At 39.3% G+C, this 144,179-nt stretch overlaps 3 protein-coding genes and 1 long non-coding RNA gene across 19 annotated transcripts in view; 2 read left to right on the top strand and 2 right to left on the bottom strand.

Moving 5' to 3' along the window:
* Positions 1-55,619, top strand: part of CACNB2 (calcium voltage-gated channel auxiliary subunit beta 2) — a gene marked incomplete at its 5' end in the record, with an annotated part of 387,111 nt that extends 331,492 nt beyond the window's left edge. For 7 of the 15 annotated variants that reach the window (XM_080640718.1, XM_080640725.1, XM_080640729.1 and 4 more), the window contains 11 exons: positions 15,126-15,248; positions 17,048-17,184; positions 21,172-21,248; positions 26,287-26,420; positions 29,967-30,047; positions 30,524-30,582; positions 39,667-39,776; positions 49,668-49,819; positions 52,695-52,790; positions 53,875-54,060; positions 54,989-55,619. In XM_080640718.1, the coding sequence (XP_080496844.1) occupies positions 15,126-15,248; positions 17,048-17,184; positions 21,172-21,248; positions 26,287-26,420; positions 29,967-30,047; positions 30,524-30,582; positions 39,667-39,776; positions 49,668-49,819; positions 52,695-52,790; positions 53,875-54,060; positions 54,989-55,483 (1,650 nt within the window). In that variant the 3' untranslated portion in view covers positions 55,484-55,619. Of the gene's footprint in view, positions 1-15,125; positions 15,249-17,047; positions 17,185-21,171; positions 21,264-26,286; positions 26,421-26,564; positions 26,585-27,043; positions 27,106-29,966; positions 30,048-30,523; positions 30,583-39,666; positions 39,777-49,667; positions 49,820-52,694; positions 52,791-53,874; positions 54,061-54,988 lie in introns of those variants that run through there. The other 8 variants (XM_080640726.1, XM_080640730.1, XM_080640732.1 and 5 more) reach the window with 4 other exon arrangements.
* A 4,851-nt stretch (positions 55,620-60,470) lies between these two features.
* Positions 60,471-109,619, bottom strand: NSUN6 (NOP2/Sun RNA methyltransferase 6). Its single transcript, XM_080640832.1, has 11 exons — positions 109,155-109,619; positions 107,101-107,256; positions 103,102-103,181; positions 95,119-95,228; positions 93,821-93,974; positions 92,926-93,007; positions 88,034-88,153; positions 84,038-84,182; positions 71,982-72,130; positions 63,357-63,482; positions 60,471-61,365 (listed from the first exon to the last, which is right to left on the bottom strand). The coding sequence occupies exons 1-11, from the start codon at positions 109,227-109,229 to the stop codon at positions 61,138-61,140; spliced, it is 1,425 nt and encodes a 474-aa protein (XP_080496958.1). The 5' UTR covers positions 109,230-109,619; the 3' UTR covers positions 60,471-61,137.
* Positions 109,620-114,507: 4,888 nt separating this feature from the next.
* On the bottom strand, positions 114,508-117,567 carry LOC308233765. The gene is made up of 3 exons (XR_013959001.1): positions 117,438-117,567; positions 116,616-116,713; positions 114,508-116,103 (listed from the first exon to the last, which is right to left on the bottom strand). It is a non-coding gene; the product is annotated as an uncharacterized lncRNA (long non-coding RNA).
* A 39-nt stretch (positions 117,568-117,606) lies between these two features.
* Positions 117,607-143,977, top strand: ARL5B (ARF like GTPase 5B). 2 transcript variants are annotated; one of them, XM_080640696.1, is made up of 7 exons: positions 117,631-118,020; positions 118,417-118,600; positions 130,284-130,344; positions 132,326-132,473; positions 134,946-135,029; positions 139,074-139,225; positions 140,221-141,667. In XM_080640696.1, the coding sequence occupies exons 2-7, from the start codon at positions 118,450-118,452 to the stop codon at positions 140,267-140,269; spliced, it is 645 nt and encodes a 214-aa protein (XP_080496822.1). In that variant the 5' UTR covers positions 117,631-118,020; positions 118,417-118,449; the 3' UTR covers positions 140,270-141,667. The 2 variants fall into 2 exon arrangements, with proteins under 2 accessions (XP_080496823.1, XP_080496822.1); XM_080640697.1 differs by lacking the exon at positions 118,417-118,600 and having other exon boundaries at positions 117,607-118,020; positions 140,221-143,977.
* Positions 143,978-144,179: the final 202 nt, after the last annotated feature.

Here is a 144,179-nt window from a genome sequence, read left to right as displayed (position 1 = left end):
AAGTGCTGGGTGTTTCAGGGCCGCACTTCGAGGATGAAGACCCTTTAAAGAATGTGTGCTGGTCCCTGTTGTGATGCTTTTTCTTTGTTTTTGTTTGTGTTGTTTTTTTTTTAATTTTTGCACTTTAACAAAATAGAAGCAGTATATTTTAGAGAAAAACCCCTGAGTAGTGGGAAAGCTAAGTGGGTGAAGTATAGCAGAGAAACAAAGGAAATGTAAGGTTGTTTATTCAGGAGTTGGAAGCAGCAACTACACACACAATAAAATGCAGCCAACCAATAGCAGACGAGAGTGAACACACCTTTCAGCTGCCTTTACTAAAGTTTGTGTCTGGAGTGGGCACAAGTTTCCCTGCTAGAGTTGCTATGGGCGAAAGGAAGGACATCCGGTATCCTGTCTCATCCTGGCCTTTGCATTGTACAGTGCTGGACTTCACACAAAATAGAGGCTAAGTAAATGTTGAAGAAGGGAGTGGGTTTTTATTGTTTTGACATTTTCCTAATTTTCTCTGTAAAGTATACAGGAATTTTAGGTAGAGAAATTATCTTTGGTTATGAAGGCTTTGATATCACAATGACGTAGATTAAAGTTGTGTTTTTTACTAGAAATAGAAACCAACATACTGATTTGGTTAAGGCAACTATGTAGTCTGCTCATAACAAAATACCATAGATTGCAGGCTTACACAACAGAAATTGGCATCTCATAGTTCTAGAGGCTGGGAAGTCTCCAGTAAAGGTCTGGCAGGGTCGGTTTCCAGTGGGGCCTCTGCCCTTGGCTTGCTGATGGCCCCTGCTCACTTGTGTCCTCACATGCCCTTCTGTGTGTGCACCGAGATCTCTGGTGGCTCCTTCTTCTTCTTATAAGGACACCAGTCCCATTGGATTAGGGCTGTGCCCACATGATCTCCTTTTAAAAAAAATCTTTATTGTTGAGAGTATTACAGATGTCCCTCTTCTCCCCCCCCCCCCCCCCCCCCCCGCCTTGTCCCCTTCATCCGGTTCCCTCCCTGCCCCAGGCCTTCACCACCCTATTGTCTGTGTCCATAGGTAATGCATATATGCATAGAAGTTCTTCGGTTAATCTCTTCCTGGCCCCCCTACTCCTTCCCTCTGAGATTCGTCTGTCTGTTCCATGCTTCCATGCCTCTGATTCTGTTTTATTCATCAGTTTATTTTGTTCATTAGATTCCTTGTTCTTCTGTTTTGATTTTTAGATTCAATTGTTGATAGATATGTATTTATTGCCATTTTTTTAATTTAAATCCTTTATTATTTAATGTATTACGTAAGTCTCCTTTTTCCCCCATTGACCTCTCCCTGGCCACCCCCAACTCCCAGCACATGCCCTCACCCCCCCTCCCCTCATCTGTGTCCATTGGTTATACTCATATGCATGCATACAAGTCCTTTAGTTGATCTCTTACCCCCTCACCCCCACTCCTCCTCCCCTTCTCCCTCTCCTTCTCCCTCTCCCTAGAAGATCCTTTAACATTTCATGTAATACTAGTTTGGTGGTGAACTCTTTTATCTTTTTCTTGTCTGTGAAGCTCTTTATCTGACCTCACATGACCTCATTCAATCAAACATTCAGTCCATAACAACTAAAGGGGGAAAAAAAAGTGTTTTCGTTTTTTTGCAGTAAGCCTAAAGTAAAAATTACTTGCTCCTGAATTATACCATTAGGTTCTAAATAACTTGAAAAATACTGTTATCATGCTTGGTAAGACTAATTAATAGTAAAATAAAAGATAAACATTTTTCTTCTTAAGATGCTGGCTTAACTGAAAATTACTTCTCATTTCCTCTAAGTCAGGGAGACATATGTTTCACAACCCAGAGTAAATAAAATTGAGTACCCTCTCCCAGAATCAGATTCTTTCCCTGGAGCACTTTCGATGCCTTTTGAAAAGGGTGCCCGAGGGAAAGACAGCGCCACTGGGCAAAGGAAGCCAGTGCACTGTTGTTGGAGGGCAGTGTTCTGCTGAGACTAAGTGACAAAGTGGGCAGCTCTCTGATGAGCAGAAGGAAATGTTAAGCTACATTTATCTCTAGATAAATAGATAAGTCCGTATGTCATCATTATTCCATATAGTTTTGCTCCATATACAACTTCAACTTATTTATGTTGTGATGGTTATTCATTTCAGTGGCTTTTAGGGTGATAAGATTTCAAATTTTGTTTTAAACATTTATTCCTTTGCTTAATTATTGATTAATATAGCTATTTTAAATTTAATAAATATATACTTACACTTACATACATGCATATTAATCATATAAAATAAAATCCTGATCAGACCAACCTTGCCTTCATATTAAGTCAGCCATTTAATTTGAGTGGGCCCTGGAGCAATGGTAACAGAACCTTCCATTAAATAGATGTTGAGTAAGCACCTGATAATTGATTCTTCTAACAGAAAGGATTCAATCCCTTGGGTCCTCTAACAATTGTTTATGTATAACCAGCACTATGGTAAAAGCTTGAAGTCTGGAATAAAAAATAAATAGGAATATAATCATTCATCTGAAAAGGGTTGTGACCGCCTTAAAAGATCAATTTGGGGAAGTAGGTGAAAATGCTCGCAAACATAGAGAATAGAGAGAGACTATATGTACCACATACTATAATATACACTTCTGTGAAATTGCTCCAGAAGTTTCAGAGCAAGATGAGAAAAGGTAACTTTCAAGCCATAATATTTTGATGTGAGATTATGCTTTTAACTCTATTACCTGTGTAATGGTGCTCATTATATTCTAACTTGGCTAGCTTACTATAAATCCATGACCTTGAATCTCAGGTGGGTCTTTAATACTTCCAGGCAATCTTTCCATTCTTCCCTAGTCCATTTAATCTTCTATACTTTTTAAAATTATTTTAAATTTTATTAGAGTGACATTAGTCTACAGGAACATATAGGTTTCATGTGTGGATTACTAATTTACAAAATCTGTATATAGGACCATGTTCCCACCACCCAAAGTCAAATCTCCTGTCACCTCATATTAGGATCCCTTTCTTCCCCCAGCCCCCTCCTTCTGGAAACCACCACACTGCTGTTTGTGTACATAAGTTTCAGTTTTATATTCCACATATGAGTTAAATCATATAGTTCTTAGCTTTTTCTGTTTGACTTATTTCACTTCGCATAATGTTCTCAAGGTCCATCCATGTTGTTGTAAATGACACTATTGCATCCTTTTTATGGCCGTGTAGTACTCCACTGAGTATATATACACCCTCTTTGTCCAGTCCTCTATCGATGTATATATACTTTGGCTGTTTCCAACTTTTGGCCACCGTGAATAATGCTGCAATGAACATAAGGGTGCATATATCTTTGCAAATACATGATTTTGAGTTTTTCGGGTATATACCCAGGAGTGGGATTGTTGGGTCATATGGTAGCTCTATTTTTAATTTTTTGAGAAATCACCAGACTGCTTTCCATAGTGGTTGTACCAGTCTACATTCCCACCAGCAGTGAATGAGGGCTCCCTTTTTTCCACAACCTCTCCAACACTTGTTGTTGCTTGTCTTGTTGGTAATGGCCACTCTAACTAGTGTAAGGTGGCATCTCATTGTAGTTTTAATTTGCATTTCCCTGATTGCCAGTGAGGTTGAACATCTTTTCATATATTTATTGGCTGTTTGTATGTCTTCTTGGGAGAGGTGTATTTTCAGGTCCTCTGCCCACTTTTTGATTGGATTGTTGGTTTGGTGTTGAGTTTTATGAGTTTTTTTATATATTTTGGAGATTAAACGTCAGTGCTACTGTTTGTAAATAACATCTCCCATCTGGTTGGCTGCCTGTTTGTTTTGTTGTCCGTTTCTTTTGCTGTGCAGAAGCTCTTCAGTTTGATATAGTCCATTCATTTATTTTTGCCTTTACCTCCCTTGTCTTTGGGGTCAAGTCTATAAAATGTTCTCTACCACCCAGGTCCATACGTTTGGTACCTATATTTATTTCTATGTGATTTTTAGTTTGGGGTGTTATGTCTAAGTCTTTGATCCATTTTGAATTAATTTTTATACATAGGGACAAACTGCAATCCGGTTTCATTCGTTTGCATGTGGCTTTCCAGTTTTCCCAGCACCATTTATTAAAGAGATTATCTTTACTCCAGTGTGCATTTCTGGATCCTTTGTCGAAAATTATCTGTCCATATATGTGTGGTTTTATAGCTGGGCTCTCTATTCTGTTCCATTGATCTGTGTATCTGTTTCTCTGCCAATACCATGCTGGTTTGATTATTGTAGCTCTGTAGTATATTTTGAAGTCAGGTAGCGTGACACTTCCAGCCTTTTTTTTCAGGATTGCTTTGGCTATTCTGGGTCTTTTGTGTTTCCATACAAATCTGATGATTTCTTGTTCTATTTCTTTAAAAAATGACATTGGGATTTTGATGGGGATTGCATTAAATCTGTGTATTGCTTTCGGGGAAATGGTCATTTTAACTATGTTCATTCTTCTAATCCATGAACACGGGATATTTTTCCATTTCATTGTGTCTTTTCAATCTCTTTTAATAATGTTTTGTAATTGTCAGTATATATGTCTTTCAAATTCTTTGTTTATTCCCAGGTATTTTATCCTTTTGGTTGCAATTGCAAAAGGAATTGTTTTCTCCATTTCTTTTTCTGAAGTTTTGTTGTTGGTATACAGGAAGGCAATGGATTTTTGTACATTGATTTTGTATCCTGTAACTTGACTGTATTTGTTTATTGTTTCCTGTTGTTTTTTGGTACAGTCTTTAGGGTTTTCTATATACAGCATCATGTCATCTGCAAAAAGTGACAGTTTGACTTCTTCCTTCCCTATTTGGATGCCTTTTATTTCTTTCTCTTGCCTTATTGTTCTGGCTAGTGCTTCCAGTACTATGTTGAATAAGAGTGGTGAGAGTGGACATCCTTGTCTTGTTCCTGATCTTAGGGGAAAAGCTTTCAGTTTTCCACCATGGAGTATGATATTGGCTCAGGGTTTATCATATATGGCCTTTATTACATTGAGGCACTTTCCTTCTATTCCTATTTTATTGAGTGTTTTCATTATAAATGGATGTTGTATCTTCTCAAATGCTTTTTCTGCATCTATTGACAAGATCATATGATTTTTATTCTTATTTTTTGTTAATGTGGTTATTGTGTTGATTGATTTGCGAATGTTGAACCATCCTTGTGCCCGTGGAATGAATCCCACTTGATTGTGATGTATTATTTTTTGGATGTACTGTTGTATTCAATTAGCTAGTATTTGAGTTAGGATTTTTGTGTCTGTACTCTCTTCCATACTTTTAAATGACGGTGTTGCATCCTCTCCTCCCTTCTCACATCTCTAGTACCTCTCCCCTGCCTTTACTCATACCTTTCTATTCCACTGAGAAACTGAAACAGTCAGAAGGTGGCATTCCACCCACCTCAGCAGCCATCATCTGCACTTGTCCATTGCTGCTGCCTCCCTGTCTATTTCCAGAAATGGAGCCCTGTCTCTGTCCAAGGGCATGTCCTCTGCTTCAGCACGGGTCCCATTGATTAGAAGGGACATTGCTCCAGCAATTTTGTCCTCTTGTTCATGTATCATCACCTTTTTTTCTCTATACTGATCATTCCATCAGCATAGTCACAGTTGTTATTTCCCCTACTTTATTTATCCTCTTTTCTTGCTACCCATAATCCCATTTTTTCTCCCGATCATAGAAAAAGAATTTTAAGAAATGTCTGACACTCATTGTGTCCAATTCTCCTTCTTATTTGGCACCATTGATCACTTCCTGCCCTTTGGTACAGTTTCTTCCAGAAAACTACAATCTGAGCAGTCACTCTCCTCCACTGTTAATCCCTCTGAGCCTCTTTGGTAGTTGGAGTGCCCTCTCCCCCACTTCCCCCCAGCCCCTGTGTGTTCATTCCCTTGGCAATTTCATCCAGACTCGTGGCTTTCAATGCCATCAGTATGCTCAAGACTTACCACCTTATGTCTTTAGCTCAGATCTTCTCCCACACTTTCAGACCTTTAGCATTCTTCTAAACCCTACTTGGACATTTCATTAAAGTCTAAAATTTTACAGGTTAAGATGGGACTCCTGATTTTTGCCTCCTAGCCACCTGTAGCCTTCCCAATATGTCTTGATGGGTACTCTGTCCTTTTCATTGCCCAGGCCCAAACCATTTGGCATCATTGTTGACTCTCTTTACACCTACATCAAACTTACCAGCAAATCCTGTTGGCTCAACTTTGAAAATGTGTACCCAGAATTGTACCACTTTTAACTAGCCCATTGCTGCCGCTCTGATTTAACCACCATCGTCTCTCCACCTGATCATTATAATTTCCAACTGATTTCTCTGTTTCCACCCAAAAAGTGCTCAAAGTCTCTTTTCAATTCAAAAGCCACTATAGTCCTTTTAACATTGCAGACATATCAGTCCTCTACAGGAAACCCTTCCCTGACTTCTCATCTCACAGAATAAAAGCCAAAAGTCTTGACTATGACCTGCAAAGCCACATATCACCTGAGAGTCCTGATGTAATTTTTTGTTCTTTTCCCTGGTTCACTTCACTCTGCCTTATCCTCTTTACAGTTTTCTGATATGTCTGGCCCACTCCCCGTGTGGGGCCTCTGCACTGGCTCCTCCCTCTGCTGGAGTTCAGATATCTGCATTCCTTTACTTCCTTCATGTTTTTGTTTAAATGTCACCTCCTCCACGCAGGCTGCCTGGACTCCCACAGAAAACTGCACCTGCCCTATCACCTTACTCCCTAGCTTTCCAAACCTTGTTTTGATTTTTCTTTTTCCAGAGCTTTTATCACCTTGTAATATACTATATACTTTTTCTGTTTATTGTGTTTATTACTTAATTATGGTCTATCTCTGCCTTCTAGAATATAAGCCCCTTGAAGGTAAGGGATCTTATTTACTGACTAGAGCCCGGTGCACAAAATTCACGCACCCAGGGTGGGGGTCCCTCAGCCCGGCCTGTGCCCTCTCGCAGTCCAGGACCTCTTGGGGGATATCAGCCCACCAGCTTAGGGGATCGGGCCTAAGCCAGCAGTCAGACATCCCTCTCACATTCTGGGGCTCTTGCAGTCCAGTACCTCTTGCTCCTCACCACCTGCCTGCAGCGGAGGCAGGAGAGGCTCCCGCCACCGCCGCTGCGCTCACCAGCCATGAGCCTGGCTTCTGGCTGAGTAGCGCTCCCCCTGTGGAGCACACTAACCACCAGCGGGCAGCTCCTGCATTGAGTGTCTGCCCCCTGGTGGTCAGTGCGTGTCGTAGCAATCGGTCGTTCCGCCGTTTGGTAGATTTGCATATTAGGGTTTTATTATATAGGATGTATACCAACTGTCCAGAAGTGGCTGACACATAAATGATGAATGGACAGGTGGATGGAGAAGGATGGACAAGTGGATCATTGAAAATTCAAAAGAAGCTTGCCTTAACCACCCTAATTCATGTTGTCTGCCCATTCTACTCCCATGGTTACTCTCTACTCATATAACTTGCTTTTACTTTATTCATTAATTGAAATTATTGGTTATCTTATGATTATCTCCTCTACTAGAATATAAGTTAAGCTATGTGAGGACAGGAACTTGAGATAATAAACATGTACTTAATAAATATTCATTAAGTGAGTCATTTTTGGAGAAAAAATTTTAATTTTTCAAATGAGTGAACTACATGTATAAATTTTATCCTGTGATGAATCTGTGATTGTTTGCTTATTCTGTCTGATTCAATGTTCAGTTATCAGGATACATAATGGGTTGTTACATTTTTTTATCACTATGGTGTTTGATATGTTTTGCTACTAAAGAATTCTCAGACTACCCTTGTTACTTTATAATAAATTAAGCAAAGATTTTTAAAAGTTCAGTGATTGGCAAGACTCAGCATGAGCCTTCACACCATACTGTAGAATCTTTTGCATTTATATAAGGAACTAGAGGCCTGTTGCATGAAGATTTGTGCAATAGGCCTTCCTTCCCATGGCTGCCGGCACCAGTTTTCCTCCAGCACCCGGGACCCAGGCCTTCACTCTGGCCACCGCCTTCCATCTTTACTCTGGCCAGAGCCTTCAGTGTTCACTCTGGCCGGAGCCTTCAGTCTTCTCTGCTCCGGCCGGAGCACCGCTCCTGTAGCTCCCTCCGCCCCCCACCCTCCTCCTCATTGCAGGTGTCCTGCCCGCCCGGCCACTCTGCACCTGTGTATGCAAATTAACCCACCATATTTTGTTGGGTTAATTTGCATACTCCTGATTCGCTTGTGGGTGTCGTGGAGGTACGGTCAATTTGCATATTTCTCTTTTATTAGTGTAGAAGATAATTAAAGTTGAAGATTTTCATTTTTATATTGGAAGGATTTTTGGTTATCACTGAAGATGGCAAAATGGTTTGAGAAGTGCTAATCAGAGGATAACTAGAAACTAAAATATTAGTATGTCATAAAGCAGATAATACTTATTTCTGAAAGTACATCACCATCTCCTGGGTTCCTGGGTATTTCTTATGTAAGACTTAATGGATATATTCTCACTGGAGTCATGTAAAATTACAGAAGAGTATAACAGATTTCACAGGAAATGATTCTGTACCACAAGAAATTTGATCAAAACTGATTAGATTTTTAAGCTCTCTTTTCTGTAGTCTCTTGTAATAGGAATCTGATTCATACTTTTCTTTGAACTTCTTTTTAAAGTATTGCAAATTAGCAATAGTTAAAATTTAAGACAAATCAATTGTATATATTAAAACAAAATATGTGTTTTCCTTTTATAGTATTAGCTCTTGATGGCTTTAAAATGAAAATAGAAAAACAGACTTGTCTATTTAGCATATTAAAATATGTCTTTATATTAAGAAATGCAAAAATCAATACATGACAATTCAAGTAACTAATCATTATCAGAAGTTTATTTTCTTCTTTGAATGAATTTCATTTTGCTCTTTTATCAGTGGGTATTCTATCACTAGCACATTTTAATAAACTGAAGGTGAACATTTAGTTAAATCTGTTAAAATTTACTTTGCTATTAACTCATTAACTCATTGTTTAAGAAGAAAACTAGAAATACTGCCATGAATTTTTGATAATTTGTTTTCTTCCTACTTCATGACTAAAGAGTTTTTGTATTGTCTTATTTTGTTTTATGAGATCATACAGTGTTTTTCTTTCTCTGTTTGACTTATCTTACTTAGTATAATGACCTCAAAGTCCATTCATGTTGTATAAGTGGTAGGATTTCCATATATATATATATATATATATATATATATATATATATGAATATATGAGTAATATTCCATTGTGACTACAAATTCTTTAACCATTCATCCTTTGATGGACACTTTTAGGTTGTTTCCATGTCTTAGCTACTAGAAGTAATGCTGCTATGAATCTGGGGGCCCAAGATATCTTCTCAACATAGTGTTTTCATTTCCTTTGGGTATATTCCCAGAAGTGAAATTCCTGGATCCAAAGAGATTTTTAAGATAATTATCTTCTTACAATAATTGTTTTCTGATATCCTTTGATCTACGAATTCTAGAAGGTGGTAAGAAAATAAAAATTGCTCCTGCTATAAACCTCAGATGTTTCTCTGACAGGAGCCTGGTGGCCTCCACAGGGCTGGCCCCTGTGGCACTAATGGAGTTGCCTTTGGTTGTGAGGAAAAGCAGGTCCAGTGGTCTCAGAACTATCTATGAATATCCTCTAGACCCGCCCACTTAGCTCCCATATGTGTCTGTTAGTCCCAGGCACCAGTCTCTAAGCAGAGTAGACCATATGGCAGTATGATTAAGGGCATTAAGGGGGGAGCTTAGAAGGCATGAATCGCAATAAAGATGTCTAGGAGGAGGAAAGTTTGGGAGGGTTGAGTGGTTGTTGCTGGAGGTGCTGGAGGAGGTGGTGAACCCCGGAGGTCTGGCTCCTCAGCAGCATCCTGCCGTATGATAACTAAATGTAATCACCTATCAAAAGAAGTCTACCCAAAGAGCTGTTATCTGAGTAAAACTTCCCAAGCAACCAGTCGAGGCCAGAGAGCCTTATTGGTGCTGCAGAGAGCTGATGCAGCAGCAGCTGCTATAGACAGGGACACAGAAAAAGAATCTTCCTCAAAGAGATAAACTTGCAAAGTTAGAATGCTCCCAAAGTAACTTTAAGGCTAGTTAAAATCCTTAAAGTTAGTCCACAAATCATTTTCTTTTTTTAAAAATTTCTTATTTTATTGATTTGAGAGAGAGAGGAAGGGAGAGAGAGAGAGGAAGGATAGGCAGATAGAAACATCGATGAGAGAGAAACATCAATCGGCTGCCTCCTGCATGCTCCCTACTGGGGATCGAGCCTGCAACCCAGGCATGTGCCTGACTGGGAATCAAACTGATGAATTCTCAGTTCATGGGTCGATGCTCAACCACTGAGCCACACCAGCTGGCATGAATCATTTTCAATGAAGAACTTTGCATGACTTCCTCAGGTTCTTGGAACTACAGTGATTGTGGCTTTTAGCTCTCCCTATGGGGTGTCCTTTGTGGCACTTTGGAGCCATGAAACCATGTATATTTAAATATCTCAATTCTCTTTGCATGAATAAAGCATTGTATGTTGTGGAAAAGGGATGTGAAGAAACAAAAGTCATACACAAATAAACAGAAATCATGTTTTGGCATTGTTATTGATGTGTTGGGCCAGAGATTGATTTAAGTGCAAAGTTGTAGAAATGTATGAGCTTATAATGAATGCCCTTAGTTCTAACATATAAAACTCTGCTCATTTGTGTTTTATATTAAAAAGGGTGTTGCTAATTAGGCTGCAGGGGAGACTACATGTTTCTGTACCAACCAATTTGTGAGCCCTTTGTAAAATATAACTTTCAAGTATTGAAAACTTCACACAAACATCTAAGGGTTCTCTAAAATTGCCATCAATGCCGCCCTCCCACCCCCCGTGGAATGAAAGGCAGTCTAGAACTGCAGGAAGAACTCAGGCTTAGGAGTACGATAGTTGGGTTTGAATACTACCTCCATTACTTAAGGCCCAGGAGAACTATTTTGTGCCTCAGCTTCCTCATCTGGGAAACAGAGCTGTTGCTGGATTAACTTAAATGCAACAATCTAATCGCTTCTCGGCCTTTTGGCTAAGATCAAGTGTAGTAAATGCAATAATCTATGCAGGATACACAGCACTTTGCTGGGCACCTTGAAGACTGGTAGCTTTTATCATTATAAGTCGTGCCATGTACAAAATGAAGAAGGACCTGGAAGAGGAGAACACGACTTTCTTTACCTCTGTATCGCTTACTCCTTCCCTTCTTCAGAAATATTAACCCAAAACAGGCTGAAGGTACTGGTGAAATGACACAGCCTTTGTGCTTTTAAAGCACTTTTGTATAATGTCTGGATAATGAGATGCTACCTTTATCGAATTGGTACTTACTGATTTATTCTGAGAATCTATTCAGATTTAGTCCACAAACTGAACGTGTGGCAAACGTTAATTCTGTGTGGCAACAGGAAGCTACCAAGCACGAGTGGTTTACTAATCACCCTTATGCTCTGTAGCATATGCCCATAGGAGGTGCCAAAAAAGACAAGGAATCAATCAGTTCCTTTTACCCTGACACCAGAAAGTGAGAAGCAGAGACAGGTGGAATAGCCAGAAGTCTAGGTGGAAGGAGACAGCAAAAGCAGATGAGACACGCTATGGCCCTGGCCTGATATTTAAAGGGGTGGGAAGAAAGTAGAATTAGGACCCTAAGGTCTCCCAATCAATCACCTTCATATCCCAGTGATTCTGTAGCATAGCATCCTAATTTGGATTTAAGTACCATTCCACAATTCAGTCATAATAGGACCCCGCCTAGGGCTGTGGGCCATCTTTATACTTATGCTTTCTGACTTTCTTCCCCTCCAGCATGACCAAGCCTTTCAGACAAACCTGGGAGGCCCTGGAGTTAGAGGGAAGGCACAGGAAAGCTTGAAGGGAGACCTATGACCCTGGCAGAACCCACTTCTCAGCTCACCGTTACTTTAGGTGCTGGGGCCTGGACCAGCCTTGCTTCCCTCAAGGTGCAGAACACTCCTTGTGTCCCAGCGTGTCTCAGAGCTGTCTGTCCACACAGCCCATTCTTCCTGGTGTTCCTATGAGGCCTCTGTAGGGCCACCATTTCTGAGTTCCTGTTTGTTCTTTCTTCTCAGGACTTTGCTTTGCCTTAAGGAGCAAAAACTAGAGAGTCAATGGCCACTGGCCTCAAGACATAAAAGCCCCAAGGATCAGTTAGCATCACCAATTGTTATGATGGATGTGAGAGAAGCGGGGAGAGGGATCCATGCCCAGGGCCCTGATTACAGAGGTGATGCTGGAAACCATAACAATAGGGAGGTGTCCAGGCTGAGAGCAGAGTGTCTGAGTGGGGAACAGGGACAGGCTGATGAGAGGAAAAGCCCTGGGAGGCCGTGGCCCATGCTGCGAGTAGGCCCAAAATGCAGATGTCATCGTGAAGCAGGGTACGTTTGATGAAAAATGATTACATGGGACTTCAAGTTGCTTAAAAACAAACAAACACAAAACACCATATCTGAGGGTGATCAAAGAAAATTAGAATTAAAGAGACAGGATACTGTGAGTGAAATGGTTATGGGTAAACTTTACCATATTCTCAGTCCTAGAGAATGGGAAAGAATCCACAATGTAGAGAGAGATCTGGAATATATTTATATTATAGTTAGCATGCATCATATGCCAGATATTAAACTGTGGTAACTAGCTTGGTCTGTGGAGGGTTACAGCGGAAGATCACAGAAGAAGTCATTTGTGCTGGGCCTCTATAGATGAGGGAGCATGAAGGGAACATGTATTTCTGTATAGCATTTATTTTTGGTGTATAGCAAGTGCCCATTTATTGAGCTCTCTTTCTGTACCAACCACTAACCTAGCCTCGTGACCTGCATTTCCTGTAATCTCTTAACAGCCCTGCCAAGTTGGTGTAATTACTCTCATTTTAGGTATGAGACAACATGCTTAGTGAAAGTAAGGAATTTGCCCAGGCTACTCACCTAGTCAGTGGCAGAATAGCATTTAAATCCAGTTCCATGCAGAATCCTGTTCTTGAACCCATGTGAATGGAATTGATGTGGAAAATATCTTCCTTGTTATACACACACGGCTTGAGGTGGATAGAGCTGAAGTGAGTTCAGCGAATAAAAAATGACATTGGCATTCAGCCCCTTTGGTTAGCATCCTGGGGTCTTTCTTTCAAGCTGATAAGCTCTGTTATCTTGGCTACAACTTGTTCCCCCTCCACATTGACTGTTGTCCATTTTAATTTTAGAAATATCGTTTCTGAAGTAAAAATATTGAGAGAGGGCTCCGCTGTCCCCCTTTCCTACCTGTAAGTTCTGTAAAGATGATTCCTGTATAAAGTGCCACATCTAATGGTAGCATCGTTGGTTATAGGAGGTGAGCCAAGGAAGGAGGCATGTTCTGAACTGATGTCTTAATCTGAGAAAATAAAATTACTGACTTTCACTACCCTCTTATTTTTCTTTTTTTCAGTGTCCCCTCTTCGACTCCAATGTTTAAAAAGTTGATCATTTTATAAAAGACATGAGATTTTCCATGGGCTTCTCTGTAGAGTTGTACATTTAATTTTATGTCTTCCAGTGATGAAAAAAAATATGCCACACTTAAACTCTGTATCCCACAAGGAATAAGACCCTGAGAGAAACAAAAGATTGCACTAGCATAAACAAAGGTCTTGTGTCTATATTTTTATGATCAAAGGTCTTCTGAATAATGGAAGGATCTACTCATGAAAATCCTCATTCTAGCAGTAAAACTGAGTCTGATTATGACTCCAGATTATTGAAAAGGGCACCATCAGATACTGCTGGTTGAAGATCAAAATAGTGCAGCCCATTTGGACTTAGTTTGGAATAGAATTTTTAAAAGTCTTGATAAATCAAGGCTTATTTATGCTACCTCTGGGAGTGTCTCCCAAGGAAAGAATTCTAAATAGAAAGAGGATTTTTGTGCAACAATTTTTAAAAGTATAATACTTAGAATAGCGGGAAAAGTTAAGTATATTAATATTGTAGCTATGGGAATAAAATCTATGTATTTAAAAAAAATTCAAGGAGAAATGGAAACACCATCATCCTGCTATCAAGGATTATGTTTCAGTGGTAGGATATGGGCAACATTTTCCCCCAAAGCCCGTATTTCCATAAGAGGAACAGCATCTCTTATATCATTACATTTCATAAAGGATACCAAGAATTGGATTTCAAACATTTAAAAACCATTTCATGTCTGCTGTTCCCATTTCCAGAAGTGGGTCCTCCTTTCCTGTCTGCATTCTGTGGATGACTCTGAGTAAAGTCACAGCTCTTAGCTCAGTCCTCAACCCAGATAGCAGTCAGGTAGAATGGATTGTGGGAAATCTGGAAACGAAGAAGGGTTCTGTATTCCAATTATCCCTTTTCCTCCCCTACAATCCAGATAAAGGGTTGAGTAGGGAGAAACTGCTTAGAAGAAAGCCATTTGCCATCATGTGAAAGAAACACAATGCCAGTTAGAAAAACACCTCTTTTCCAGGTTTCTGAACTTTCCTAATTACCCGCCCCCCGCCGCCCCCGCCTGGTGGATAAGCAAATATTGCCTAGATCTCTATCTCAAACACTTACCTGGAAATCAGCAAATATAGTTTGTGCTTCTTTTTGTTGTTTGTTTGTTTGTTTTTTGTCAAAACATTGTACCTTTTGGATTTATGTAGTAATTATTAATTAAAGAAGATGTTTGGGGTGGGGGGAGCAGTTACTAAGTCTTTTTCACTGAAACCAAAGAACTGGGCATTTTATTCTCTGAGTTATACTGACAAGTGTGATAAACACATATTTCAGCAGTTCATCTTCACCCTCATTAACTGAAGAGAACTATTGCCTTTTTCTAGTTTGGAAACACATGGTGTGTAGCTGAGTACTGAATACTCATAAAATATTTAGTGATAAAAAATGAAAGTGGAAAAAAAACCCAATTACAACAGTTACTCAGTGTATGTTTGTATTTTGGGGGGAAATGGAGGGAACACTTGTTTCTTATTTTTTTCCTTCCTGTTTTCCCCTCTAGACAAAGCCTGTTGCATTTGCAGTTCGGACAAATGTCAGCTACAGTGCAGCCCATGAAGATGATGTTCCGGTGCCTGGCATGGCCATCTCATTTGAAGCAAAAGATTTTCTGCATGTTAAGGAAGTAAGGGAAATAATTTGAATTTCTGTCCATATGATTTTTTACCTTGAAACATCATTTTGCACTTCTTACTGCTGTGAAATAGTATTCCACAGAGGGGCAGTTGTATAACAGACACGTGAAATCAGTGCTGCTCAGCCTTTCTGACAGGAATATAACCTTTATAAAGAAGGAAGCAGTAGCGGGCCTCTTGCAATAACTTCGAGGCTCCCCTGGGCTCTGTGACCCAGAAATTGGGAGCTCCTGGAGATGATCCCTTTTTATGCTTAACCTGTACTTTTTATTTTAATTTGAAACATTGACTATGTGCTGTTTTCTTCTCATATCTCAAGTTTAACCATCTGGGGAGGGTTTGATAATAATATCTGGAATTCATGACCTCTCCTCTCTGCTGACAATGTCTAAACTCAGACCATGGCACCCTTTCCCTCCTTCAAGGGTTGATTTCTGCAGTGGGAGGGAGAATGGCAGGAGATGAAGTCAAGAAGGGGAGAAACAGCAAGAAACGCCCTTTCCTCCATCCCAGAAGTCACCCCCTTGCATTTAACAATGATTCAGATTCACCCTTAATTAAGGTTTATTTTGAGTTGACATTGATCAAATGCCTGCTGTGCAGAACACTATTGAGAAGCCAGAAATCCCCCTACATGATGTTCTCAGGGTGTGAGCATGCGGTTTCCTTAGACCTGCAGAATTTACCATTGGAGTCTGGGGAGCGTATGTCCTAGGAAGCATTTGTAAATTTAACTGTTCACTGCACCAAAGGTTATAAGCAAAGGAGGTGATGACTGCCGATTTAAAGAGCCTAGAGCAGTGGTCGGCAAACTCATTAGGCAACAGAGCCAAATATCAACAGTACAATGACTGAAATTTCTTTTGAGAGCCAAATTTTTTAAACTTAAACTTCTTCTAATGCCACTTCTTCAAAACAGACTCGCCCAGGCTATGGTATTTTGTGGAAGAGCCACACTCAAGGGCCAAAGAGCCGCATGTGGCTTGCGAGCCGCAGTTTGCCGACCACGGGCCTAGAGAATTCCGAGCCTCCCATCTCATTAATGTTTAAAGAGAGAAGTGAAATATTGGCTAGGAGGGAAGGATAGAAAGGTTTCAGAAGTGATGGTGTGCCTCGAATCTGACTTTATGACAGGATGTAAGATTAATTTAGGGTCTTCTCCTGATGGCTGATGCTTGGAGAGGAATCTCTTTCCACATGAGAGGAAAAGGAACCAGAATGGATATTCTCCTTTCAAACGTTCAGGCACAGACTTGAAAAATACTGCTCAATTGAAAGAAGTCACACCAAATCATACAGGTGTAGGATAAATATTCCATCCACAACAGAGAATGTTCATCATCAGTAGTAAAGAAATCATCTGTGAACACTGTACCACACTAACTATAAACATGTTTTCACAAAGGTAAATTTTGCTCTGATGCAAAATATTTCAGGTAGATTTCAGTATTTCTCTCCCAGTGTTAGTATTTCTAACTCATCCGATTCTGTAAGAGGCAGACCTCTGTTAACACTCTTCAATTCTTAATGGCCTCTTGTTAGGAAGGGTGGTGAATCTTTGAGCAAGGTGAGTTTAACCTACTTACAGCGACAGCAGCAGCTGTAGTAGAATTCAGACTAATCTTAATTCTTAGACAAAGTTTTCATGTTAACTAAAAATACTTCATTTTATGCGCTTAACCTATGAACCTAAGGGTTTTCTGAAGTGTGATAGTTGAAGCATAGTTAATTGTAATTGCCATAATAAAACTGTGTGCACTGATCTTAACAAATCTGATTTTGTGTTTAGAAATTTAACAATGACTGGTGGATAGGGCGATTGGTTAAAGAAGGCTGTGAAATCGGATTCATTCCAAGTCCAGTGAAACTAGAGAATATGAGGCTACAGCATGAACAGAGAGCCAAGCAAGGGAAATTCTACTCCAGGTATGAGAAGAACATCAAGTGTTTGTGTTTAGATGATACCATCATTCACATGCTGTTGTTTGCTGTATTCCACAATCTTTATTACATGTTATCACATGGACTAGTGATAGACTTTATTGATAGTATCACAAGTCCTGCATTTTAAAAAGTTCATCCCAGTGATGGCCGGTGGTTCAGTGGTTAGAGCATCTGCCCATGCACCCAATGGTCGCAGGTTTGATTCCCAGTGAAGGGCATGTACCTGGGTTGCAGGTTCACCCTGATCAGGCCACGTGCAGGAGGCAGCCAACTGATGTATCTATCTTACATCTATGTTTCTCTCTCTCTCTCTCCCTCTCCCCCCCCCCCCTCTCTCTCTCTGTCTCTGTCTCTCTCTTCTTCTCCCCGCTCCCTTCCACTCTCTCTAAAAATCATTGGGGAAAATATCCTCAGGTGAGGATTAACCAAAAGTAAAAAAATAAAAAGTTCAACCAGCATCTCATTTTCATCTGATTTGGGAGAGAATCAAATAATGTATTATAATTAATGAAAAGAACTAAGGTCATAGAATATTAAATTCAGGCTTCAGTGCAGAGGAAATTATCAAGTCCTAATCTTTAACTGAAAATATTCTAACTCTGAGCAAACTTGGTGGCTAATTCATGGCATGGCAAGATGTTTTAGAGATGACATTCCCAGACATCATTGGCAGAGAGCAGCCCTGGTGCCTATTAGCTTTCATTTTCACTTGAGAAAATCAATTTCCAGTTCTCCCTGCTAAGCACTTAAAGGGAAACTCTATATGAAACCAGTTAAAATTGCCTTTGCAGGTAGCAATAAAATGAGTTATGTGATAGGCTAGGGCTGAATAACCCTTCCTAGCATTCTGGCAGTCGTTTGCCTCTCACTAAGAGGATCACTAGAAGGGTTACTCAGACAGAGTGACTTTGAAATTGAACCCCATGTGGCCAAGTCCAAGAACATGGCGTACTTCTCCCCGTGTGAAAGGATGTGACATGGGCAAGTCCTTTCTTTAACGTGAATAGCTGGCTCCTATTTTCTCTAGCTTATATTTTATTTGTTTATAGAATGATGCAAATCCTTTGTCAATGATAACGTTCTAGTGTGAGCAAGAATTCTTTTCAAGCATCTATAAACAAGTAAAACAGAAGATGCTTTTTGGTGTGAACCATCCATCCTCTTGAATAGTGTTTCATGACTGTCAGGCTCTTTCAGTTCTGATGGATCTGGCCCTTTGTTGAGACTTCTTCCCTGTATTTGACTTTTATTAATCCCCGGGTTACTGGGGGCCCTCAGATTATGGGATGCATTTAGTCATAAAAAAGTAGAGGCATGGAGGTAGACAAAGCAGGGGCGTTTTACTGTGGGATGGTGAAGACCTGACACCACTCATTCCATTCCCAGTGTTCTGCTGGCTTTAGTGTGTCTCTTTCTATTCTCCATATTGATAATGGTATCTTAATACTAGTTACAAAGAACTTATAATGTGGCAAGACTTCATTTTCCTGGGGCACAGGCATTGCTGTTATCAATTCATAGCACTATACGTATATAGTTAGTTGAGGTTTGAAGTTATCTCAGCTGGGGGACATTTTGTTTGTGTTTTAGTTTTTTCAAGATAATTCAGCATTTTCCAGAGTTCTCCTGTCAATTCACTTGAGAAGAGGGTTTCATGGTCAAATGGGCTTAGGGTGGTGAAAAGTTATTTGAGGGTATTTCAGAGCCTTTAGAGTTAGTATGCACTGTCAGTGGGGATGGCAGGGTGGGGATATTTTTCATGTATATACTTAAATTATCTTACGAAAATTTATCTTGGTTCATGTTTTAGGAATAGTGTTTTGTGGAATGCTTCACGGAAAGTTTGGGATGGGCTTTTGCCGATACAGACTCGTGTACCTTTCTTTGGCTCTTTCACATACAAACTGAGAAAGAAAAACTATTTCTAAAGAGTAGAGAGAAGTTTTTGCAAAAATGGTGAAGGAAGCATGGTTTCCTCTGCGTCCCACGTGGGCCTCCCTGGTCTAGTGTTAGTAGTGATCAGCTCGGCATCATAAGAACCTAAGGGAACCGGATGTATGTTAGAGTCCCCACTTCACCGATGAGGAAACTGGCCAAGAGAAGTTGGGGGACCTGCCCAAGGTCACAGAATGGAAGGTGGTGGAATCAGGATGGGAACTGGTCCGTTGACTGTAGCCTGATCTCAGGTGACCACGCTGCTGCTCTGAGTCAGGCAGCGAGGACCCGATATGGCAGGCACAGACAAGTCATCGTTCCTGTTGCCAGCTGTTAGTATTCACTACAGTAGATAATCGTTTGCTATTGCATTTTTTTCTTAAAAGGCCTATACAGTCTCATATAATTTTTGCTTTGATTTTCTTGATTTCATTTTGTCCTGTTTCTTCCCCTAAGCTTTTTCCTAAATATGTGAAAATATTTTTACTCCTTTCATAGGTTTTTATTTTTGTCTTCTAATATTTTAAATAGAGTTTTGTTTTGAGGATATAATCAGAATTCAGCAGTATTTTAAAACTCCAATATATAAGTTATAAAATCTGGTTGAAATCAAAGGCAGTAGAATTGTGGCACAGCTCAAGAAAGTGCCATTTTTATAGAATTAAAAGTTAAGGACAAATTTGCATTCTGGACATTTTGACTATTTGCAATGTTTGTCACAATTTTACACAATTCAAACAGTACTTCGGCTTTTATTAAAATTCAAAGATAATGTAAAACAAATCCATGCTTAAACTGAAATTAGACTCAGTACTTTAAATAAAGAAAATTCTGGAAGAAACTGTTTTGGTCCTGATAATGGGTATTGTGTAACTACCAGAGATTGTTTCTATAAATACCACTTTTTATTCATCTTACCTACTGTCTGGTATCCTTGAGAAATGTACTGAAGTATCTTTTAATAATCTTAAAAATATGTAGAGGGCTTATGCTAGTTGCTTAACATTTTTGATGTTTGTTTTATGTATTAAAATATCAGTATAGTAACAATAAAATTCAGCCTGCTGCTGGTGTTTTAGTGGAACTTGCATTTTTGTACTATTGTTTACATGAGTAAATATTGCACTTTGATGCATAGACACTGTGGCAAATTACTTCAACCAGACCCTGGTTTGGCTCTGATGATAAACTTTTGACAATAAGACTATCCTGAAATTCCATGTCACTCTTTGAAGATATTTTTTCCATCTCCATTTGTGAGGGGTCATTTAGTGATATGTTATTTGATGTGCTTGATATGCTGGTAAGAAACATAAATGCTGTTGTTCTCATGTTAACGCCAAACCTTCTAAGTCACAGATTCATGTCTTACATAAAACTTTAGAATGTGATCGTTCTGAAGAGTATGCACTTCAGATCATCCCTAAATTAGCCAGCCTCCACATTAGCCATGCTTGAGAAATGCCCTGGACATGATCTGACCTGAGGGTTCAGTGATATGTGTGACACTGTTTGTTGTGTTCCTTCGTGTGCCTTTTAAAGGTTAGCACGTTTTTGTAGTGCTGTGTTTCCCTTTTGTAGGTCGCTCGTGAAAACTTGAGTCCTTTCAATCTTAGTATAGCAAAAATAATCAAGTTAAGGCAAAGGATAAAGGAACCAAATAAAAAGGAACAATAAGTTGACATTGCTTCGGAGAGTCTCTAAGATAGGAAAAACAAAAAAAAGCAAAAGGAAATCTCTGCTATCTACCTGTGATGCTGGCAGAGAATAGGAGGGTTACAGAAATTAATGGAGTTCTCTCCCATCCTCCCAGGGCCTTTTACAATTAAGCCTTGAATTTGGAACAGAGACTATTACACGGCTGTTGTAGCAGTCAGGAATCTCCGCTGGGAAATTACTACCTGCCTCGTTGTAGAGAAGACAAATTTAAAGCTCCATAAAAACACAATGAGTCATCATGTTTATTGAGCAATACAAATGTTTTAATGTCTGAAATAAGTGTCAGATTTAATATAAATTTTTGCTTTACTCCAGTAAATTAGGAGGAAATTCATCATCCAGTTTGGGTGACATAGTACCTAGTTCCAGAAAATCTACACCTCCATCATCTGGTAAGTAGGTGCTGAGTGCTGAACAATTGCACACTGCATTTCATGCTGTCCTCAGTCTTACTTAGTTGTGTGAATATACATACACTGAATCCCTGTGGGAATCCTATAAATGTTAAAAGGAATCAGAGATAAGAATGCGCATATACAGTTAGGAAGAATCTGGAGAATTTTATTTTCTGGCTCTGGGAAATAAAAAGGGAAATGTGTCAATGTGTTCACTGTCAGTTGCTTAAATGATCAAAGTGATTAACGTATTTAACTTTTATTCCTAGCCTCCACCATGGTGCCCATTGTCACACCCATTGACAGCCACAGTGCAGCCACAGTGTGTATGCAGTGTAGGCCTGAATGTTAAGAGAAGCATTGAAACTTTGGAAAGGTTAGGAAAGGAATATAAAATGAGGAAGTGATAACCCTGACATACTCAAAATGCTCCGTGGAAGATGTATAGAAGTATCAAAAAAGGATAAAAATTCTTGTAGGAAGAGTGGCTTCTGTGTGTTGTTGTGTTTTTTATTCTATAAAGTGGTGGATTCATGCTTAGGGTTGCTGGATAAAATAAAGGACACACAGTTAACGTTGAATTTCAGGTAAACAATAAATAATTTTTTAGTATAAGTAAATATTACATGAGATTTACTTATACTAAAAAATTATTTGTTACCTGAAATTCAAACTTAATTGAATTTTTATTTGCTAAATGTGGCAGCTCTACCATTCTGTGGAGAACTTGGGATTCCGCAGAAATAGGAGACTAATTGGTCAAATTGCATGAAAGCCCAGGATCAGAGTCTTAGTTTGCTAAGAGAGGCAATTGAGAGTCGCCGTAAGAGTATAAGGCTTGGCTGGCTGATCATTTGAGCAAAATGATTCCATATCTGATTTCTAGGAAGCCAAGAGGAGGTCAAACACAGAGAACTGCACATCATGAAGTTCAGGAACTCGTTGCATTGTTACTGCTGTGTCTTAACAGGACTCCCCTATGAGTAATCATCATACCCATTTCAGATGGTGGTGGCTTTTAGAGACCAATCAAAGGCTTCTTAGTAAAAACTGTAAGACCTTTTACATGAGCAAGACCTGAACACAGTAAGAAATAAGTCATTGCAGGATTCATATTGATTTCAAAAACCATGTACTTACAATTTAGAGCAATCCTAAGTTGCTCAGAATTGAGTAAAATAGTATGTTTGGAAGGAAAATTGAAGCTTTTTAAAGGTATTATGTGGGGCTTATGTCTTTCCTTCCCATTGGGGAGTAGATTTTCCTGAAGGCACAGGAGAAAGGAAGCCTATCTGACCTTCTCAAACGTGTGAGGTTGTAGGGATTACAGTGTAAACTTTGTGTGCTTCCTGTGTACTTTTAAGGCTGTAAGATCTCACAGGTAGAAACGCGGCCCCTGGGTTAGGGAAATGCTCCATCACTTTGTGATAAAGCAGCATCCTCCCCCTCGGCCCCCGCAGTGCTAGCCCCCTTCCCTAGACCGGGGAGGCTCTTCTCTTCCCGCTAACATGCTGTGGCTTCTCATCCTCGTGGCCAGATGAGAGCAGGTGCATTTTGAAGCATAAGTTTGTAGTCTTTGTAAAATTACATGTCATTTTTGTCAGTACTAAAAATAAAGTTCAGTGAAGAAGTGATTTAAAAATTCACCCAAGTTTTCTACAAATACAGGACTTTGGAATAACTTTTCTGAATACCAGGAGTATAAAATACTTCATTAACCAACTACAAAATTTACTGTAGGCATGTCAGAAACCTGCTATAATTTTTGTATCAATAACCCAACTTGTCTAGAATAAAACTTCTGAAAATTCTACATAGAAGGTCCCCCATCCACCTCGAGGGAAAGCTGCCTAAGCAATCAAATGTGGGTTGGCCTGCAGTGGTGATATTATCTCGGTTTCCCAGAGGCCCGATCTACAATTCTCCTCACCCATGACTGGACCAAAGAATATAAGCATCTGCCTAAACTAAATGTGTTTGGAGGTTCTGAAGGCTTTGGGAAAGGAAATATTTCCACTTCACATCTGGGAAGTGGCACAGTGCATACCCTCAACTGCATGGATGTATACATCCGTGTTACTCCCATATGCCACTCAAGTTGACCCAAGTGTGCAAGATTCAACTAAATCCTAAATCTCAAAAAAAGTCCCAAGGCTCTCTCTCTAAAAAACAAAAACAAAATAAAAGCATGCTAGTGAGGAAGAATAAAAGAAACTAATTTCAAATTTATGGAAGCAGTTTTTCACAAGTAAATACCAATATTCGATAAGGTATGCAAATATAAGTATGAAATTTAAAAGGGGTAACGTTTCTCAGTATAAGGAGAACCATCAAGTCGAATAAAGTTTATAGAACTCTGAAAAGAATTAAACATGCTTCTTAAGTCTTAGTACACTTCTTTAATGTGTTTTAAAAGTGGCCATCTGTTTTAGAATTCTCTGTGTTTCAGAATGAGTCCAGATGCCTTTCAATTTAAGTGAGCTAGAAGTCAGAACTAGTAAACTGAAACGTTTTCAACTTGGGGTTTCGAGTCCTTGTGACCAAATACCGGTAAATTTAAAACTTGGCTCAGGCTGTGTGTGTGGGTAGCCAGCAACTGGGCAATGTCACAGCTAAACATATTTCCACTCCTCCTTAAAAAAAAAAAATTCATCTGCTGATCACAGCAGGTAGAATTAATAGATAAATAATAAAATCCAGTTCCTGGATTTTGCTGTCCCAGGGCCCTGTCATCTCTGACATGCAAGCAGATCTCAGTTTCAGGAGGGTACTCTCAGGGGGTACTGGCCCGTTAAGGTGAACTTTATAACCCCAACAGAAGGTGAGAAAGGTAAAAGTATATAGGAATTTACCACCAGAAGGGAAACTTATCTGATGATGGTTAAGACATGGTATAGGAATAGTGAAAAAGTGGCCTAGATCCTCTCCATCATATCCAGGGAGACAACAATGACATGCTTACTAAGATGGGATTCAAGGCAAAACATAGGATCAGCATCGACCAAACCCCTGGGCCTGTTCTATGTTTCCATTGCACACTACGTGCTGAACCATTTCGTTCATTAATATGTATGCGTGACAAAGAGAAAGATGTGTTTATTGGTAATTCTAACTAAATTCCTGGAATTAACTCAGTCCATTATGACTTTCACTGGAGAATCACACCTCACACCTCGGCTTTCTGCCAGCAATAGCTGGTATTTGCAATACCGAACAGTCAATGCCAGGTTTTACACGTCATCACAGGCTTTTGACACAAATGAAAAGGAACAGATAAGAGCTCCTGGTTTTCAAAAGGCTGAGTAATCTAATATCCACAATAATTTCAACATTGAAAAATAACGTGACACCTGTCAGATGCTCCCCGTCCTTTGAAAGGTTAGAGTGGCTGTCGCGAGCACTAATTCAGCTTGTGTGTCACAGGGAAGGGTAGTTAGTGGCTTTGCAGCACCGAGCCGTCTGTTATTTCAAGGGGGTAATTTGCTCCTTAAATCTGAATGCACTGTGGTTTCTGTTAGAGGTAACGTGTCATGGGGTGCTCTGATGCTTTCCAGGGTGAGTAGATTTTCTACTTGACCCCATCTAAACCACAGATCAATTTTCTAGCTCAACCTCGTGATATCTCCTGGTCCTGACACTGGGGACGCGCCCCCCCACCCCCACCCCAGGGAGCAGGGGGAAAGGGAAGCGCCCCCCACCCCCCGCAGGCTGTGCGAAGGGCCTCACCTGAAGCAGCACCAGTGTGCAGGGCAGGAAGGGACCCCTGAGGCAGAGCTAAGCTCTGGGTCCTGGGTCTGCTGAGTGTTTGCCAAGAACAAGTTCCTTAAACTCTTTAAGAGTTTATCTTTTAAAACTTAAAAATAAGAGGACTGCCCTGACCGGTTTGGCTCAGTGGATAGAGCGTCGGCCTGCGGACTCAAGGGTCCCAGGTTCTATTCCAGTCAAGGGCATGTACCTTGGTTGCGGGCACATACCCAGTAGGGGGTGTGCAGGAGGCAGCTGATCCATGTTTCTCTCCTGTCGATGTTTCTAAATCTCTACCCTCTCCCTTCCTTTCTGTAAAAAATCAATAAAATATATTTTTAAAAAAATAAGAGGACTGAAGATGATCTTTAAAATCCTTTCCAGCCAATAAAATTCTCTAGAGATTGCACAGGGAAGCATTTTATAAACGTCAAGATGACATGATGGGCCTTTTTTATTATTATTTAGCACTGATTTTGAAGTGATATCTTTTCAGGGTGGAAGGTTTTTAAAAGTGAAGGCATATTCTCTTGGGTCTGTGTGCCCTTCCACCCTGTGCCTTGCATCGAACCCCGTAGCTTTACAGAAACCACTGGAAGCCTCCTTGTGCCCCTTTGGAGATCGCTGGACCCAGCGTTTCCCAAGCAGCTGTCAGTCATGCCCGCCCTTCAATCAGGGGCACGTATCGTCTTGAAATCATTTTAATCCTGCCCTTTCTGGAACCTTCCCTGAGCCATTTCCCTTGTGTATGACTTCTTTGTGTGGTCTGAATTTAGTATTTTTCTATTCTGTCTTTCCTTTAAATAGCTGTTGCAATTTGAGTGAACCTTTTCACATCACCTGGTTTTCACACAAAACCAAGCAAAAGGAGGAATCTGAAGCACATTGTGATAAAGGTTCCCGGTGGAGTTGCTTATTGCTTACACGCTGGTTGAAGATACTGTAAGAAGTGAAGGGTTCTGTGCCATACTTACATACATTGCTATGGAAAATATCAATATTATGTTTGAAACTACAAAGTAAAAATGTCTTTCTGAAAACATTTTTTGAACTCTAGGGTAAAGCTGATAAAGCAAATAGATATGATGAGGGCCACTTTCAGTTTTGTTAGAGTTAAATACATTGTATTCTTAATGTGCTTTGCCTTTAAATTTTACTTTGTTTACTGTGCTGAGCACTCATTATAGATCTTTTACTAAGGTTAATTTTATTTGCTCTCATATTATTTTTTATAACCTCTTTTTCCTCTCCTGTCTACCTGATGATTTTTGAATTGTTTGTCTGTATATAGCTATAGACATAGATGCTACTGGCTTAGATGCAGAAGAAAATGATATTCCAGCAAACCACCGCTCCCCTAAACCCAGTGCAAACAGTGTAACGTCACCCCACTCCAAAGAGAAAAGAATGCCCTTCTTTAAGAAGGTAACATTAACTTCCAAGCTCCCATCTGTCCGCCTGCTCAACTGCACTGCGTCACATTCTAGTCCTGTTGACTGTCTGCGTCCTTTGATAAGCCAATAACATGCATGCTCTGTTATTCTTTGTTTCTTTTCCATGCTGCTGTAGCTAAGCAGAAGCAGAAATCGGTAAGTCTACATTGACATAAGCTGTGTTTATCCTGCCACTGGCATCATTAGCATTCAATCCCGCAGTCGTATGAAATACAATTATTTCTGTCCGGAGAAAAGAGCCTACCAAACAGCTAATTGAGTCCGTGCATTGCAAACCGACTAAATTCAGTGAGTGCCCTGTGAAAGCACCATTACAGCACTTATCCTTTTTGATGGAATAATATCTACCACCAAAGGGACTTGTTTACACATTTAAGGATGTCCAACACTGACAACACTATTGGATGCACCTCTCTTGTGCATGCTTATTCTGTCTGTCTTTGTCTCTTTCTTTTTTCTCAATTTAACTTATAATCAAGCATTTTAAAACCAATATTAGATTCTGATTTATGATATCCAGATACATAGCTTGTACTAAAAAAAAAAATGATTCAAGTCTTAATTTAGTCAGTATTTAAACTTCTAATCCATTAGGTGCAAAATCTGCAGATGAACAAGACCAGTGGAAAACTGCAGGCTTGTTTTGGCGGTTTACTGTGAGTTTTTCCTATTGTCATATATAAATATTCTCCCGATGTTCGTGCCTCCTCCATCGGTCTGATTTCAGCATCTCACCTGTTGGACAGTGGGGCAGTGGCCATGCTCAGAACCTTTGCCACTGGCCAGCCAAGATACTACACGGTGATGCTCCTCATCCCCTGACCGAAAACTAGGAAGCCCTGAGCTCTTTACTCCAGACAAAGTCTGGTTCCTTTCAGCACATTTTGTAGCTTCAAAGTGCTATTTTTTAAGGAGGTCTCCCCAGCCATTTCCATTCCTTCCCTTCTTTTGTACACCACTTTCCGCAGCCTACTCTGCTGTCTATAGTCATACTTCCTAATGTCACCATGTCCTACACAACCACCGTACATCATGACACACAGATGTTGAGGAAGACCTACTCTGCTCTGCACTCTCCACGTCCTGAACGCTTTTCCTCTGCACACAAGTATTTTGTTCTGTGGCGGAACTCTAAACTCATCAATGAGGTGTCAGATACTGAACTGTGAAGTTGTTGTTTTTTAAATAAATTATGGTCATGTTAAGACCTAAGCACTCCAGGCTAAAATTAAAACACCTGTATTTTTTTTGTGTTAACACAGAAGCCCCAGCCCATCTCTTGTGGTCCTATCTTCTTGTCATAGCAAAGGTGACAGACAGTGCAAAATCCTAGAGATTCAACGTTGCTGAGCTGCTCTGGGCTTTAACGAACAGTGACATGAACTAAAACCATGGTAGTCCAGATAAGATTTTTGAGCTTTCCTTACTCTGAAATTCCAAAACTTTAAAAATGCTTATCACAATTTTTCCACTGAAGAATTTGAACAACATAAGGTGAGCAGCAGGAAAGGGTAGGTAAAAATGATGATGTCATGATCACCAAGTACCAATATTCCATCAAATAAGGTAATTTCTGTAGCTACCTTATTGATTGAGAAGCTGATTGATTGCCAGCATTGGGTAACCCTTTGCTAGCTGGCAGTCACAGATTGAAGGAAACAAAGACCTATCAAATAATGGGCCGCTTAATACTTAATGACTTGAAATAAAATTTCTTAGTAGCTGTTACTACAATGTATGCAATTTTTATTCCTAATTACACTGGTGGAAAAGGAATTCTCATTCTTCATAGTTATAAAGACTTGGCTTCTAAACATTTTCAGAATGATCCCAGGTGATATAACTGTAATAATTTAACAAATATGCTTATGATGCCTTCGGCACTGGTATTCATTCTTCTTATGTTATTGATTATGTGGTCAACTTAGAGTGCAGAGTTCAAAAACAGGAAACAGCCTGAGAGTCAATGATGAGAGTGTTCTCCGTGTTTTAGGCTGCTTTTAGAGTGGTGCTTGTGTGGCATTTGTGCTGTCACTGTATTATGTTTGTCTTGTTTTATTTCTGTTTAAAAATGTATTCTACCTTTATTATGGCTTTTAAAATTAATCTTGAATACTAGGCAAAATTTTAAGCAGTAAAATTTAACAGCACAATCACAGTAATATTTCCTCCCCTTTTGAGTATATTTACCTATGGCATTAGCGAAATCTCAGCTGAAAGTTTTAGAATTTGAAATGGTTTTTAATTTCCCTCTTAAGTTAAATTTGATCAAATTCAGAAAGTTTGCAATGAGCAATTTTAAGCAGCAATAAGATGTTCTGGAGCAACAGGCTGATGGCAAAAATTATATTCACATTTGCACATCACTTTATCAAATTCTTAAAATAGTTAAAAGAATATTTTTCTGTTGGTCTGTGTGACTAAAAGAAATTCTTAAAATATTTTTTTCAGATGCTCTTTAATGCAGAAAGATTCATGTCACAGTGATTTGTTTACTTCAGTTCTACAGCCATATCTCTCTTTTGCATTAAAAGATGTCATTTTTGGAATCAGTGTGTGACATTTTTACTATCAAAATAGCTATTTTTGATATAATCAAACAAATTAGTGGTTACCTAATGTTTTGAAAAATTTTGATTTTGATTATTTTAAGCAGTTAAGCTGAAAAGGTTTGAAAGTTTTAGAAATTGCTACGAAATTTAGCTCCTCCCCCTGAGGGAAGCCATGGATTAGTTATGTAATAGAAACACTACTCGGTGCTCCTGAGAAGCATGTTAGAGATGCAAGTGAATGATGAACTTTTTGAGGCCTTGGAAGCAGGCTCGGTTATCACACATTGTCCACCTTTCCTCCGAGACACATAAACCTTTTTTTTAGAAACCAAAAATCCAGCAATATCAGCCACTAAGCTGTGGATAGGAATCCAAATTACTGTTTACTGAAACAAGCATACCTGCTAAGTTAAACGCTTACAGTAAAATGGGATTTTTCAAGTATTTGGTAATGAGTTACAGTGTTTTGAAGTTAGGTTTTATCCAGGTAAGACAAACACCTAAGACCCAAAGGTAATGAAACCTTTCTTTTCTCTGTACTTAACCATGTTAGGTCTGCAAATGTGGCTCTTCAGAAAACTCCAGTGCATCTGAAAAGCAATCTTAACTTCCAGTCAAGCCTAAAGCACCTATTCTGCATGAGGCATGTTTCTATCTGTTCTACCAACTAGTTCTCATTCAAAAGCAGCACCTTCTGCTTTAGGAACTCATCTGTTAGTAGCATTTCTTAAGGAGAGAGAAAAAATGTAGACAATTCAATAACCGGAAAACTTTAGGAAAATAAACCCACCAGTCTTTGATGGGGTTTATTTAGAAAAGAGGCGAATTAGTAAAATAATTTAAAAAATGAAATGTCTGGAAAGCCACTGCCTCGTATTACAGAGTTTGGAAAGAACAGGTTTTACGTAAAATACTTACCTTCCCCCTGCCTGTTAACCATCTGACGTCCTCTCCTCTCTCTGCAGACAGAGCACACGCCTCCCTATGATGTGGTACCCTCCATGCGCCCCGTGGTCTTGGTGGGCCCTTCCCTGAAGGGGTACGAGGTAGGTAGCTGCTGTCTGGAGCACATCTGACCTTCGTGTGCTGAACTGCTTTGTGGCCCCACCTCCCTCTCCTGACTCTTGAATTTAGAACTTAAAGAGCTACCACAAAGCATGGTGTTCTTCAAGCTCTGGTATACATTGCTTCCTGTTGTGTCCTGTTTTATTTTCTTGGCTGTTGCTCTGGAGATTTCTGCTAGCAACAGCTTACTCAGCCTGAGGGAACCAGCATCAGATGGAGAGTGACTGGAACCACTGTGGTGTCATGTATTGTCATTAAAACATTAGGATAAATTCAGGGAACTTTGACTTTTGAATTGTCATTGGATCAGAACTCAGAACAGAAACATTTGACCTCACATGCTACTTTTTCCAAATGGGAAGCCTGGGTTTTCAGACATTCTTAAGAAGAGTAAAATCATTTTATTGTAATAGTAATATTTTTATTGTCTCCTAACTTACTGCTTCCTCAATTGCAGGTCACAGATATGATGCAAAAAGCATTGTTTGATTTTTTAAAACACAGATTTGAAGGGCGGTGAGTATTTCAGAATCCTGGGTATTGTGGGTTTTGTCTTGAAAATGACAAAACCTGGGGGGACAGGCATGTGATTCCAAGAGAACTACCCTCTGAAGTCTATGGGGTGACAGGAAATAAGTTCGTCCAGTTCAATCTGATGCCATAAATATTTGTCATATTTGCTCGGCACATCCTCAAACCTGGATAATCCATCTTACTGTTCCTGCACCTACACATCCAGAGGCTGAACTTGGCCAAATGCTTTCTGAGTAGTCTCTCCCCAAATTCATGGTCAGCTGGCCATCATCGCTGCCCAGAGTCATGCTAAATATCCCTCTTCCATTTACTTTTCTACTCTTCTAACGTTCATGCCATCTCCTCTCGCCTCAAACCTCTAACATCCCCTCATCATCTCGCTGTCCCCATGAATTTGCTTCCTATTTCGTTGAGAAAATAGAGACAGAGAACTTCCAAGAGTTCCCATCACCACACATATTCCCACTTGCATTTTTGCCTGTGTACTCTGCTTTTCTCTTATTACTATTAACAGTGGTCAAACCCACCAACTTGGATGCTAGGCCCCATCCCCTATCCCCACCCCAACAGCCATAACAACCCTTTCCTCTCTCCTCAATATCATAAGCATATACAATGTAGTTATTTGTTCCTTCAACAAAAAAGTTGATCTCATTTTCCCTCTAGCTGTCTCATTTTTCTCCTTTTCTTTATAACAAAACTCCTCGAACAAGTTATGTGTCCATCACTCAACCAAAACTAGTCATGTCAGTGACCCTCACAAGGCTAATTCCCGACTGAATCTGCAGTCCTCCTCTTAATTGACATGGTGGAACACACATCTTCTTTTAAACTCTTTGTTTGGTCTCTTGAAACGCGCCCACCCCCCCTCCTGCGCGCGCGTGCACACACACACACACACACACACACACACACACACACACACACACTTTCTCATTATTGGTTGATTCCTGTATGTGCCCTGACCAGGGATTGAAACTGCAACATTGGTGTATTGGGATGATGCTCTAACCAACTGAGCTAACCAGCCAGGGCTGAAAAAATGCAGAGATGTTGAAGCCTCTCACTGTCTTTGCCTACAAGGAGCCCATGTGTAAACCATAAATTAAAACCTCAAGCAGTAAAATATAAAGTAAATGAAAAGACACCTCAGCGGATGTGTGTCCAAGGTACAGGAAGCATAAACAGAAAAAGGATTAACACTGATTTAGGGATGTCAACATCCAGGAAGGGTTTTTAAATGGAACCTATGATTTCACCACCAAGTGAATTAGGAAGAGAAGGGGCATGTCCACCAGAGGGTGTAAAATGTATGACAACATCAAGATGTGACACAGCATATCTGAGAGGCAAGTTACTTAACATTCCTCAAGTCAAGTGTAGGCAGAGAGTGACTGGTAACAAGGCCGGGGCCATGTCTCCTGTATCATGTTAGTCATCTTGGACTTACTCCTTTTCCTCGCCTCTTCTCTCCCCTCAATTTGCTTGTATAAATCCTTATTGAGCATATTCTCTGTGCCAGGCATTATGAGGAGAAAAGCAGATAGGACCTTACAGTCTATTGAAAGGCAGCCTTGAATCAGATAACCAGTGGGCACCATAGTAAAGGTTAAGCCAGCTTCTGGTAGGAGTCTAAAATGGAAACTTCAAAATACAGGGCTGGTGAGTATTTCTGCATTGTTACCAAGGTAAATGTGCTGCCTCTTCTCCACATTCCTTTTCTTCTTCTATCCTAACAATACAGGTACAATAGATGGAATCTGTAGGTTTCAGTGTTCTTTTAGATTTCTTAATATAGTACTTTCTCCCTGACTACTCCTGCTTCTGCAGCCATTTCTAATTTATATTGACTTTTGGAAGGGGAGGCAAGGACAGAGGGAGAAACTTTTATAGGAAGACAAGTGTGGTTAGTAATCAAGCAAAGGACTGAAAGAGACAGAAAAGGAAAACACAGTTCAAGGTATAAAAAGACTTTATGATCAAAGTCTACCTAACCAAATGCTCCTAATTAGACATTTTTGTTTTCCATTGCTTTATGAAATATATTTTATTTTGTGCCAGGAAACACAGCTTCATCCTTGGGCCTTTGGCTTGGTCCCAGGCTCTCAGGCCAAGTATAAAAGGCATACCTCTAATTGGGCCATTTAGCTTTCACTTCTTTATTCTTGGCTCTGTCATTTATCACAATTTGGAACTGTCCCATAAGCGTGCACACCCAGAAAATTCTGCTAGAGGAGGCACCACGCTCTCCGTGACGGAGGTAACCTGCTGCCCTTTCCGAAATGCCAAAGATGGGGAAACGAGATGGAATTTCCTGACTTCCCACTTTGGTTTAAACCTGAATGCATTTTTAATTTGGAAGATAGATTCCAGCCATAGGGTGTATCTTGGACCCGTGTTATAAAGTATCAGCCATTCAGACTGGTTTCTTTTAAGAAATGCATAAACAAAATATCTGCATGTTGTATCAATCTTTTTGTTTCTGGCCAGAAGTAATTTCCATATGGCTTTATTAATGGACCCGCCTTGGCTCATGTTGACTCATAGAGCTGGAGTTCAACTTTCTAGGCCTGTGACCACAATGAAAGATCCTCCAAGGAAGTAATAGAGTCTATAAGGCAGAAGGCAAAAAGCCACAGAAATTTTAACTAATTTTTTTTTTTTTTTTACTCATGGCAAGGCCTTCAGAGTATCTGAATCATTAAATGTCTTTGCTTTTGGCAAGCCAAGATAAGAACAGAGGGTGGAAAGTCAGCAGAAGCATCGGGAAAAAGTAAATTACTCATGAATTATCTATTAAATAAACTAAATTTATCCAAAATACATAAGAACTCATGCAATTTAAGAAAAGTAAGATAAACAATCCAATTAAAAAATGGGCAAAGGTACCTTTGACCTCAGCCTTGACCATCACGGGCCTTCACTCATGTACAGGCAGTGTCCGCACTCCTTGGAGTCATGCTGACAAGCAGCCGAGACGAGGGTCACTGGGGACAATTCTGGCTTCAACTACATTATATCGACATAGAAGCTGTCCTAGGCAGATGGCCATTCCATTTTCTTTTTAACAAAATGTTTGTGTTATTGCACAATTCCCTGCCCCTTGTGTGGGTCCCTGGGTGTGTGGGGGGCGTCCTTGCAGGCAGGAGGATGGATGTTGGCACCTGAGGACTTGAAGGTGTTGTCACTGACTTGCCTTTTATGTCACACTAGCTTCCATGGTTACCTTCAAGTTCAACTTTGAATGAATTGTCATGTTAAAAGATAAAATAAACAAAAATGGGCAAAGGACCTAATAAATAGACACTTCACTAAAGTGAGCATTTGAAAAAATGCTCAGTCACTGATTATCAGACAGATGCAAATTAAAACCACAATGAGGTGTCACCTCACACCTGTCAGAATGGCTACCATCAACAAATCAACAAACAACAAGTGCTGGTGAGGATGTGGAGAAAAGGAAACCCTCGTGCACTGCTGGTGGGAATGCAGACTATGCAGACATTATGGAAAAGAGTATGGAGTTTCCTCAAAAATTAAATATGTAACTGCCATTTGACCCAGTAATCCCACCTCTAGGAATATATTCTAAGAAACCCAAAACACTAATCAGAAAAAAAATGTATGCACCCCTATATTCATAGCAGTGCAATTTACAATAGCTAAAATCTGGAAATAGCCCCGGTGCCCATCAGTAGATGAGTAGATAAAATGCTGTGATACATTTACACAGTGGAATACTATGTAGCAGTAAAAAAGGAGGCTCTCTTACCCTCTGAGACATCATGGAGGAACCTGGGAGAGCATTATGCTGAGTGAAATAAGCCAGTCAGAGAAAGACAGGTATCACGTGATCTCACTCACATGTAGAATCTAATGAACAAAATAAATGTTGAACCAAATAGATTCAGAGACATTGAAGCATGGAATAGACTGATGAATCTCAAAAGGAAGGCAGGGGTGGGTGGGTAGGTGGGTGGGAAGAGATCAACCAAAGAACTTATATGCATAACCCATGGACACAGACAATAGGGTGGTGAAGGCCTGGGGTGAGGGGGTGGAGGCAGGCTAGAAGGAGTCAATGATGGGGTGGGGGGGGGGAGAATATCAGTAATACTTTCAACAATAATGATTTTTTTTAATAAATAAATTTTTAAATTAAAACCCAAGAGGGAGAAAATATGAATCAAAGTGTTGATGATGAAAAGATTCTAGATAGGAATTCTTTTCTGTCCTTAAACCTACTTGCGTTCATTTGCTGCAGCCCTGGGAGTTGTCAGAAACATGACCCTAGTGTTAAAACAGCATTGCAGTGCGCCAGGGCGAAGAATAGATGGCAAATCATTCTCCTTTCTTTGTGTGCAACAGAGTAGCCCACTTACATTGCATGACCCTAATCAGCTGTGTCATGTAAACAAAACAATTTCCCAACTCACCTGGTAGGACAAGGACAGGTAAATTAGCAAGGGAATCAGGGACAAGGAGGAAGGCTACTATTAGCGATGAGTTCAGTTGTCCTTGCAGTGTTTTGAAAATGTCAGCTCTTGCCACTGAAGTGTCTAGAATTCATACTGCATTGCTGTAGGGTTATGTACATGTTGAAACTGGTGCGAAGGGATCTTAATCAAAAATCAATAATCCTGGGAAATATTACATCACTTTATTTGGTGGAAAATTTACTTGGATGTGAGATAACTCCTTCTAAACTAGTGGCTGTCTACCTTGGTTGCGTATTAGTATCACCTACAGTGTTTTAAAAATGAAATAAAAAGCAAGGGTTTATATTCCACCCGTGACTAATTGCAACCATATCTCTAGGACGGGACCTAATGTAACTTTAAACGCTTATATGGCAATTTTGATGTACCAGGAGGGTTGAAAACCACTCCTCTAAACTGAATTGTTCCCAGAATTTTGCCCTTTTGACTTTCAAGGTCTTTTTTTTCGGATGGAAATGCAAGTAATGACAATTCCCCAAGCGTAAGTTAAGGAGTTGAAATAGTGTGGTGGCCCATCTCACGCAGCTTACACAGCTCGTCATGTAAGCAGGTCAGTGGACGCCGGACTGGACAGCACCACGTGCAGAAAGGAAAAAGCATGGGGACAGGGGGGGTGATGTGTTGTTACAGAAAACCCTATCCTTGTGCTGAATGGGTTCAGGCTTGAGACACTCCTGTCTTGTCACCACTGTAATCCCAGGATAGTGCCCAAGCACGGCAGCCTCTAGAGACACAGGACCCAGATTCTGGTCACCAGCAGTGCGTGGGTCCCCCTCAGCTGCACTAGTACATGCCCGGCACCTCAGGGGCTCACTCTTCCCTCTGCTTAGAAGACCCTGCCCACAGCATCCACAGGGCTCGGTGGTTCCCAGAGGTGGGGTAGAGGCAGCATTGACCACAGAAGGGTAGCACAGGGGAACCTGTGGAGAAATGGAATTATTCTGCATCATGAAGGTGATAGTAGATAAGAAACTCCATGAATTGGTCCCAACTCATAAAGGATCGACTTTATGACATATAGATACATTTTTTGCAAAATTCAGTAATCCCTTTCCACATTGTCCCAAATGCATTGCTATCCCAATGGCAGCCAATGTTAACTGCATTAGCTATTTTTTGGTGTTTACTCCTTGCCTCTCAATAACATACTTAATTTGCTACTTGAGTTTTCAGTCTTAATCGTTACCCATTGACTACCCCATGAAGAATATGTAGCTCGCATGCACAGTCCTCCTCGCTCTCACACATCCCTGCATACACATCTCATCCTCTAGTCTCTCAACAGTTAGGTTGGTATTTTTGGCTGGCTCCATTTTTAGTATGTATTGTAGCCATGTAAATAATACATCCATGGGCCATATCATGCACTGTGATTACTCTTTCATATGTGTTTGTGGTACTATGAGATAAGTCATTTTACCTTTTATACTTGCTTAATTTTCTATATATTTGGCACTAATTCAGCCCCAGATTCTCCCCCAGCTGTCTGAATCTCCTCACAGTAGATTCAGATGCACCAGGTGGTCTCTCACCTTTGTCCTTTGGAATCTTTCTGAGAGCGCTGTGGGCTGCTGCCATCTGGATGGGTGCCCTCTGTGCTGGTGTACATTCGCCATTCTGGGACATCCTTTGTCACTGTCTTTGGGATTGCTGTCTCCTTTTCTTTTGGAGCCCTTTCTCCTAGATCCCTTGGTCTCTTTCAGGGTTTACCCTGTCATTTCAGTCAACAACATCCTCTAATAGTTTCCCTGGAAAGAGTACATAAAAACTTCCTTTGAGACCTGAAAGTCTAAAAATATCTCTAGCCCTGGTTAGTGTGGCTCAGTTGGATGGGCAAAAAGGTTGCTGGTTCGATCCCTGATCAAGGCTTATGCCCAGCTTACGGGCTCTATCTTTGGTCAGGGTGTGCAGGAGGCAGCTGATTGATGTTTCACTCTCACATCGATGTTTCTCTCTCTCCCTCCCCCTTCCTTTCTCTAAAAAACACAACACAATAAAATATTTTTAAAATATAAAATGTTAATCCACCATTCCATTTAATTGATAGTTAAAATGGTCATGGGGTGCAGATTGGAATAATTTCCCCTCAGAATTTTTAAGGCTTTTTGCTCCATGGGACCTGTTTTTTCCTCTGGAAATTTTGCTTTGTCCCCAGTGTCATGAAATTTATGTAGACATGTCATCAACCTTTGTGCTGGACCCTTTCAATTGGGAAAAGTCACTCTTAATTCTGGATTTAAAAAAAAATTTTTTTTTAGTTTCCTGTTGTCTGTTTTTGTTATTCTCTTTTCTGTGGACATTATTTGGAGGTGAACCTTCTAGATAATTCTCTAATTTTCATACCTTTCTTCTATTTTCCATCTTTGTCACTTCAGTTTTAGAAGATGTCCTTAACTTTATCTTCTAGCTCTTCCTTTGTTTTTGTTTCTTTTTTTGTGTGTGTGTGTTCATTTTTTTTTAATTTCTTTATTGATTAAGGTGTTACATATGTGTCCTTATTCCCCCATTACCCCTCCATCCCCCCCACTCATGCCCTCACCCCATGTTGTCTGTGTCCATTGGTTAGGCCCATATGCATGCATACAAGTCCTTTGGTTGATCTCTTCCCCTTACCCCCACCCTCCCCTACATTCCCTCCCAGGTTTGATGGTCTGATCGATGTTTCTCTGTCTCTGGATCTGTTTTTGTTCATCATTTTATGTTGTTCATTATATTCCACAAATGAGTGAGATCATGTGATACTTATCTTTCTCTGACTGGCTTATTTCACTTAGCATAATGCTTTCCAGTTCCATCCATGTTGTTGCAAATGGTAGGAATTCCTTCTTTTTTAGCGCAGTGTAGTATTCCACTGTGTAGAAGTACCAGTTTTTTAATCCACTCATCTGCTGATGGGCACTTAGGCTGTTTCCAAATCTTAGCTATGGTGAATTGTGCTGCTATGAACATAGGGGTGCATATATCCTTTCTGACTGGTGTTTCTCTTTTTTTGGGATATATTTCTAGAAGTGGGATGACTGGGTCAAATGGGAGTTCCATTTTCAGTTTTTTGAGGAAACTCCATACTGTTCTCCACAGTGGCTGCACCATTCTGCATTCCCACCAGCAGTGCACGAAGGTTCCTTTTTTCTCCACATCCTCGCCAGCACTTGTCATTTGTTGATTTGTTGATGATAGCCATTCTATATATAGGAATAAATATTGAAAAGAAGGGCTAGTCAGAATAGCTAGCTCTTCTTTTGAATTTTTGTTTCTACTGTTATATATTTAATTTCCAAAATGTCTTTCTTTTTTGAAATGGGTATTTGTCCTAGTACATAGTTATACTCATTTCTTAGCTTCCAACTTTTAATGTTATTAATAGTTTTGTTTGTTTATTTTGGTCTCTCATGTGAGGGGTTTACCTAAGAATGCCCAGTGAATATGGCTGTGCTCAGATTTAAGAATGAGACTTGAAATAATCAATTAGAAATTGTGCCCATAGGTGGAGCTTGTCAACTTTGTTTCCTTGTAGGACAACCTCACTGGACAATCTTTGTAAAAAACCACCAATGTCATTATCTCTGGATCTTTCCTCTTTGGAGGTCAGATTCCCCAGAAGAAAATCTTCCCTTTAGAATCCTTTCTTTCCCAAATAATATGTCTTCTCGACTCTGTCTAGAGTCCCCTCAGAGACCCTCTGTTTCATTGCGTGTAGAGACTTAAACCAGCACATAGGGAAAGGATGGTCACCTAGTGACTTGATGTAGCAGACGGGAGGTGGAGGGCTCTAACTCTGAAACACTTCTAACCAAACCTCCTGTTTCTAGTATCCCTTTCACCTTCTTCAAAGGTATTGTGACCCTTCTAGTTTTTCCCACACCTGTTCCTACTGCTGGCTGGTATATTCAGCTGTCTCCAGTCTAAGTGATTTGCACCTTCTAGCTTTCAAATTTTGTTCTCATTTCTACCCTAACCAAAATGACCCCTCCCCCAACTACTGTCACAACACCCTCTGTGTTCTCTTCACAGCAGTCATCTTAATCTGCAATTACTTTATTAATTTATTTTCTTCTTTATTGCTGATCTCTACCACTAGACTCAGCTCTCTGAGGAAAGACCATGTTAATCTTGTTCTTATTCATTTTCATGCCAATCACAGCACCCTACTTACGGGAGGGCCTATAATACAAGGGCTGAATATGGCTCAAGGAGCCTGGGTTCAAATCCCAGCTTCATCATTTTTAGTTAATATGTAACCCTGAATGAAAAACCTATCTATGGGGCATTTTCTTCATCAATAAGAGTGGTATAATAAACCTCATTGCTAGAGTTTTGGGGATAATTTAATGAGATAATCCTAGTAATGAGATAATGCTTAGTACATGCCTGGCACTTGGTAAAGAACCAATAAATGCTAAGTGGTACAGGATAAAAATGATGAATGAGCAAGTACCCTAACTTTTTTTGTTTGAAAATATGGCCATAATATATATATTGCATACTTAGATGAGTTTGAGGCATGGATTTCTGTCCCTTTTTATTCAATTAATAACCTCAGGGTCTTATGTTACTTTTTTCCCAACAGGATATCCATCACAAGGGTCACCGCTGACATCTCGCTGGCCAAACGCTCAGTGTTAAATAACCCCAGTAAGCACGCAATAATAGAAAGGTCCAATACAAGGTCAAGCTTAGGTAAGTGTGCGCTGCTTATGAACTTAAGCTATTTCAACACTTCTCCCTGAGGCTGCCAACAAGATCTAACAAGATGGTAATTCCACGTGTCATAGAGTCGAGAAGAAAGAGACACGTGCTGCCAGGAGCTAGTGCTGCCGTCGCAGTGATTTCATGGCATGAGGCATTTGTTATGATAGTTTTGAGTTAAAAATTCCACAGGCTGTCAGCACGAATGTTTTGGTTGTGGTTGTTTTCACTTCTGTGAGCTTCAGTGTCTACAGATTCAAAAAATTCCTGGCTTTGCATGATAGGGTTTGGCCAGAAAAAAAGGGAGAAGGATGAAAAGGGATTTTAAACAATAAGCTTCTGAAAAACATAGATGCTTTACTTTGGTTGAGTGAATGGTTTTTAAAAGAGAGAGATGGGCTAGGTAGCTCAGTAAGTTAGAGCATCATCCCAATATGCCAAGGTTGCGAGTCCTGGGCAGGGCACATATAAGAATCAACCAATGAATGTATCAATAAGATCAGTAAGTGGAATAACAAATTGACCTCCCTCTCCTGTTTACCCTGTCGCTCCATTTTTCTTTCCACCCTTCCGCTCTCTAAAATCAATAAATTTTTTAAAAAATGTTTTTTTAAATCTCTATAAAAGCCTAAGTGACCATAACGACCGGAATGACTAGTTTACCAGTCGCTATGATGCACATTGACCACCAGGGGGCAGACACTCAATGCAGGAGCTGCCCCCTGGTGGTCAGTGCGCTCCCACAGCCAATCTCCCACGGCACCTCCCCCCGGCTGCCCAGCCCCCATCGGCCCCTGGTGCTAAGCCATTTGTAGAGACCTGCTTCTGGGTCACAGTTTCCTACATAGCAGAGCAGCTCCCTCGTTGCGATGTATTGAAAATCAGCCCTTGACACAAGGGTTTGTCTGGCTCCCGTCCTCTCCCTTCCCCAGTGGCCAGGGGCCAGCCACTGCGGTGGCATCTGCATCTGGCATCTGTTCCTTCTGCACCCGGCCTGGCAACCGGCAACTGTCACCTCCTCTCCTGACCCCGCCGGGGCCTTTGGGAACTGGGGGTGGGTGACAGTGGATGCGGCCCTTTTCCCAGGAGGGGCTGAGGGCCCCGCTCCCTCCTTGGGGCCGGTGGCCAACCTTCCCCGGCTCCCCCCACACCCTCCCCCATGCACAAATTCATGTACTAGGCCTCTAGTAAATAAATAAAAAGAGGTGGGAAATGACACCAGAGATAGGCACGAGAAGATATTTGAAAGTTTGGAGCTTATCCTTAAGACATTACGGAGCCATGTAGATTTTAGGCATTTATTCATTCATTTAACAAAATTGGATTACCAACCACATGCTGGACATTATGCTATGTGCCAGGGACATTAAAGTGAAGGACACTAAGTTCTAACTCTCATAGAGCTCTTGTTTCACAGGGAAGTCATGGCAAAGCTAATAGATGTAGATGTAGACAGATATAGTCAGTCAGTGGTTGATGAGTCCCAGAAGAAGCAGGCCAAGTGACAGAGGAGGAAGGTGTGATTTTATATGGGGTGTCGGGGGAGGCCTCTCTGAGGAGTGATATTTTGGCAGGAGGATTTATGTTGTGAATTCTGTAGCCTTGCTAGGAAAGAGTGTTCTGGGCAGAGGAAACTGTAAGTGCAAAGGCCCTGAGGCAGGAGCATGTCTGCTGTGTTCATCATGTAGGACTTTGTAGGCCTTTTAGTGTAGATGTGACAGGAAGCTGTACATAAGCAGAGAAGTGTTTTAGAAGGATCACTGACAGCATTGTGGAAAAGATAATGGAACAGGGCAGTGGAAGTGAGGAGAAATTAGGATTCTGTGGAAGCAGCTTCAGAAATAGTGCACTCTGTGTAGAAATACAGGTACATAACAAAATTGGTGCCTTATACAAGAATCCCTGTATTAGCCGGGTGGGGTGGGGCAAGACTTCGACAGGGCGGTCATTTAGGAGGGTGTTGTCATCATTCACGTTAGAGAATGAGAGAGGCCTGAAGTAAGACAGTGGCAGAGGGAATAAGGAGAATGAAATAAATCTGGACATCAGTCAGGATTTGCCAGTCTGTTGAATGGGGAACATGAAGGAGAAAACTCCAGGATGGTTTTTAGCTTTTTGCTTCGAGAAACTGGGTGAGTGATGGTGTTATTCTGAGGATAAGGGGTTTAGGATGAGGGATCTTTATTTGAGGGAGTGGACTGGGGAGGGGATAAGGAAGGTGATGGCTACATTTGTAAACATGTCAAATTTGCAGTGTTATGGAGCATCCACATACCAAGCAGGCAATTGTATATACAGGTCTGGAACTGAACAGAGAGGGCGAGCTTAAGATGCAGTTGATTCTCAATATTCATGGTAGTTGTGTCCCTGCAAACACTGAATTAGAGAATACTGAGCAGGTAACAGAGGAAAGAGTGAACTTCGCAGATAGATAAACTCAAATTATCTTAACCATCTGTCTTAAGAAAAGAGAAAACAAATAATATATAGAGAATGAAGGGTTGATAATAGGCTATAAAATTGGGCTTGCAAGTAAATGTGTAATTTATGGGACTGGTTGATCTTATGAATCTCAAGTTTTGACTATCCATTACCACAGTAGCTGTGCTGTCTTGTGAAATCAGCGCACTTATTCCATGACGTCGTTCTGATGGCCCAGCTATAGGAATATCTCTACCCAAAGAAAGTACTTCACTTCATCTAAATATATTTTGGTAGTCAACTTCATTATTCACATTTTTTAAGATTTATTTAATTACTTTTTTTCTACAACAGCAGCTTTTACCTACACTAATTTTACAAAATTGTCTCATCACCTTATTGAGTTGATTCACTCCTTCAACATACTTTTTGAGTGCCAACTAGGTACCAGGTACTGTACTGAGGGAAGACTTACCAGTAATTATGTTGTTCTCAGTCTTTGGTCAGTTCACAGCCTATTGGAAATGTTTTTAATCACATCATTGAAATACAGTCAGATAAGTGTTAACAAAGGTAGGTACAAAGCCACACTTGACATTAGTATGTGTTATAGGCCAGGCACTGTAATAGGTGCTTTGCATGTTGGTTTACTTATTCCTCATTTCCACTTTACAGAAATACTTAAGACTCCAAGAAGGTAAGCATGTTACCCAAGGATTACACAGCACTGTGAAGTGAGGAAGCCAAGTTTCTGCCCCAAGCCACGTTGGTGCCTGAGAGGGCACACAGAGGCAGAACTTACTGGCTGGGGGAAAGGAATCGGTTCTTAGAGCTTTAAGATTTCCTCCTTTAAAAATTTGTCAAAATTAGGGTTTTATGTTTAGTGATTATGAAAATGGCATTGGAATTATTGAATAACTGATACAAGGGCTGCCTCAAGGTCTTATTAATTCCTAACTGACCACTTAGATGTCCCCCAACACTAGCTACAATGAAAGTAACAACCTCCTCCCTCTATAGTATTGTTTGATTGCTGAAACTTCTTTCATGTCTTGGACATGATGATTGTTCCTGAGTACTGCTTTTAGATATCAGGGACATCAAGTATCAACAACAAAAAATTGTTCATTTTTGAAGCACCAGTTTTAATTCTGTGTGTACAGGAGACTAGGATGTGGACAGATGAGTAAGAGTGGCCTCATCTTTGCTGAGAGTGCATTCTTGCACTAGTTAGAACAACTCTAAAGGACCTCTTTTCAGTTTCAAAATGAATGTCAGATAAGTCTTTAAATTCTTTTTTAAAAATAAATTCTGAGCATGATGTACTGTCAAAGAAAACCCCTAGTAGGAATACATTTCTTTTTGAAGTCATCAGTTTTACTTAGACATTAAAAATATTTTCTTCAAAATTTATTAGTCATTTTTCTTAAGGTTTATTTACTAATATGTTGCATTGGGATTCTGAAAAGCCATTTTAAAATCTTTAAAAATACTGATTTTCACCCGTAGTTTAAAAAGTGTCATTATTTTTGCATGTAAGAATACTAGAAAGATATATATATATATAAATGTAAATATATATACACAGACATATACATATGATACATATATTAATATTTTGACATATTAATAGAACATGAATATATAAGATAATGAATTTGTTTTATCAGTTATCTGGATTTTATTTAATGAACACATACTACATTTATAATCAATAAAAAAGTAATTGTGCTCAAACCTCTGAACACAAGAAGTTATAATTTTTTAATTGATTTCAGAGAGGAAGGGAGAGGGAGAGAGATAGAAACATCAATGATGAGAGAGAATCGTAAATCAGCTGCCTCCTGCACACCCCCTACTGGGGATCTAGCCCGCAACCCAGGCATGTGCCCTCACCAGGAATCGAACCCTGATCTCCTGGTTCAGAGGCCGGGCATGAAGTTATACTTAAAGTGTGGAAGTCTGTGACTGTGTGAATAAGTTGTCATTAACTGAGCACATAATGAAAATCTTTGTGATCAAAATATTTTTTATTGCAATATAGCTGACCTATAACATTATATTAGTTCCAGGTTTACAAGATAAAGATTATATATATGTTGTGAAAAGATCATGGTAAGAAGTCCAGTTACCATCCATCACCACACATTGTTACACATTTTTTTTCTTGTGATGAGAACTTTTAAGATCTACTCTCTTAGGAACTTTTAAATATACATACAGTATCATTAACTATAGTCACCATGCTATAAATCACATCCCCAGATTTCTTTATTTTATAACTCGCAATTTGTGACTTTGGACCTCCTTTACCTATTTTACTCACCTCCCACCCCATACCTCTGGCAACCATCAATCCAGTCTCTTTATCTATGAGTTTGGTGTTTTGGGTTTTTATTTTTATTATTTTGAGTTCCACATATAGATGAGATTTATCACATATATAGTATTTGTTTTTCTCTGTCTGACTTATTTCACCAAGCACAATGCCTTTAAAGTCCATCCATATTACAAATGGCAAGATTTCACTCATTGTTATGGCAAAATAAGATTAAATATAAAATATACACATATATCACATTTTTTTTACCCATTCCTCCATCAGTGTACACTTAGGTTATTTCCATGTCTTGGCTGCAATGAAATGGTTAAGTTAGTGCTTTCCTTTCACTCAAATACCCACAAGTAAAACGGAAGGATCATATGATATTCTATTTTTAATTTTTTGAGGAACCTCCATACTGTTTTCTGTAGTGGCTGCACCAGTTTACATTCCCATCAACAGTGCACAAGGGTTTCCTTTTCTTTACATCCTTGCCAACACTTGTTGACTTTTATTTATTTATTTGTAATATATTTTTATTGATTTTAGAAAGGAAATGAGAGGGAGAGATAGAAACATCAAGAAGAGAATCATTGCCGAAACCGGTTTGGCTCAGTGGATAGAGCGTTGGCCTGCGGACTCAAGGGTCCCAGGTTCGATTCCGGTCAAGGGCATGTACCTTGGTTGCGGGCACATCCCCAGTAGGGGGTGTGCAGGAGGCAGCTGATCGATGTTTCTCTCTCATCGATGTTTCTAACTCTCTATCCCTCTCTCTTCCTTTCTGTAAAAAATCAATAAAATATATTAAAAAAAAAAAAAAAAAGAGAGAGAATCATTGATCGGCTGCCTCCTGTACGCCCCACATTGGGGATTGAGCCCGCAACCCAGGTATATCGCCTGACCAGGAATCTAACCTAACCGTGACTTCCTGGTTCATAGGTCAACACTCAACCACTGAGCCACGCCAGCCAAGTGATTTTTATTTTTTTAATCCTCACCCAAGAATTTTTTTTATTGATTTAGAGAGAAAGGATGGGAGAGGGAGAGGAAGAGAAAGAAACATCGATGTGAGAGAGAAACATCTATCAGTTGCTTCTGGTACGTGCTCTGACTGGCGACTGAACCCACAACCTGGGTATGTGCCCTGACCAGGAATCAAACCTGAGACCCTTCAGTGCACGGATGACACTCCAACCAACTGAGCCATACCAGCCAGGGCAATACTTGTTAACTTTTTTGTAATAGTCATTCTGACAGGTATGATGTGATAACTTCCATGGTTTTGATCTGCATTTCTCTGATGATTAGTGATGTCAAACATCTTTTCAGGTAACTGGCCACCTTACGTCTTCTTTGAAAAAATGTCTATTCAGAGCCTCTGCCCATTTTAAAATCAGATTGTTTTTTGCTATTGAGTTGTATGAGTTCTTTATAAATTTTGGATATTGACCCCTTATCAGATATATGATTTGCAAGTATTTTCATTTCAGATTTTCTTGATGGTTTCCTTTGCTGTGCAGGATTTTAGTTTGATTAGTACCACTTTTTTATTTTTTATTTTAGTGTCAAATTCAAAAATAAACTGTTAAGGAGCTTACCGCTTATGTTTTCTTCTAGGAGTTTTATGTTTACAGGTCTTATTTTGGAGTTAATTTTTGTGTATGGTATAAGATAGTGGTCCAGTTTCATTCTTTTGCATGTGGCTGTCCAGTGTTTCCAACACCATTTATTGAAGACTGTCCTTTCCCCATTGTATAGTCTTCTCTACTGTGTCATAAAGTAGTTGGCTATATATGTATGAGTTTGTTTCTGTGCTATTTTACTCCATTGATTTTATGAGTCTTTTTATGCTAGTACCACACTGTTTTGATTATTATAGTTTTATAATATAGTTTAAAATCAGGAAACATAATGACTCTAGCTATGTTCTTCTTTCTCAAGATTGCTTTGGCTATCTTTAGGGTCTTTTGGTTCTATACAAATTTTAGAATTGTTTGTTCTATTTCTGTGAAAAATGCCATTGGTATTTTGATAGGGTTTGCACTGAATCTATCTTTCCATTTATTTGTGTTTTCAGTATCATCAGTGTCATAGGTTTCAGTGTAAGGTCTTTCACCTCCTTGGTTACATTTATTCCTATTTTATGCTTTTGCTGCAACTGTAAATGGGAGTTTTCTTAATTTCTCTGACAGTTCAGTATTAATGTGTAAAAATACATCCAATTTCTTAATATTAATTTTATATCCTGGAACTTTACTGAATTTTTTTATTAGTTCTACCAGTTTTTTGGTAGAGTCTTTAGGGTTTTCTATATATAGTATCATGTCATCTGCAAAGAATAACAGTTTTACTTCTTCCTTTCCAATTGTATGCTGAATAGCTCTGGCTAGGACTTTCAATATAATCCTATATAATAAAACCCTAATATGCAAATTGACCGACTGGCAAAACAACCAGTTGCTATGACTTGCACTGACCATCCGGGCACAGACACTCAACGCAGGAGCTGCCCCCAGCCCGCAGGCCCCGACCAGCGGTGGCAGCGGGGGACAGGGCCAGCAAGTGGGCAGTACCAGGCCAGCCAAGGCGGGTGCGAGCAGGGGCCTGGATCGCCCTGCCAGTCACCCCACAGATCGACCCTGATCGCCAGCCAGGCCTAGGGATCCTACGAATTTCGTGCACTGGGCCTCTAGTGTTGAATAAAATGGCAAGAGTGGCATTCCTTTCTTGTTTCTAATCTTAGAGAAAAGGTTTTCAACTTTTTGCCCTTGAGTATGTGTTAGCTGTGGGCTTGTCAAATTTCTATGAATGTTTATAATAAATATTAGATTATAACTTGATTACTGGGGGTCAGTGGCCATGAAAACATTTATAAGGCACAAAGAATCTAGTTTATAGTTTAAATAAAAATTTAAAGATCACCTTAGCTCAGTAGTCGGCAAGCTGTGGCTTGCGAGCCACATGCAGCTCGTGAGCTGCCGTTTGCTGCTCTGTTGACTAATGAGTTTGCGGACCACTGGACTAGACTAAACGTTACCATGTAGTTGGAAGCTGTGAGGATTAGGCAATTGTGGTATATTGTGTGCAAAGAGGTAAAGGGTAGTATATGACAGTAGTCGGCAAACTCATTAGTCAACAGAGCGGCAAACTGCGGCTCACGAGCCGCAGTTTGCCGACCACTGCCTTAGCTGGTTTTGCTCAGTGGATAGTGTCAGCCTGTGGACTGAAGGGTCTCGGGTTTGATTCCAGTCAAGGGCACATGCCTGGGTTACGGGCTTGGTCCCCTGTGGCGGGTGGGTGGGGGGAGGTGGCGTGCAGGACAGCCAATCAATGATTCTCTCTCATCATTTATATTTTTATCTCTCTCTCCCCCTTCTTCTCTGAAATCAATAAAAATATATATTTTTTCAAACAATTTAAAGATCAACAGAGAAGAGTTAGAGTAAACAATAGTAATGTTTTAGAACATTATTATGAAAGGAATGAACAGAATACCATTTTTATTTTTAAAACTGTTATTTGAGGTAATTTAAATGAATATGAATGTAAAAAGTATACAGGACTTCAGGTACTCATCACCCAGTTTCAACTACCACCTACTCATGGCCAAAATTGTTTCCTTTCCAGTCCTCCCTTTCCTTCCCAACTGTGGATTATTTTGGAGCAAATCACAAATATCATGATTTTATCTGTAAATATTTCATTATGTATTTCTAAACAGTAGGGACTCTTTATTTAAACCATAACATCACTATCTTACCTTAATATATACCTAAATCATATTTCCACTCAGCCACCTATTTCCCAATTGTCATTTTATATAGACTATATATAAATATTTTATTCATTTTCATATTATAAAACTATGTATTACTATTCTTGAGTCAGGATCCAAATAAAGTCCATACATTGTGATTGGTTCACAGGTCCTTGAGTCTCTTAATCTGTATTTTGTGTGTGTGTGTGTGTGTTTTTATTTCCTTGTAATTTTTTACTTGGAGAAACTGGGTCACTTATTCCATAGGGGTCCGATGTGAATCATTTATGTGATTGTCTGTTTTCTGTGTGTTTTTTTTTATAAACTGGTAGATCCAGAAGCTTAATTTTGATTTTTAGGTCTGGAGTCTTATTTTTTTCTGTAGGTCCAGAGTCTCATGGAATTGACCCTTCATGATTGCAGTGGGCAGCACAAGTTACGTATTATGATTCATAGACCTGTGCTGCCTAGTACAGGAGCTTCTCTGGCTATTTACTTTTAAATTACATTTTTCAAATTTAGTTGCTCGTTCACACCAGCTACATCTCAGATGCTATGTGGTTAGCAGCTATCATACTGGCCAGTGTTGATATAGAGTATTTCTATCATGACAGAAAATTCTATTGTATAGTCCTGTTTTAGACTCTGGAGAGATCCTGGAGAAGTAGATGAATTGAGTGAAATTTTTTTGGTGTTCAAGTAGGTTTTTATATGTTTTATAATAAGTTTTCTGTATGTCTTATTACTCATATTTATGTAGTGCTGCCTCTAATAGATAAATGCCCTTTTAAACCTGAATGTTACAGGACCATTCATTTGTTGGTGGAAAATATGATTAGTGTGTTCCTAGACAATTTTGTTAGAGAGACTAGTAATGTCTCCCCTAGTGTACATTGTATTTTAGGTTGCTAATAAAAATATGTAGGCTCCATCCTATCCAGAAAGCATAAAATAAGTGATAAACAGATAAGCCCATGCAGTGAGAGGAAAGCTGGTGATGGTTGCTAGTGTAAAGTGGTCAGAACCACACATAAAAGTTATCTCTTAAGTTTCTATTGTATAACATTGTTATGACATGATTTCCCAGAGTGGAGTTTTGCAGCACAAAAAATAAGTCAGCAGAGGGAGCCAAAAATGTTGACTCTCAGAAATAGTATTAGTACTGGAAGTAAATATTACAGCCTATTAAGAGAGGAATTCCCTAATTTTGTAAGGTGTTATGAAGAAAAGGCTTTTATCAGCTCTACTGCCTATAAATATTAACCTAATGGCTGACCTACATACCTTCCTATTAAAGAAATCATGTACCATTTTACTTTATCTCAATTTGCTCTAAAAATATTGTGCTTTAAGTAATCGATCTCTGCTTAACCTTTTACAGCGGAAGTTCAGAGTGAAATAGAAAGGATTTTTGAACTTGCAAGAACATTGCAACTGGTAGTTCTTGATGCGGACACTATTAATCATCCAGCTCAACTCAGTAAAACCTCTTTGGCCCCTATTATAGTTTATGTAAAGATTTCTTCTCCTAAGGTAAGTAGGCTTGCTGTTTGCTCTATAATCCAAGTTTGCCAAAATGTTTATGTTATTTTGCAGTTACAATAGGCTACGTCTTTATCCATCATAGAGAGTTTGAAGAGATGTTTGTCAATTTTTAAGATTGATAAGAAGCCAAGCATGATTATTAGTTTCATGGCTTAGAACAGATGACTCTCAAAGTGTGGTAAAACCCTGGGGGTCTTAAGACACTTTCAGAGAGTTCACAAGGTCAAAACTATTTCCATAATACTAAACACCATTCACCCTTTTCACACTTTTGATGACGGTGCAAAAGCAATAGTAGGTAAAACTGCATGTGTCTAAGCATGAATTAAAATTAGGGTACCAGACAATACTAGCAGTCAGTAAAAAAAAACAAACAAATAACCAGTTTCACTTAATTAAATACTAGAGGCCCAGTGCATGAAATTTGTGCATGGGGGAAGGGCGGGGTTCCCCTCAGCGAAGCCTGCACCCTCTCCAATCTGGGACCCCTTGGGGGATGTCCGACTGCTGATACCTGTGGGATCGGGCCTAAACTGGCAGTCAGACATCCTTCTCGCAATCTGGAACCACTGGCTCCTAACTGCTCACCTGCCTGCTTGCCTGATCTCCCCTAACTGCCTCTGCCTGCCTTCCTGATCACCCCTAAGTGCTCCCCTGCTGGCCTGGTTGCCCCCAACTGCCCTCCCCTGCCTACCTGATCGCCCCCAACTGCCTCTGCCTCAGCCCCCACCACCATGGCTTTGTCTGGAAGGAAGTTGGACGTCTGGAGATGGCCAGTTGACCCAGTCTAATTAGCATATTACTACCCTTTTATTAGCATAGATAGATTATATAGGATAGAATTGCTTAACTGGGGGGAAAAGCCCTTTTCAGCAGGAGGAGATGCTCTTGGCAAACAAAAATACATAATACATATATCTGGACTGATAGCCAGCCATAAGCACTATACTGCCAAACCGGTTATTAAAAAATTGAACAGCTTTCTTACACCTTACACCAAACAGCTGTTGCCCTTAAACCCCCTCTTCAGCCCCCACCTTAGGTTCTGCCTTCGCAGTTCACCCAGATTAGGGTCTAATTAGTCGGTTTCTATGCCAGTCAGCGTCAAAAGCTCCGCCTCCTAGGCAGCCATTGGATCCTCGCAGTTCACCCAGATTTGTTTCTGATTGGTCGATTTCTATGCCAGTCAGTGTCTCCAGGCCTATCTCCGGGCCTGATTCACAGCTGCCGTGGTAGCAGCAAGGTCATTAGACCTCTGGCCCAGCCCCAGGTCAGAGGCTAACGACCTTGCCATGCCTGCCTTGCCCCGCCCACCCCGCTCCCCTGCCTGCCCGCCAGCCTTGCTGTGATAGGAGCCTGTGGGCTGTGGGGGAGGAACCTAGAGGTGCTCCATGCACTTCCTGGTGACCTGTCGTCCGTCTGGTCTTTAGGTTGTGACGGCCCCTGGCCTTTTATAATGTAGATTCTGAGTAATGAAATAGGAAGTACACAAGAGCTGCATATACCCAAATAGGTTAGTTATCTTGAGGACCTGCATTGGTATGCTTATTTGAGTTGTGAACTAACTAGCCACTTTCTTCATGGCATACCATTTTTATATGAAAGAAAAACTGACAGGTTATGCTTACTCAGACTTGGGTATCACATCAAAGAAAACAGCTAATAACCTTTGTTACCAATGATAAAACTGAAGGTTTCAAAGAAAAAGCTGAGTTTTGGAAAACTTGTATCCACCTTTGAGAGCTTGGCAGCTTCCTAATAGACAAAGACTTTTCTAATGAGATCAATAATAATAATAAACAGATAGGTTTTAATCTTGTATAATGAATTGTGTCAACATTTGGAAGATCTGAAGAACTCAGTGAACCATTATTTTCCAAATGATCAATGAATGATGCTACAAATTATGCATGCTAAAGACCCATTCAAATTCCAAGACAGGCCAATGGAATTTATGTAACAGAGTAAGAAAAGTTCACTGATATTGTTTCATGTTTCATATAGCAACTAGTCTCTAAGAAACTAGTGTTTCCACACTATAAGGAATATCCACAATTATCTGAAAAGACTACTAAAATATTCCTTATCTCAACTACATATTTTTTGGAGGAAAGGAGTCCTTCACACATATGCTCCAACCAGTAGGTTAGCTTGCTGCGGGGGTCCGGCTGATGGGGACTGGGCGAGATGGGCCAGGCACGCCTGGAGCCCTCCCGCAGTCCCTCCCTGGCCCCGATCATGCACCGGTGGAGTCCCTCGGCCTGGCCTGTGCCCTCTTGCAATCCAGAACCTCTTGGGGGTCCACAGGCCAGGCCAAGGGACCCCACTGGTGCACAAATCCGTGCACCAGGCCTCTAGTAGGTCACATAAAGAAATACTTTTTGGCCCTAGCCAGTTTGGATCAGTGGATAGAGCTTCAGCCTGTGGACTGAAGGGTCTCGAGTTCGATTCCTGTCAAGGGCATATGCTCGGGTTACAGGCTCAATCCTCATTAGGGGGTATGCAGGAGGCAGCCCATCAATGATTCTCTCATCATTGATGTTTCTCTCTTTTTTTCCCTCTCCCTTCCTCTTTGAAATCAATAAAAAAAGTGTACTTTTGGGGTTTCTCAAGAACTGTTTGAAACAAAGGGGTAATGAGACAAAACGTTTGATAACTGCTAGCCTTGAAAAGGGACTCAGAATAAGCTCTGAAGATTTATGTGAACATATCAATTTTGCAGGTAATCTTCATAGCTCAATTTATTATAAGCCACTTGTACTGTATATAAAAGTCCCCAGAGAAAGGAGTAGTGAATCTTGTCATTGATCCATTGATATCTGAGTGCAAATATCGCTCTGTTTAAAAATCTTATCTTTTACAGGTTTTACAAAGGTTAATAAAATCTCGAGGAAAATCTCAAGCTAAACACCTCAATGTCCAGATGGTAGCAGCTGATAAACTGTCTCAGTGTCCTCCAGTAAGTCTTCTTTATATACACTATAATCCAGATGAAGGGATCAGACCTGGCATTACATTAAAAAACAAAAAGCAGACAGTTATATGCCTGTTGGGGGAAAGAATCCTCACCACTTAGCAGTGAGCATCATTCTAAAGAAGTGAACTGTCCTACTTCCTGCCATGAACACTTGCCCCGATCATGGCTTACAAAAAGCTATGGCAAGTTCAGTGGTCACCTCACTTTGTAAATAACACCTCATTTGTATCTTAAATGAATAAGATGTTGACTTCAAAAACTTGGTCTATAAGATAGACCTATTTGGGGTTAATCCTACTAACCATAGGGATTGACTTGCTGCCTCTTCAATAGCTCTCTGAAAAATTGATTTGAGACCGTGTAAAAACAAATGTCTAAACAATCAGTCACCCAGATTCTGACATCTGAATACAGTCCTACTTCTAATTCATGCTTTACATACCCTGCCAGGGGACTACAGATGGCTTTTAGGTTGTTGTTTTTTAAGTGCAAGTATTTCAGAAGCTCCAAAAATTAGGACTACATCCATTTTGATTGCTTGGAGTATGTTAAAATTTATGATAAACAATTTTTGAAGTTTGGGCCAGGTCAAATCATCAGTGGTTTCAGTTTCTTCTGCCAAACTTCATGTCCTTATCTTTCCTCATTAATTTTCAGGGTTAAACTTTTCAGTCTATATCAAAACAGGTTTCTTCCTGTACTATTCAGATTGTATTATTTTCTTTTTGTATCTCTTTCTACCATAGTATCAATTCCTGTTTTCACTACTGACAGACAACTTTTCCATCATGCCCTTTAACAACTACTATTACACCTGTTCACTCCCTGGTCATTGCCGCTGGTTAAGCATCCAATATTCTAAACAATGACATAATCTGACTAAGCAGGACAGTCAGCGGATGAAAAAGGGAAAGGAGCACATAAGCCACAGCACATACAAAGCAGTGCAGCTCATGAGCCCCTCCCTCCCTCCCTCCTTCCTTTTATGAGGCTGGTGTAGGGTTGTGAAACTCAAGTCAGTACTGGGCTGGTATAAGTGTGCTCTCTGACATGTTTGCCTCTGCAGGAATTGTTTGATGTGATCTTGGATGAGAACCAACTCGAGGATGCTTGTGAGCACCTTGCCGACTACCTGGAGGCCTACTGGAAGGCTACCCACCCTCCCAGCAGCAATCTCCCCAACCCTCTCCTTAGCCGCACTTTAGCCACTTCAGCGCTGCCTGTTAGCCCCACTGCAGCCTCTAATTCACAGGTGAGAGGAGTTCTTTACCGTCTTTGTTGAGAAGCCAGGCTGCCTAAGGTCACAGTGCTGGGGTCCAAGCCCAGATACCCAGTGCAGTGCAGTGCTTGTGCCAGTGGAGTGGCTCTATCCAAACTGAGACACTGAGTCATTTAGACATCCTCAGTGTAAGTGGTGTAGCTAAGAAAAGCAGGGTAAACACAATATACTATGAAGACTATGAAGATATACAGACTTTAGAACTCTCTGCTACATCTTAGGACAGAGATAGAACTTTCTACACAGCAGCAAAGACAGTGGAAGCAGAATGCCAGCTACAAGGCTGGGCTCCACCTCTTACTAAGCACATAACCGTGAATAAGTTCCTCATCTGCTTTTTCCCTGAGATGCCTCTGGAAATTATTGGCAACCTATCCCAGGGTTATTGCATTAATGACTTAATTATTAATTAATGTGACTGCTAAAATAGTGCTTGTCTCATAGTACGTGCCATTTAAGCATTTCATATTTTATCTCCTTAATCCTTACCTTAAGCCAAAGCCAACATCCTAATGCATTTTAATCTTCCTGCATGTATTTAAATGGGGGTAGTTAAGTATATACCCATGTGTAGAAAAATCTTAGGGACCTGTATCTCTATTTAAACCGCAAAAGAACATATAAAATGCCCTCCCTCATTTAATCATTTAAATAAAAAGATTACTCTGTGTACTGTTCCTAGGCACTTACAAATTGACAAAGTCCAATATGATATAGTACAAACCTTATAAATGCCACTAGACATCATTAAAAAGAATTAGGTAACTTAGCAAGGTGAGATTTCATTTCAGCATTTTAGATCCTTAAAAGGAACTAAACTTGAACAGAGCTGCTTTGTGATGCCTTAGTTCCTTACACTCTGACCCAGGTTGATGCCTATGTTTTCTCCCTTCCACACCAGGGTTCTCAAGGCGATCAGAGGACTGACCGCTCTGCTCTCACCCGCTCTGCCCCCCAAGCAGAAGAAGAACCTTGCCTGGAATCAGCCAGGAAATCCCAATACCGGCCTTCCTCCTCAGCCCCGCACCACAACCATCGTAGTGGGACAAATCGAGGCCTCTCCAGGCAGGAGACATTTGACTCAGAAACCCAGGAGAGTCGAGACTCTGCCTACGTGGAGCCGAAGGAAGATTACTCCCATGAGCATGTGGACCACTATGCCCTACACCGTGACCACAACCACAGAGAGGAGCCCCATGGGAGTGGTGAGCACAGGCACAGAGAGTCTCGGCACCGGTCCAGGGACCTGGATCGAGAGCAGGACCACAACGAATGCAACAAACAACGAAGTCGTCATAAATCCAAGGATCGCTACTGTGACAAGGATGGAGAAGGAATATCCAAAAAAAGGAATGAGGCTGGGGAGTGGAACAGGGATGTTTACATCCGCCAATAACTTTGGTCCGTTTGTGTTTTTGGATTTTTTTAAGTCTTGTATAACAGCACTCTCAATCTAAATCTTTGGGGTCGACATTGCAATCATATGTGATCTGTCTTGTATATTTGTATTGCTGTTGCTTAAATAGCAATAGTATGACAGAATAATAATATACTTTTTTTCTTTTCTAAGTGCTATATAAATTTGCCTGGTACGGCTGCAGTCCTCTGATTGTGTACTGGACTTTTCAAAAACTCTTTGGGGTAGCTGCCACTTGAACAAATTGTTGCCATCCAGGGGGCATTAGTATTTTAAGAAATGTGGTGGATGTTTTAAAAAATGTAGTTGACATCTCCAGCAAGCCAGAACTGGCTCAGATAAAAAGTGGAATTTCTTGATTCTCCAGATTTTTAAAATGTAGGCACCTGATATGCATATTCATTCATCCATGGACCACTGTTTCTTGCTTGTACCTCTGGCTGACTAAATTTGGGGACAGATTCAGTCTTGCCTTATACAAAGGGGATCATAAAGTTAGAATATATTTTCTATGTACTAGTACTGTGTACTGTATAGACAGTTTGTAAATGTTATTTCTGCAAACACCTTCTTATAATTATATATAATATATATATATATATATATGTATATATATATCAGTTTGAACACACTATTTTAGTCTTAATGCCAAGTCAGCAGATTTGCTTTATGAAGTACAGGGACTAGAATTGCCCACATTCAGGAAATTTGTAATAACATTGTGTAGGCGCCTATTTCCATTCTAGTAGAAAGTCTGTACATACTGTATATACGTGTGATTGCTTGACTTGAAAGGTTTTAATTTCTGAATGTTTTACCATCCCTGTAAGTTTATAATTTTGACCATAAATTATGATAAATATAACCAAACTCCAAAGGTTGTTCTAATCCATGCAGCTCACACTGATTGTGACACACATTCTTAGTAGCTAGTGTCTCATGTCACTGCACTGGAGTCTACAAGCCGGAACTCTGTATGCACGTGTGTGTGCGTCTGTGTGTAAGAGTATGTGTGAGTGGTTGGTTGCGATGAATCTGAATGCAGAAGACTAATAATAAGGAAACTAGAGACTGGTATCTAGAATCCTACCCACCTGGCTTTGAGCTGAATTGTGCTGCATGATGCTGTAATGATCCGTTGAGCAGTCAGGGAGCATGCTGCCAAAGGTGACTGGGAAAGCGTTCTGTTGGCTCCTTGTTTTTGCTCCTATAAAGCAAAAAATACAGGCAACTTTTAACTGTGAGTGTTTCACTGGAAATGTACAATCTTTGTGTGTTCAAGTATTTGTTATAGTAAGAAACGTTTACACAGCTTGTAGAATTATTTCGTGGGAAAATAAATTTTTCTAACTTCTCCCACTTTCTTTTCTAACCCTGCTTATTATTCTGTTATCTCCCAGTATACCTATCATTCCATCCCCACCACAAACTCAAAGAGTTTCACTGTCTGTCAAAACCTAGAAGTGCTTCTTATAACCAAAGTTTCTGCTCTTCAGAAGTAATCAGGGCAAATGGGGTGACCTGAAGTGAACAAAATGGTCAGAGCATTTTCCTACATCAGACATCTATGAAGGGGAAACTAGAAGATATTATCTCAATGATGCTGCTGTGAGCAGCTCACTATGTGGTTGTCATGTTAAGGCTAAAACCTCCATGTCTCCTAAGTGTACATTTTGTCCAGTTATGACTGGACCATGAGACAGTATTTGGTGTACAAGTACCTGAAATTTGTCCCTGGAGAATGCCTCTCTATAATTGCCTGACTTCAGATTTATACATTATATAATTATGATTTTGTTAAGTAAGTTAATCTATTTTTGTTTTGCTTCTTTTATTATTCCAGGTTCTTGCCAAATATTACCGGACCTTTATAAATAAAATGTTTCACGTTTAACTCCTTACTTTCCCTACACCCAAGGAAACTTAGTTTTAAAAATGAGTTACATATATAGTGTTTTATCAGCTAATATGAAACATTTCCCTCAGAATCAGTGTATTTGTTAATTAGCTCTGTACTGTTGAAATGAATTTATGACTACAAAAACTGTAGTCATAATATATAAATTGATGCAAAGTAGTCACATCATTGGAAAACCATATTCCAATTAAGATTACTTTTATAAAATATTTCTGATAAACTTTCCATCATGGTAAGATGCTGCTGATCACCAGCCTCATTCTTTGCTACACATAATTTTATCCCAATAATAACTTTAGAATATTTAAATTCTTGAAGTATAACTAGTATGTATCTAACCTGCTGCTACCATTAAGCCCTTTCAAAAAGTTGTGCTAATGGATTCCATTTTTAAAATTCTATACCTGGATTCTTAGGTGTTTTTTTAACTTTATTGTGTAATATGTTAGTCCAAATCAGAGTATTTCTCAAAAACTATATTGCAGGATTTGAGATAAGAGTATCTATACATGAAAACTGTATAGTGAACATATCTGTAAACAGTCTGTACTAAATTTGTAAATGAAGAAGTAATTCCAGATAATGGGATATTTACTGACTTGTGGAATATAAAATTATAGTCTTTTCACAGAGCAAAAGCTTAACCTTAACTTAGTTGTATAATCATGATTTTTGTAGCCTACCTAGAAAACGCTGGAAATGTTAATAGTTCTACTCTGTTTTTTGTCAAACCCATTTCAGTTTTTACTATGCTCTTTCTCTACTGCTATTTAAGTTACTGTTACAAAAAGGTGCTGCTAAATGTAGGGTGTCTTAGTCATATTGTACTTTGGGACAATGCCACATTTTTAACACGGTCTGCTCTGCATTCCTGTTAAACATTTGCTGTCAGCTACACTGAACTGTTCAAGAAACCTGATTTAAAGAAATTCATCTAAAACAAATGAAGAGCTGGCTTCTCCACTGTTTATTATTAGTAGCATCAATTGTGATTTGAGGAATGATTCTTACAGTTGAGAATATATTAAATATTCAACGATTCCCACTTGTGGAGCATTTTCCTTGGGACAATGCCAATCACTGATGTTACTTTAGTGACCTTCCCATGATGTCTGATAAAATAATTGCTTAAGGTAGTAAGTAAAGGATCTTTTAAGATATGAACACAGCAAAATAATTCTCCTTAATAATTAATAATAATTCTCCTCCACCTTAATTCTACATGTGCAGCAATTCAGACTTTGAATTTTATTATTCCTTCATTTTTAAATGAAGATCTATTTGGATGACAAATTTAATTCCTCACCCTTGCTCAATGAGGTAATGATTCTAGTCTCAAATATTCTGATCTTATTGAAACTTTAAGTCATACTGTTATAGAAAAAAGATTACATAGTTCTGGATCAGTTGTTTCATTCTGGCTAAATTATATTTTTAACTATTTGTACTTCTCTTTGCTGGTTAAACTAAAATGTGATAAAGAGTTTTGAAGTAAAATGTACTCACTGTTTAATTAAAATGCTTTTTCTGTTTCACAGATATGTCAACACTAAGTAGGTTAAAAGATAATATATCAATATCTTCCACATTTTCCTGATCTTTTTCCTTTTTATTGCATTTTTTTGATTATTTGTCCTTTTAAGATTGAATGTGTTTCATTTTTCAATTTGCTTTATTTTTTGAAGGAAAGAAACCACTGAAAATGTGTATGTTAAAGGAAATACTTTTAAGAATTTATTTGTCCTGTTTTCGATATGCAAATATTTTTCTTCTGTTTTGCCCACATTGCTTATATTTTGCTATTTATCAGTATTAACCAAAATTTATACATTTGCTGCTACCATTTTCATCCCAGCTTAACACATAAGGCTTGGTAGAGAACATGAGAGAAAATAAATTTTGTGCATTAAAACAAAATATATTTAAAATTTGGAGAGGTGTGCTGAGTCCTAGAAACAGAAGGGCCGCAGGTAAACACTATTTCTCTTTAGTCTAATGACATCTATTAGATATAAGGCAGACTGAAGGATATAAACAAGTCAGTCAGATATTTGAATCTTTGGAACTTGAAATATTTTCCCCCTCATTCAATAAGCATCTGTTGGCAACCTGCTAGGAAGCAGTGACAGAAAACACAGGGTCCGTGCCTCCAGAATCTCCCCAAGTCTAAAGGTAGTAGTTAGGAGCATGCCTAGAAAACTAGAGTATTCTCAAAGTGCCACAACAGCGGTAAATATGGGCCTTAGGGGTATAGAAAGACAAATGACTACCTCAAGCTCAGGGAAGGGTATTCAAGAAAGGCTTCTTCAAAGATGAGGCCAATGAAAGGTCTTACCTGATCCAGGAGGCCTTGCAATCTCGATGGGTATAATAGTATGAGACATTCCTAGCAGAAACCTATGGAGGGGGTAAAGAAACTATTAGGCAATTGTCTCCAACTCTCCACTTACATGCCCAAGGCTCAGGAATTTGGGGATGATTTGATAAGTGTTAACAAAAACATGTATATAACTATATATGACAGCCTTTAAACTAGGGCTGAATGTTTAAATATATCTCATCTAAAAAAATAGGATGAAGCAAGAATAAGTTTATCATTAAATTTTTTTTAAAAGCAGTCACTTACATTGGCCACTATAGGGGATGATTGATCACATTTGTGGTTTAGATCAGTGGTCACCAACCTTTTGGACCTCAAGGACCACCAGTGGTCCACGGACTAACAGTTGGCGACCGCTGCTCCAAAGGTTTCCTTAAACCAACGGTCGCCAACCTTTCGGACCTCACGGTCCACCAGTGGTCTACGGCACTGGTTGGTGACCACTGGTTTAGATGATGTTCTTGCTTTTACCTAAATTCAGATTTGATTTGGAAGTGGTCTTTTTGTATCTTGATGTGTCATAGTCATAATAGTCTTGCCTGATGTTGATGTTCTGGGAAATTATGTCCAATGGGAGAACACCAAGGCCTTCCTGTAAATGCCAGGCCAGTTCCTAGTTGTCAGAAGTTGGCTTTCTCTTCCTCACCAATCATGTCTTCATTAACTATTACAGCATCTGTTCCAACAAATGATAAAAGGTACTGACATTGCAGAATATTCTTATTTTTTTAATCTACAAAGTGAAGAAAAGTTTCATTTTTAGTTTAAATCATGGGGAAGGGGGGAAAGTAAACAGTAAAGGCAGACTCTAATTTACAAGACATCCAGACTTTATTTGAAAGAGGGTTTATTTATCAAATAGTCAGCAGAGAAAGAGGTAAAATATTCGGCTCAGCCATTAGCACATGGTAAATGTCATACATTCTATGCCCTGAATTCTTAAGAAACTACTTAATTAGGAACTCAGGAATGAAAAATAATATACTTTATAACCAAATTAAATATTGCTATTTTTTTTCCTTGTTAGATTGATTGCCATTAAAAATGAAAACATATGACTCCAAATAAACATGTTTCAGACATCTATAGGTATCTCCTTTTCTTTGTACTCTGTTAAATCCAAAAGGGAAAATTATTCTAAAATTACAAAATATAATCTCATATCCCTCCCCCTCCCCCACCCATTACTTCCTCTGTCTCTTGATCACTGGAGAAACAGCTGGCAGCCTTTTCTGTTTCCTTAGCAACCATGCCATCAACCACTTGGCCCAACAACAGAATGGTCTTTAAATTAAAACACACACACAACAGAGCAAATGTTTGGAATTTTCATTTCTAAGGATCCTTCTCCTCCATACTTTTGCATTTTACAAATTTTGCAATGAAAAAACCTATACAATCCTTATTTGCCAGCCAAATCATGTCTTCTACTCTGGCCTCTTTGAGAGAATCAATGTCCATGTCCTGTAATGGCACAACAGATGGATCAAATCGCTGCAGCTGTTTCAATTGTTCAAATGACAGGCCAGCTCCCAGCATTCCTTGTCCTCCAATGTGTGGTTCCTATTTGGAGGAAATAAATAAAAATATACATGAACACCCTACAATTAGCAAGTATAGGTGCCAGTGCACAATTTAAAAGACAAATTCAGTTGTATTATCACAAGTTCCCAAAATAGAAAAATGAGTAAATACCTTTTATTTTTGTAGAATATACTGTTTTTCCAGGTAGTGAAGTGGGGAAGCAGTAACGTATGGTCACATGAAGAATAAATATTAAAACTCTGCTAATCAAACATCATGACATCACAAAGGACCTGAGCTTCATAGTTAAAAATACAAATCATAGCCGAAACCGGTTTGGCTCAGTGGATAGAGCGTCGGCCTGCGGACTGAAAGGTCCCAGGTTCGATTCCGGTCAAGGGCATGTACCTTGGTTGCGGGCACATTCCCAGTGGGGGGTGTGCAGGAGGCAGCTGATCGATGTTTCTCTCTCATCGATGTTTCTAGCTCTCTATCCCTCTCCCTTTCTTTCTGTAAAAAAACCAATAAACTATATTTAAAAAAAAAAAAAAAAAAATACAAATCATAGCCCTGCCACATTTTAGCTATGTGACCTTAAGCAAGTAACTTTACCTAACCGTTCCCTCATCTTTTAAAACATAAAATACTCAGATACTCAGAGGCTTAAATAAAGAAGGTGCTATCATGCCTGGCATTAGTGGCATATAGTGGCTGTCACACAGAGGTATAAGGTCCTCAATAAATGGAACATTATATATATAAAAGCCAAGCAACCGGAACGCCAGAATGACTGGAACAACCCCTCCCCCTGGCCGGCCTGGCCTGATTGGCCCCCATCAGGGCGGGCCAGCCGGACCCCACCCGTGCACAAATTTGTGCACCAGGCCTCTAGTTATCAATAAGAGCAATAGATAAAATTCAGTTTTATGTATTAGACTTCCCCAAACTGAGTTCCTAAAGATGCCTCTCTCTGACCCATTTCAACTAGATAGATAAGTTTTTGTTGTTTTTAAATGCACTACAATATTAAAAAGAGATCAATTAAGGCAGCATCAATCAGTTTAGAGGCATAAAGAATCATAAGGAATTCAGCGATACTTGCCAACAACTACTGTGAAAGACCCATAATCCTAATTTAACTCCCCATTTCACAGACAAATGTTAGTGTTACTGAAGATATATTTTCTTAGTTGTATGCCTGAAAACCTGTATTTATTAACCTATGCGGGGGAGGGGGGGGGAGAATCTCTCCTTTAGTTATACATTAAGTGATACACACAAAATTTCATGTGAATTCTGAAGTCTTCATTTACAATGTAATTATCTTAATTTCTGCATCCAGAAACCATCTCTGGATTGCTTTTTACTTATGTATTCCAATTACCTACCAGAATTCTATACAGAAAGGAATAAAAGTTACATGTTCAATGATCTGAATGCATATGAGCATTATTACAGATTTAAGCTTAATCTCAAAAATCATGTATTAAAAACCTAGTTATAAACATATTTTTAATAAAAATCATAACAGAAACATGGTGCTAGGTAAAATGAAGTACAAGAAAGCTTTCTAAATGCTACATAATTTACGTAAGAAACTGTAAAGAAGCAATAATCCGGAACCATTACCCCACTTTAATTAGTCTATTGATATTCTAGTTATTTTAAAGTCTGTTTGGGCTTTGATGTGACATGGGAAAAAACTGCTCAAAATTTTCCTTATTTAAAAAATCTAGAACGGGGAAGAGGGAAAAACTTGGAAACAAAATTCTTAGCAACATGAACAAGAACCACAAGTGAAAGAAAAATCTAACAAGAATACACCTGGGCTCTGTGGCACTTAACACAAAGGCAAGGGATGAACACAAGGAAAAACTTTGTCAGGATGTAAATTCTCTAAGGGCAGTCTAAATGGATTTAATGAAACATTTTTGTTTATGACAGTATTTGTTTCAGAAGTTTTACCTGACAAATAAAATAGCCTGTGTTGATCCCTGCACATAAGTTTCTGTGATGGGGATTACTCTCACCTGGGGCTGAAGCTGAAGGCAAGGAAATGCTGTGAGGGCCCAGGCCACTTGTTCCTCATTCTCTGCCAGCGTGATGGTGCAGGTGCTGTAAACAAGCACTCCCCCTGGCCTCAGCAGCTTCACTGCCTACAGAAAAACGGGGTCAGACCACATGTACCACCAGGCTAAATAAACATAGTAAGGAATTTTTCATCTATGTAATATCTTTCAAATATTTGGGATAAACAGAACGATGTTCTGTATGACCAGGATTCTTTCCTAGATATTCCAGACTAGATATATTTCATTATCTTGGAGCCATTTGGGCCAAGACTTTCCTAAATCAGATCATTTGGTTCCATAACTTTAGTTACCAAATTTTTATTTTTAGGCCAGTTTTCCTTCTAAATTCCATACTAATATACTGTATTTGATTGCCTTTTCAGTATCTCTACTATGGAATTTGATATGCCCCAAAGTGAACCCTTATCTTCTCTCTGAAACCTATTGGAGACGTATTTCCTATCATTCCAAATGTTCAGGTCCCAAATCTTAGATTCTCCTTTATCACATTCCTTTCTCACATTCCCAATACATCAGCAAATCCTATTGTCTCTACTTTCAAAATATACACAGAATTTGGATACGTCTCACCACTTCCATGGCTACGCTACCGTTCTGATCCAAGTCTCATGGTCGTTGCCTGGATCACTGCAAGTCTCCTACTTAGTACACATCTTCTTACCATTCTACAATCTATTATCAGAATGGTAATCAGGGCACTACTTTCACAACTTACCACTTCTCAGCTCAGAGCCCTTCCAATGCCCTCCAGTATCACCTGGAGTCAAAGCCCAAGTCCTGAAAGTGGCTGTCAAGCCCCTACACAAAGCAGGCCGCTTGCTGCCTCTCTGACCTCGCCTTGAACACCTCCTCACTCTGCTTTAGCAACACTGGCCTCTGCTGTTCTGGAATATTCATGGCACACTCTCTCCCCGCCGCCCCCAGGAACTGTGCACAAGTTTGGAAACCTCTTCTAATTCTCCTCATTGCTTGCTCTTCACAATTTTCTTATCTCTACTTACATGTCACCTTTCCAGCAATGCCCACCCTGACCACCCTATGTAAAAGTGCAATTATTTCAATCCAGCACTCCTATTCTCCCTTTCTTTCTAATAACTTACTCATCTATTTGTTCATTTTCCTTCCCAATCAGAATAGAAACCTCATGAATAAGGGCAGAAACTATTTTATCACTACTGTGTTGTCAGCACCTAGAATAATATATTACATAAAATAGGTGCTCAATAAATAATTCCAATAAATGAATCAGGAAATAAGGTGTTATACAAAATTAAATTTGTTCTAAATAACTAAAATTTAACCTTTTTAAAATTTTAATGAAAATCTTTCAAAATATATACTGAGTGGCCAGATTTATGATCTCTGAACACATAATAACCTGGCCACTCAGTGTATATCCTATATAATAGAAGGCTAATATGCAAATTGTTCCCTCGACCAGGAGTTCAACCAGCAGGCAGGCCAGTCAACTGCCCATGTCCCCTCCCCCTGGCCAGGTTGGCCAGACCCCACCCATGCACGAATTCATGCACCGGGCCTCTAATACACACACACACACACACACACACTGAGTGGCCAGATTATTATGCATTCAGAGATCATAATAATCTGGCCACTCAATGTATATATAGCTTTAGCCAGACTCATAAAAAAAAAAAAAAAAAAAAAAAAAAAAAGAGAGAGAGGGCCCAAATAAATAGAATCACAAAGAGAAGTCACAACTAACACCACAGAAATACAAAGAATTACTGTATACCCCAATAAACAGGACAACCTGAGAAAAAAAATGGATAAATTCCTAAAACAATGCAATCTCCCATGACTGAATTTTAAAAAAAAGAAAACCTGAACAAACCAATAAATAAAATAAATAAATCAAATAAGTAATAATAATAATAAAAAAAAACTCCCAATGAACAAAATCCCTGGTGCATATGACTTCATAGGTGAATTTTACCAAATATTTCCCCCTCTCCAAAATACTTAGCCTTCTCAAACTATTCCAAAAAAATAAAGAAGGTAGACTCCCAAACTCATTTTATAAGATAAAATCAGTAAAAAGACACTACAAAAATAAAAAAGGAAAACCTGGAAAACAGTATGGAAGTTCCTCAAAAATTTTAAAATAGAACTACCATATGACTCAGCATTCTCACCTTTGAGTATTTATTTGAAGAAATCCAAAACACTAATTTGAAAAGATATATGCATCGCTAGGTTCACTGGAGCATTATTTACAACTAAGGCCTGGTGCACGAATTTGTGCACCAGTGGGTTCCCTCGGCCTGGCCTGTGGGAGTGGGCTGAAACCGGCTCTCCAACATCCTCCAAGGGGTCCTGGATTGCAAGAGGGCGCAGGCCAGGCTGAGGGACCCCACCGGTGCATGATTGGGGCTGGAGAAGGACACAGGAGGTTGGCCAGCCACAGAGGGACCTTGGGAGGGCTCCAGGGCGTGTTCAGCCCATCTCCCTCAGTCCCGACTAGCCAGACCCCAGCAGCAAGCTAACCTACCGGTCACAGCATCTGACCCCTGGTGGTCAGTGCACATCATAGCAAGTGGTTGAGCCACCTTAGCATATCACTAGCATATTACACTTTGGTTGAATAGATAACCAGATGACTGGACACTTAGCATATTAGGCTTTTATTATATAGGACTAGTGACCTGGTGCATGAAATTCATGCACATTAAAAGGGAATTAATTAGAGGAAATATTTTTAATATTGCTATTTGCCCTTTCTCTATAATAGAAGTGTCAGAGATGAAAGAAAATTAGTAAAATGTATATGAAAAGCTTCCTCCTGTCAGAGTCTAGGGCGCACCATGGGACCCAGAGTCAAGTCCCTGCCCACCCATGTGCCCCTCGAAATCATGTGAAACCCAGACCCGGATGGCCCCACTCCCATTGGGCTAGATCCAGACCCGGCAAGCCCCACCCCTGCCAAGCCCCGCCGGGCGGGAGGCGCAGCCTCAAGTCCTCCAGCCTGGCACCAGGGCGGGGGGTCACGGCATGAGATCCCCTGTCAAGCCCCACCTGGCAGGGGGTGCGCCCTGAGGTCCCCCCATCAAGCCCTGCTGGGCAGGGGGGCATAGCCTGAGGACCCCTGTCAAGCCCTGCCGGGCTGGGGGCACGGCCTCAGATCCCACGGCCTGTCGTCAGGGCGTGGGGCATGGCCTCAGGTCCCCTGGCCCCGGCCAGGGAGAGTGGCCTGAGGTGCCCCATCAAGCCCTGCCGGGCAGGGGATGCAGCCTGAGGTCCCCCTGCCTGGTACCGGGGCGGGGGGGCACAGCCTAAGGTCCCCTGTAAAGCCCCACCAGGTGGGGGGGGCACAGCCTCAGGTCCCTGCTGATTGCTCGTTAAGGCTCATACAGGAACTCGGCTTCTGCTGTGGGTGCAGCCATCTTGTGTTACGGAATCCCTGCCTCCACTGTGGGCACAACAATCTTGACCGTTATAGAATGATAGTCAATTTGCATATTCCCTCTTTATTAGATAAGACTAGAGGCCCAGAGCGCGAAATTGCATGACATTCAGACCCATTGCGCTGGCGAGACGCCAGGCCTCACCACGCGGAGTCACAGGCTCTGCCTTCGCTGTGCAGCTCTGACTGGCTGTTTGATTGTGACCCTAATGGCGTCATAACCATAGGCCTTTTATAATACAGTATAGCCCAGATATGATAGCAACCTAAGTGTCCATCGATAGATAATTGAATAAAGAAGATGTAGTACATATATACAATGGAATATTACTCAGACATAAAAAAAAAAAAGGAGTGAAATCTTACCATTAACACGTTAAGTGCCACGTCACTCACTGGTGACTGACACTATACTTTCCATATGAAAGACAAAGCAGGCTGGGCACTTAATGTGTTAAGGACAACATAAATGAACCTAGAGAATATTATGCTAAGTGAAATAAGTCAGATAGAGAAAGACAAATATATGATTTTACTTACATGTGGAATCTAAAGAGCAAACGAACAAACAAAACAGAAACAAACACAGAGATACAAAAAACAAATTGATTGTTGCCAGGTGGGAGGGAAGTATGGGGCTGGGGGAAAAAAGTGAAGGGATTAAAAAGTACAAATTGGCAGTTACAAAACTGCCATGGAGATGTAAAGTGCAGCATAAGAAATATAGTCAATAACACTGTAATAACTATATATGGAATCAGGGAAATGCTAGATTTATTAGGGAATCACTTCATAAGTTATATAAATGTCTAACTACTATTATGCCAAGTGAAATAAATCACACAGAGAAAAATACCATAGATTTTACTTATATGTGAAATCTAAAAAATAAAGTAAATGAACAAACTGAAGAAAAACCAACCTATAGATACAGGGAACAAACTGATGGTTGCTAAAATGGGAGGAAGGATTGGGCAGAATGGGTGAAAAAGATGAAAGAAGTTAAGAAGCACAAATTTCCAGTAATAAAAATAGTCATGGGGATGTAAAACACAGCATAGGGAATAATAACAATTATATCTGGTGGCAGATGGGTACTAGACTTAAGGGGGTGATCACTTCATATAAGTGTCTTATCACTATGTTGTACATTGGAGAGTAATATAATACTGTGTACCAATTCTAACTGAAAAATTTAATTAACAAAAATAATTTGTCTGATTCTAAGTCCACATTCTCAATCAATTTTAATCCATGCCAGATGGCATACCTGCTATATTCTCAATTGCCTCTCATACTGTCAGCTGTTCCTTTTTTTGAGATAATGCATCCTAAGTAGTCTTTTTGAATTTTCTTTTTGCTATAATCTAGAAAGAAAAGCCAAGTGTCTTAAAACAGAATCCTAATTCTAACCGCACCCCCCCATCAAAATGGATTTTAGCTATAAATAAAGCTTCTTTTACAATGCTTGCTGTTTTAACTCTCAAGATGTGTTCTTCCCAGGGAGGATCCAAGATGGCGGCCTAGGTAAATACCTAAACTGCTGCCTCGCACAACAATTTCAAAACTACAACTAAAAGACAAAACGTCTATCACCCAGAACCACGGGAAAGCTGGCTGAGTGGAAGTTCTACAACTAGAAGGAAAGAGAAAAGAGCACTGAGACGTGCACAAGCGCTGAAAAGCTGAGGTACGGTGGTGCGCGAATCGGGCTGGCGGCGGGCGACTGGGAGTGCTGCTTTTTTCAACCGGAAGGGAGACAAGCTCCCAATTACTCCGAACTCCAGTTTCTGGGAAGACGCGGGGGACCCAAACTCCTACGGGGAAAAGCTGGACTGTCTGCCATAGGTTCGGAAAGTGAGGGTGGCTTGCTTGCAGGGCTGAGCAGGAATAATTATTTACTGCGCTGGGGCATGGAGCGCGGGGACACAGTTGGAGACGCAGAGACTGCTGACTGGCAGCCATCGCTGTTTGCCACGCCCTAGCCTAGTGACGCCCTGAGACCCTGCCCAGCACAACCTACAAACCCACCCAAGCTCCAAGCAGTGGCTTTAGCATATGAATGGCCTGCTCTATCGCAGCTTAACCTAGCAAACTTGCAGCCCGGGTCAGATAGCTCCAAAACCTCCAAACCCCAAGCAAAGAGGAGAAAACTGTAGTTCTCGCTGTAGCTCCTGCTGGGTGGCCTCAGACAGTAGCTGACCTGCACCCCATTGGAGATCCAGAAGGCAGTGTACCTAGTGCTCAGTGTGAGACACCAGATTTCAACTCCTCACATCCGTAAGTAACACATTCAAGAGGCAGAGTCAGTGAGCACCAAAGCCCCACTGAAACAAGTGCTGCACCATAAGCATGTCTCCAGCGCAGCAGTTCTTCCCTTATAGACACAGCGGGTCCTCACAGCCAATTGGCCTGGAGGTCAATTCCTCCCAGTGTACCAACAGCAATCAAGGCTTAACTACACCAAGACTTTGCACTCAGCCCACAAAGGGGTGTACCAAAGGCGTCCACCTCAGGTGATTGGGGAGGCTGAGCTATGGGCCCCTATAGGTCACCTACCACACAAAGCCACTCCATCAACACAGGGAAGTAACAAAATGCGGAGACAAAGAAACATGTCACGAATGAAAGAAATGGAGGAAAGCAAACTACTGGACGACATAGAGTTCAGAACCACATTTATAAGTTTACTCAAGAATCTTCTAAAAACCGCTCAGGAACTTAGTGAGACTTTTAATGATCTTAATGAGAATGCCAAAAAAATGGAAAAGGACCAGTTAGAAATTAAGCATACACTGTCTGAAATAAAGAATATACAGAAAATCAACTGTAGATCAAAGGACCCCAAGAATCAAACCAAAGATCTGAAATATGAGAAAACAAAAAACACCCAACCAGAAAAACAAAAAGAAAAAAGAATCCAAAAATATGAAGATAGTGTAAGGAGCCTCTGGGACAACTTTAAGCGTACCAACATCCGAATTATTGGGGTGCCAGAAGAAGACAGAGAGCAAAATATTGAAAACCTATTAGAAGAAATAATGACAGAAAACTTTCCCTACCTGGTGAAAGAAATAGACTTACAAGTTCAGGAAGCGCAGAGAACCCCAAACAAGAGGAATCCAAAGAGGACCACACCAAGACACATCATAATTAAAATGCCAAGGGCAAAAGACAAAGAGAGAATCTTGAAAGCAGCAAGAGAAAAACAGTTAGTTACCTACAAGTGAGTACCCATACGACTGTCAGCTGATTTCTCGGCAGAAACTATGCAGGCCAGAAGGGAGTGGTAAGAAATATTCAAAGTGATGAACAGCAAGAACCTACAACCAAGATTACTCTACCCAGCAAAGCTATCATTCAGAGTTGAAGGTCAGACAAAGAGCTTCACAGACAAGAAAAAGCTAAAGGAGTTCATCACCACCAAACCAGGATTACATGAAATGCTGAAGGGTATTCTTAAAGAAGAGGAAGAAGAAAAAGGTAAAGATAAAAATTATGAACAACAAAATGACATCAAATACATGCCTATCAACAAGTGAATCTAAAAATCAAGTGAATAAAAAATCTGAAGAACAGAATGGACTGGTGAATATAATAGAATCAGGGACATAGAAAGGGAGTGGACTGCCAATTCTCAGGGGGAAGGGAGTGTGAGTGGTGCGGGAAGAGATTGGACAAAAATCTTGCACCTATGGATGAAGACAGTGGCGGGGGGTAAGGGCATGGGGTGGGGTGGAGAATCAGGTGGAGGGGAGCTATGCGGGGGGGGTGGGGGTGAAGAGGAACACCTGTAATAATCTGAACAATAAAGATTAAAAAAATAAACAAAAAATTTGGCTCTCAAAAAATAAATAAATAAAATAAAATAAAATAAAATAAAATAAAATAAAATAAAATAAAGATGTGTTCTTCTCAGATTGTATAAAAAAAGAACAAGTTAAATAATCCATGACCTTTGCCACCTTTGTGTACGAAAGGAGACAACAGGAGAGATGACTGGAAATATACTCAAAGACAGCTTCAGAGACCACATAATATTACACCCATTGTTGCTGTAGCCTATGTGTTTATAATTAAGGCATGAGTAAAAATAATGAAGTAATCCTTGATCAAATGCTATCTATATTTTGTGAAATCTATTGTATCATTTTTGCAAGACTGAGAGAAATTGTCAAATATTCTATCCTGACTTCTTCTGAAACGAACTGGTGACCAGTTAAATTTGCCGTTTTTATGGTTCTCCTATCTCCTACACTGGACATTGTCACTTCCCATTTTTATTTTTTTGGACTTACCACTTATACAATTTTTTTTAATTTTTCAATTACAGTTGACATAACAATATTGCATTAGATAGTTATATAAATGGACTTCCCACTTTTTTCTTAAATTTGCTATCTAAGATGATCCAGGAACCCTATTAAAAAGAATAACTGGTTTTATATATAATTATTCACATCATGTAGTAAATAATCCTGGGACATTTTAAAGATAAAGGAATGTTGGAAACTCATTTCATCTGAGTGAAGAAATTCTACTATTACCTGAAAGAAATAGTGAAGTCAACATAAAGGAAAGCTCCCTGTACTTAAAACTAGACCTTCTCTGTCCTTTTGTGTGTGGTAAAATATACATAATGAATTTATCATATTAATAACCACGCCTAAGTATATAATTCAGTGGCATTAAGTACATTCACACTGCTGGGCAATTATCACCATTATCTAAACCCACATTTTTTTCATCATCTTCAACTTAAACTCTGTGCCCATTAAACAATAACCCCTTATTCCTTCACATCTCCAGCCCCTGGTAACCACTAGTCTCTATGAATTTGCCTATTCTAAGTTACCTTATATAAATGGAATCATATAATATTTGTCTTTTATGTCTGGCATAATGTTTTCAAAGTCCATCCATGTGGCAGCATGTATCAGGACTTCATTCCTTTGTAAGGCTGAATAATATTGCACTGTATGTATACCATATTTTGCTTATTTACCTGTTGATGGACACTTCAGTGGTTTCCACATTTGGTTACTGTGAACAATGCTGCTATGAACACCGCTTTCAATGATTTAAACATCAAACCAGTGAAGGCCAACTTTCTTTCACAGCAAAGTGTCATCACATACCACAGTAAAGAGTTTTCGCTGTAAGGGTTGATACGATGTCACTTCCTTCAAAGTCCAAGAACAAGCCATGTTTGGTCTCTGACCCAGTCCACTGCAGGGTGCATCAAGAAGAATTCGATCAAAAGATTCTGGTAAGAATGGAGGCTCTCCTATAAAGAGAATTATAAACATATTTGTGTCTTCCCTATTGGTCTACAATAAAAAAAATTCCTGAGACAGAAGCAATTATCAGGAATTTAAACTCAGTCTGGAATAGAAAGTAGAAAAAACAATTACTCCCCTCAATCAAGTACCTGATGAAAGTAATTTGGACTTATATTTAATACTAGAGGCCAAATGCACGAATATTCATGCAAGAATGAGCCTTTCTTCCCCTGGCTGCCGGCACTGCCTTCGCTCTGGATGGAGCCACCTTTCCACCTTCCCACGCAGCCCAGAGGCCTGGAGCCGCTGGGGTGGTGCGCCCCTGGCCGCTCAGAGCCTGCGTATGCAAATTAACCTTCCATCTTTGTTGGGTTAATTTGCATACTCACTCCTGATTGGCTGGTGGGCGTCACGAAGGTATGGTCAATTAGCATGTTACTCTTTTATTAGGTAGAATATACAGAAACTCAACTGTAGATCAATGTATCCCAAGAATCAAACCAAAGATCTGAAATATGAGAAAACAAAAAACACCCAACCAGAAAAACAAAAAGAAAAAAGAATCCAAAAATATGAAGATAGTGTAAGGAGCCTCTGGGACAACTTTAAGCGTACCAACATCTGAATTTTTGGGGTGCCAGAAGAAGACAGAGAGCAAAATATTGAAAACCTATTAGAAGAAATAATGACAGAAAACTTTCCCTACCTGGTGAAAGAAATAGACTTACAAGTTCAGGAAGCGCAGAGAACCCCAAACAAGAGGAATCCAAAGAGGACCACACCAAGACACATCATAATTAAAATGCCAAGGGCAAAAGACAAAGAGAGAATCTTGAAAGCAGCAAGAGAAAAACAGTTAGTTACCTACAAGGGAGCACCCATACGACTGTCAGCTGATTTCTCAGCAGAAACTATGCAGGCCAGAAGGGAGTGGCAAGAAATATTCAAAGTGGTGAACAGTAAGAACCTACAACCAAGATTACTCTACCCAGCAAAGCTATCATTCAGAGTTGAAGGTCAGACAAAGAGCTTCACAGACAAGAAAAAGCTAAAGGAGTTCATCACCACCAAACCAGGATTACATGAAATGCTGAAGGGTATTCTTTAAGAAGAGGAAGAAGAAGAAAAAGGTAAAGATAAAAATTATGAACAACAAAATGACATCAAATACATACCTACCAACAAGTGAATCTAAAAATCAAGTGAATAAAAAATCTGAAGAACAGAATGGACTGGTGAATATAATATAATCAGGGACATAGAAAGGGAGTGGACTGCCAATTCTCAGGGGGAAGGGGGTGTGAGGGGTGCGGGAAGAGAATGGACAAAAATCTTGCACCTATGGATGAAGACAGTGGCGGGGGGTAAGGGCATGGGGTGGGGTGGGGAATCAGGTGGAGGGGAGCTATGGGGGAAAAAAAAGAGGAACACCTGTAATAATCTGAACAATAAAGATTTATTTTTAAAAAAACAAAACAAAACAAAAAAACAAATAGAGTTGGTGCAACTTATTAACCAGTTTTCAACAACAGCAAATTATGAGTTATGCAAAGAAACATAAAAGTGTGACCCAACACAACAGAAACTATCTTTGAGAGGGCATAGAGAGCAGACTTAGCAAAGACTTTAAAACAGCCAATAAAATATATGTTCAAAGAATTAAATAAAAAGAAACTATGCTTCAGGAGGCAAAGGAACACATAGCAACAATGTTTCACCAAATAGAACACAACAATAAATACAAATTTCAAAAAAGAAACAAAACAAATGGAAATTCTGGAATTGAATGTATAATAACAAATGACAAATTCAGTAGAGGGGCTCAATTATAGACTTCAGCTGATAGAAAAAAGAATCAGTGTATTTGAAGATAGAAGAATAGAAATGATGCAATCTGAAAATCACAGACAATAGAAGAAAAATGAACATAGCTTCAGAGGTATGTGTGACACCATTAAGTGCACCAATATAAACACAATAAGAGCACCAGAAAAGGAGAGACAAAAACAAAAAAATGATCAAGATGCTCCACAAATTTTAAGTAGGACAAATGCAAAGAAGATCAGCTATCAGACACATCATACTAAAAATTTTGAAAGTAAAAGGCAAAGAAAAGATATCGTTAAAGCTGCAAGAGATATATGTTGAAATGATAACATTTTGGACACTGGGAAGTAAATATAACATACTATTAAAATAAAATAAAAAAGCTGCAAAAGAAAAATGACTTTCATATACTAGGGAACCACAATACGATTAAAAGATGTTTTCTCATCAGAAAAATGAAAGCCAAAAGGCAGTGAGATGATATATTCAAAGTACAGACAGATTATCTTTTAAAAATGAAGGTGAAATAGAGATACTCCCAGATAAACAAAAACCTAGAGAATTATTGCTAGAAATCTGCATTATAAGAAATACTTTTAAAAGTTCTTCAAGTTGAGCCAAAACCGGTTTGGCTCAGTGGATAGAGCGTCGGCCTGCGGACTGAAGGGTCCCAGTTTTGATTCCGGTCAAGGGCATGTACCTTGGTTGCGGGCACATCCCCAGTGGGAGGTGTGCAGGAGGCAGCTGATCGATGTTTCTCTCTCATCGATGTTTCTGGCTCTCTATTCCTCTCCCTTCCTCTCTGTAAAATATCAATAAAATATATTAAAAAAAAAAAAGTTCTTCAAGTTGAAAGGAAATGAACTAGAGTGTAATTTGAGTCCATATGAAAATACAAAGAACACACGTAAAGGTAATTGTGTAATTATAAAAAACAGTATAAATGCATATTCTCTTGATTTAAAAATCAACTGAGTAAATATGCATACAATTCCAATGATTGCCCTATATATGTAATAAACGCTATATATGTATATACATATATACACATGTATCATATATCCATATCCATATATATAGTATGTGTGTATATATATGGCAAATGTAATATATTTGCCAATAACAGCAAAAATGGTGAGTGGAAACAAAGCTGTATTGGAGGAAGAAAATGACACCAGATGGAACTCAAATCCACAGGAACAAGTGAAGAAAACTAGTAAGAAAAGTAACATAAAATCTAAAATTATATATCCCTTCTTTCTTCTGTTTCTTTTAGAAATTTTATAGACATAAAATTATATAAAGGAATATTACAACTATTATTATAACTATGTGAGTTCATAACACAAACTGAAAGTCATTTAAGTAAATAAAATGTTACATTAGTATTTATGTACTTAATTTTTAAAAAAAGCAATTAAGGCCCTATCCGGTTTGGCTCAGTGAATAGAGCGTCGGCCTACAGACTGAAGGGCCCCAGGTTCAATTCTGGTCAAGGGCACATGCTTGGGTTACGGGCTCGATCCCCAGTAGGGGGCATACAGGAGGCAGCCAATCAATGATTCTCTCTCATCACTGATGCTTCTATCTCTCTCTCCCTCTCCCTTTCTCTCTGAAATTAATTTATAATATATATATATATATATATATATATATTTAAAGTTTTAAAAAAGCAATTAAGGAAGGAGAAACAACAACAACAAAATATAAGAGATAGAAAAGAAGCAAAATGGCACATGTAAATCCAATGATATCAAGAACATTAAATGTGAATAGATTGTTTTGTCAAGATGGTGGAGTGGGAAAACACTGTGCCTGCCTCCTCCCACAACCATATCAAAATTAAAGAAAATTATACAACAACCATCACTGAGTACCACCACAAGACAAGTTGAACAGAAGTCCTATAATCTATCTAATAAAGAGGGAATATGCTATTTGACCATCACTCCATCACAAAGATGGCTGCACCCACAGCTGAGGACAAGTTCCCTTAAGGAGCCTTAATGAGCAATCAGCAGGGACCTGAGGCTACGCCCTCCCCCGCCCCCATGGGGCTTGACAGGGGACCTCAGGCTGCGCCCCCCCACCCGGAAGGGCTTGACAAGGGACCTCAGGCTGTGCCCCCCACTCAGGCACCAGGGACAGGGGACCTGAGGCTGCGCCCCTCCTGCCTAGTGGGGCTTGACAGGGGACCTCAGGCCATGCTCCCCACCTAGTGGGGCTTGATGGGGGACCTCAAGGTGCACCCCCAGTGCTGGGTGGGGGCAACTCAGGCCGTGCCCCCCTACCACTGGGGCTTGATGGGGGACCTGAGGCTGTGCCCCCATCCCAGTGCTGGGCCGGGGGACCTGAGGCTACACCCACTGCCCGGCAGGGCTTGACAAGAGTGAGACTGGCTGGGTCTGGATCTAGCCCAATTGGGGTGGGGGGGAGCAACCGGGTCTGGGTCTCACACGATTTTGAGGCGCTTGTGGGTGGGCGGGGACTTGACTCTGGGTCCCCCTTTTAATGTGCACGAATTTCATGCACCGGGCCACTAGTTAAGGATATAAAGAAGAAGGCAGGGTGAGACTGATAGAAGGGGTAGAGATGCAGAAGGGACATGTCCCATACCCAGGGTGTGGCAACTAAAAATTGGGAGGGATATCTCAGTGGGAGCAGTCCCTTCTGAGGAGCAAGGAGTCCAAAACCCACACCAACCTCCCAAGCCCTGTGCACCAGTTTCAGAAAAAGTAGTCCCCATAACACCTGGCTGTAAAATGCAGTGGTGATGACACCCAAGTGAAATGGAAAGCTGCTGTTTACCCAGGAATCCTCTTAAAGGGCCCAAGCACACACTTTCCTGCCAACTCACTCCCTCCCAGGGCAGGGCAGCAGCTCAAAAACTGGAAGGGACACATGGAGAAAAATGAAATTCACTAGATTCGAGAGGCCGGGGTAAAGAAAGCTCCCTCTGGGTATGAAAGTGTTGGCAGGCACATTACTCCTTTGTTGAGCACAACCCCCATCCACAGGGCCAGGTGCAGGCAGGTGCCAAGTCAGAGTTCTCCATTACCTGGGTAGCACATTTGTGTCACCCTGGTGATTCCCTGATACCCCTTCCCACCCACCTAGTGTGTCCAGTCTGAATATCTTTCAGCAGCTTTTCCACATGAGTGGCCTCCTTAGGTTCATGCTGAGCACTTTCCTAAAATCTCTCAAAGGTCTACAAACTCCAAGCAAGCACTGGCTGGCATTGGCATACCCTGTACCTCTTGCTAAGCGCCAAGCCTAACACAAGTGGCAAGCGATCTCAACTTGCATTGTAACTCCTAACTAGTGGCTCCAAGCCTGGCAAAAACTGCAGCCACCCTTGGCTTAAACCATAGCTTCAACTAAGCATCCACAAGCCCTGCACAAGTGAAAGCTGGCCTTCAGCTCATATCACGGTGCCCACTAAGGGGTCTCAAAGCCCAGCACTAGTGTCAGCGGAACTTGGTTCACAGCATACCCTCTCCCATACATGCCCAAAACCAGTACAAGTGGCAACAAACCACAGATCACTTTGTAGCTCCTACCAGACACCCAACTGAGCAAAAATGGCAGTTGTCCTTGACATTCACTAGATCCCCTCCCAAGAAGCTCCAGAACCAACAAAGCCAGTGGCTAGCTACAGACTATATAAGACATACACCCAACCAGCTCCACAAATGACACTGCAAGGGAGGAGTCAGCTGACACCAGAGTCCCATTAAAGTGACTCCTGTTCAGTGGGGTCAGCCCTGCCCTAGAGCTCATCACATGTAGCCATGACCAGATCCACAGGCAGTCAGCCAGGAGGTCAATCCCAACCACTGATATACCAACAGTAATCAAGGCTCAACCACAATAAGAGGGCATATAAAACAGACACAAGGAATAAGTCTGGAAATCCGGCTAAGGTTGACCAGAAAAGACTGCACCACTGGGCCTCAAAGGACACCTACAACACAGGCCACTCTGCCAGGAACAACAAGATGTACCAGATCTACTTAATACATAAAAACAAACACAGGAAGTCAGCCAGAATGAGGAGACAAGGAAACACGTCCCAAGTAAAAGAAAAAGACAAAGCTCCAGGAAAAAAACAACAATAAAAACACACAATTAAACTAAAAGGACACAAGCAATTTACCAGATGCAGAGTTTAAAACACTGGTCATAAGAATGCTCAATGAACTTAGGGGCAAAATAAATTACCTCAGTGAGAACGTCAAAAAGAGATAGAAACCATAGAAAACAAGCAGTCAGAAACGAAGGCTATAATAACAGAAATGAAGAATACATTAGAGAGAAGCAACATCAGATTATATAAAACAGATGATCAAAACAGTGAACTGGAAGACAAGATAGCAGAACACAGCCAATCAGAAAAGAAAAAAGAAGTTAATAAAATAAGGATAGTTTAATTTCTGGGACAAAATCAAGTGTATCATTACTCACAAAATAGGGGTACAAGTATAAAAGGAAAGAGTGCAAGAGATTGAGAATATTTTTTAAGAAATAATGACTGAAAACTTCCCTAAGCTGTTGAAGGAAATAAACATACAAGTCCAGAAAATGCAGAGTCCCAAAAAGATGAACCAAAGAGGTCCATACCAAGACACATCATAATTAAAATTCCAAAGGTAAAGACAGAGAAAAAGTCTTAAAAGTAGCAAAAGATAACCAGTCAGTTACCTACAAGAGAACTCCAATAAAAAAGGTCAAGTGACTTCTCAGCAGAAACACTGAAGGCCAGAAGTGGTTGGCATTAAATATTCAATATTCAATATGATGAAATGCAAAGACCTACAACCAAGACTGCTTTATCCAGCAAGGCTATCATTTTAGAATTGAAGGAGAGTTTCCCAAACAAGAAAAAGCTAAAATAGTTTATCACTACTAAACCAGTATTATAAGAAATGTTACAGGGACTTGTTTAAATTGGTGACCTAACAATAATTTTAGTGAAGTTATAGTAATGGATTATTTTGAACTGTCTACTGTCTAATAGTCATTTTTGTGAATGACAGCTTATATACAGATAAATTGTTGTAGGCAGTTAGACATGAGCAGAGCAAGGACTATGGGCCAAGTACAGAAGTCACCAGGTTGGAAAGTCCTGGGTGCCTAGAAAAGGACAATTATGGGGTGGGACCTCACCCCCCAGGGTGACCTTCCTCTCCTAGCATATCTGGTCATGAGGTTTGGACCTACCTAGAGATAACATCTAGGCCTCAATTGTATTTCAGCTCCAGGCCCAGAAAAGCAACAAAACCAGACAAGCCACCTCAGGACCAGCTATATTGAATAATGACCCCCTGTCCTGATGCAGGCCAATTAATTAGTGGAGACCACAACCTTGAAAGGGCACACCTGGAGAACTGCTGAATATTCCACTGAGATCTTCCCCTAGGACCTGCCTAAAATCTCCACCCTTCAAACCCTTAGGACAGAGGACCTAAGGAGCATGCCCACTCCCACACCTTTCCTTTTCCTTTTCTCTTTTCCTTTCCCCTTTCCATCCCTCCAGGTGCATTACCATTAGCTTCCCCACTCCCAAGCTCCAAGAGCCCTTCCTTTACTTCTATTGAAGCATAGTAACCTCCATCTTGTATAAAACTGCTGTTTGAATTCTCTGCTATTGTTAGACAGTCCCTAGTTCTGTAAACTCTGTCATTATAAACTGTCACTTTAAGATAGTCTGTTATTCTGTAAAATGACTTTTAGTTCAAATAATAGAAAAAGATAAACGTAACTGTCTGACCTTGTAAGCTAGCCATCCAATGTAATAGACTAAAATAGACTAATACTGATAACAATTCCCATATTCTTATGCCAGGTACAAACTCATTATGTATTCAAGGTTACAACTGTTTGTAACAATAACTCACACAGAGCTCTTTGTAATATCTGCAAACAAAGAGGCTCGAAAAGAATAAATACGGGAGACTTCCTGTATGTGGTGCTCAGAGATTTGGATGAGACACCTCCCTCTGGGCTGTGAGCAATAAACAACTCCTAATTAATTGGCTCTTTACGCAGTCAAAATCCAAGTACCGAGGTTGCTGAACCAGGTCTGATCTAACCCCACCGGTCAGACACCTGTTGCCATTCTGCAGCCTACAACAAAACGACAGAGTTAGAAAGAGTATTTTTCCTTATGATATTAAAGAGAAAACCACAGTATCAAAATGACAATACTCAGTGCTAAAAGCCCTTGATACTAAACCTAGATTTAACACCTGATTTATCTGCAGGTTCAACTTCTCCCAGAAACATCTTTAATCAACCAGTCTGGAATTTTCAGGTCAAGCACCAATAAGGTAATATGTCACTGTGAACCCTCTATATTCCCCATAGAAAGAGAAGGCAAACTACAGGATAAAAACCCTCCCCTTCAGTTCCCAGAGAGAGAAAGAAATGGTGTCCTGGCCCCACTCTTCTTCCTATAAAAACCTCCCCTTGGTACAACCCTGGGAGCAAGCTTTTAGTTTTCAGGGGTCCTCAAGCTACGGCCCACGGGCCACATGCGGCCTGCCGAGGACATTTATCCGGCCCGCCAGGTGCCGGTGCCTGTCCTGCTTAGCAGACGACTCGTCCCGGGCCCACAGTGCGCATAGGAAGTTGTTCATAGTTTTTTTAAACTATAGTCCGGCCCTCCAACGGTCTGAGGGACAGTGAACTGGCCCCCTGTTTAAAAAGTTTGAGGACCCCTGTAATCTAGATGGTATGTTAGCCAATAATCAGCTTAGTGAATCCAATTAGATCTTCAAATTTACGTGAGTTTTGTTTGCTAATAAAGGCAATCTAGATCAGCCATCACCAACCTTTTGGACCTCATGGACAACCAGTGGTCCACGGACTGCTGGTTGGCGACCGCTGATCTAGATGTTCTGTAAGGGGGTTGGCAAATCAGAGACCACATCCTCAGCTTTTTAAAACTCATCTTTAATCAATAAACACTCAGGAAAAACTAATGCCAGTGAGTTCGTTAAAGTACACAGTTTTGTCGAGTGTTTCATGAAATCAAATCTAAATAAGAGAAAGAGGCCCAAGTGATTTAATAAATGTAATTTTTCCCTCCCTTCCCAGCTCCATAGCCCCATTCCTCAAGAAAAATGAAGAAATAATACAACATAGCTCAAGAATCATAAAATTGAAAGGCTCGGGAGCTTTGTGAGATGCATTATGAAATTAAGACATAAATGTCAAGTATAAAAAAATTGACCAAGGGGGTAGAGGTGTGGGTGGAGGTGAAAGAGGATATAGAGAGAATAAATGGTGATTAAAAAAAAGAAGAAAAAAGAGTTTGACCAAGTCTTGGGGGTTGGACTTACTAAAAACTTGAGGGGAGAAAACCAAGATGGCGGTATAAGGTATACACCTGTATGTGCTGCCTCTCACAACCACACCAAAACTACAACTAAAAGACAAAATGTCTATCACCCAGAACCAAGGAAAAGCTGGATGACTAGAAGTTCTACAACTAGAAGGAAAGAGAAAAGAGCATGCACAAGCACGGATAAGCTGAGGTACGGAGGCGGGCGAATCGGGCTGGTGACTGGGTGTGCTGTTCTTTCAACCCGAAGGGAGACACAAGCTCCCGATTACCCTGAACCCAGTTTCTGGCGAGACTTTGGGGACCTAGACACCTACGAGGAGAAGCTGGACTGTCTGCCATCGGGTCAGAAAGTGAGGATGGCTTTTTGCAGAGGTGTGCACAGGAATCATTGTTTACTGTGCTGGGGCACAGGACGCGGGGACGCGGAAACTCGGAGACGCAGAGACGGCTAACTGGCAGCCATCGCTATTTGCCACACCCTAGCCTAGTGATTCCCTGAGACCCCACCCCGCACAATTTACAAACCCACCCAAGCTCTGCACTGAGGCTTCTGCATATAAATGGCCTGCCCTATCGCAGCTTAACCTAACAAACTGCAGCTCTGGTCAGACAGTTCCAAAACCTCCAAACCTCAAGCAAAGAGGAGAAATCTGCAGATATTGCTGTAGCTCCTGCTGGGTGGCCTCAAACAGTAGCTGACCTGCACCCCATTGGAGATCCAGAAGCCAGTGTACCTAGTGGTCAGTGTGAGACAACACCAGATTTCAATTCCTCACATCCATAACTGACACATTCAAGAGGCAGACCCAGTGAGCACCAAAGCCCACTGAAACAAGTCCTGCACCATAAGCGTGTCTCCAGGGCAGCAGTTCTTCCATTATAGACACAGCGGGTCCTCACAGCCAATTGGCCTGGAGGTCAATTCCTCCCAGTGTACCAACAGCAATCAAGGCTTAACTACACCAAGACTTTGCACTCAGCCCACAAAGGGGTGTACCAAAGGCATCCACCTCAGGTGATTGGGGAGGCTGAGCTACGGGCACCTATAGGTCACCTACCACAGAAAACCACCCCATCAACACAGGGAAGCAACGAAAATGCAGAGACAAAGAAACATGTCACGAATGAAAGAAATGGAGGAAAGCAAACTACTGGACATAGAGTTCAAAACCACATTTATAAGGTTACTAAACAATCTTCAAAAACCTCTGAGGAACTTAGTGAGACCTTTAAGGACCTTAATGAGAATGCCAAAAAAATGGAAAAGGACCAGTCAGAAATTAAGCATACACTGTCTAAAATAAAGAATATACAGAAATTCAACAGTAGAGCAAAGGACCCCAAGAATCAAACCAAAGATCTGAAATATGAGGAAACAAAAAACACCCAACCAGAAAAACAAAAAGAAAAAAGAATCCAAAAATATGAAGATAGTGTAAGGAGCCTCTGGGACAACTTTAAGCATACCAATATCCGAATTATTGGGGTGCCAGAAGAAGACAGAGAGCAAAATATTGAAAACCTATTAGAAGAAATAATGACAGAAAACTTTCCCTACCTGGTGAAAGAAATAGACTTACAAGTCCAGGAAGCACAGAGAACCCCAAACAAGAGGAATCCAAAGAGGACCACACCAAGACACATCATAATTAAAATGCCAAGGGCAAAAAACAAAGAGAGAATCTTGAAAGCAGCAAGAGAAAAACAGTTAGTTACCTACAAGTGAGTACCCATACGAATGTCAGCTGATTTCTCAACAGAAACTATGCAGGCCAGAAGGAAGTGGCAAGAAATATTCAATGTGATGAACAGCAAGGACCTACAACCAAGATTACTCTACCCAGCAAAGCTATCATTCAGAATTGAAGGTCAGATAAAGAGCTTCAAAGACAAGAAAAAGCTAAAGGAGTTCATCACCACCAAACCAGGATTTATGAAATGCTGAAGGGTATTCTTTAAGAAGAGGAAGAAGAAGAAAAAGGTAAAGACAAGAATTATGAACAACAAAATGACATCAAATACATGCCTATCAACAAGTGAATCTAAAAATCAAGTGAATAAAAAATCTGATGAACAGAATAAACTGATGAGTATAATAGAATCAGGGGCATAGAAAGGGAGTGGACTGACAATTCAAGGGGGGAGGGGGGCGTGAGGGATTTGGGAAGAGACTGGGCAAAAATCTTACACCTATGGATGAAGACAGTGGCGGGGGGTAAGAGCATGGGGTGGGGTGGGGAATTAGGTGGAGGGGAGCTATGGGGGAAAAAATGAGGAACATCTATAATAATCTGAACAATAAAGATTTATTAAAAATAAAAGAAATAGCCAAAACCGGTTTGGCTCAGTGGATAGAGCGTCGGCCTGTGGACTGAAAGGTCCCGGGTTCGATTCCGGTCAAGGGCATGTACCTTGGTTGCGGGCACATCCTCAGTGGGAGGTGTGCAAGAGGCAGCTGATCGATGTTTCTCTCTCATCGATGTTTCTAGCTCTCTATCCCTCTCCCTTCCTCTCTGTGAAATATCAATAAAATATATTTAAAAAAATAAATAAATAAAAAATAAAAGAAATAAAAATAAATTTAAAAACTTGAAGAGATGAAAAGGAGATATCTATTAAAGCAAAAAATCTTAGATCCATGCCAAAGTTTTAAGGCCTGTAGATATTTTGAGGCTAGAACAATGACAGCAAAATCTGCTTGTCTATAAAAGTCTTCAAAAGATTAAATTTGACTCACCTTCTGTACACTTAACCATATCAAGTTTAAGCGCCTTTGTTCCATCAAAGCAAAAAGCCCTAATGGAATGCAGCCCTAATAATAAAGCATTCTGCTTTATTTTCTTAACTTTGTTGGGTAGTTTATCCAGGGCTATTACTTCTCCCTAAAAACAAACAAACAAACAAACAAAAAAACCCATAAAGTGTAAATCAAAAGCAATCATAAAAATTATTAAAAATGAGAAATCCATGAAAAACTACGATCTTCCACAATTTCCTCCTACCCCTACTTTTAAAGTTGAATTCATTAACCAAATGTATATCGAATTTATATCAAATACTTATTAAGTCTTTCCTTTTACAAAATCAATCCTCATCTCAATATTTTCTATGCTATACACATAAAATTCATGTAAATTCTGACAACTAAAGACAGAAAAATATGTCTGTATATCACAGCAAAATGTTCTAGACTGGTATAAAACATAGCTCAAAAGAAATTTTAGCTCTAGCTGTTATGGCTCAGTGGATAGAGCGTCAGCCTGTGGACTAAAGGGTCCCAAGTTTGATTCCCATCAAGAGCACATGCTCAGGTTGCGGGCTCGATCCCCAGAAGGGAGTGTGCAAGAGGCAGCCAATCAATGATTCTCTCTCATCATTGATGTTTCTATCTCTCTCACCCCCCCCCTCTCTCTCTCTCTCTCTTGAGCTCCCCTCCTCTCTGAAATCAATAAAAACATATAAAAATTAAAAAAAAATTTTTTTAAATCATAATACTTCAGTTAAGTCAAAGTTGATAAAGACAAGAGGGTCATTTTTATGAATGTACTAAAGGCCCAGTGGATGAAATTTGTGCACTGGGGCGGGGGGAGGGTGTCCCTCAGCCCAGCCTGCACCCTCTCCAATCTGGAACCCCTGGTGGGATTGGGCCTAAACGGACAGTCAGACATCCCTCTCACAATCCAGGACTGCTGGCTCCCAACTGCTCACCTGCCTGCCTTCCTGATTGCCCCTAATCGCTTCTGCCTGCCAGCCTGATCACCCCCTGCCAGCCTGATTGATGCCAAACTGCTCCCCTACCAGCTTGCTTGCCCCTAACTGCCCTCCCCTGCAGGCATGGTGACCCCTAACTGCCCTCTGCTGCAGGCCTGGTCCCCCCAACTGCTCTCCCCTACAGGCCTGGGTCCCCCCCTAACTGCCCTTCCCTGCAGGCCCAGTCACCGCCAAGTTCCCTCCTCTGCCGACCTGGTCACCCCTCACTGCCTTCCCCTGCAGGCTTGATCGCCCCCAACTGCCCTCCCTCCCTTGCAGGCCTGGTCCCTCCCAATTGCCCTCCCTTGCTGGCCTGATCACCCCCAACTGCCCTCCCTTGCATGCCTGGTCCCCCCCAACTGCCCTCCCCTGCTGGCCATCTTGTGGTGGCCATTTTGTGTCCACATGGGGGCAGAATCTTTGACCACATGGGGGCAGCTATCTTGTGTGTTAGAATGATGGTCAATCTGCATATTACTCTTTTATTACATAGGATAGAGGCCTGGTGCACGGGTGGGGGCCAGCTGGTTTGCCCTGAAGGGTGTCCCGGATCAGGGTGGGGGTTCCCTTGGGTTGTGGGGCAGCCTGGGCGAGGGGCGTATGGTGGTTTGCAGGCTGGCCACGCCCCCCGGTGACCCAAGTAGAGGCCCTGGTATCTGGGATTTATTTATCTTATACAATTGAAACTTTGTAGCCTGGAGCAAAGCCAAGCCTTCTGCTCCATGGCAGCAGCCATTTCTGTTGGGATTTATTTATCTTCTATAACTGAAACTTTGTAGTGGAGGCCAGGGCTTCAGAAGCTTGGCTTCCTCCATCACCCACCGGGGGCAACACTAGCCTCCTGTTCTCTCCAGCTCCGTGGCTGCCGCCATTTTTGTTGGGATTTATTTATCTTCTATAATTGAAACTTTTTAGCCTAGAGTGGGCCGGCCAGGGTGTGCGGAAAGCTTGGCTTCTTCCATCGCTAGGGACACCCAAGCCTCCCTCCTGCTCTCTCCGTGGCTGCAGCCATCTTGGTTGGGTTAATTTGCATACTCGCTCCTGATTGGCTGGTGGGCGTGGCTGGTGGGTGTAGCAGAGTGATGGTTAATTTGCATATTACTTTTATTAGATAGGATTGTGATATTCATGACACTTTATTTTATTTTTTATTTATTAATTTATTTTTTTAAATATATTTTATTGATAATTTTGCAGAGAGGAAGGGAGAGGGATAGAAAGCTAGAAACATCGATGAGAGAGAAACGTCGATCAGCTGCCTCCTGCACACCCTCCACTGGGGATATGCCCGCAGCCAAGGTACATGCCTTGACCAGAATCGAACCCGGGACCCTTCAGTCCACAGGCCGACGCTCTATCCATTGAGCCAAACCAGTTTCGGCTTTATTCATGACACTTTAAAACATGATACTATGAAATGATACTGCAGTGATGGTGAAATTAACCTTTCAAAATATTTTCTTGGTTTTGTTCCCTTTATACACACTGTCCTTGCATGACATATGCATCATTTGCATAGACTACAATACCAGGAATTTGCTGATAATATTCCTAAATGTAACACCAGGCTTAATGGTAGATATAGTTCCAATTAATACTTTGACAAACAAAACCATTTCAAGTTAGTTGAACTGAAAAAGTAGGAAAAACAACACAGAAAAAGGTTCAAATATACTGCAGTGAAGTAGTAACTCCACTGGCTGAAGTCTAGTTTTACAAAAATACAGAAAAGGGTAAACTTACACAAATTTTAGCTATCAATATGAATCAAAAGCAGTAACAAAATCTAAGATTCATTCTGGCTCAAGTATCTCTATTCAGGTTGTTCATTTCTCCATTGCTGTCCCATTCATAAAGAAAGCCTAGCCGAAACCGGTTTGGCTCAATGGATAGAGCGTCAGCCTGCGGACTGAAAGGTCCCAGGTTCGATTCCGGTCAAGGGCATGTACCTTGGTTGCGGGCACGTCCCCAGTAGGGGGTGTGCAGGAGGCAGCTGATCGATGTTTCTCATCGATGTTTCTAACTCTCTATTCCTCTCCCTTCCTCTCTGTAAAAAAAATCAATAAAATATATTTAAAAAAAAAAAAAAAAAAGAATGCCTAACTTCAGTTTCATTCCTCACACATCCTTATCTTTGCCATTTACCTTGTAATACTCTGCCATTCTGACTTGGGCTCAGCGATGTGATAAGTGTTGGCCAATAGGATAACAGTAAATGTAATGCAAACAGAGAAATGAATAGCACTTGAACAGTTGGCCTTGTTCTACTTTGCCCTCAGCCACAGCCAACCCTTAATGATTGCCCTCAGCTAGGCTAGCCATCTGTTCCTAGCAGGAGGATAAGAAACACATGGACCAGAGGCAGGGCACCCTAATGGTCTCAGCTGGGGCCACTTCTATAAGCCAACACCAATCAAAAAGTGAATGAGCCTATGCAAGATCATCAGATCCCCTAGCTAAACAGCTCTGGATCAGGTGCACTGAACAGTCTTCCCTTTGGCTGAATATGAATTTCTTCATAATCTACACTAATAAAAGAGAAACATGCAAATTAACCATCACTCCGCTATGCCAAGCCACGCCCACCAGCCAAACAGGAGCGAGTTTGCAAATTAACCCAACCAAGATGGTGGCCGGCCATGGGGCTGGAGCAAGCAGGAAGCTTGGGTTGCCCTGGCAATGAAGGAAGCCAAGCTTCCTGCCCACCCTGCCTGGCCCTGGCCTCCGCTCAAGGCTACAAAGTTTCAATTATAGAAGATAAATAAATCCCAACAAAAATGGCAGTGGCCATGGAGCTGGAGCAAGTAGGACATCCTTTGAGGGGTCCCAGCTTGGAGAGGGTGCAGGCCAGGCTGAGGAACACCCCTCCCCCGTGCATGAATTTGGTGCACCAGGCCACTAGTGTTTCATAAGTTACATGTAGTTCCACCTTCACTGAAATGTAAATACACTGACAGTAGTTTTGCTGTGAAGACAATCTTACCTGATCATGCATTAGTGCTGCAATGTGTGTTGTTTTGCCTCCAGGTGCTGCACACAAATCTAGAATCTTCTCTCCAGGTTGAGGATTCAGAACGTGAGTTACAACAGCAGATGGCAAATTCTATAAGGAAAAGAAAACAACCAATTATCAATATACTAAATCAATTTATATTTCAGAATCAGAGAATGTAAAGAAATCTTTGGAGGTAATACAATACAACATCCTCTACCAAGAATACATTTTTTGTAACTACTAGTGTCCTGGTAGAGAGAGTTAGAATACATTTTTTTGTAACTACTAGTGTCCACGGATTCATGCACACTGAAAGGAAATTAATTAGAAGAAATATTTTAATATCGCTATTCACATCTTGCTAATGAAAAGAAAATAGGACTCTTCCAAGTCTCCTATCTATCTACTCCAGGTCTTTTGTGAGGATCAAATGAGATGAGGCACAGGAAAATGCTTCACAAACATTTTGTTAAAGTATAAAATGTTTGCACCTGGCTATAAAGCAAGTTGTGTTCCTGGGCTGAAGAAACTCCAAGGAACTAGTTGCTAGGGAGAGGAAGCCGGGTGTTGCTATGTGACGTTATTACTTGGTGCCCACAGCCACCGTTTCCAGGCTGGGCTGGGCTGTGGGCCACATTTTGCGCCATGGGGTCTTGGCATCATTGGCTGCGATTTGGTGGGGTGTCGCTCTGGGGTGGTGGCGGGGCCTGTGTCCCACTTGGGGGAAGCCGAATGTTGGTTTGTCGGTGCCAGGTTCATTGTACCGTTAATTTTTAAATGGCCAGTGTACATCATGGCAACTCGTGCGTTGAGTGTCTGCCTCTGGTGGTCAGTGTGCATCGTAGCTACCAGTTGGACGGACAGACACTTAGCCTATTATATATATATAGAAGATAATGGTGTCAGGAAATTCTCCGTTTCCCAGAGTATCCTATGATTTCATAGAACATTCACACACACTGACACACACATGCACACGCATAATGCATTTCTCTAATCAATTCAGCAAAAAAAGCATATGTCCTTTCTTAATTCAGTGGTTCTCAATATTTTGGAGGCCAAGGACAGAGAGATCCCTTAGAAATATGAGAAAGCTCTGGATCTTTTCCCAGAAAATTTATAAGAATTTGCAACTTCAGGTGCTTCATCATCTAACTCCCATTTTAAAATCCCAGTTTTATACAGCTAATGCCACTGAAAGGCATGTTTGGGTTCCTATCTTCCCACCACTACTACCTTTCAGTAGGAGAAAAGTAAAATGTAAGAATAATTTTAGCTATGTCTGCTAGACACACAAAAAAATATATTCTGAGATAATACAACCCAAATATACCTCTACCTATAGTAATAAGTTATATTAAATCATTATTAGTATTAATTATATATGAATTATTACTAAAGGATGACAGCTTTAAATAAGATAGAATAATATCACAAAGTAATTAAATTTTTACAAATATTTGGCAAAAAAAAAAAGTAGAGACTAACAAGCATAGGGCTGTTTAAAGTTTTCAATTCATTCTCACACCAAAACATTAAATCCATTAGTATGTCCTCAAGAACTGTGAGGAGGTTATAAGATTCTCAGTGAATCCAAGATAACCAGTTGAAAACAAAAAATCAATGGTGAGAAAGACAAAAAGCAAGTTTCCACACACATCCCCTCCATGTGGATACAGGAAGCATTAAAATCAATGTAAACAACTGAGATACCTGAAAAGCAGTCCCTCCACACTAAACACCAAAAAACAGATAGTTTCTCTGTAACACCTGTTACAGATAGTTTCTCTTAAGAGCCAGGTCTATTCCAAAAATATTTAAAAATTGAACTCTGATATGAAAAGACACATAAGTGGCTAATGGAGATTCTTTAGCTAGAGACAAATGGTTATGCTTAACTCCTAATAAAGATAAGATTAATATATGGATCAAAGATAACAGAAATTTTCACTGACATTTAAGTAACACATTAAAAACTTCTGGTCAAGCAATAATTAAACATAATGAAATAGTCCAAGTAAAGACGCTTCACTATGTATTTAAATGATGACAGTTTCTTAAAACAACTTAGTCTACTACCTTTCTCTATAGTATTTCTCAATCCTGGCTACACAAGAGTATCACTTAGTGATTTTTTAAATATATTCAGAAACAGACCATAAAATTCATATGAGATAACAAAAGATCCCGAATAGCCAGAGCAATCTTTAGAAAGAAGAACAAAGTTGGAAGCATCATGCTCTCAGATTTCAAACTCTACTACAAAGTTTCAGTGGTTAACACATTATGTTACTAGCATAAAAACAGACACAGATCAATGAAACAGGAGAGAGAGCCCAGAAATACATTCACATATATATGTTCAATTAATTTATGACAAAGGAGATAAGAATACACAAACACAATAGTGAAAGGACAGTCTTCAACTAAAGGTTTGAGAACACTGAACAGCTACATACAGAAGAATGAAACTAGACCACTATCTTACACTATAAACAAAAAGCAACTCAAAATGGATTAAAGACTTGATGCAAGAACTTAAACTATAAAACTGCTAGAAGAAAACAAGGGCAGTAAGCTCCCTGACATAAGCCTTGGCAATGTTTTTTTTTTTAACTGATACCCAGTGAAATAAAAAATGAAATAAAAAAGCAATGAAATAAAATAAGTGAGACTACATCAAATTAAGAACTTCTGGAGACTGTGGGTCAAGATAGTGTAGATAAACGCTGTGTTCACCTCTTCCCACAATAATATCAAAATTACAACTAAATTACAAAACAACCATCATTGAAAATTGCCTGAGGAAAATAAAAACTGCCTGAAGACCAGCTCAACAGAATCCCCATAACTAAGGATATAAAGAGTAGGCTGGAAGGAGGGGTGGGGACAAAAATGGGCTGATCCCACACCCACGTGTATCAGGTAAAAATCAGGAGGGATATGTCGGCTGTGGAGGTCCCACCTGAGGAGTTAGAGGTCCTAGTCCCCACACCAGGCCTCCCCAGACCAGGGCTCCTGTGCCAGGAAGCCAAGTCCCTATAACTTCTAGATGTGAAAAGCAGTGAGGACTGGAGCTGAGTGAGATGGAGGGCTGCTGGAGACCCAGCCACTGAAGAGCTTACAGGACCAGTAGACAGACTAACTCACTCTCAAACTCACATGCTCTGAGTTCCAGTGCAGGGCCAGCAGCTGGAAAACGCCAGGGATATATGGGGAGAAACGGAATTGCCTGGCTTCATGGCGAGGGCTGGAGGACAGGCACCACTGTTCCTTTTTTGAGCCCTGACACAGCTAGCAGGATGCAGTGCTGGCAGGTGCCATGGTTCCATTGTTGAGCCCTTCTCCCACCAACTGACAAGCAAAGCAGGCATCAAACCTGCAGGCTCCATTAACCTGGGTAACACCTTTCAAGAACCCTAACAGATCTGATCTTTGATATCCTCTAATAATGGGAATAATAATAACAATAGTAATAATAATACCAGCTAACCAGATTGCAATGAATCAGTTAATGTAAACACAAGTACTTAATAAACTGAACAAGGCAAAATAGGTTACAGTGGAACCTTGGTTCTCAAACTTAATTGGTTCCAGAAGGCTGCTCAAGAAGCTATTTGTTTGAAAACTGAATCACTTTTTCCACTAGAAATAATGTAAATTGAATTCATTCATTCCAGACCCCCAAATGATTTCCTGTTTTAACCTTTCTTATATACAGAAAATGTCTAATGTACTGTTTAATCTATAAGCAAACACTTCTTTTCTTAAATCTATGGAACCACCCCCTACTAGCCTTAAAGGAATCACTTTCAGCACATGTTCCAGGGGTGTCTTTTCAGAAGGTCAGTATGCAGCATCTTCAATTTTTCTCATATCATTGCCTCCAAAATACTGTCACTGGCTGATTGCTTTTCATTTATCCAAATCAACAACCATTTTTCCACCTCTTCAATTGCCTGTGATTATTGTTTCTTTCACACCCTTAGCAACACTAGCAGTCTTTTATTTTTTTAATATATATTTTATTGATTTTTTACAGAGAGGAAGGGAAAGGGATAGAGAGTTAGAAACATCAATGAGAGAGAAACATCGATCAGCTGCCTCCTGCACACCCCCCACTGGGGATGTGCCCACAAGCAAGGTACATACCCTTGACCGGAATCGAACCTGGGACCTTTCAGTCCACAGGCCGATGCTCTATCCACTGAGCCAAACCGGTCAGGGCAACACTAGCAGTTCTGATAGCCTCTTTATGTTTTAAAATTGTGCTAATCATCCATTTCACAGGCAACAAAAGAAAAAAAAATATTCACAGCACAATTTCCTGAGATGTTAACAACATGTGAGGTTTAGTGATAAACTGACTGGCATTCTCCTTCATTTGTAGCCTGAGAGACACTTCTTGTCATGCTGATGAAGGCTTGTTCAACAACTGAGACATATTTTCCATGAACAACTTAGTTGAGAACTGAATTGTTCAAGATGGGAGACGTTTGAGACCTGAGATTTGACTGTACTTGTTATAGCACCATAATTAATAACCACCTAACAAAAACCTGTTAGCAGTAAACCATTTGAATCTTACTCAGTTACAAATAAACATTTATATATAGTAAATGCATATATTATTTTCAGATTAACAAACTGAAATGGAAAGCAACAGTTATGATAAGCTTTATATTAAAGCATTCTTGGGCAAAGAAAAAATAATGCTTACCAAGTTTTTTCTTACTGCTTAACCAAAGGTAGATCAGAAAATATATAAATAGACCACAAAAATGTATTAATAAAAGTTAACAAAAACATCCTTAGATTTCTAATAATTCACTGTAGTATGTTTCAATGTCACTAAATATTACACTTTCACAATTACTTACCTGTAAAAATAAGTAACTGGGCAGTACATTGTCAAATGAAGGGCTGAGATACACTGGTTCTGTCATTCTTATGCCTATACCTCTGAAAAGTAGGAAATCTAATATTAGTCTGTATAAGTTACATTGCCTCCCATATGTGCCCTGACTGGGAATCAACTAGCAACCTTTTGGTGCACAGGACAATGCTCAACCAACTTAGCCACTCCAGATGGGCAAAAAGAAAAAAAATTTAATCAAAAAAAATTTTTACCAGAAAGTCAACACTCACATCAATACTTGTGGTCAAAAATTAATGTCTGGATTTACTCAAACCAAATTAAAATATAATTAGTTTTAAATCATCTCTGGTTGTTACTGGCTCTACATAAATTAAATTTGTGGACAACCCAGTTTCTTAGTTTGATGTTTCTCTTTCACATCAATGTTTCTCTCTCTTTCTCTTTCCTTCTCTCTCTCAGCATGTCTTAGGTTGAGGATTTAAACAAAATTTTTTTTCTTTTTAAGTTATATTAAACTGATAGGGTTTTTCCTTTCACAAAATCAGAATGTTTAAAAAGATCTGGGTAGGTTGATATAATTCATCCTTTATCAAGAAAAGTATTGTTCTCCAAAGATGAAAAAATTTCAAATCAGTAAAATTCAAAAGGAAAAGTAAAATTATTTGAAGTACAGCATGCCTAGTTGCTTACTTAAAAATCTTTAATCTGAGCATTTACTGTTACCTTAGATCATTTTTTTTTTTCTAAAAAAACATGGAAATATGGATCAAGTAATTTCCGGTTAAATTTATACCCCCCCAAATTTTTCATATAATGCTACTATTTTTATATTGTTTTTAATTTCCCTTGAACCACAAAAAATGCTTATTTCCCCCAAACAACACTTAATAATATACTTCCGTTCAGGTAGCCCATTGAAGATTCCTCTGCGGCTTAATTCAGAAATCCCATTTCCAAGAAATACTTTTGCTCCATCAAATTCCTTGGCTCCTTTCTTACATTTGCCTTTAATATCAGAGTATACAGAAACAACATCTCCAGCTTTCATAACTAGACAAAGAAGAAAATCATATTATAATGATATATACTTGAATAGAAAAACAGTTAAAATTCTTTAAGCTAGACTGGAAAACTCTTAAGGACATCAACAGTGGCATGTTAGCAGTCTACAGTGGCTCATCAACTCAATATAATCGCTAATAGAAAATAATGACATTTTGTTTTTAAATGTCCCTAACAATAAATCTAAATTGAAGATATTTTTTCTAGGAAAACAAAGAAATGAACTAGTCTTCAAAATATCCTAACTCAACTGGAAGTCTTTAGCTAAGCAGAAAAGGAAAGTTATCTTATTTTTTTTTTTTTAAAAATGTTTTTATTTATTTAAGAGACAGAGGAAGGAAGAGGGAGATACAAACATCAATGATGAGAAAGAATAATTGATTGGCTGTCTCCTGCTTGCCTCCTCCTGGGGATCAAGCCCACAACCTGGGCATGTGCCCTGACCAGGAATGGAACCGTGACCTCCTGGTTCATGGGTCAATGCTCAACCATTGAGCCACACCAGCCGGGCAGGTGGAAAGCAATCTTCTCATCTAAATTATTTTCCCCAAACCTAATATTCCCTAAAAGACTTCATGTAAATCTTGATATTTTGACTCCACCCTAAAATTTCTAAGTTTCCTTCAAAAGTATTCTTAAAAGCATACACTCAAATTCCTCAAAGGAGTCTTTCTAAATCCCATAACCCTGTTGGTATTTCTTTGCAGTTTTCTTGTTATAGCAATTAAAGCAGATTTTAATAATAAGCACATATATTCATTTATATGTGTATATGTACTCTTTGAAACTCGAGAGTCCAGAGCTGATTTATATGGCTGATTAAATTTAGCTTTGGAGTCATTTCATTAAATTATTTTCAGTAAAAAAAATAAAAACAGTAACATTAACAATTATATTCTACTTCCAAAAAATGTTTTAATACCTAACCTATTATAAATTTGTCTAGTCCATTAACCTGACAACAGTAGAGAGAAGCCCATCAGCTATAGCTAGGACTGTTCAAATTACATAGGTCAGGGGTCAATGAACTTTCTGTGCAAAGGACAAGTAAATATTTCAGACTTTGTGAGCCACATAAAGTCTCTTGACATATGCTCCTTTGTATTATTTTTTTACAACCCTTCATACATACATTTTGAAGCTGACACAATTCCTGGAACATAGACATGGGCTCCTCTTAATACGGCATTACCACATTGGGCTCCAACAATGGCTTCACATTGTTGTTTTGCTACGTTCTTCCTAGGAACATAAAACAAGAGAAATTTAACACAGTAATATACCTCCAACAAGTACCAACCTTTTCAATGTTTCAACCTAAATCCTAAATAACCTCTTTAGTACTGATTGTCCCAAGATAATGCCATTAATGAATAAATGAGAAAGAGAAATCTGAAAATAGAATAAATATTGAGAAAAGAGTTTTTCTTTTTAAAAAAGATAGGCATTTGAGAAAAGAAAAAATAGAAAGAGGTCCATCTGATAGAAGGCAATAAAGTGGCACCAAAAATTGCTTAATTATTTAACAAGCATTGCTGTTTTCATAACAGGATTAGAAGAGAAAGTCCATCTTCAAAGACTAAAACAAACAATATACAAGGGATTCAAAAACATTTCTAAAGTGATAGAATGTTGCAAGGTAGATTATTAGTATTTTAAACAAGATGGACAAAGCTAATTTTTCTTTCTTTATTGCCCAACTATTTTTTTAAATGTTTTCTAATTTCTCACCTCCAACTATTCTTTAGATCACTAAAATCTAGGTATCACTATCACTTCTAACACTCAGAAAGATTTTTTTCAAAGTTCAGTAGGTATCAAGATAATCAAGCACTGAGTCTCTAATGAGTGCCCCTGGTTGGCAACATTTCAGATGTGCTGTCACAACTCCTTGCTGGGGGAATTAAGTGTGTCCCATCTTCTTTCCATTATCTCTAGATGATCAAATCTCACTGAACTTCTCAGCTCTATATTACCCCTTCCTGGAGCCACACATTCTCATTGTTAGGTCTCTATATCTTAATGAGGTTCATGCCCTAAGCTCCAAAACTTGCTGCCATCTCTTCTCACTTTGCATTCTATCCCTTGGCAATCCCATGGTTTTAATAATCCCTTATAAAAATAATCCATGTATTCTAATGCTTAACCTTTCTAGACCCTGAACTGATATTTCTAATTACCTGCAAATAGCTATATCTAGGTATTCCACAGTTACTTAAACTCAGTAAGTCCTAAACACTGTTATTTTTCTCTGATTCACTCTTCAAATCCTTGGCAACACTCCAAATCTTTTCATCCTCTTATGTTTCCAATCTTGAACAAAGTGTAATTATCTGCCTTGAAAATAAACTAGAAACCTCAGCATCAACTTAAATCCCTTCTTCCTAAACCTTTTACCTTAACATTCACTGAGTCACCAAAGCATGCCACTTGTAATTCTGATAGGTCTTCTGGGACTATCTCGTGACATCAAGCACCTTATTCTAGTACATCTCTTAATTGGATTACTGAATAGCTTCCTGCCTTTTACCTTTGGTTGCTTTCAGATCTTCTTTATGTCTTTGGTGTTAAGCAGTTTCATTGTGGGGTAACTAGACATGGATTTATTTTTACTTTGGCTTCAGGCACACTGTACTTCTTAAATTTGTCTTTCATATAAATTCTGGAAAATTCTTAGTCATTAGATTTTTGAATATTGTCTTAACCATATTTTTCCTCCTCTACATCTAGGACTCATTAGAAATATGAAGTACCTTTCATTCTACTTTCCATGACTCAACTTCACATTTTCAATTTCTTTTTTTATCTCTGCTGCATTCTACATAATTTCCTTTGAGTTATCCACTTCAATAATTCCCCATCAGTTGAGTCTAGCATACAATTTAACTCACTGAGTTTTTAATGTTAATGATATTTTTATTTCTAAAAATTATTTTTCTTTTCTACCTTTTCTCCCCTTTTGGGCTCTTCTATGTTTTAGATTCCTACTTTTATTTTCACTCATGTTAAGAACACTGATTTTATAGTCTCTACCATAGTTCCATCTGCTAAAGTTTTTGGGGAAACCCAATCCTTCAGTTTCTATATATGCTGATTCTCACTCATGGTGGTTTAAAGTATAGCTTTAAATCATGAGAAATGTGTGTGGCCTGGACTGAATGTGTGTCACTCTAGAGTGTTTTGCCAAACTCCTCAAATTTGATCTCAAATTGAGATCAAATTTTTATGTTACTTTCTCAGATTGCAGGTCTCAAGACCACCTTGGAGGTTTGATTTTGAATTCCAAGACTTTATGGGGGATGGAACCACAGTTCTCCATTCTCAAAGATTTTTCTTCAACCCAGACCTGAAGACAAGAGAGTCAATTCCTAAATTACTAACTCTGGATATTTCTCACCAGCTAGTGTTAACACCCCATTGTTAAAACCAAAGCCCCTAAATATGAGACCAACTACCTCCTCTCCCATACCCTACAACCTCTAAATATTAGTTCACATTCTCACTGCTCTGTTTTCAGTTACTCTTCATTCTAATTCCCGAGTATTTCACTTATATTCTTAATCACTCAGCTGTGCACTTTGTGGCCTATTTTTTATTTAGTATTCCTAGAAGTATGTGGCAGAAACATTTCCAGGTTATCTAGTTCACCATATTGTTGGAAACGACTTCTCCAGTCTTGCAATTCATCTTATACCTACACACACACACACACACACACACACACACAAACATTTCATGAAATATCTTTACTAAAGGCAATGCAATATGATATATTATAAAATATCCCATTTCCTTTTTTAAAGTGCTCATTTAAAAAACCCATGAAATTAATTTCACAACCTACTACCACAATCTGCACACACTTTGGAAAACAGAGCTTTATGCTACTATCAGTATTATGTTCCTAAAATACAGATCTAATCATAACGAAGTTTCTTTGGCTGTTATGATCTATGCAAAAAAGAAAACATTGCTTAGTTTAAAAAACAAACAAACTCCTTTACACATCACAGCCTGCCTTTCCCAACTTCTTCAACCTCATCTTTCTCCAATCTCTCTGAAAATCAGAATAGCCAAACCTGATCATCAAATTTTTGTGAACCACCACACATTTTCATAACTCTGTATCTTTGGCTATGCATTCTCTTTACCTTGTCCTTCTCCACCTTACCTCCTCATCAGCCTAATTCCTACTCACCTTCAACGCCCAACTGAAATAATATCTACTTGGAGAAAAATCTTTAGCCATGTCCCTGTACTCAGCCGTTCCCAGACTATGCTCTGGTGGTACTTAATTCATACCTCTACGGTGACATTCATCACAATCTTGTACCAAAGTTCCCTGCTTTTAGACTAAACAACTATATTTCATTCATCTTTATAACACCTTTGGGTCTTACACATAGCATCAACGCAAAAAAATGTTTGGTGAAATGGAACCCTGTAAGTTAATCAGAGTGTTTTTATAAGAATAACCATTTCATGGAGAGATGAGAATGAAAGCCTACGGAGAAAAGAGTTTACATAGTATGTTTGAACTACTAGCCCTTGTTTGGAAGGCCTGGTTATAAAGTTGGGCCCTGACTGGCATCTATGAACTTAGATTTCATGAGGGTTCCCGCTATTAACTAACAAGTGTAGCTCACTGTGCCTAAATTGTTTGTACAAACAACATGATTTATGGCACAGTAACTTTCCTTCTGGGAGGCTAAACTTTAGCCAGGCAGAGAGTGCCTACTTGTCCAGCCAGGAAAAAAAAATCTGGATGGTGAGGCTCTAATGAGCTTCTCTGGTTGGCAACATCTCATATACTGTCAAACCCATGCTGGGGAAATTAAGCGCATCCTGTGTGACTACTAAAAAAGGACTCTGGAAGTTTGCAAATGGTTTTTCCTAGACTCACAGCATGCACCTTTTCCTTTTGCTGATTTTGCTTCAGATTCCTTCACTATAATAAATCATAGTCCTCAGTACCATTGTATGCTGAATCCTCTGAGTACTCCTAGAGAATTATGGAACCAGGATGTGGTCTTGAGGATCTCTCAACGTAAGGACGAATAGTATAAAAACATAAAATGTTATGTGTAAATACCAAAGTGAAAAATCAGTTCTGCTGAAGGGGATGATTTTAGCCAGGAAACGTAAAAGCTGATGTAAGGCCACAAAAGCTTAATGTTTAATGAAAAGTTTGTAAATAGAGGAGTATAACAACTACAATAAAGAAAGATGATTTCCTAATAGTACAGTAATACATATTGGGAGAAAATTAGTATGAAGGTACTTTAATTAAGAGAAAACTATGAAGCCCAGCTGGTGGCTCAGTTGGTTGGAGCCACATCTCATACACCAAAAAGGTTAAAGGTTTTTTTAAAAATATATTTTTACTGATATTTAGAGAGAGAGGAAGGGAAATAGGAACATCAATGAGAAACATCATGGATTGTCTGCCTCCTGCACTCGCCCCCTACTGGGCTTGAGCCAGCAACCCAAACATGTGCCCTGATCTGGAATCGAACCTGTGACCTCTTGGGACGCTCAAACACTGAGCGACACCAGTAGGACAGGTTGCAGGTTTGATTCCAGTTGAGGGCATATACCTGGGTTGTGGGTTTGATCCTGGGTTGGGGCACATACAGTGGCAACTGATCCATATTTCCGTCTCACATTGATGTTTGTTTCTTTCTCTTCTTTCTCTCTCTCCCCACCCCACATTGGGTGAGAATTAAAAAAAAAAAACAGAAAACTATTAAAACAGCTAAAAATGAGGTGACTAGGAGATTATGGGGATATTCCACTAACGAGATATAAAAAGTAGGGACCGTTGCCCGGCCAGCATAGCTCAGTGGTCGAGCATCGACCTATGAACCAGAGGTCACAGTTAGATTCCCGGTCAGGGCACATGCCTGGGTTGTGGGCTCAATTCCCGATGTGGGGCATGTAGGAGGCAGCCAATCAATGGTTCTCTCTCATCACTGATGTTTCTATCTTTCTCTTTCCCTCTCTCTTCCTCCCTGAAATCAATAAAAATATATTTTTAAAAAATAAAGTAGGGACTGTTAAATATTTGGTACTTTTTAAATTGTACATATTACCAACCCTACAACAAATGGGAGATAACATAATTTTGAGATATGATGATATTGAGAAAACATTTCTTTTCACCAGCACTGTCACCTGTATTTAATCAGAAATTTCGTATTATGCAATTACTTGAATATTCTATTGAATTTACTCTATTATTTCATATATACCAACAGCAAATGAAAGCTTAAAGTATTGATACTAGTGGCAAGACAGTATGAAAGATAGAAACCAAGAAGCCTGAAGAAGAAGGGCAAATCCAGCCTTATTTAGATCTCAAGGGATTTATTCTATTGAAATGTGTATTCAAATGTGAAGAAAGTTAATTTTCTGACCTGCTGAAAATATAGGGTGTCCCCAAAAAAGTATACTTTAACAGCTGATAGCTCAATTTTGAAAATGAAATGTATTGTAATAAACACTGCCTTTATAATTATTCAAAGTGTGTGTATACAATTTGGGACACCCTGTATTTTGTTGCGATTTTTATCAAAAAGGGAAGGGCACTAACAGAGAAAATGTAGAAATCCTTAACAATTACAAATTGAATATTGGACTAAAAAAACTGTACTGATATAAATGCATTCTTTGGAAAATGCTGGTGGGGACATAATGTTAAAAACATTTTTGTAACAAGAGAAGCCTAGCATTCACTTTTCTGTAAGATTTTCAATAAAGTTGATATTGATTAACATCACATTCAGCCTTACAACCATATGTTCAATCTCATTAAATTACTAATGATAAAACCTTCCAACTCTTAAATATACTTAATAAGTATATATACTTAATAAGTATATTTAGTATCATATTAATAAACTGAGGTGACCTAAATTTATGGTGCAAAATTACTTTTAAAATTATTTACTACCTATAAATAAAGTTTAACCTATATTTTGGTATTTTAAACAATTGTGTGATAATGAACTTCTAATAAGAGTAAGAATGTATTTTTTATTGAAGCCTACAGAAATGGAGGGGGAGGGGAAACAAAAAAATCTGAGAACAAAATTCCATTTGCAATAAAATTAAGAAATCCCAATGATGAAGAATAATTTCCTGACACAGTGAAATCTGAATGAAATCTAGTTCCTCAACTGGGTATGAATGTTTCTGACAAGAAAAGGCCTAATCACATATTTATTACTAAAAACCAGGACTAGTGGTTCATGTAGAAAAAAAGGAGAGTGAGAACGCCTTTTCAGGCATTGTTCACAGCAGATAAAGCTGAGAGGAACTGAACTGTCAGAATGAGCACAAGCAGACAATATTTTCTCTAACAAACGTGGATAAACTGCCTAGCAGTAGGTGAAGGAGAAGAAAATAGCAATCAACTTTGTTGCTTCTCACCCAAGTTAACTAATAAGCACTAACAAAATTTAAACCCCAAACAAAACAAAACAAAACAAAACTAAAAGCAGAAAGCATTCCCAGAGAGCCTCAGACTTTATCAGCTCAGCTTACCAGGGTTAGAGATGTGTCACTAGTGAGGACTTGGTGAAAATATTTCTAAAAAAACACATCTAATTAGTTGTCTAGGCACAAACTTCATCCCATTCTGTATCACTCTCGGGCAAATTGCAAACTAGGCGTGTCTATGTGAATGTAACTGTTTCCATTCAATGAGAGAAGCAAAAAGTATTCATTCAACATGGGGTCCATGCACAGCTAGTACAACAAAAACAAAGCCATAATAAAAAAGTAAAAGGCAGGTTACAAGTACAACAAAAAAGGGAAATTTTTCAAATACTTCTCTATATTTTCAAAGACGGTGAAAGAAAAAAAACTCAAAAAAGGGATATAAGAACAAGATAAAAAAAGAAAGAGAGCCCGGCTGAAGTGGCTCAGTGGTTGAGCATCCAACCCTGAACCAGGAGGCCATGGTTCAATTCCAGGTCAGGGCACATACCCAGGTTGCCAGCTTGATCCCCAGCATGGGGCTTGCAGGAGGCAGCCGATTGATGATTCTCTCCCATCAATGATGTTTCTACCTCTCTCTCCCTCTCTGAAATAAATAAAAAAATTTTATTATAAAAATAAAAAAAGAAAAGTAAACTTGCAGAGCTCAGGAAATAAACAACAGTTCCTTCTCTGAAATAAGAGTTAACACAACAGGCTTGAGACTATTCTTAGAAAGGCCTCCTTACAAGGTTGGCCCTTGAATGGCACCTGGAAACTTTACTGGGATAAAGTTCCTGACACTGATATAAAACTTTCCCTAATAGTAAGAGTGGTATATTGCTCCCACGCTGTTTATACAAGCAAGGAAGTTTATTGTGAACAAACTGCTTTCTTTTTGGGAGCCTGAAATTTTGGTACATGCTAGGCAGAGGATGCCTACATGACCAACAACCAATAAAAACTTTGGGCACTGAGTCTCTAATGTGCTTCCCTACTAGACAACCATGCTACACATGTCACAGGGTGCGGGAGAAATTAAGCACATCCTGATAACTCCATGGGGAGAGAACTCTCAGAAGCTTGTGGCTGGCTTCCTCTAGACTTTGCCCCATGCACCTTTTTCCTTTTGCTGATTTTGCTTTTGTATCCTTTTGTGTAATAAATCTTCCACATGAGCATGACTACATGCTGAGTCCTGTGACTTCTGACCAATCACTAAGGTTGTCTTGGGATGCCCCAACACAAAGAGTGTCTGCATGGGAAATCCAATGTACAGAGTGCCAGTATAGAGAATAGAGCCTGGCCAGTGTGACTCAGTGGTTTAGCGTCGACATATGAACCAGGTCACGGTTCGATTCCCTGTCAGGGCACATGCCTTGCTTGCGGGCTCGATCCCTAAGATTTTCACTTTTTAGATGAAAATCTCCTTATAATTTTTCACATTTAAATATTACAAACCTCTGGTATGTAATTTTTTCCAAAACAGAGTATGGAATTTATAAATTTGTGAATTCCTACCTATATAAAGTTACTATTAATGGAGAAACTCAGTATTGTCACCAAACAGTAAATAAAAAGCCTGTGATAATTTTTACTTAGAATAATAGAATTTGAAAATCAAATAATTACAAACCTAGGTCCAATAACAGGAATAAGTAAGACATCCTGAAGGTCTGGATGTTGAAGAATAGGAACAGTTAATCCATTAAACTGCTGTTAAAAGGAAACACACAGAAATTATAAAGCAATCAATATATTTGATAAATTTCAATTTATGGAGCTTTTCAGTATCATTACCTAACAGAGGATGAAGCATGGCTAGGGATACTTTCATGTTATTCCATGGGATACAATAAAAATTAGACTTCAAAACAACTATGTGCTGTCTATAATTTGACTTTGGAGTATCCTGACTTCTTTTTTTCCAATTACAGTTGGTATTCAATATTATATTTGTTTCATGTGTATGCCATTATGTTAGACAATTTTATACTTTATAAAGTCACCCCCCGCCCTCCAAAAAGTATAGTACCCACCTGGCACCATAGATAGTTATTATAACACTAGAGGGCCAGTGCACAAAATTCGTGCACAGGGGGTGGTCCCTCAGCCCAACCTGCACCCTCTCCAATCTGGGAGCCCTCAGGTGGGCCCTCTCCAATCCAGAAGCCCTGACGGCTTAGGCCCACTCCCCATAGTTCTCTGCTCTCTGTGGGGCCTGGCCACTCTGCACCTGCTGCCCAGAGGCTCTCCGCTGCCCAGAGGCCCTCTGCAGCTAGGGTGGAATGCTTGCCTTGTCACCACGGCGATGAAGCAAGCATTCCGCCAGGCCGCACACGCTGCCTGCTCTCAGTGGCCACCCCCCCAAAACTGGGGAACTCTGGCGGGGCTGAGGGGACTGGGCACCGCCATCTTGTGACTATGGGCGCTGCCATCTTTTGTGATGGAGTGATGGTTAATTTGCATATTACCCTTTTATTAGATAGAATTACTGACTGTATTCCCTATGCTGTCCTGACTTCCTTATACGACTCAATTTTGCTTACTGTTTGGCTTCAAAAATACAAACTATGTTTACCTTAAGTGATTTATTTTTAAAAAGAAGGCACTATCACTATACCATGTCAATTTTGATGAGGGAAATGAATGTTTTTTGGCAAATTCAGTATTTTCAGTATACTCTATCATACTTGGCTGTCAGACTGGAAATAGGTTCAGGACCAGTGAACCTATTCAATCTCATCACAGTCAATTGTGTGCATCTCTTACAAACTCTATGATCATGCTGGTAGCTTGAAACTGACCACACCCCTAGCCAGTTTTGCTCAGTGGATAGAGCATCAGCCTGCAGACTGAAGGGTCTTGGGTTCAATTCCGGTCAGGGTACATGCCCAGGTTGTGGTCTTGATCCCCAGTAAGGGGGGTGCAGGAGGCAGCCAATCAATGATTCTCTCTCATTATAGATGTTTCTATCTCTCTCTCCCTCTCCTTTCCTCTCTGAAATCAATAAAAATTTTTAAAAAAAGAAAGAAATTGACCACAGTGGGAATATTTACACAACTTAAATCAGCAAAACACCACAAAGGGTTATTTTTCCTAGAAATGGGCTGTTAAATATGTAGCAACACATCACTGTTGCAGTCAGAAGATGACTGGGCACTCCACAGAGCAGAAAAAAAAAAGAGCAGAATAGTGGATTGAATAGCAAGGACTACATACTCCATCTAAGGGCAACATGCAAATATTTGAGAACAAGTCTCTGCCATGCAGACTAGAGAGATTATCAACTCATTAATTTTCACACACTACGTGAAAGAACAGTAACAATATGTATTTGCATTGCCCCATAGTAACCATACACTATCTAGAAAAGAACTTCTAAAATATACTTATTAGTAAGTTGATAATAGAAAGAATTGTTCATATTTTAGAAATCTAACTACATTTTTCTACCAAGTCAACAGCTCTCCTGATTTCTACTTCTTCCAGGCAAAGGGTATTTCAGACTAACCATATCTAACATATAGGTACTAAGAAATCTGAAGGGTAACCTCCTTCTCATTCTATCAGTCACCTCCCCCTTTCCTTCCCTTTCTCATTGTTTGATGATCTTAACAATATACAGACGATGGTAAGCTGATCTTTCCAAGAAGAAAGATACTATACTTTGTCATTTGTTTTTGTTGTTTTAGAAGTACTATCTGCTTTACACTAGAGAAATACTTTATACAGAGATCAATCCTTTTCAAGCTGAGATTATTCTTCTCTTGTCAGATTTTAAAACTATACAAAAATAAAACTTTCATAAAACCACACACATGTGCCTAACTTTCATGAAACAACACAAATAAACTTATTTTTAAACCAATCATGTCACCTGCTTCTTTTTCTGTTTGTTTCTTCGCCATGCCCTTTCTTTAAAATGTGTTTTTTATTGATTTTAAAGAGAGGAAAAAAGAGGGATAGATAGACATTGATGAGAGAGAAACATATCGGCTGCCTCCTGCACACCCTCACTGGGATTTGAGCCCACAACCTGGACATGTGCCTTGACTGGGAATCGAACTGGTGACCTCTTGGGTCATGGGTCGGTGCTCAACCACTGAGCAACACTGGCCAGGCCCCATGCTCTTTTAAAAACATCCTTATTGAGGTTTAATTTATATACCATAAAATGCACCCCTTTTAAGTGTACAATTCAATGATTTTTAGTAAACTTAAAGAATTGTGCAACCATCATAATTCAGTTTTAGATAATATCCAATACCACACAGATTCCTTATGCCCATTGTAGTCAATCCATGTTCCTAGCTCCAATCCCAGGCAAACACTAAGCTACTTTTCTTTCTCTATAAATTTGTCTTTTCTAGACATTTCACATAAATGAAATCAAACAATATATATAATATTTGTGCCTGGCTTCTTTCACTTATTGTGGTGCTTTTGAGGTTCACCAATGTTGAAGCATGTAACAGTTCATTACCTTCATTGCTGAATAGTACTCCACTGTATGAATATACCACATTTTGTTTCTCTATTTATCAGTTAATAGGCATATGGACAGTTTTTATCTTTTAGATCTTATGAATAATGCTGCTATGAATATTCATGTTTAAGCATTTGTATGAACATATGTTTTCATTCCACTCTTGGGTTGTACAGTAAGTTTATGCATAACTTTTTAAGAGACCACCAAATTGTTTTCCAAAGAGGCCAAGCCATTTGACATTCCCCCTTGCAAAGTTTGAAAGTTCCAGTTTCTCCACATTCTTACCAGCTAAATTAAATCATAAATTATTAAATTTCAGTATGTGGCCCAGAGAAACTTAGGGACAAAGCACCTACTCTTAGCCCATTCGAGACATCTCTTTAGGTCACATGGGAGCTTTGGAACATGAAAGGAAAAAGAAAATTTATAGTCTAAAACTTCCTCCAAGTCCCCTTTCCTGCTGGCAATTGGTACTGTTCCACTCCCAGTTTCCTACCTAATGCTTAGGACCCAACCTTCTCTGTCTTAACCTTTAAGGAAAGGACTCAAAGCCCACCCAGAGTGATTCTGTCTGCCTTATCCTGGATACTAGCCCAGGATATCTTGTATACCCATCAGAATGGGAGACTAGAATATCTAAGCTCCAGGAATAATCTGCTAGAAAAGCAAAGAATGTGGATCTGCCTCAGTTATGGAAACCTCTGAGGGGGTCTCAGAACAGTTTCCTTTCTGCTGGCTGAAAGCATGTATGTATGTTCATATAAAAGTATAATTTACTTGCTTAGAGGAACTGCTTACACTATGTCTAATGTTATTACTCTCAATGAAATTAACACTATCAACAATTAAAACTCACATTAATTTTTCTCCAAGTCTTACACTCAGATATCACAGCTGGTTCTTTTTATAACATAGTCATCTACTCAAAACTTGACATTTATAGAATTGGACCTGGCCAGTGTGGCTCAGGGGTTCTAGTATTACCACTCACTTTGTAACCTTAGCTAATTTAACATTCATGATCCTCAGTTTCCTTATTTGTAAAACAATATTGTATCATTCATAGCATTTTAGTGAGGAGCAACATGACATAGATTATAGAAATGTAATTATGCACCTATGACATAAAAAATTTGCACAAACCTTGTGAAGTTCATCAAATAACAGATTTTTCACATGTTGCACTGAGGCTAGATGTGTATTTACTCTGACAGTTGTGAATGATGGAGGGTGTGACAGGTGATTTAACAGAGTTTCAAACTTCCTTTCTGCTTCTTGTTTACTAAAAGCCAATACAACCTGAAAAGAAAAGAACAAGTTATTGTTTCAGTTTCATTATACAAATTAAAAATATTAAGCAGAATATGCATATACATTTGTTCCAAATTATGAACATCTTTTAGCAATTATCCAGTTCCATTTCATTTTGCTATATTGTTTATGGGCTAATAACACTCAAAGAATGCCAATACTACTTCACTGGGTCCTCAGGTTTGATGGTGATTTAAAAAAACACCTAAGAAAAGGCCCAACATAAAGGCTTAGAAAAATATTGCTTTAACTTCAAAGCATTACTAACGTTTTGAACATGTTCCTATCTGCTATGTTCATCATACAAATTCTGGACTTGTACTTACTTATAATGCATTAACTGTTACATGACTTCTGTAAAGCTATTCCCTTGCTAACCTAATATCTTAGAGCAAATTGGCTATTAGTCTTTTAAAACACCAGAATTTGAGTAACACTGATACTGTCATCCAAAGATTTCACATGGCATCAGCTTTTAAAATGGTATTAGTAAATATAACAAACATATCATTAAAAAAAAAATTAAGTTGGGTAGCAAAGATACAAGTCAAAAATGAAGCTATAGACTCAAACAACCAAGTTCCCTTGTAACTAACTGAAGCTTTTCAAGACACATATTTCCCCATCTTTGATTATATCCTGCCTCACGGATTCTTCATAAACCATTTGCCAGCCTACAAATTTGCCAGCCTAAAAGTATTAGTACTTCCTCAAGGTTTAGTTTTTTGTATTTTTTTAAATATTCCTTCACCTTTGATTATTTTTTTACAAAGAAACATTCTGTTCTTGTAAAATCATAGTGGGTTTGAGGCAGAGGTGGTGTCAAAAAAAAGGTATTTGCATCTCCTTTTATAAAACAATGTTGACCATTTTAAAAATTGCTGAGAAAAAAAATGCTGAATGCCTCCATTTCTCTTAATATGTTTCTTATAGTTTATTTGTTTGTTTTTTGTTGTTTTTGGGGGTTTTTTGGATGTTTCTTATAGTTTAAGTTCTTTGAAATCAAGATATGATATTTTCTCTTTTCACACTGTCCAGCCCCTTAACATAATCTTTGGAAATAAAGTGTAGAAATCAAATGTAAAGGTCATAGCTTCAGTAACATTTTCAAAAACGAGTAACACTGAAGTGACTTTATTTGGAATGGAAAACCGAAGATTTGGAAAATACGAAGTTGCCTAGAGGGATTATAAATCTGTACTTCGAAATTGTAACTTTAGCTTCGGATTTCAGGACTGTTATTTGAAAGCTGTCAGTTTGGATAAGTTACATGAATTCTTTGGACCCTCCTTTCTCTGATCTGAGAACCGTCAGAGAGGAGGAAATGTCTACCAAAAAAAAAAAAAAAAAAAAATATATATATATATATATATATATATATATATATATATATATATATATATATATATATTACGAGGAGAAAGATGTAAAGGTCTGCAAATCATAGGGGCCTAATCACAAGGAACAACAACAGCCTGTAATTATTGGAATCGAGACACAACCAGTGACACTTAAGTTATAGCATCGCTTCCACCTGAGGGCCAGAGCAAGCGCTCTAGGACCAAGCGTGTATCTTCAAACAGGACAAATTATCCGGGTGGTCTTTTCTTGCTCATCTTCAGTGCCACTGCCAGGAACGTAACCGCCTTCCCCACTCCTTTCTTTCCCATTCCCAAGTGTTCAAACATAGCTCATTCACCTCTTCCCTCGGAAAGTATTAATTAAATCCCTGAGGAAAGATACTGGCATTCTCACATTCGGAAGGACAAGTAGTAAGAAACAAAGGCTGTAAAAACTGTTTCCTTTTAGACTTCTTTTTCTCTAAGGTGTGTCAACACCGTACTGGGATGTTTGCAAATACCATTTAGCATGTTTTTCTGACCTACCTCCTTATTCATAAAGCCCTCTTTAAGATAGTTTTCAACCTCAAGTCTCAAGGCTACTTTAGGGAAAAAAGACATTTTCCCGATTGCTAAGAGGAATGCTGAACTCGATGGTTTTTCTCTTCCCGAGTTACAGTGAGCAGCCTCTGGACAATGACCACCCACACGTGCCCAGGAAAAGCGCGCCGCTCCCGCCGAGTGCCAAGGGACCTCCCAGGTTCGCCGAGCGCATCAGTTTTCCTCGGCTTCCTCGCCTCCACCGCGCACGTCCTCGGGCCTCCTTTAGGGGCGCTCACGAAATCTCTGTGAGGGGCTGCCACGCACATTGCAGGGAATAAAGTGGCATAACGAGGGAATCCTTTGTGAATCCAGAGAACTGGAAACCAGGCTCGCACCGGCTCAGAACACCCAACCTCGAGGCCTAATTTCCAAACCCGCGCCCACAGTTTCTCGGCTGAAAGCGCTTCCGGTTACGTCACTTCCGGCGAAGCGGCCCGCCCCGCTCTCCCCGGACTACCAATCCGCAGCCGCAGATTGCAGTACGTCATCAGGAGGGGCGGTCCCCGAGCTCGTGGGCGGCACGTCACGTGCAGCGGGACGCTGGGGTTGCGGACGGATTTAAGGACCGTGGCTTCCTAGTTGAGCAAACAGATCCAGCATGTGGGTGAAGAGTACTAGGTGTCCAGGGAAATGGCGAAAATGGTGTGGAATGAGTCGGAGACTTTACTGGCCCGAACAGATGAGGGGTCCAATAGTTAGGTGCTAGATGACCTCCCAAGAAAGGATGAAGTTAAAGTTTATTCGTACCTATCAGCCACCCTTTGATTTCAGGAAATTACCTTTTTCAGGCATACAGATCTGACTTCAATTGTGAGTCAACATTATTCAAATTTTCAAAAGCTGGCCTAATGGATGCTCAGGTAAAAACTTAAAAGCCCACAGGTAGTATTTATAATTAGTTGCTTTATACTTTAAAGCTCGGGAGACCTTTGGCATAATTTTTTTATTCTACAGATGAAGAAAAAGATTCAAAGGGAGAAGGTACCTAATGAAAGTCACTGAGTCATTTTATGATTGATTGGGAAACTAAAAATAATTCTATCTCCTTGACTTAAGTGTTTTTTGCAGTTACTGTAATCATTAACACATAACCATAGGAAACAGTTTTTGCTGGGGTCCTTTCTCTTTAATTCTCACATGAGAATTAAATCTTACATATTTTTTAAAGTATAATAGCTATTTCCTATGATACATCAACCAGATTCTGGAAAAATATATATATTTTAACTTCTAGTCACTATGCTACACAACCTTGCAAGGGGGTTATTATCTCTTTTACACACGAGTAAAACAAGACTACAAGACTAAGGGAGCTGAAATAACCCCACAGCCTCACAATGAGAATGTCAGGATATAGAATCATCATAGCCACCTGGTTTCTAAAGCCACTAGCTACTCTTTCCACCATGGCATACTTCTTCAATAAGTTCATGGGATTCTTCCGTGCTTAAATCATCTGCAAGTGATTAGGAAAATGTCTAGACCAGACATTTCCAAAGGAACCTGCAGCCTTGACGTTGTGGTGACCATAGCACCAAAAATGGATGGAATCAGTATCAGTATTTAGGAGTTAGAGAGAGGGAGGAACAAATTGAACTAGACTAGATCATAAACTCAGAGAGTATAAAGCCTTTATCATACCCCTTGATACTCGGTGCCTAACACATAATAGGCATTCAAGTAGTGAATGACTAGATAAATAGTGGATAGACATCTGTGTGAACTAGTAGAGAAAGAAAATGCTGATAAAGTACATATTTGCTGGAAATCAATTCACTAGTTCAGCACCTATGAACAGTGCTGAAGACGCTTAAACTATCCTTGGCTAGACATTATTGTGTTGACCACTCAGCTGATGAAGAGGCCTTTGGTGTTCTAAAGTTGGGTCCAAGAAGAGCATATTACAAACCTGAAATTGGCATAGTGAATACATATTGTCTAAATGAAGGAAGATCCCTTTAAGGATTTAGGCTGTTGTTCTCAATGGGATAATACCGCCCCCAATATGGGAGAGGGACAAAAATAATCTTACATCTAAACTTATAGTGTTAAATCTGCTTGCAATGCTCCAAATCTTTTTTTTTTTAATATTTTATTAATTTCTACAGAGAGGAAGAGAGAGGGACAGAGTCAGAAACATCGATGAGAGAGAAACATCGATCAGCTGCCTCCTGCACACCTCCTACTGGGGATGTGCCTGCAACCAAGGTACATGCCCTTGACCAGAACGGAACCTGGGGCCTTTCAGTTCACAGGCCGACGCTCTATCCACTGAGCCAAACCAGTTAGGGCACAATGCTCCAAATCTTAACTTTACACACACACACACAAACCACACACTCATAAACTCAACTATTCCTCAATATTTAATTTCATGAGAAGGCATGAGGGAATTAGGATAAAATAAGTCTAGAAAGGCTGGAGATCTATCAATCTCAACTCATAAGGTTTAGGAAAGTTGGTCTATATCAGGGGTGGGCAAACTTTTTGACTCAAAGGCCACAATGGGTTCTTAAACTGGACCAGAGGGCTGGAACAAAAGCATGGATGGAGTGTTTGTGTGAACTAATATAAATTCAAAGTAAAGGAGCGGAGGGGAGAGCAAGAGAACCCTCCACTCTTTCGGCTCCGCGGGCCGGATAGAACAGCCGAACGGGCCGGATCCCGGCCCGCGGGCCATAGTTTGCCCACGGCTGGGGTGTGTGTGTGTGTGTGTGTGTGTGTGTAATTGATTTCAGAGGAAGGGAGAAGGAGAGAGCTAGAAACATCAATGATGAGAATCATCTATTGGCTGCCTCCTGTACACCCTCCACTGGGGATCAAGCCCACAACCCAGACATGTGCCCTTGACCAGAACTGAACCAGGGATCCTTCAGTCCACAGGCCAAGTCTATCCACTGAGCCAAACCGGCCAGTGCTAGGAAAGTTTTGTTGTGATTTCTTTGTAAGAGTCTAAGTTTTGCCCTGGCCAATGTAGGTCAGTGGGTAGAGCATTATTAGCCCGTGCACCAAAGGGTATTGGGTTCGATTCCTAGTCAAGGATACATACCTAGTTCAATCCTGCGTCAGGGTGGGTGCCGCAAGGAGGCAACCAATCGATATGTCTCTTTCACATAGATGTTTCTCTCTAAAAATCAATGGAAGAAAATATCCTCTGGTGAGGATTAACAACAACAAAAAAGTGTTTCATTCCTAGTTGGCAGAACATGCTGTCCCTGGGCTTTTGGTTCAAGCTACATAATTTATCTTAGTTAACTGAGTAATAAATTGAATTCAATTCCAGCTATAGCCAGTTCTTCCAAGTACTATCTGAAGTTAATTTAGAATAGTTCATTCTAAGGAATATTAGATAGGATATCAGATGTTTTTTTAATTCCCTAGTTCAGTGGTCGGCAAACTGCGGCTTGCGAGCCACATGCGGCTCGCAAGCCGCGGTTTGCTGCTCCGTTGACTAATGAGTTTGCCGACCACTGGACTAGACTAAATGTTACCATGTAGTTGGAAGCGTGAGGATTAGGCAATTGTGGCATATTGTGTGCAAAGAGGTAAAGGGTAGTATTTGAAATTTTTTTTTCCTTGAAATTTCAGCTTCTCTGTTTTGCTCTAAGTACACCATTTGTATCTTTTTCTTAAAATGTATTGAACTGGAGAGAAAGATTACTGGCATTCATTTCAATTAAAGAAAGTTATTTCCTATGAATGCTTCAGAAAATGTTATAATCCTAATGGTTGCATTATCATTCTCCTTTATTACATTTTTCTTATTTTATGAATTTAAGATATTTAATTTGTAACATTCCATAGAACAGTGTTCCCTCCTTTGGATCAAGAGCTACACCGAAGTTAGTTTTTACAAGTTCTTAAAGTGATGTTTTTTAAGAAAAAAATCACAAAGGTGTTGAAAGTACTACATTTGAAAAGCATATTACTCAGAATTCTCTAGTTTGATTGAATTATTGACAAGTATTCCTACTATAATTTATATACTAAAAAAAAAGTACAATGAACTAACCTGTGTTTTTTTTCTAACATCAACTAGTGTCCTGGTGCATTTGGCTCAGTGGATAGAGCGTCGGCCTGCGGACTCAAGGGTCCCAGGTTCGATTCCGGTCAAGGGCATGTACCTTGGTTGCAGGCACATCCCCGGGGGTGGGGGGGGTGGGGGGGTGCAGGAGGCAGCTGATTGATGTTTCCCATCCATGTTTCTAACTCTCTATCCCTCTCCCTTCCTCTCTGTGAAAAATCAATAAAATACATTTAAAAAAAAACTAATTAGAAGAAATATTTTTATATCGCTATTTGCCCTTTCTCTATAATAGAAGTGTCAACCAATTTCACGATCAACAATGACAGATTGAAACACATCCATGCAATTGGCGCCAGCAAGAGCTTTATATGTATTGTTTATAGATATAGAATAAACATGCCTAATTAGACCTACTTTCTGATGTAGCTTAACTTTTTCCAGCCCAGTGAAGCACCCCAACTTCTCTTTCAGGTAATTGTCAGCAACATAGCAGTAAATATCAACAAAAAAAGATTATTATTGTAGATCACACAGGGAGAACAAAGGGTAAAATATTTAGCTGTAGCAGTGTTTCACTATATTCTGCGCAGTGAGAAAACCTGAAGTCATTTTCAAGTTCCACCATTTTTTACTTCTTTTCAGTCAGGTCAAGTTTCTAAACTTTCTAAATCTCCATTTTCTGGCTAATGAAAAGAAAAATAGAATTCTACCAAGTCTCCTATCTACCTACTGCAGGACTTCTGTGAGGATCAAATGAGATGAGGCACGTTGAAAACGTTTCACAAACGTTTGGTTAGTGAAAAAATATGGGCACCTGGCTATAAAGCAAGTCCTATTCCTGGGCTGAAGAAACTACAAGGAGGCTAGTCGCTAGGGAGAAGCCGGCGTTACAATGTGACGTCATTACCCGGCACCCACGGCGACCTTCCTGGGTGGGCTGGGCTGAGGGCCACATTTTGCACCAGGGGGTCTTGGCAGCGTTGGCTGCGATTTGGTGGGGTGTCGCTCCAGGATGGTGGCGGGGCCTGTGTCCCATTTGGGGGAAGCCTTGGTTTGTCAGCGCCGGGTGGGTGGTGCGGTTTATTTTTAAATGGCTAGTGGGTGTCATGATAGCTCCTGCATTGAGCGTCTGCCTCCTGGTGGTCAGTGTGCATCACAGCTACTGGTCGGATGGACACTTAGCCTTTTATATATAGATACTAGCTGTACCTGGCCATGCATTGCTGTGGCTCAGTCTGGTTAAATGGAAAAGAAAGAAAAGAGAAAGCGCACGTTTCTAATATGTTTAATTTCACAATGCTTGTGGGTATACAATATTTTTTGTTGTTCCATTGTCTGTGCAGATATAGAGATTGTCTGTTTTGCCGAAGCAATCCGTGTCTAGATCTAAACCACACAATTCTAAAGATTGGCCCTGAGCTTTGTTGATGGTGATTGCAAACGCCAATCGAATTGGGAATTGCAATCTCTTAAATTGAAATGGCATATCCGTTGGAATCATAGGAATGCAAGGAATGAGGACATCTTCACCTTTGAAAGGTCCTGTCAAGATTGTTGCTTCTACTACGTTGCTCATTAATTTTTTACTGCAAGCCACGTGCCATTGCAAAGCTTTGGCCAGTTGATATTTCACAACATGATAATTGGCATGCTGATTTTCAATTGCAGTACGTGCGGTGGCATCCTGTGATTGCTGAGCACGGAGTCGTGTTTGACGCTGATCTGCTATTTCTCGTTGACGTCTTTCAGCCACTCTCAGCCTGTTGCGTTCATTCTGTTGAGAACGAAGCAGATCTGAAGCTGCAGAACGCGATCGCTATGCTTGCAACCGTGCATCCTCAAGTCTGGCTGCACGTTGCTCTGCTGCTTCCTCAGCATGTATTTGAGCCATTCTTTCTTTGTTTCGCTCGTTCGCTGATGTTTGATTTGCAATTACTCGTCGCACTGCTTCCGCTCCGCGAGTACGACGGCCTAGGTTTGATCTTCTGTGAGGCATTATTTGGATACTCACGAAATGAATGCTATGGTAAACGACACAGCTCAATTCCAACGCAATGTCACACGAAATAATTAAATCAAAATGAAAATAAATCGAAATCTATGAAAATTCAATTTAACAATGCAATCGGAAACATTGAAATGGAATCGTAAAATATTTAGTATAGTGTGTTTTGCTTTTGCGTCCAACAGATGGCGCTGTTTTTTAAAAAAAGCATGTTTTACCTGTCACAGGTGTGACATCTATATAATAGTAGGTATAAGGTATATAAAAACACGCGTATTCAAATGCAACGTTGTGTCAAAATTTCAAAGCAATCGGTGAAGAACTTTTGGAGATTTAAGATTTTGAACAAACGAACATTTACATTTTTATTTATAGAAAATAGATAAAATAGAGAGATAGATAGATAGATGTATGTATGGCACATCATTTCTGTTTAGGTAACCCACAACTATAGTTAATCAATCATAGTCGTTTTTCAGTTGTGACTAGTTTTCTTTTCCTTTAGTAAAAACTTATAATTTCTAAATCTACCAATAAAATTTTTCAATGTGAAAATTATTTGTAAAATTTCACAGCAGTATTGTCAGGTAAATTGTAGAAAACATAAGAATAAATTAGATCTGTTGATCAACAGTTCATACATTTCAAAAGAGTAGAAACAATAAAAAAAAATCAGCAGTGTTGCTCAAATATAGTCATTCTACCTAATTAAAAGTGAAAGAATAATTCAGATTTATTGTCTCTAAAGTATCATTTTAGGCCAACCATAAAAATATTTAAGGCATGTATAATTGGGGTGAGGGTTTTTTGTTTCAAGGTTCTGCAAAAAATGCTTTTTTCAGATACTGTTTCTTAGAAACCTGAAAGCCAGAAAAAAAAGAATGTAGTTTATATCAATGTGTAATAATTGAAGCTAAGTTACAAAATCTAAACTTAATTGTTTAATAAAATTAGGACTAGAAAACATTCCTTTAAATGTCTATTAACAAAAACACATTTACATTTGCAGGCCAATGCATGGTCATGAAAGTTAAACTAATTTGCATATGTACAGTTTCCTCTATGTACGAGGTTAAAACTTGCCTTTAATATCAGAGAGTTGGAGCACATTATCCCATATATAAAGCTTAAAGGGTCTTTGAATCTTAACACTGGGAGGACATAAATCATATATGTCTCTCTGTACAGGTAATGAAATATAGGCATACCTGTGAGGTATCATGGATTTGTTTCCAGCCCACCACAATAAAGTAAATATTGCAATAAAGCAAGTCATGAGGTTTTTGGTTTCCCAGTGCAAATAAAAGTTATGTTTACACTATATTAAGTGTGCAATAGTATTATATCTTTAAAAAAATAACAATGTACCTACCTTACTTTATTGTTAAAAAATGCTAACCATTATCTGAGTCTTCATCAAGTTGAAATATTTTTGCTGGTGGAGGATCTAGTAAAAACATTGCAATATAACTGCAATGAACAATAAAGCAAAGAGCAATAAATCAAGGCTTTGCCTATAGTTTGGCACGTTAAAAGACTTGGTACGGTGGTAAAATATACCACCTGAATAAAATCCAGAGTCTTTTCAATTAAGTTCGCTCCTTAAACTAGTTTCAGGGTAATTAGTTACATTTTATCTGAGGCTGTGAATCGTCTAAATTTGTTAGAATCTAACCATGAAAAAGAAAATGGAAGTGAACCGATTATGTAGCAAATGGGTTCATATACACACAGATTTCTGAGTTAACTGAGCAATAAATTGTTAAATTCCAGCTGCACCCAGTTCTTATATTTACTGAACTTAGCTTGTCATAGTTTCTTCTAAGTTATATTCAATATATACATCTTAATTCCCTAGCTTGACCTTTTACCCCCATGAAATTTTTTGCTTTACTTCAAGTACAGCACTTGTGGTTTTTTCTTTTATGTCGTTTAACTGGGGAGACTGCTGGGATTCCATTTTAATTAAAAGAAGTTATTTCCAATCAACACTTCAAAAAATAAATTATTTTCTTATTTCTTATTTCATGGATTCTCTCAAGTCCATTCAGTGAAGAATCCAGGCGGAACCCCAACCTGCCTGCCAGCATAGGGTGACAGGCAGAGGTCAGTTGGCACTTGCCACTTCTGTGCAGCAAAAGGAGGAAGCGCCAAGAAACTGCGAGCGGCCCCGGTGTGGAGGCCGGGGACGCACCTACCGACAGCAGACCATCCAGATAGGGAATCCGGCGCGGCTCTAAGCAGTGACGAGAGAGGGAAACTCCCCAACTCCCACTCATCCCCACCTCCCCCTCCACCACGGGCCGCCGGAGCCTGCACACCGGAAATGAAACCAGAGGAAACGCCAAGTCGAAGGCGTAGGCAGACGTCAGCGCGCTACGTCAGGTGCCGTTTTTCCGGCGATGGGTGGTCCTGAGGTCGGGCGCGGAGGCGGAGCGAAGGCGGGGTCTGGATCTGGTGGAGGATTTGGTGGGTAGGTGGGTTCAGACCGAGGGAACTACGGGTCGGCGTTGGGTTCACTGGGCTCGAAACAAAGGACTCTGCGGACGGGACTCGGCGCGGCGCCTTCGGCCCGGCAGCCGAACGGCCGATCGACGCTCCTGGGCCACCCCGTGCCCTCTCGGCGCCGTCCCAGCCGCTTCCCCCTAGTACTCCCTGCCCGCGCCGCGGAGGGGCCCCGCGCAGCGGCACCTGCTGCTGAGGGACCCCGCGGCCGGCCCGGGTGCTCATGATGGGGCTGATCTTCGCCAAACTGTGGAGCCTCTTCTGTAACCAAGGTGAGAGGCTGGAGCTGCGCCACGGCCCGAGCCCGCGGAGGAGGGTCTGCCGCCGCAGGGACCGCCGCAGGCCGGGCTGTCGGCAGACAGATGTCCTGAGACGCAGAGAAGTGACAGTCTAGGGAGCGGGTAGACATTCAGTCTTAGGCTGGGAGAAGGTGCGGGAGAGACCTGGTGTGTGGGAGAAATGGGGAGTTCGAGAGGGAGGCATTTGGCGTCCCAGAATCCAAACTTAGGATTTTTGGATATTGGTGAAGCTCAGCGGAAAACACCTATTGGTACCTGGAGGCATTTGGGGTGCCTTTTATGTCTCTAATTAAACATCCCAAGCCTTGCCCCAGGATAAGTGTCCGCCCTGAAACTGATCGACTTTTTTTTTTTTTTTTTTTAAACTAGTGCTGCTTTGTTTTCGACCTGCTCTTTAAGCCAATGCGCCTTCTTCACGTTCTCTCTGATGCCGCCTACTCTCCAGGACTCTGGAACGAGTCATCCTTTTCAGATACACGGCTTTCTGGAAACCTTCAGCCTAAATCCTTTATTCCTTTCCTAGACGTTAGAAAACCAAAGGCTTTGGCTCTAGGTAGGGTTTGCGTGTCTGTATTACTCTAGAACTGGTTATGAGACATCTAGAAGTTGCAAGTCCAAAGGGCCAACAAGTTGTAAAACCTGTTCTGAGTCAGAGAATGAAATGTGATGTCTTCTGAAAAGGGAAAATATCTAAACAAAAAAAGGTGACAATAGGTAAAGTTTTAGGTATTCTTTTAATATTTTTCTTAGTAATTAAGACTAGTTTTTCAATTCAACTAGTTTCATTTCGAATTTAATACCTGGACATAATAAAAAAACTGTTTTAGGATGATACCAATATGTTACTGTTAATGTGGTATCTTTTATCTGGATTTAAGAAGTGAAGACAATGAAGTGGTTTTAGTTCACTTGTTCCACAGATTGATAAGAACACTAAAATAATCTTTTTCAAGGTTATAAATATATATGCATATACATATGTAGGCATATTCAATTACTACACCTTTTGTTGTTGCTGTTCATCTTCACCCAATGATATTTTTCCATTGATTTTTAGAGAGAGTAGAAGAGAGATGGAAAGACAGAGAGAAACAGATGTGTTACATCCATTGGTTGCCTCCAGGGCCCAGGCGGTGGAGGAGTCTGTAACCCAGGTACATGCCCTTGACCTGGAATCGAATCCGGGACCCTTTGGTCTGAAGGCCGAGGCTTTACTCACTGAGCCAAACCAGCTGGGGCCAATTACCACACTTTTCAAGTGATTTTAAAGTGGCCAGAGTTTAACACCTTATGAATATTATCCATACTTAAATTTAATGTATTTTTTCAGCAGTTTATATTTTCTAATCCTTGTTACATAAATTCGCTACTGTATATAAAGCAGCACTTTTAAGACATGCTAAAAAGTATAAAGATCCATATAATAATCACCTGCTTATTTTTCCTGTAGTTTAAAGAAATAAAATATTACCTAAGTCGTTGGTTCTCCCTGGTAATCTGACCCATTCCTCTTTCTCCCCTCTCTATTTTATTGCTGCTCTTCATCAGTTTTGTTTGTTTGTTTGTTCCAATCTTCCTTAATCAGATTAAAAGGGACTGGAGAATATAAAGGGAAAATTCGGGAGATAATGAAACGTATTTATGGGCTGCTTTTATAGTCACATAACTGTTCATAGTAAATCCTCATTACTATTTAGACTTTAACTTTCCTGCTGTATATTTAGTACTAGCGGTTTTTCTGTCATTTTATTCTCATTCATTCATTCATGGGCATAGGGGTAAATCAGTCTTTAGAGTTAAACATAGGAGATACAAAGATTTAAAGACAAACAGAAAAGATACAGTTACTTGCTCTCATAATGCTCAAACATCGGTACATAACAGAAAGAAGTAGGAAAAAAATCAAATGTGATAAATTATTAACTGATATGTATAAAAGTGTGGTAATGGTACCAAAAGAAAATGATTAACTTTTCTAATGTGGTTCCTGGAAGACTACAGGAAAAGGTATAGTCGGACTTTAATAATAAGTAGGAGTTTATAACTAAGGCATGTTAGGCAGACTGAGTAGAAGGGGCATGTTATTTTAGGCAGAAGGACTAATAATATGCAATGGGAGAGGAATTAAATAGTTTGGTACATGGAAGGAAGCTGAAAATAGTTTAGTTTGGCTGTATTTTAGTTTGCCTGTGGGGGAGTTAGAGGAGATGAGGTTGGAAAGGTGGCCAGGGGAACCAGATCACAGAGGGCCTTGTATGTTGACTAAGACTTTATACACAGCAAGCCCTGGGAACAGTTGAAGAGTTTAGTCATGGTGTGTTACTGTGAAGCAAGGGATTGCTATTTTAGTAGTCTTGTATTTATACTTTCTTTTTTCACTTTATAAGATGCAACCATTCTTTTCTTAAATCTTTATTGTTGAGAGTTACAGATGTCCCCCATTGCCCCTCTCCACCTGATTCCTTCACCACCCTATTGTCTGTGTCCATAGGTAATGCATATATGCAATACAAGTTGGTTGGTTGGTTCCTTCGGGCCCCTCTCCCCCTTCCCTTTGACATTCATCAGCCTATTCCATGTTTCCATGCCTCTGGTTTTACTTTCTATATTGACAAAATTAACGACAACCTCAGCATTTTCCATTTTAACCACTATAACACATCTAATCCAGAGATACTCAAATCACTCAATCTTGCTTGTATATTAGAATAATATGCCCAAGGCCCCACCTCAGACCAGTTCAATCAGAATGGGGTGGGGTGGTCTGGGAATCAGTGCCAAGATAATTCAGATGTACAGCCAGAGTTGAGAACTACTTACCTTAAACACTCCTTTCCCTTATCTTGTATTATTTGCCTCACTTCCATCTTTTTTCCTTGTAACATTTTAGAGCACTAAGCATCTCTTCATAAATTTGATACCTTTCTGGGAATAAGGGTACTAAAGCATGTGTTGCTTAAGTAAAGCTATTACAAAGTACACAATTAATTTAAGGTACAAGACTGATTACTTTGACACACTTATCAATGAGCACTGATAGCCAACTTTTTATGACATTGTTATTGTTCTGAATGCTCAGATCTGGTGTCTTTTATTTCTCTCTTTACCTTATTGTGCTCTTAATTCTGGACTTTTTGCTGGTTTCAAACATATGACACTTAACCTTACCATCTGTCTGCTCCTTGTTTTCTGGAACACTCTTTCCCTTCAACTGGTTCAGATTTCTGACCAAATGTCACTCCTGAGAGAGGCCATCCCTGACCACTCTTCCCACTCCAACACTCATTCTCTATTTTTTGGACTAATGTTTTATTCTACCTGTAATCATATTTGTTTACTTGTTTATCTGTTTCTCTCAATAGACATAACTTCTAAAGGCATGGACTTTGAGATATGAAATTGAACAAATCATTTGTCTTATTATGGTAGAAGAGAAATTAGTACCTTTATGACTTTTTCCTTCATTCCAATATAGTTTTTTGTTTAATCCACACTGTCTTTTCATTATTGTAACTAAAGTTTTGTTACTGCTGAGCCACAATATGCTATATTGTTTTCCTTTTCTCTACAACTTTTTTCCCCTAGAATAATTACAACATCTCATTGCTTTAGTTTCTTTGTACATTTGACTAAGTTGTTTTATGTTATTCAAAAACTCCATACAAGTTTTCCCACATCGCACCTATCAGATGATTTATCCTTTCCCAACCCTCAGTATTCCTTTTTGCTCCAAACTGGACTTTTGTTCTGGACTTGTCTTTGCCATCATTCTAGGAATTCACTTTTTTTGGAACTCATGTCCTTCTTGCTTTGCCCTTATTTTCATGAAGCACATCCTTAAGAAATTTCCTGCAACATTATCCAAAGTGATAATTATTTTGCAATTTCAAATACCTGAAAATGTATAGGTCTGTCCTCACTTTTTATTTATAACTGGTCTGAATATATAATTCTGAATTGTAAAACATTTCTTTCAAAAACTTGAAGGTATTAATTTGTCATTGTCCTCCAGTTTTTGGTGTTGTTGAGAAGACAAGTATCATTCTTTTTTTTTCCTTTTTTTATTGATTAAGGTATTATATATGTCCTTATCCCCCATACCCCCCCTCTCCCCGCTCATGCCCTCACCCCCCTGCTGTCTGTGTCCATTGGTTATGCTTATATGCATGCATACAAGTCCTTTGGTTGATCTCTTCCCCCTTACTCCCACCCTCCCCTACCTTCCCTCTGAGGTTTGAGCATCTGATCGATGCTTCTCTGACTCTGGATCTGTTTTTGTTCTTCAGTTTATGTTGTTCATTATAATCCACAAATGAGTGAGATCATGTGATGTTTTGTCTTTCTCTGACTGGCTTATTTCCCTTAGCATATTGCTCTCTAGTTCCATTCATGCTGTTGCAAATGGTAAAATTCCTTCTTTTTTTACAGCAGTGTAGTATTCCATTGTGAGGATGTACCACAGCTTTCTAATCCATTCCTCTGCTGATGGGCACTTAGGCTGTTTCCAAATCTTAGCTATGGTAAATTGTCCCATTATGAACATAGGGGTGCATATATCCTTTCTGATTGATGTTTCTGATTTCTTGGGATATATTTCTACAGATGGTATCACTAGGTCAAATGGGAGTTCATTTTTAGTTTTTTTGAGGAAACTCCATACTGTTTTCCACAGTGGCTGCACCAGTCTGCATTCCCACCAGCAGTGCACGAGGGTTCCTTTTTCTCCGCATCCTCGCCAGCACTTGTCATTTGTTGATTTGTTAATGATAGCCTTTTTGATAGGTGTGAGATGGTACCTCTTTACAAGTATCATTCTTACTCTTATTTTTTCTATCTAGTCGATTTTAGAATTTTCTGTTTATTTCTGGTATTTTTTTTTCTAATATATTTTTATTGATTTCAGAGAGGAAGGGAGAGGGAGAGATAGAAACATCAATGATGAGAGAGAATCACTGACTGGTTGCCTCACACACTCCCTGGCTGGGTGTGGAGCCCACAATCGGGGCATGTGCCCTGGCCAGGAATTGAACCATGACCTCCTGGTTCATAGGTTGATGCTTAACCACTGAGCCATACCGGCCGGGCTCTGGTGTTTTTTAAATTTGAAAGAGGTGTACCTTGATAATTTGTGTGTTTGTGTATCGCGATAGGCCTTCTGGACCTTTTCAATATAAAGTTACCTTTTTTGGTTCTAGCAATTTTTATTTGCTTTGGATTTATCTTATGGAACTAAATTGATTATTAAGTATTTTTTTCAATTCTACTGTACCTTTTTTTGTTTGAGTTCTACTGTTTCTTTGAACTTTTCTTCTGTTCTTTAATTTTCTTTTTTAATTTATTTTTATGCTAGCTGTACCTGGCCACGTGTTGCTGTGGCTCAGTCTGGTTAAATGGAAAAGAAAGAAAAGAGAAAGCGCACGTTTCTAATATGTTTAATTTCACAATGCTTGTGGGTATACAATATTTTTTGTTGTTCCATTGTCTGTGCAGATATAGAGATTGTCTGGTTTGCCGACTCTAGAACATGCAACATATAATTATCCATGTGAGACGCAATCGTGTCTAGATCTGAAACGCACAATTCTAAAGATTGGCCCTGAGCTTTTTTGATGGTGATTGCAAACGCCAATCGAATTGGGAATTGCAATCTCTTAAATTGAAATGGCATATCCATTGAAATTATAGGAATGCGAGGCATGAGGACATCTTCACCTTTGAAAGGTCCTGTCAAGATTGTTGCTTCTATGACGTTGCTCATTAATTTTTTTACTGCAAGCCGCATGCCGTTGCAAAGCTTTGGCTAGTTGATATTTTGCAACATGATAATTGGCATGCCGATTTTCAATTGCAGTACGTACAGTGGCATCCCTGGCAGATCAAGTGAATTCAAAAATTCTGTTGGATAATTAACCACTTCATCTGCTTCCACAACAGTGTCGATGGACTTGTTTGTGACTGGTTCGCTTTGAATGTTAGACTGAATAATATTGTTAAGTTCGTAGACGTCTTTGTTCTTGGCCGCAAGAATAGCTTGTTCACTCAGCCAATCGTGATTCTTATAATTGGTTTAAATATTGGGAAATACTTTTTCAACCAATTCTTCTTTTGACGTCACTAAATTGCAGAAGTTATGAGGCAATGAAATTCGTCCTGAGGTCAGATCAACCGGCACCTTTCCGTTCCCAATTTCCAGCAATTGATGTTAGAATATCTCAGCTGATCGATCATTTTGCAGCTGGACACGCATATTTGTAAATTTTAACGTCTTTGCGTGTCGCCACAAAGAGTATTTCAGGCAAGCATTTATTTCGTCCGCTGGTGTTGATCGAGGAATTACAGGTAATTTGTTTCTTCGCCACTGACTGGATTTATCATCTTAACGTTGAAGTGATATCCATCGGCACCATCGCAAAAAATGATTGGATATTTCAGGGCATCGTAGCACGGATGAGTTTCTGCAACTTTTGTCAATTGATCGTTTCTCCGATGAAGAACAATATCTCTAGGTTGGAGTTGATCTCCGACTATAACAATTGCCACTTCGTCTATAGTTGGAGCATTGAATCTTCACACATGTTCTCCAGGAGGCGTTTTGTCAGCATGAATAACAATCTTGTGTGTATCAGATGGTATAATGTCAATTGCTGTTTTGAACAAACGCACTAAATTGTTTTTTTCGTGAAGAAGCTCTTGCAGTTGGGAAACGATGGACCTTTTTATGCCGATAGAAATTCCGCAGCGTGCATTCAATTCATCATTGCCATCACCGATGAAATACATTTGTAGGAATTTATGTTGACCATCTGGGAACAGAAGCAGGGAGCCGGCTTTATGATAAATTTGTCCTTTCACTTTGAAAGTTGGCATGAATTGAGCTGTTACGATTTCTGCGCCGAATGATGTCATTTGGAAGCATGAGTTGTATTTCCTGATGTTAGATAGGAAATACTTTGATTCGGCAGTATATCCGGCAAGCAAAATTTTTAATGGCTCTGGCAGTTCTCCAAGTTGAGGCAGTTTAATTTTTCCGGCGGCGCAACACATTCCTTTTGTTTCTCCATTAAATTTCAGAGCCTTGCAATAAGGACACACTTTCGTCATAGTGCCAATGAGAACATGCCGGCTCAAACTATAATCATCAGCTGGGTTGTACTGGAATGCAAGGCGATTGTAATCGCATGTTTGCTGAGCACAGAGTCGTGTTTGATGCTGATCTGCTATTTCTCGTTGACGTCTTTCAGCCACTCTCAGCCTGTTGCGTTCATTCTGTTGAGAACGAAGCAGATCTGAAGCTGCAGAACGCGATCGCCGTGCTCGCAACCGTGCATCCTCAAGTCTGGCTGCACGTCGCTCTGCTGCTTCCTCAGCATGTATTTGAGCCATTCTTTCTTTGTTTCGCTCGTTCGCTGATGCCCGTTCTTCCTCAGTTTGATTTGCAATTACTCGTCGCACTGCTTCCGCTCTGCGAGTATGACAGCCTAGGTTTGATCTTCTGCGAGGCATTATTTGGATACTCACGAAATGAATGCTATGGTAAACGACACAGCTCAATTCCAACGCAGTGTCACATGAAATAACTAAATCAAAATGAAAATAAATCGAAATCTATGAAAATTCAATTTAACAATGCAATCGGAAACATTGAAATGGAATCGTAAAATATTTAGTATAGTGTGTGTTGATTTTGCGTCCAGAGATGGCGCTGTTTTTTAAAAAAAGCATGTTTTTACCTGTCACAGGTGTGACATCTATATAATAGTAGGTATAAGGTACATAAAAACATGCGCGTATTCAAATGCAACATTGTATCAAAATTTCAAAGCAATCGGTGAAGAACTTTCGGAGATTTAAGATTTTGAACAAACAACATTTACATTTTTATTTACGTAAAGAAGATAGATTGTGAGGAGTAACTTACATAATGCATGGAAAACACTTAGACTGACGGTCTAGAATATTACTTTATTCTAGATCTGATTTATCCTTAAGAATATTACCCTTTGATACTTCTATCTGTTGCTTTGTACTAATGACACTATATTGTAAGTACTTGTTTACATACCCGGCTTATAAGACTTTTGAGAGTAGAGACCTTGCCTTATTTGTCTTAATCACAAATATTACAGTCATGTATATAATGAGCTCAATAAATGTTGAATTGTTGAATCATCAAATTTATGTAATTGCTTTTAACAAAATTTTGTCATCCAGGAATATGTTTACTGAGGTGTGGGAATGGGGGGCGGGGCTGAAGAATTGGGGAGGGGAGTTAATATTTTATAGCAAAAAGAGCAGGGAAACAAATGCTAGCTTTTAATTAGGTTTACTAAAACAAGTTATTTAATTTCATAAGACCTCCATTTCCTTTTCTATACAATAAGCAAGGTGACCCGGTGTTAACCAGAAAGGTGAGCCGAGGATCCCCCTCCTCCCCCGGGGTCATGTCTCGATGCCGAAGAATGAGCTCCGAGGACCAGAAGATTGAAGCAAAAGTGTGAAAAATGTATTACAAGCAGATTCAGACTCCCCAACAGGACAAACAATGGGTTGCTAGCAAAGCAAGTCATTCTAGGAGTATGCATGCTCTACAGGCTTTTTCCATATATACCTATGTCACCACCTGAATGATTCCGTCATTGTTCTTGCCCAGCAACGGACCTGAACATTCTGTTTCTATGTGTATGTACACTTTGTTGCTGCAGGCCCTCCTTTGGTTTCCCATACTTCCTGCTCTGTGTCCAAAAACACGGTGGTTTCTGTGATTAGGCTTGCTCAAACTGCTGTGTCTGCCCCTGTCTGTTCTACCTGCCTTTGTTTCCTGCTGTACCACTGCCCTATCTGCCTGCTTTTCCACCTAACTTCTTTCACTGGGTTAGTAGTTTTGTGTGTTTTTGGAGAATTGTACTGCTCACAGGTGCTGAAGAGGTGGGAGAGAAAGAATAGATCTCAAGTTCTGCAGTCTGTTCCAAGCTATATTTTATTATCTGTATACTAGTGGCCCCGTGCACGAAATTCGTGCATGGGGCAGGGGGTGTTCCTTAGCCCGGCCTGCACCCTCTCCAATCTGGGACCCATTGAAGGAGGTCCTACTGCCGGTTTACAGGGATCGGGCCTAAACTGGCAGTCGGATATCCCTCTCACAATCTGGGACTGCTGGCTCCAGCTGCTCACCTGCCTGCCTGCCTGCCTGCCTGCTGCCTGATTGCCCCTAACCACTCTGCCTGTTGGCTGGCTTGCCCCCAACTGCCCCCCACCGCCGGCCTGCTTACCCCCAAATGCCCCCTCGCCAGCCTGATCACCCCCAACTGCCCCCCCTGCTGGCCTGCTCGCCCCCACCTCCCCTCTCCACTGGCCTGCTCACCCTCAACTACTCCCCTTCTGGCCTTCTCATTCCAAACTGCCCCCCGACCGCTGTCCTGATCACCTCCAACTGACTCCCACTGACGGCCTGCTTACCCCCAGCTGGCCCCTCTGCTGGTCTGCTTACCCCCAACGACCCCTGCCGTCCCATCCTGGCCTGATCACCCCCTGGCGACCCAAGGTCCCAGCCCCTCCTTTTTTTCTTTTTCTTTTTTTTTTTTTCAGCGCCTCCTTGAGCGGAGGCCAGGGCCGGCTGGAAGCAAGTATCTAGGATTTATTTATCTTCTATAATTGAAACTTTGTAGCATTGAGCAGAGGCCAGGGCGGGTGGGAAGCTTGGCTTCCTCCATCACCAGGGGCAACCCAAACCTCCTGCTTGCTCCAGCTCCATGGCTGCCACCATTTTTGTTGGGATTTATTTATCTTCTATAATTGAAACTTTGCAGCCTTGAGCGGAGGCCAGGGCCGGCCAGGAAGCTTGGCTTCCTCCATCGCCTGGGTCAACCCAAGCCTCCTGCTTGCTCCAGTTCTGTGGCCAGCCGCCATCTTTGTTGGGTTAATTTGTATACTCGCTCCTGATTGGCTGGTGGGTGTGGCTTGGCATAGCAGAGTGATGGTTAATTTGCATGTTTCTCTTTTATTAGTGTACATATAAAAGCCTAATATGCAAAGTGTCCCCTCGGGAATTTGACTGAACAGGAGTTCGATTGCTCGCTATGACGTACACTTACCACCAGGGGCGGCGCAGATTGAAGGAAGGCCCCGTCTGACAGCGGGGGAAGGGAGGTCCTGGGTGGCAGCCAGCAGTCACTAGGGACCCTACCAGTGCACTAATTTCATGCACTGGACCTCTAGTATTTTATAATCGGTATAATATTGAACAGAGTTTTTTTTTTTGTTTTTTTTTTTATGGCTATTTTTCCTCTGAAGAGCTAGACTTCCTTGGGTCCAGGCCTCAGGTCTCAGATGGTGACACCACATCCTCTGAAAATTTTATAAAATTTTGCAGTAATTCATACTTATTTTCATTGTATCCGATATCCCAAATTTGCTAAGTCACCAATTTGGGTGACAGTGACTTAGGGCAAGAAGGTAAATTTTCTATAATTCTATTTGCAACACTTATTCTAAATAAAGAATTTAGTATCGACCATGTTATAGTTTGCCCTATTTAAGGTTAACTGAGATTGAGTCTACTAAATAATTTTGTTTTCTTGGAGTGTAGTTTGAAGATTTAAAAGTAAATATATATTGAGGATCAGATGAAGTTGTAAAAGTATACAAGTTTCTCACAGCTTTAGGTATTTAAATTCTACTGAAATGGAAATCTCTACTACCTGCTCTGTAAGTTAAAATGATGTTAAACTTCTAATGTTTATCTGATTGACATTTAGCTTATCTCTAGACTAGGCTTCCTTCTCATGCGTTCAGGACCCCCATAGTCCCCTGATGCTAGGCAGGTGGTTTCCAGCTGTCACCAAATTTAGAATGCTCGGTGCTGGGTGGTGGGATTGTTGTTCCACTGAAAAGAATGTTCCTGTTCTTGTACTACAAGGGAGAAAGATGGAGCAACACTCCAATATTGGTTCCACTAGAAATTAGAGACTACAAACCAAGAGAGTCAGAAAAGGAGAATTATGAGTCATAATAAGCAAGCAAGTTTTGTTTTATTTTACAAAGCATCTTCTACCATAGTAATAATAGCCCTTCCAGAGAACCATGTCATTTGCCCTGCAATATTATATTGTTACAGCAGCCAAGTCATTAGAAGATACAAAGATGGTTTGTCACCTAAGAACTTGTCTGTAAATTATGGCCCCACTCTTTGATGCAATATTAACATATTAGAGTGGAAATATGATCTGATATTTGATTAGATATAAAATGAGAATTTTGACATTCATGAAAGGTTAACAAGAGGAGCAGGGTTCTGATATGAACTGTGTCACATCATTGGCTGCAGATCAGTTGATTGCATTGTGGTTCTTATGACAGCTTCCTTACATACCCTGTTGAGAAGTAGATTTTGAAACATTCTGCCCTGGGGAAGAACAATCTTTAAGTATTCTGTATAGGTTAAGATTTAGAAAAGATGAAATCTGGGGTGTTCTCTCCTGTGTTCAAAGGAGGTTTCAAAATACTTATCTCTTAACAGAATAATCAGATTGGGCTTAAAAACTTATGAAGGAAGTTACTATTTAGTGCAGAAGGAGGAGAATAAAGAGGTTTTCGTTGTACACAGAACCAAAACAGTATCTGCTCAAAAGAGTTGTAAAATCCAGTTGGAAAAAAAAGTTAAAGATTAAGTAATTGTGTATTTATCTGTAGATTAATGGAGGGAATGAAAAACTAGTTAAGAGTATGTGTGTCTTATTAACAATAGGAAACTTTTCAGAATTACATTTTAAATTGAGCTTTTAAGTAAATGGAAAAAAATCTTGGTACATGAAGGTGAGAAAACTTCCAGGTGTAAAAACAACTTGAGAAAAAGTTAATTTGATTAGTAGAGATGGCAAGCAGGTGTGTATGAAACACTTAATAAAAACAAAACACACATTTTAAGTTACAATATTTTGTCAAGACTAGTATTGGGTTTTATCACCCCAAACTCAATGTAAGTGGCCAGGTTCTCCTGTCCTCCCCTCTTTCCTATCTCCAGCATCCCTTTGTAAGAGAGCTAGATAAATAATATAATAAATTGCATCACTTAAGGCAGGTAATCTTGGCATCATAAGTAAGTTCTCTTTTCCATTTTTTAACAGTCTTAAAAATATCCAGTGAATGGTTCTCATTTGAGAGCTAATAATCATTGTTGATAGCATGTAATTTTAGTATGCAGCAGTGTTAAATGTTTTTGGTTTGCTTTCTCTCTGTAGAGCACAAAGTGATTATAGTGGGACTGGACAATGCAGGGAAAACTACCATTCTTTATCAATTGTAAGTATGAGTGTATATTTAAATAGTTTCATTACTTTATTTATTGGAACTAATTTGTATAATTAATAAGGATAAGGTATTATAATGGAAAAACTTGAACATATGTTTTTTGTATTTTACTGAACACAAAATTTATGAAAAAATGCCCGTTTGGTATGGCTCAGTGAGTGAGCATCCACCTATGAACCAGGAGGTCAGAGTTTGATTCCCAGTCAGGGCACATACCCGGGTTGCTGGCTTGATCCCCAGTATGGGGTGTGCGGGAGGCCGCCAACTGATGCTTCTCATCATTGATGTTTTAATCTCTTCCCCTCCCTTCTTCTCTCTGATATCAATAAAAACATATTTTAAAAATTAAACAATTGTGCTTATTAAAGCCTTCACAAACTTATTTTCTGGCCTTGAAAGAAAGAATTAATATAAAATTAGGATAAGTAAAGCACATATTATATTGCTAGAGTGAGATGATAAAGTGCGTTCCATTAGTTTATTCTCACACTGAGGTTTATGTAAATAGATTGTTATCTCTAGGAAGTTATTGCTACTCTCCTAATAGCTCTGGAAATGTTTAACATAGCCAGACTTGTCAAATCAAAAGAAATGAAGATTGCCCCTGAAAATATTGCTTTAGTAGCTTTGCAACAGGAAGAAGCTTGAGACTTTCAGAGAAGTACATTAATACTTTAAGGAAATTTTAACAGCACATCAGTCCCCTTGTCAAAGTATATACCATTATCCTTTTATTGCCAATGAAATGGTCCGTGTTAAGCAATGAAAATGGCTCTGTGTCTGAAACATTTTAACAAGTGGTTATAAAAAACACAGTGCACCATTGTGTGGCTCTTGTGCCTTCCCACCTCATCTTAAATATATCAGCTGACAGTTCTCCAGAAATACTTCACTTTAGTAGTGCTTAACATATTTTTCAGCTACTTTGCTAAAAAGCTTCTAAGTTATGACTGTTGTTTTAAGTTGACTAGCTACTTGTTCTTTTTTAAAAAAAAACAAACAAAAACATCCTATATAATAAAAGCCTAATATGCAAATTGTTCCCTTGACCGGGAGTTCAACCAGGGGGCGAGGCTGGCCGGCCAACTGCCCTCAGTCCTTCCCCCCCAGCCAGCCCCACCCCTAGCCAGCCCCGCCTGGGGAACGGAGGTCCCAGCCAGCAGCCACTAGGGACCCTACCTGTGCATGAATTTCATGCCCTGGGCCTCTAGTCAAATAAAAACATTTCAGAAACCTGTCACTGTTGTTGAAATAATTTTGTGCACAGCTTCAAAAATATATATAATACCCAAAGGGGATTAGCATGTTTCTTGCAACACAACACTGGCATGTTAGAGGCAAATTCATCTTTGTTGAATAAATTAATGTAGTTTAACGAATGGTTATGATAATACATGTGATATGAGTATCTCTATACTATATATATTTAGAATTAATTTTAATTAAAGTTTTCATTTGCCCATTGCCTTATCTTTTTAAGACTATAATTGAGGTTAATAGGCCTGAACTAATATTTATGGCTGAGCCAAGTCTCAGTTTTCTCACATAGACAGTCTTCAAAATTACAAATAGCCTACTATTCCATGGATGCTACACTGTAAGTATTGGTGTCCCAGTCACCTAGAAACTTGCTCTTCCAGGATGGAGTATTGGTTCTGCTCTAACTGATAACAGGACATGGTGGTATTAAAATTTTGGCCAAAGAAGTGCAAACTCACACCACAGAGTTCCCTTCTATCCAGATCAAGCCCATAGTTTATTCCATTAACAAAAGAACAGTTTTCTTTTGTAGTTATTCTTTGTCTAGATGTTTGTTTGCACAAATGTTCTCTAAGGTTCTATTTTTGATGCTTGTAATTACCATCAATTAGCGCATGTAAGGAAGATGGATTCCTGCTAAATACAGAGATTAAAAGTTGCTTAGATTTTCAAGATATACAAAAGAGCTTTTATGGTGTCTATCTTTCAACAGCTTAATGAATGAAGTGGTTCATACATCTCCAACCATAGGAAGCAATGTTGAAGAAATAGTTGTGAAGAACACTCATTTTCTCATGTGGGACATTGGTGGTCAAGAGTCATTGCGGTCATCCTGGAACACATATTATTCAAACACAGAGGTATACTAGAGTTACTACTAAAGTAAATTTAATAAAAAGAACCAGAGAGTAAACCCAGAAAATAGGCTATACATAAGACATATTGACAATTGCCTTTTTTAGTAAAGAATTTGAGATTTCAAATAAAAGAGAAAGAGCAATGGGAGCTATTATTAGATGAGTGCTTACTGGTGTGCAGGCTTCCGGTTTATCCTCACCTTAATACTGTAGTATCTTCATTGTTGGAGAAATTGGACATGAGGATAAATTATATATATATATATCTTTCCCAAGATCTCAGCTTTATTAGAGGCCCTGGTTAGAGGAGTAATAAAATGCTTTGAGCATAATTTAATACAGATTTTCAAATAATATCATTTGAACATTCAAAATATTGCTGTGATTATATTTTAATTTTTTTGTAATGGATTTGCAGGCCAGACTCCAGACTTCTCTGTCACTTACTATTTTATTAGTTCATAGCCAACCTGGGGAACAAATTTAGAATGTCTTCTATTTGTGTTTTTGTTTTTTCTTATAAGCAGATTTAAAAAATAATAAAATATACATGCAATGCTTTTGAGAGGCTTATCTTTGAGAATATTAATATACCATTACATGAGAATATTAATATACCATTAATGGAATATTAATATACCATTATGTGCATAATTTTTCTAGAAAAAATTATGCACATAATGGTATATTAATATTCCATTAATATTCCCATACAATGAACAAATAATTTTTTCTAAAATGAAGCCTTTTAAATTGGGGTTTTTTGTGGGGGGGTGGAAGGGATGCAAGGGATTTTTGGTGAATAATTTGCCTTTTTAAATAAAAACATGTATTCCTTTAGATTTATATTGTGATAGCATATGTATATGTGTGTATATATTCTACTGCCATGTATGACTGGTAAAACCAGTATGGCATACAAAGATATTTAGCAGTTGTGGTAGCACTTAATTTTTTTTTATTTGCAGGGGAGGATAGGTTGGTAAGCAAATATTATGCTCCTAAGTTAGCTTAATATATTTATTTCTATAGTAAAATGACATTTGTTGGAAAGTAAGAGAAAAACAACATTTTAGCATTATGACTGTTTAAACAGTATAGCTGTTGGTACTTTTTCAAAGCTCTCAGTTAACTGCAGCTGTAAAAAGAGCAGGTCAAAACTGATTCTTGCTGATCCACGCACTTCTGTAGAATTAGAAAAGAGTAGTTACTGAAATTGCTGAAAATTGACTTAGCATGCGTCCAGAAAGACATGCATTATTGCTCATGCCATTTGCATGAAATGATCTTTTAATTATATCTATAAGAATAGCAAAATTACTACAAAGAACCTTCGGTCTTTATTGCAGCACACCTGTATAACACATAGCATTTGCAACCTTAGATTCTAGGTAAGGATCTTATTATCTTTGTAGTGTTCTCCTGATGCCTTTGTTCACCCTTGTCATCTTCTTAAATTCTTTATGTTGAGGAGTCATCCAAAAGCTGAAATGACTCATTTATAATACAAGGAGTTACAGTTGATGACTAATTTCTGATATCTTATTCTCATTAACTTACAGGATTATTTCCGTTCTAACTTTGCCTTGGTTCTTATATTTATCTCTTCTATTTTATCCCTTTTTAAGCCTTTCTCAGTTTATATTCAGATTACCTAGTTGTCTCTTTCCCTACAGTCATCTGAATAATCTGATTTTACCCTTTTTGTCTTGATTTATTTTGCATCACTTTCTCTACTATAACCCTTAACACCATTTAATCTCATTTCTTAACTGTTCCTTCTGCATAAGATTCTCAGTTTAGGAGCTCTTTCTCATTATATCTCCTTATTTTTCTTATCAAAGATGGTTTTATTTTTAATATGTATGAGACCGGCCTTTTCTCATATACAGTTACCAACAGTTTTTTCCAGTTTCCTTTGCTCTCTTTAATTTCACCTGCATCATCTTTAGCATATGAACACCTAAGTAACACATTTTTCTTGTGCTTTTATTGTTGATATTGTTATGTAAAAAATGCTTTATTCAATATTTTTTAATGTTTCTCTTTCAAACTAGTTTGTGTACTTCTTTCGAATAGACAGAAGACTATAGTAAACATAATTGTTGATTGCCTAAATAAATGGTTGTAGAGTACTTTTAAGGTTTAGCAAAAGTTATTTTACTTACTGTGATTTTTTTAAAAATTACTTTTTATTACTTGGTTTTCAAAATAAATCTTAGTATTACAGAATATTATGTATTCAAATATCACTTTAAAAAAATAAAATTGGGCATGGTTTGTATTTGATGAAGTTACATTATTTTGTACTGCTCGATATAATTCCATGTACTATAAACTCTTTATGATGAAAAAGTAATAGACTTTTATAATAAGATGATGCCATGTGAAAAAAATACTTCTATCACTTGAAAATAGTTTTGTAGAAAACCTCAACAACCCATTCAATTTTCTTTCTTTTTAATTGTCTTCTAGTTCATCATTCTTGTTGTAGATAGCATTGACAGGGAACGACTAGCTATTACGAAAGAAGAATTATACAGAATGTTGGCTCATGAGGTAAGTTTTAAAAACAAAAACAATGGAGTAAGGTATCTCTATACTGGTTTTGCTTTTTACAAATATTAGTATGCTCCGGTGTTGGTTATTTCATCATTAACCAAGTTGTATATATTAAATTAATAAAATTTTTCATTACTTTTTCAAACTTAAAAAAATCCAGCATGTTAATTTTTAGACTACTGTTAAAGATTTTTCAAAGTTAAAACTACGATTTATGCCTTAAAAAGTCTGATAGATCAAAGCAGGAAAGGGGAAAACTTAAGTGTTTAAAATCTCAAGAGTTGCCTGGCTGGTGGTGGTCAGTGGATTGAGCGTAATCCCATGGACCAAAAGGGTCCTCTTTTCATCTCTGGTCAGGGCACATGCCTTGGTTGCAGGTTCGATCCCGAGTAAGGGGCATGCAGGAGGCAGCCATTCGATGTGTCTCTCTTGTCGTTTTTATCTCTCCTTCTCCCTTCCTCTCTATCTAAAAATCAATAAAATATATATTTTAAAATATAAAATAATAAAATCCTGAGGCTATAAGAACTGAAAATTCTTTAGTGAATAATTTGAGATCAATTAATTATGAATATTTCAAATATACAAAAACCTTCAATAATAAAACACATTCATGCTCCCACCACTCAACATAATATAGTAAATATCTTTTGAGACTTCTCCAATTTGATTTTCTTCCTTTCTGAAGGAAACCAAAAAGAATTCCACTATGGTAAAATAGTGATTATCATCCCTATGAATATTTTTTTTCTTTTTTCTTTTTTTTAATTTAATAAATATTTATTGTTCAGATTATTACAATTGTTCCTCTTTTTTCCCACATAGCTCCCCTCCACCCGGTTCCCACCCCACCCTCTGCCTTTACCTCCCCGCCACTGTCCTCATCCATAGGTGTACGATTTTTGTCCAGTCTCTTCCCGCACCCCTCACACCCCCTCCCCCCCAAGAATTGTCAGTCCACTCCCTTTCTATGCCACTGATTCTATTATATTCACCAGTTTATTCTGTTCATCAGATTTTTTATTCACTTGATTTTTAGATTCACTTGTTGATAGATATGTATTTGTTGTTCATAATTTTTATCTTTACCTTTTTCTTCTTCCTCTTCTTAAAGAATACCTTTCAGCATTTCATATAATCCTGGTTTGGCGGTGATGAACTCCTTTAGCTTTTTCTTATCTGTGAAGCTCTTTATCTGACCTTCAATTCTGAATGATAGCTTTGCTGGGTAGAGTAATCTTGGTTGTAGGTTCTTGCTATTCATCACTTTGAATATTTCTTGCCACTCCCATCTGGCCTGCATAGTTTTCTGCCGAGAAATCAGCTGACAGTCGTATGGGTGCTCCCTTGTAGGTAACTAACTGTTTTTCTTTTGCTGCTTTCAAGATTCTTTCTTTGTCTTTTGCCCTTGGCATTTTAATTATGATGTGTCTTCATGTAGTCCTCTTTGGATTCCTTTTGTTTGGGGTTCTCTGCACTTCCTGGACTTGTAAGTCTATTTCTTTCACCAGGTGGGGGAAGTTTTCTGTCAATAGTTCTTCAAATAGGTTTTCAGTATCTTGCTCTCTCTCTTCTTCTGGCACCTCTATAATTCTGATGTTGGTACACTTGAAGTTGTCCCAGAGGCTCCTTACACTATCCTCAAATTTTTGGATTCTTTTTGCTTTTTGCTTTTCTGGTTGAGTGTTTTTTGTTTCTTTGTATTTCAAATCTTTAACTTGATTCTTACGATCCTCTAGTCTGCTGTTAGATCTCTGTATAATATTTTTTATTTTAGTTAGTGTATGCTTAATTTCTACTTGGCCCTTATTCATATCCTCGAGGGTCTATTAAATTTATCAGCCTTTTCTAGAAAATTCTTGAAAAACCTTATAACCGTGGTTTTGAACACTATATCCAGTCTTTTGTTTTCCTCCATTTCTTTCATTTGTGACCTGTTTCTTTGTCTCCACATTTTGGCTGCTTCCCTGAGTTGATAGAGTGGCTTTGTGTGCTAGGTGTCCTATAGGGCCCTGTAGCTCAGCCTCCCTAGTTACCTGAGGTGGGCACTCTTGGTGCACCCCTTTGTGGGCTGTGTGCAGTCTTGTTGTAGTTAAGCCTTGATTGTTGTTGGTATCACTGGGAGGAATTGACCTCCAGGCCAATTGGCTGTGAGGATCAGCTATGTCTATGATGGGAGAACTTCTGTGCTGGAGTCACCCTTATGAGACAAGACTTGCAAAAGCCTCTGTGCTCAGCTTGGATGGGGCGGAGTCTCAGGGCGGAGCAGACAGCATTGGTTTCCTGTCAGCCCTGCCCTAATAGGCCCCTGTGTCTCAGTGTCCCGTGGTAATTGCTGCAAGCACCTCGAGTTCCACCCTCGAGTTCTGCCCTCTGCCAGACAGTCCAGTTTCTCCGCGAATGAGTCTGGGACCCCAGAGTCTTGCCCGGAACTGGAGTTCAGTGCAATCGGGAGCTTTTGTCTCTCTCCCGCTTGAGAAAGCCAGCTGTGTACTCAGTTGCCCATCCTCTCTGCGCACGCGCCTTGGTAACTCTGCCTTCTGCAGTTCCCCTGAGTCTCAGTGTGCTTTTCTCTTTCCTGGCAGTCCATTTTCACCCCATATGAGTCTGGGTCCCCAGAGTCTCACCCAGAACTGGAGTTCAGTGCAGTCGGGAGCTTTTGTCTCCCTCCCGCTTGAGAAATCCAGCCGCGCACTCAGTTGCCTCTGCCTCCGTGCGCGCGTCTCAGTACCTCTGCCTCCTGCAGCTCCTTGAGTCTCAGTGTGCTTTTCTCTTTACTTCTAGTTGTAGAATTTCCCTTCAGCCAGCTTTCCTGTGGTTCTGGATGATGTCGTTTTGTCTCTCAGTTGTAGTTTTGAAATTGTTGTGCAAGGCAGCAGTTTAGGTTTTTACCTATGCCGCCATCTTGGTTTCTCCCTATCAATATTTTTATACTTTTAGAAAAAGACTAGAGTCCCGGTGCATGAAATTCATGTACTGGGCGGGGGCAGGGGGTGTCCCTCAGCCCAGCCTGCACCCTCTCCAATCTGGGACCCCTCCGGGGATGTCTGACTGCTGGTTTAGGCCCAATCCCACAGGGCCTAAACCGACAGTTGGACATCCCACTCACAATCCGATACTGCTTGCTCCTAACTGCTCGCCTGCCTGCCTGCCTGCCTGCCTGATCGCCCCTAACTGCCTCTGCCTGCCTATCTGATTGCCCCTAACTGCTCCCCTGCTGGCCTGATTGCCCCTAACTGCCCTCCCCTGCCAGCCTGATCGCCCCTAACTGCTCCCCTGCCAGCCTGATCGCCCCTAACTGCTCCCCTGCCAGCCTGATCACCCCTAACTGCCTCTGCCTGCCAGCCTGATCACCCCTAACTGCCCTCCCCTGCCAGCCTGATCACCCCTAACTGCTCTCCCCTGCCTGCCTGATTGTCCCTAACCACCTCTGCCTCGGCCCCCGCCACCGTGGCTTTGTCCAGAAGGACATCCAGAAGATGTCCGGTCTTATTAGCATTTTACCCTTTTATTATTATAGATTTTTTTATTTAAAATTCTTATTTACCTGCCAGTTGTACAGAATATTATGTGCCATCTTTATAAAACATTATGTAATGGTCAATCTATCTTTGTTAGACTGAATTATTAAATTATGGTTATTTGAGATATTTACTTGTGTTTCCTAGAAATTTTTTAATTAAACATCTGTGCCTAGCCCTAGCTGGTTTTGCTCAGTGGATAGAGCATCGGCTTGCAGACTGAAGTGTCCCGGGTTCGATTCTGGCCAAGGGCACATGTCCAAGTTTCGGGCTAGCTCCCTGGTAAGGGGCATGTAGGAGGCAGCTGATCAATGATTCTCTCTCATCATTGATGTTTCTATCTCCTCCCTTTCTCTCTGAAATCAATAAAAAATATACATATTTTTTAAAATCTGTGCCTAATCATTTTAAAGTAGAGGGATTTCATTGTAACTGTCTAGTAGGTTACGTTTAACCTTGTGCTTAGTTTAATTTGAATTGTGATATTTCAGGTATTAGAAATATTTAATATTGATTGCAGGATTTAAGGAAGGCTGCAGTCCTTATCTTTGCAAATAAACAGGATATGAAAGGGTGTATGACAGCAGCTGAAATCTCCAAATACCTCACCCTTAGTTCAATTAAGGACCATCCATGGCACATTCAGTCCTGCTGTGCTTTAACAGGAGAAGGGTAAGTGCTAATCAGAATGGGGGAGGTATGACTTCTTTCAAATTTCTTTCTATTTTTTTAAGTCAACTTGTTTTCTTCTTTGATCCTGCTCTGTTTGGTCCTTAATTAAAGGTGGTTTTTATGTTATGTCCCAGGAAATAATTTTAGTCAATTACAATTGTTAAATTACAATTTCACAAAGTTACTGACAAATTTTTTGTAAATTTAATACAAACAGAATGTTTTACCAAAAAAGTAATAAACTTTTGAATTAAATTTTCACAATCTAATTTTTAGTTATTGTTCATTTCTTGATTTTATCATTTTCTTACTGGGAGAAAATGATAATATCCCTTGACTTAAAAAGGAAGCGTCAAAGAAATTTCACATTTTCTGCAAAGGCTTAATTAAGCCTAAACTCCCAGCTTTCCACAGGAGTACATCCCCTTTATTATCAGGAGTCATTTTGGGATGCATATTTCTAAACAATAAACATTTGAAATGAATGCCATTATAGTATTTTCTTCCTTTTCGAAGAACTTGAGTTTGGATAAATAGGCCAAGGAGAACCCAGTGTGTTAAACATGGATTACCCAGTTTATTTCCAGGACTTATTTATGCTCAAATTAACTTGACCTTACTTTTTTTCATACTAGAAATACCTTGTAATATAATGCTACATGTAGACTTTTTTGACCTATACCTTTAAGATTGAGCTATAAGCCTCCATTCTTTAGAATTTAGGAGGGTAAGGTGAAGTACTCTTATCTTTCTATAGAGGTTGCAGTTTTAGTTCATCTTAAAGGGGTGGGGGATGAGGAGTATTTGCAATCTTGATGAAAAACTGCCAAAGCTGTAGCCTCTAGATGAGACTGAAGCTATTTCCCACATTACTCAACTGATAAGGTCATTTTAAGTGAATCTTCCACTTAAAATTTCTACTTACTTTAGTGTTACCCAAATATTGTCACGTATAAACTTCTTCATTTTGAAAATATTTTTCTCTTTTGTTTTAGGTTATGCCAAGGTCTAGAGTGGATGACCTCCAGAATTGGTGTGAGATAACTTTTTTGCTTGAAAGAGACTGCTCTATTTATTCTGTGACATGAACATTTTTTCCTAGTATCTTTGGCTGCTAAGGCAGCAGCATGTTTAATTTATAACAACACAAACCTCTATGAGCAACACTTGAATCAAGTGCAGCTGATCTGGAACGTGGAAGATTTTTTCTTAACTTTTTTTTAATGCACTAATCTTCAGTTGGATGAACACTAATGTATAACTGTGTTTTCAGCAACAGAATTCTTCTGACTGCTTACTCTTAATTATTCAATGACTGCCTTGTAAGAAATGTTTGTCATATGTCTAATGTTTCCTGAAGTATTGTAATGACTTTAATGACCAAGTTCTCTCATTTCTTGACCACCCCTCCCCCACCAGATAATGACTGGTTTGACAAAGTATTAGAGGAAATCATCGGGTATTGCTTGCAAACTTAACCAGTACTAAGTATTTGCTCCCTCTATAAACCACTTACCTTTTGGACAGAACTTACTATAGAGAAAGAGTCTGTCTAGAAGATATATGTGAGGAAGATTAAACATCATGAAAACTGCCTTTAATTGAGTTAACATTATTGCAAGTCATGGAATAATTTTAAGTTACTGTTAGCATGGAAATTAAGTAGGCTATTATCTAAAGAATTAAGTCCACATTTCTGCCTATAACATGGCATTTGTTTTGGTTAAAAACTAATCAAGGTAAAATATTTATTGAATGCCCTACTTTGGATAAACCTGGTATTTTAAGAATGCCACATTATTCAATGCATATATAAATATTAGTAGTTATTAAAGCATACCAGCATTAATATTAAAACCAGCCACTTGGAATATATTTTATTATCAATTACATACAACTTTATTATCAGCCTAAAGTTCAACTATTCCATTTGCAAGGGACATCCCATCTGCTTTGAGCAAAGCTAAAGCAGAGTATAAAGAGTTCATTTTATTTCTTAAAACTTGAAATTGTGTCTGTAATACTCTTACTACCACCAGCAGTACATTACTTAAAAAAAATCATATGGCTTTTCTTAAAGCTATTTGAGGTTGTAGTGTAATAAGCTTGAAACAATTTTCATCTTTATTGTTATGCCTCATGCTCTAAAATCTTTTGCTGGAGTGTAGGAAACTGCTAAATTTAATCCTAGCTTTTAGAATAGTACTATGAGACTCAAAGTTAATACACTAACAACTTATAAATTTAAAAAATAGGAAAAAAGTCATCATAATCTTTCGAAAGTTCTTTTATTTGATAATATTTAAAAGTTTTTAAGGCAGTTGTCTAATATGAACAATAAATAATGCATACCTTGAGGAGGTCAGGTATCGTAATTTTAATCCTCTTTATCTTAAATGTATGATTTTGCTATAATGAAAGGGATAAAATACATACTTAGAGAATAATAATACTTCATCTTTGCAGTATTTTTTTTTTCATTTGGGTCAAAAATAGGATTCAGTGTTCTTAAGAATATCAAAATACCTGTTCAAAAATGGTATTTTAATTCTATTTTTTTATTGTAAGTTGGTTTAAATTTTGCTGTTTTCAGGTATATTTGATTTATTCTATTTAGTCTAATTAATATGTAGTTGAATGTGGTAATAATTTTCTGATTTCTATTTAGTGGTAGCACACCCTAGAACTGAAAAATGGCTAGATGAAAGGTTTTTGGACTTTGGGAACTAGTTGTTATTAACATTGTTTTGAACCTTTTTCTTAGTGATTTCATAGCAGGTAGAGGATAAATTTTCTTTTTAATATAACCCATAATCAGCAACCTGAGAGAAAAGTAGACAAAATCAATATGGATGCTTTGTGGTGTGTATGTGGCAGTGAAACTAAGAGGGATTATGAAAATACTATTTACCCAAAGCACACTTATCCGAATTTTTCTCTTGGTTATGCAGTTTAGCTACAAATACTTAGTATAGTTCTCCTAACTCTTTCCTGAGAAAAAACATTAATACTCCTTGTTTATACTTTGAAATTTGTCTTGTATCTAATAAGATTGGCTGGCTCAATTTTCACTTATCAAATTATATGTTTGTTTGTTTTTATATTACCATGTCAGCATTATATTGAAAGTGAACAACTACTAGTATAGATTCAAGTTTGCTATTTAATTTTTAAAATACAATTTATTTTATTTTCTAAATCCTTTTTTAAAAAACATTTGGTTTGGATTAGAAATAATTTATGTTAGCTGTATGTTGACAATGAAATGGCATTCAACTAGATTTTGTGCCGATTGGGAATTTAAATTAAGAAATTATTGTAAGACTTTTTAAAAGTATATTATAGGTTCTAAATAGATATTTCCTGTTACGGTAATATGAAAACTGATTACCTTTTACTCCAAGAGAATGTTTTGACCCAAGCACGTATCTAATGCTAAAGCGTTGACTCTGACATTCATTGTAAATCAACAAACTCTAGGATATTGTCTGATGAAAAAGGTAAATTTGTGATTAGTGCCTATATTCATATTTTAAGATGAGTTCTCAATTTTGTACTATACCTGTTCTTTGGAAATCAAGTTAGCAGCTAATTAACAGTCATATTATCTGAGTTTTTATCCTACCCATCAACCCCTCAGTTGCCTAGCAAAGTTTCTAGTAGATAATGGGAAGCAAGGGACCTACCACCATTAGTTTAAGGAGGATATTGTACATTTTGTTTTTAATTTGAGTTTAAAGAAACTAAATGTTATCTTTTAAATATGCTATAACTAAAATGTAATTGCTACCCTAACAAGTTCAAATATGGTACTTTTCTTAATTTTAAGCATGTTGTGTTCATATTTAGCCCCATATCTCTTATTGAAACCTATTTGAGAACTCCTTTAGAATTAACAGGCCCTTTTATATGGGGGTTATACTGCACATTTTGTATTGTTAGTGTAATTTAATTTTTTATAATCTGAAATAATATATATAATCTATTGAAAAACTCACTAAATGCATAACTTTTGCTTTTAGGTTCTGTGTTAGTATGCTTAAAGGTCTAATTTTATTCTGTGTTCATTGGGAGAATGATAACTTTAGTCTTAAAAATAATTTTTACACATGCACGACCCCTATAGTCATCTTCATTAAGCATAAGTTAACTTTCATTATCTATAACATAAAGAGAAAAAATATATTTTTTTCCTATGGAAACAGTGAGTGACATAGGCAGCAGTGCATACAATATTTTCTGAAAAGTTACAGGGAGTCATAAAGCAAAGAAAATTTTAAAGAAAATAAAATATTGAAAAAAAATTTTGGTGTGGTAAAAAAAAATGTACTGTTGTTATGCTTATAGAGATGGGTGAATTCCATTGACATTTATATTTGAAGACCAACTTCATGAGTCTGACTTTTCATCTGTGGCTTTGGATCCAAAACATTTCACATCCATTTCAATTCTAAAAGATCCTTCATATTTTGTTAGGGTAAAGTCATTTCAAGATACAGTATGGTAAGAAAAGGAAAAAAAAAGAAAAACAAAGGGATACAGCATGATAATTTGTATCTGGAAGAATATTTTGCTAGCTATCTAAAGGGGTGGTTTTGAATCTTAGTTTGGCCATTATTTGTCTAGTTGACCTTGGGCAATTACTGTTTGTGCCCTCCCTATTGTTTTTCACATACCCAGGAACTTATGCTAGAACTCCAACATGTCTTTTGATTTTAAAATACTGAATCTTCATATGCTACATTAAAATTGAAAAACCCCCCAAAAAAATAAAAAATACATGTAATGTGAAATTAAATTCATTTTAATCTATTATTTGATTCCCACCTTCTAATTTTATTTAGTATATGAGTACAATCAAAGAAGAAAACAAATTTCAACTAGTAACTGCTAATCAACTTAAATTGAGCTAATAGCTAATAACAATGCAAAAGAGAAAATAAGCCATATTTCT

The sequence above is a fragment of the Plecotus auritus genome (genome assembly GCF_963455305.1).
Source record: "Plecotus auritus genome assembly, chromosome: 1".
Taxonomy (NCBI): domain Eukaryota; kingdom Metazoa; phylum Chordata; class Mammalia; order Chiroptera; family Vespertilionidae; genus Plecotus; species Plecotus auritus.
The sequence above is the reverse complement of the archived record's forward strand: the minus strand, read 5'-3'. Positions and strand labels throughout refer to the sequence as shown.

Bases quoted from the DNA above. Each gene is read 5' to 3' on its own strand.
- NSUN6 (XM_080640832.1), bottom strand. From the start codon at position 109,229: ATGTCTTTTTTCCCTAAAGTAGCCTTGAGACTTGAGGTTGAAAACTAT. The intron at 95,229-103,101 runs GTTTGTAATTAT...TTATGTTCCTAG, and splicing joins ATTCCTGTTATTGGACCTAG to GAAGAACGTAGCAAAACAAC. The intron at 93,975-95,118 runs GTATGTATGAAG...TTCTTTGTCTAG, and splicing joins AATTGTGTCAGCTTCAAAAT to TTATGAAAGCTGGAGATGTT.
- ARL5B (XM_080640696.1), top strand. From the start codon at position 118,450: ATGCGCCTTCTTCACGTTCTCTCTGATGCCGCCTACTCTCCAGGACTC. The intron at 130,345-132,325 runs GTAAGTATGAGT...ATCTTTCAACAG, and splicing joins ACTACCATTCTTTATCAATT to CTTAATGAATGAAGTGGTTC. The intron at 135,030-139,073 runs GTAAGTTTTAAA...TATTGATTGCAG, and splicing joins ACAGAATGTTGGCTCATGAG to GATTTAAGGAAGGCTGCAGT.